At 44.6% G+C, this 141,581-nt stretch overlaps 5 protein-coding genes and 1 long non-coding RNA gene across 12 annotated transcripts; 4 read left to right on the forward strand and 2 right to left on the reverse strand.

Annotated features, from left to right (window-relative positions):
* Positions 1-1,165: 1,165 nt before the first annotated feature.
* On the forward strand, positions 1,166-55,178 carry MARK1 (microtubule affinity regulating kinase 1). 7 transcript variants are annotated; one of them, XM_088532418.1, is made up of 18 exons: positions 1,166-1,291; positions 21,181-21,384; positions 22,048-22,101; positions 29,959-30,007; positions 31,143-31,208; positions 32,176-32,246; positions 33,168-33,224; positions 36,263-36,499; positions 36,590-36,709; positions 40,330-40,429; positions 40,989-41,101; positions 42,291-42,468; positions 43,410-43,603; positions 45,182-45,282; positions 47,469-47,630; positions 48,226-48,477; positions 51,038-51,082; positions 53,162-55,178. In XM_088532418.1, the coding sequence occupies exons 1-18, from the start codon at positions 1,241-1,243 to the stop codon at positions 53,514-53,516; spliced, it is 2,409 nt and encodes an 802-aa protein (XP_088388544.1). In that variant the 5' UTR covers positions 1,166-1,240; the 3' UTR covers positions 53,517-55,178. The 7 variants fall into 7 exon arrangements, with proteins under 7 accessions (XP_088388544.1, XP_088388558.1, XP_088388550.1 ...); XM_088532432.1 differs by having other exon boundaries at positions 48,268-48,477; XM_088532424.1 differs by having other exon boundaries at positions 42,315-42,468.
* A 2,035-nt stretch (positions 55,179-57,213) lies between these two features.
* Positions 57,214-59,311, forward strand: CUNH1orf115 (chromosome unknown C1orf115 homolog). Its single transcript, XM_088531546.1, has 2 exons — positions 57,214-57,474; positions 59,186-59,311. The coding sequence occupies exons 1-2, from the start codon at positions 57,238-57,240 to the stop codon at positions 59,303-59,305; spliced, it is 357 nt and encodes a 118-aa protein (XP_088387672.1). The 5' UTR covers positions 57,214-57,237; the 3' UTR covers positions 59,306-59,311.
* A 6,885-nt stretch (positions 59,312-66,196) lies between these two features.
* On the reverse strand, positions 66,197-66,610 carry PFN3 (profilin 3). Its single transcript, XM_010218182.2, has one exon. It carries the CDS (start codon positions 66,608-66,610, stop codon positions 66,197-66,199), a length of 414 nt encoding a protein of 137 aa, XP_010216484.2.
* A 759-nt stretch (positions 66,611-67,369) lies between these two features.
* MTARC2 (mitochondrial amidoxime reducing component 2) lies at positions 67,370-76,025 on the forward strand. Its single transcript, XM_088532495.1, has 7 exons — positions 67,370-67,635; positions 67,718-67,891; positions 72,336-72,498; positions 74,261-74,401; positions 75,124-75,185; positions 75,289-75,360; positions 75,876-76,025. Exons 1-7 carry the CDS (start codon positions 67,370-67,372, stop codon positions 76,000-76,002), a joined length of 1,005 nt encoding a protein of 334 aa, XP_088388621.1. The 3' UTR covers positions 76,003-76,025.
* Positions 75,939-76,596, reverse strand: LOC148596049 (uncharacterized). The gene is made up of 2 exons (XR_015913816.1): positions 76,478-76,596; positions 75,939-76,095 (listed from the first exon to the last, which is right to left on the reverse strand). It is a non-coding gene; the product is annotated as an uncharacterized LOC148596049 (long non-coding RNA).
* Positions 76,597-113,635: 37,039 nt separating this feature from the next.
* Positions 113,636-116,732, forward strand: HLX (H2.0 like homeobox). Its single transcript, XM_088532483.1, has 4 exons — positions 113,636-114,229; positions 114,771-114,950; positions 115,208-115,392; positions 116,404-116,732. Exons 1-4 carry the CDS (start codon positions 113,719-113,721, stop codon positions 116,710-116,712), a joined length of 1,185 nt encoding a protein of 394 aa, XP_088388609.1. The 5' UTR covers positions 113,636-113,718; the 3' UTR covers positions 116,713-116,732.
* The last annotated feature ends 24,849 nt before the right edge of the window (positions 116,733-141,581 follow it).

Consider the following 141,581-nt stretch of genomic DNA (forward strand, 5'->3'; position numbering starts at 1 on the left):
TTGAGCCAGGACTGCAGAATCAGGCCCTACACAGGGCCCTAGGTGCAGCTCGTGCGATCCTTATACGGGATAAAAGTGCCTGCACCTTGATGAGCTAGGCAACCGAACTGGGTTAATATCCAGTTTGTCCACAGACTTGTTTTGGCACGCGGGCCAAACCATGGCCGTTCACCCTGAGTACACCAAACCTGCGTTATTTTGTTCAGAGAGGTGGAGGCCCCTGAAAGTTGTGCGGCCGTCGAACAGCAGCTCTGTGAGCACCGAGCAAGCAGCAACTTGCAGAGGGCTTTGGAGGCCCTGGGCTAACTGGGAAGCTCTGTGATCCCATGTGGAGCGAGTCCAGCCGCCCGCTCGTGTTCTCGCCCTTCGCCAGTGCATACAAGGGCTTCCCCAGACAGGCACACGGCTGCAGAGTGCCCGCCGGGGCTTTTCAGGGAACACAGCTCCTCCAGAGCACACGGTCTGGGCGCGGGTTTATTAAAGTCTGCTTGCAAACCATACTTAATAACATTCATCTATGAGAATCGTTGAAACATCACACTGGGAATGAGGAAATGCTGTTTAAAAAAAAAATTTCACTGCTAGTGATTCGGTGAAGGGTTTGCTCAGCTTCCGTAGCAAAAAATGCTGCTGCGTAAACACTGCTACGTCTTTAAAGACAAAAACACAAAAAAGGGGGGGGGGAGGGGAAGAAAAAAGCGTGTATGTTCCTTATTTTAAGGACGCGAAGCCACCAGCCACGCTCCGGGCCGGCCGCGAGCGGGGCCGCGCCTGCCCGAGGCCTCGCCGCCCCGGCTTGGGGTGGATTGTCCCGGCCCGCTGGGCCAAAGCCGCGAACAACCGGCTCGACGGGCCGCGGCGCTGGGGGGTTTCGTGACTCGCTCTGCACAGGCCCCGGCAGGCGGCTCGCGCCCCGGGCGCGCGGGCGCCTCATGGCGGCGGCGCCGCGGCCGGGCCGGGCCGGGCCGGGCCGAGCCGGGGAGGCGGGCGCAGGAGGAGGCGGAGCCGCGGCCGGATGCTGCGGGGCGGCCCCCTGCGCTGCCGGGCCGCTCACCTGAGCGGGCGGAGGAGGGGCCGGGGCCGGGGCTGGGGTGGCGGCGCGGCCGGGCTGCGCGGAGCCGCGGGCGAGGCCATGGCGCCGGGCGCCTAGCGGGGCCGCCAGCGCGCCACGAGGCGCCGCGTCCCGCCGCGGCCACCCGCCCCGCCGCGGCCTAGGAGCGCCGGCCGGCGCGGCCCCAACATGTCCACCCGCACGCCGCTGCCCACCGTCAACGAGCGCGACGCCGAGAACGTGAGTGCCGGGGCCGCGGCCGCACCTGCGGGCCCCGGGGCCTCCGGCGCGGCCTCCGCCCGCCGCCCAGGCCGCGCTTTGTCTGCCGGGCCCCGGCGCCGCCTTTGTGCGCCCGCCGCGCCGGAGCGGGAGGCGGCCCGGCCCTGGGCTCGGCACCGCCGCGGGTGCCGCGGTCGTGGCCGTCTCCCCGCCGGGGAGAAGGGCCCGGGCCCCGTTCCGCGCGTGGGGCTGCGCCCGGGGCACCTCGGGGCCCGAGCTGCGCCGCATGGGAAGGGGGCAGCAGGGGACAGGGAGGAGATAACGCGGCTGAACACGTGAGATCCTGGCTCGGCGTTTCCGTGTGGCGCGTTTTGGGCCGCGGCTCGCTCGGCGGGAGCTCCGCGGGCGCAGCCACGTCGATGTGGCTGCGAGTGGAGGCGCTTGGGCCGTCCCCGCCGCTCGTGGCCCCGCGGGCCCCACGCTGCTGTTGGAGCAGAAAGTCCTCGAGGTGAAAAGCGCCCCCACAGCTTAATTAAACAACAGAGTTCGTTTGGGAGCGTGTTAGTGCCCAGTCTCCATTTCGAGGGCATGCAGGAATGCAGAGGAGGCCTAGATGACAGGAGATAAGGAAGGTGTTTGAGTATATCCAGCAGTGCTGTGTATAAGGCTTGCAAAGTGCAGATAGGAGTAATTTCAGACATCTCATCAGCTTCTGTAGAGCAAAAACTTCAATTAAAGTGCTTGCACTTGCTGTGGAAAGTATTACGCTAATTCTGAATGCTCTATTTTGACAACAACAGACAGGTAGGGTGTTTTTTTTTCTTTTTTTTTTTTTTGTCCTTTCTTTCAGAGGAGGCATTGGGTATCGGCTTTCTAAAAATCAGATTTGTGCAGGGTATCAAAGCACTCAAAATGGCACATTTGCTTCTGGAAGTTTTGGTGTAAGCCTGTAACCTAATACTAATGAGTATAATCCTCCAGTCAGATAAACGGCAAAAAGCCTTGCAGCAGCAATAAGTTTCCAGATCCACACGGTGTAATTCCAGTGCCGTTTTTGGTAGGATGTGCGCTGGGTTTTGGAGTGGAGCACCCTTAAGGAGGCTGCAGCTCCTGTCCAGCGGGACCCTCAGGAATGTGCTGCCAGGAGCCCTGCTCTGCACGTGGTGTGAAGTCATGGGGAGCTCCCCTGCTGCCACCGGCCCCTGCCTCTGGCAGCTGCCTGCAGGGTTTTTATTTATTTATTATTAAAGGAAAAAAAAAAACTGATGTGCACTCTTCTTGGTGAGTATGCAAGCATGTGTTCTGTCATTCGAGGGGGAACAAAAAGAAATGTGGATATAGCACCTGTCATAAGAATATACATTCCTTGAGGAATTATGGGAGTTCCTGGCAAGATGTGTGGAAAACTTGCATATTTCCATAATTCTTCATGCCTTTTATGTCCTCATGCCCTTTGAAACGAGCCTGCGAGGGATAGCACCATACAGGAGGTGGTTTGATGACAAGTTCTCATCAGGGCGCTAGTGAAAGGTGCTGAGGACTGACTGCAATGGGCGAAACGTGCTCGGAGGGCGATGGTTGTGAAAAGATGATCTGCTCAGCGCTAGGTTTTATTTTTTTTTTTTAAAACTGTTCTCTACATCTCCCAGTGCTATGTTTAACCTCTCCAAATCATATGCCCATAAATGTTTTCTATGGGAGGTTTTATTTCTCTTTCACTAAAGCTGTTTTTAAGGCAACAAGATATAAAAAGATTGTCAAGCGTTATTACTGCTATTGAATGTTTCATTGGATAAGTTTAGGGAATTAGTGGGTGGAAGCAGTAAAGACTATTTAGATGCTTATTATCAGGCATCTTTTTTTTTTTTTTTTTTAAGTAAAGGGCAAGAGTAGAGTTGAAAACACAGGTTTTCCTGTGTTTTGGCTTTGTGCAGGTGACTATTTACAACTTTCTCTTGATACCTTGTATGTAGGCTGCCTGGATAATGTTTCAGGTTGTTGAAACATATGCGAGTGGGGTTAGTTTGGGTGAATGCAGCTTCCTACCTCTACCAAGGCTGGAGGAGGAGGGGGCAGCAACACAGAGCTTTGATCTAGCAGCTCTTCTGTTTCTATCGGTTGGTATTACTGAGGAAAGAGGGGCTTTTATGTTTTTCCCTTCGTGCTGTTCTATATTATGTGATTAAAATGGGAATTGGCTTTCCTGAGTTAAGGCAATGAAATATATATTGGTGTGATGTTCCCTTAAATCTTTTTGGAGGGTTCTACATAACAGAAGATGCATAGAGATGTGGCAGTAACTTGTATACAATTTGCTTTAGTGAGAGTAATAAAAATCCAAGTGTGCTATAGTGGGTGTTTTTTTTTTTTCCCTGGCATGCGTATCTCTCAGTCCAGTGTAAGAATTTATTTTGAGTTCTGTGGTAAATAACACCCAACCCTTTGGGGGATGCTACTAATACTTGTGTTGCGCTGTTGCCCATCCGGCTAGAGGTTAAGGTAAACTCGCACTAGGTACCAACGCAAAGAAGTTCTTAAGTTGTGCTCCAGAGATCTCACACATGCATGACAGGCGAGACAGGGCGCTGGGATGATGGGGGGCCGCCGGGCAGAGCTGAGGAGAAAGGCAGCAAGGTAATCTGTTTTATCTAGCCAGTGCCTTGTGAGGGTGATTAAGAGACGCCATGGCAGGGGTGGGTTTTAAGGAAAGATACTGCAGTGACTGGTAGTGTGATTTGATTCATTATTGTATGAAAAAAATTATGCACACGTGGAGCTGGAAGCTAGTGAGAAAGGGGTGGTGTCTCCAAAGGGAGCTAAGAGCAGCTGTGGGCTAAGGCAACTGATAGAGACTGGCAGAGAGGGTATCTTAGAGGGCAATGAGTTGAGTAGGGCCAGGGATGCCAGAATGGAGCAGAGTGGTTGTGCTGGGGCAAAAATAATTATACCAGACTTTATTTATTTATTTGTTTGTTTATTGCCCGGGTTTGCTTTTGCACAACAAGGACACATGGTTTTGATTTGGATGGAGGGGGCGTGGGAGAAAGTATCTGACAAGAATTCCTTCTTCTAGTGCCTTGAGCAGAAGAATGGCCTAGTTTCTAAGCCCTGGGGGTCCAAGAGGACAGCTCTGTCTTTCTTATCCACCAGTGATGGGCTTAGCAAAGTGGAATTTGCCCATGTTTTTCCGTGAAAGAATGTTTTCCTCAGCTACTAAGCTGTATGTTTGTTTGAATGGTAAGAATAGGGTATATTCTAATCTTACTTTAAAGGTTTGTGTGTTTCTGTGGGTGCTTTTTGCTGTTCTTTTTTAACTCTCCTTCAGATCTGGGCTGAACCCCTATCATGTGGAGGGAAACACATGTTTAGTTGGAGCGTAATGCGCAGAGGGAAGAGCAGTGTTCATGCTACTGTGAAGTGTGTTACCCATTTTGAATTTCATCATTCATTCATCAACTTATGGGACAGATGTTTAGTTTCCTTTTGTTTCTTTTCGTCTTTCTGGGTGTTTGTTTTGTTTTGTTTTTAACAATTCTGTATTTTTAATTGCCTGGAAGACAGCGTTTATATGCAATATTTCTGTTGTGAAAAACAAAAAGTTTTGGAGCAAAAAAAAAATTGGATAACTTAATGTTTCAGTGTTCTTTTTATGTGTTGTAAAAGAATTGTTAGAGCTTAGAAAGAGTTAATGCAGTTTTATTGTACTTCTTGTTTCGTTTCATACTTTTTTGAGGTTTGTAGGTGAACAAAGCATTAAGTTGCTTGAGTTTGGCATTCTGAAAAATGTACATCGATGATCAATTGAGTTAAATGTTTAACTAGAACGAGGAGGTGGTTCTCTGTAGGCAGGTTATTGTTGGGGTCTCTACCATCATATTTGCCTCATCAGGCAGACTTGCTGTTTATGTTGTAGAATTTTATTTTTTATTTCTATCTCTGCACTTCAAATGTTTTGATCATCATTAATGACAGAAATTTCTTTTCAAGGCACCCAGTTACATTTCAAGATTAATATTTCTACTATAAATGTGATAAGTTTTTTTTTTCCTTCACAGTTCCTGTGGGTAGTAGAGAGAGTTTCTGCAGACTTTTAACTCACATCTATAGCTTAACCACCAAGAAGAAAAATCCTTCTTCTTTTCAGTGAAAATACTGAAATTTTTGTATAATTACATTCTTGGTCGGTCACTCATATTTGCACTTTCGGGCTTTTCGATTCTTGTTCTCAGGTTTTGGTATAGATGTAGCCTTAGTATCTTGGTGATGCCTTGAGAGAGGACTTCAGAAACTATTTTCAATTAGTACAGGTTCATTGAGAAACTATTATGCAAACTGGGCAGAAATGATGTATTAATGTGCAGCTATAAATCTGTGGGGAAAGGGAGTGTTTACAGTTCCAGAGGGATTGCCTTTCCCTCCCCCCACCATGCAAATATCCCTCCAAAACAACCGCCCTTCAGTTTTTTTCCTGTGTGTGCAAGAAGTGATTTCTTACAGATTGATGTAGCAACAGCTTTTCAGAGATGGAAAAAAGCTTTCAGATGCTAAATGATATCAGAGAGAAAGCAATTTATCAAAATTCTACCAGTGGTGTTCAGGGATTGTCTTTTAGTATCCTCAACTTGCCTATACATTTATATACACATGCATGCATGTATTCATGCTCTGTTCTGCTCTTGAGGTTAAATATACCATTTTAGATTGCAGACAGTGATGTGTTTCAAACTTAGCTTATTTGTGTTACGGTCATGACATGATCTATTTTTTTGTTGTTGTTGGAAACACAATGCAGGCTTTTTGTGCCTTTATTAAAAGAAATCCTTCCAGAACTTCAGAATTGCTAGTGTTTGTGTGTGTGTGTTCATTTTTTTTTTAAAGGGAGAAAACATCAGAAAGATTTTTGAAATTTTCAGTGCTTCCTTCCCTCTACTTAGTGGCAAATCAAAAAGAAATTAGGAAGTAGGAAAGTTGTGTTGAAACTTTTATATGCTTCAATGTAGTAAGTGTGATGGAACTGAATATGAGTTTTAATAATCTCATTCTTTCTCTGCATCTACTACTGGGCCTGGTTAATTGTTAACGCTGATCCTGTTTTTTCAGTTTGTAAATTAATGTTTCGTTTATTCTGTCACCTTGCTGAAAAGTTGTGAGTTTAAAATTGGAAAGGATTGTTTCATCTAAGAAAAATAATTCTTTTTTTTCTACTCTGAATTAGTAACTTGGCAAAATACATCTACAAAGAATTGCTGAAAACTCAAAGTCAGTTTGAGACTTTATGGCTGTCCAAGATGATGCAGCTTAGGCAGAGTTCTGATGGGCATCCCTTTTCTTAAATTAGGCCTCCCTGTGATGTTTTAATGGTGCTTTATTTAAATAGTGACCAAACATGCAATGACTACCATGTTAAAATAGTCTAAGGTGGAAGCATTGCTAAGTATTGTGTTTAACATGAATCCTGCTGTTTTGTGAGGTAAGATGACAGTGAACAACTTTTTTTTTTTTTTTTTTTTTCTCCCCTTCAGATAAGCATTTTGACAGGGATTTCCTCATGTATGCTTTCAAATAAAACCCTGACTTATGCTGAGGGACATATGTTCACATTCACAGTAATGGGCTTCTGCAGTTACATTCAGCTAGGCTACAATTAACCTTTAAAGCAGTGAGCCACAGATGCTCAGGGAGCAGTGCCGAGGTTCAGACTGCAATGACTGATCAGTAGAGTCTACCTATGGTAACAAAAAGTGCACATGCTACAGAGATGCACAGCAAATGTAAGATCACCATGCTATTCTTTTATGCTCACTTAAATCTTTGGGAAGCAGGCTTGCTGCTCTGTTGGAACAAACGCCGTGTGCTTTCAAGCCCATTTTACTGCGTGCTGATCTAACAGCTAAGAGTTACCTTTGCTGCTTTCTCTTTGCTTGTGTGACATCCTAGGGGTCGGCGGTGGGTGGAACACGGAGATGGCCTGTGCTCTGCTTGCTCCTGAGCACTGATGGGACTCACGTGCAGGGTGGCTTTTGTAAAGACTCCTACTGAGCTGTTGGAGACTGAAGTGTTCTGTGCCAATGACTCCAGACCCTCTGCATACAAAACTATTTCGTGTTTGTGGCCTTTTATGAAAATGTAAGGGATATTACAGAAACCTGCCTTCACAATAATCTGATATTTTTTGCAAAAAAGAGGATATTTTTCTTAACATCCATGTGTTCTGTACTGTTTAGCACCACACTTCGACGGGTGGCAATACAGGAGAATCAGGAATATTTGGTTACAGTACGTTCTAGCCAGTTTCACTGTTCCAGTTTCCAAGCTGTTTACCTATCAAAGGAAGCACTAAAAAAAAAAAAAAAAAAGGGGGGGGGGCAGTAAAACAGTCTTTAGATTTTGATTATCCTCTAAGCTATCCTCATAGTCCTAATGCTTTCTCAGGGAAGGATCCGTAAACTTCCTTGACTTAAAAACTCATAACTGCATAACTTCTAAACAAGGTCTACATGACTTTAATGGTGTGTTGGTGATAAACACTGTGATGATCCAGTTTTATATTTAAGCATCTGGCTTGTAGTAACAAAATAAGAGATCTTAATTAAAGATGAAAATAATATCCAGACTTAAAAATATGATATGTTTTGATTAAATTAAAAAGCTAGCCAAAAAGGAGTTTTGACTAGTCTTGTTGCTGCATTATTTTAAACAAATACGGTTGTAATCTGTCTAGCCTGAGTAAGACAGAACTTGTCTTCATCTCTGATGAAAGCCCTTGGGAATATATGAACCTTCATATAGCTGGTATATAGAGCTGCTGGATAGCCTATGGCGGCCTTCCTTCCTCAAGAGCAGGTAATGAGAGTGCTACTGGTGACAGTCTAATCGTTTCTCTGTTATTAAGTAATGGCAGCACTTGGTAGCTTTAAAGTTTCAAGCAAAGACAGAGCTAGGCCAGATTGTTATCTGTTATTGCTGGATGTGGTTGCAGAGAGCAGATGAGCCTGCCCATGGGCTGAGCCCTTCTAAGCTCCCTGCGAAGGCTCCTGCTGGGCCGACCTCCTGGAAAAACCTGTGGGCCCTGCGCTGCTGGGGCGCCCGCGGCCTCCCCGCCGAGCAGCCCCTCGCGCCTCCGGCCAGGCTCCCTCCGGTGGGAGCCAGGCCTTCCCAGCTTAGCAGGATACCTGGCAGGAGGGTAAAGTAAAAGCGCTTTTTTTAACTTGTATTTAAGCAGACAGCTCTTTTGCAGAGTGGAAGAGGCCTTTTAACCTGTTTGATCACAAGGATTATTTTTCTTATTTAGTCCCTCAAATATTTTATCAAGTACCTTTTATACCTGATGATAGTATGTAAACCGTTTTCAGAACAGCTTTATTGCTACATACTTTACAATGTCCACCTTTCTGACCTTCAGTTCGCCCAAGTTCATTCAGTTGCTGGCCACTGAATACCTGTAACTTCCTGTTTTATCACCTCCTTGCCCCTCTCTTTGTTTTTCCCCACGTTTTGCTTACTAAAGTGTTTTCATGCTTGAGCTTGGGTAGTTGTTGGCAATTTCCTTATGCTTCTGGCTCTTTCTGGGACCTTTTCCAGTTTTGCTCTTTTAATGACATAACCGAGATCAATACAAAGCTCTGCTAAAGCTATGTAGTTGTATCTCTTGTTTATCCTTCAAGTAATATCCCACCAAGGAATTATCTGAGTTATAAAGCTGAACAGAGTAAAGAAATGTTTTGCTCCAGGTGTGTATGTGGGGAGCTGGTTTTGTTTTTGAAATTATTAATGAAAATGGTTGTTACAGCTTTAAGTGCTGGGCTGGTCAGACCATGTTTTCTGCACTCCTAGGAACCTCTCTACCTCCCCAGCAGAGTTGCTGTGTTTCTTCTGTCTGATAACAGCTGAGAGCAATCACGAGTTTCACAAGGATCAGTTAGAAAGAACCTACAGTTTTGCCATCTTCTTTGTGGAGAGACGTTTCCTTGCCAGGTCGGCCGGCACGTGAGGAATACGCTGGTTGGGAATTGCGGAGCCCAGGATGCTAAGTTTAGCACGCGCACTGCTGCGGCACGTACTGGAGGCAATTGCTTGTTTGTGCTAAAATGGTAAATATCTGACATTCCTTTTGAGAGTGCTTGCTTGGCTTCGGTTGCATGTAAGTATCTTTCTAATTCTTAGATGTTTCTGCCATTGTTTAAAATAAGCAGAGGCACCGCTCAAAAATTCAGAGAATCTTGCATGTTAAGAGCCTAAATTTACCTTTGCAATTACCTTAGCTTGATAAATGCTAAGCTGAGCTTTTATAGAGGGGATCTGGTACGTTCCCACAAATGGATGATGTGTAACATCGTCACTCACAGCCCTGTTCCCCATTACATGAAGTTATTGATTGAAGGTAATAAATCTCAAAAGCCTTGAAGAATTCTTTATTTAGTGTGTGTGTGTGTGTTTGTTTTTCAAGACTAACAAGATTTTTTTTTTCCTTCCTGTGAGGGTTGTTACAGTATGGAGTGTCTGCTAGTACTTAAAAGCTAAGGAAAATATCATTAACTTTGAGTTAATTGTTTGAGCTAAAATAGTATTTTCTCTTGAAGAACACATTTGTTCAGAAGGAATAAAAAGAGTAATCAGTCAGTATGATAAGATACGTGTAGAAAATATTAGTAGTATTGTCTCCGTGCAGCCTTTACCAGGCTATTCTGTACAACAGCTTTCCAGCTTTGCTTCTCCTACTGTGCTGCTAAGCAAGCAAGGGTGGCTGCTGCTTGGAGGTCTCCCTTCTGGCGACAGGCACCAGAACTACACGGACAAAGGAAATACAGGAAAGCCCTTCGCCATGAAGCTCTTGCTCCATCTGCTGCATAGTCCGGAGAAATCCTTCCTGTGGTCGGAAAGCTGATACGAGCAATGAGGGTTGCTCTTAAATAGGGGTTGGAATTAGGCACTGGAAGATGCGTTTATGGGGATAGGATGATAGGTGGTTTTGAGGCAAGCTGTGGACATCTTTGTATTTTGGTATTAAATGCAGGCTTTTTCCCTGCTTCTCATTAAATCTGTTTCCCAGCGGTGTGCGATAGCCCTATTTTCAGAGGAAATGGTGGCAAGCCTTCTGGAGTACCGTGGAAGAGACCAGCTGGACTCCTGTATCCATCTGTTTGTTCTCATTCTCTTCACATACTGATTGTTAACCTGGAGAGCCTAAATTAAATACAACACTCAGTTATTAGTCTAAGGGCTAAGTTGTTATAATGGAGAGAAATACTAACTGTGGCTGAGCTGTTTTCTTATCATTATCTTGATTTTTCAACTGCTGGCTTAGTGGGAGACAGAGCCAAAAAAAGAAGGAAATGCACTGAGGAAGCTGGTATCTTGATGGGTAGTACAGTTAAGTTTATTTTCCGTCGATTTTTCAGGAAAGGTTGTGCCTTATGTCAGGTTGGATATTGGGTGGCAGGAAGAAAGTAGAAAATGAATAGTTCTTTTATGATCTGCTTGTTGAGAAGACAAAGATGTTTAAATCACTGGCTGTCCCTCTGGAATTGGAAGGGTTCTGCTGAATGTGGTCCACACAGGGTTAAAACAGATCTTCCAGGGAACAGGACAGATGGATCTTCCTGGGAACCTCTGGTAAGTTAGGGATTGTGCAATGCGAGGCCGCATCGCATCAGGCAAGCCACCAAAGCGGATCATTTCCGAGCTGTGAAACAAACAGTTGGCGGGTTTCCCCAGAGGTCCCCAAGCTGCTTGCAAACATCCAGGACGGAGCCGAGCTGCCCCTGTGAATGGGGGCCTGGAGGCCCCCGGCTGCTACCACTGCTTGACTGTAACTTCACCGGTCTGGAAATACCTGACTTGCAGGCTGGGAGTGGTGTCAAGAACCTGCAGCCTGTTACCTGTGCTCCCGCCCCCGACTGCAGGGCCTGGAGAGAAAGAGAAAGCCGGACTGCTTCTTGCACCAGCTTCTTGTTTTTTACTGCTGCTGTGCTGGCTGCTTGTTTTAATGGCTGCATGCATATTTTGAATATACACTGGTTTTTGCTTGACACCTTAACTGTGGATTGATTTGTCATCTCTCTAACCTTCATGTGTATCTTCTATTTTTTTTTATATATATTATTTCTTCCATTTCTTTCTTCATCTTTTTAGTGGACAGAAAATCCATCACCCTTTGTTTCTCTTATTTTCTTTGCATCCTGTGATGTTTTTGTCTTTCACTTTCCTGCTGCGTTATGTAACTTGGGCTATTTCTGTAGCTATATTCATTCTGTTTCTTATGCTTGTCTTTTACATCTCTTTCCTATAATCACAAATGATTTCAAGTACGTGAGTCTTCTGTCTGTGTTTTGAGCTCAGAGCACATTGTCAGATATCTACAGTATATTTTTTTGTGATTGACAGTATTCATGATCGACTGTATTACCATATCAGCTGGTTTAAAACATATAAAGCAATATTATTTTTAGCCGTATTATGTACTTTGCAAAATCTTTGAGGAATATTGCTGTAGACTTTTTTTTTAAAAGATTTAGATTCCTAGCTGTGTGTATTTCTAAAAGGTTAAGTTGAGATGGTTTGTGTTCATAATTCAAGCCCAAAGGTGGTGGCCTGAGATGGGCGCCTGAGCCCTGCGCAGAGCACGGTCTTCAGCTCACGTCTCCTGACTCATCCCAGGGACGCAGAGGGTTTGGATGCCTGAAAGTTAAGGATAAATCTGTGGGAGATGGGGCTATAATTGCTAAACTGAGATGTGATGTAATATTTTCCATGTAAAGATAAGTAGCTCCTGCAGTCCAATAAAGTGCATATTACTTGATACGTTAATTAACAATTATATGAAAAACAGTGCAGAGTGCACTCAGCAGTAGGTTGTCTTTGTTTTACTTTGAGTTCATCATGTCCCCTGTACCTACTGGCTTACATTAATACTTATTATCTTGTTATATACCTAAAACACTATTTACTCTTTCAGAAGACTTTGCTCTGAATTTAATCATGTTTTAATTATTTATAATTAAATATAAATAATTCTTAAAATGCTCCATATCGTGACAAGGATGCAGCTCTGAAGGTTGCAGCCCTGGTGGAAGGGCCTGCCCTAGGCACCAGTGTACTGAGTTGCTGTAGGTACCGGGCATGTTTTCCTCCTCTAATTCTCCAAACTAGCCGATTGCCCAACTGCCTTCAGGTTTGTTTACGTTGCTTGTATGGTACAGTGTGAGGGGATGTGTTAGGAAGAGCCTGCACCCTTTGCCTTTAGATTTTCAAGATTCTTAGGTCATGTCTTGGGAGAATATTGTGAAATCCTTCTGAACGTTGTGTTAGGTGAGTTGGTTCGAAACAGCTTCATGGAGCTGCAGAGCCCAGTGGTTTTGTTTGTGTGTGTGTGAGGCAGTACGCAGGGCTACCAGGCTGGCTGTTTTCATAGGTGATCTCTTCATGTTTTAGAAGCATTATTTAAAGTTAATAAAACCTTGATGTGCAATAATAGTCTTTTCAAAACAAGATGGGAATCTGGAATCCCAGGCTTCAATGAATGGATCCTGTAACAGGAATATAAAGTCTTTAGACATACTTGGTAATGGAATAACTTAATGAACTCTTAAATGCTGGAAACGTTAAAGATGTTTTACCTATGTATGTCACAGAGCCAGTGCATGTAAAGCAAACAAGCAAATCTATGTTTTTGTTTGCGTCGGGCTTTGTTTAGTATTTTGGTTGTTTTTGCGTGTGTGTGTTTTTTTTTTTTTTTTTTAAAACAGTCCTTCTGGCTTTCCACTGTGGTGCAGTCTGTGGATAAGGGTCCACTAGCTGCAGTTTTTTGCTAGAGATGTTGGTTTGAAAGAAAGTGACGGGAACATTTTTTTCTTCCATGTCTTTCCTGTCCTGACTGTGATTCTGCAGCAGCCTCAGGTGGAGCCGGTCTGGTCTTGTCCTGCTGCTTCTTCGTGCCTGCCGCGGTGCTTGTGAAGCTGCTTGAGCCGTTACCCCGGCAGGAGAGTCACCAGATCGAGTCTGGTTGGCTCCCTGCCCGTCATGAGCGTCAGAGACTCGCAGCTTTACAAGGTGGTCACTCTTGTAGCTAGCAAACCTTTTATCTTGCTGCTGTTCTCACTGTGTAGAGGTGAGGCTTAGTCTTCCAGGTTGCAGTCTCTAGACTCTAGAAACAGCCTTTTCTCCTCATTTTTGAAGTCAGATAGGAAAGCATTTTCTTCCTCTTGTATTCCTGCAAACTGTTGAAAAGCTTCATGTGCTTGACATGATCTGAACTATAAGTTGTTTCATACCTCTCTTCTCCAACCTTTCATCAGGTCAGACGAGAAATGACCTGGTGGCATCATCTGGGAGTACAGTAAAAACTTGTGCTGCTTTCGGGGTGTGCTCTTGTTCGTCTGTGTGTGGTTCCGTTAAGCACCAACACTGCCATGTCATTCTGCCTGGTTCTGCTGGATGTTTTCCAGCTGGCTGATGCTGGGATGTGCCACAGCAGTGCGGGAAGCTGCCCGGCTTTTGGAGCCGGGCAAGGTGCTCCCAGTGAGTTGATTTGGAGCCGAGCACTGGCAGTTCTGAAGATCTCATGAACGCAGTGACTTGGTGAAGGCTGGTAAGGTTAAGCTGGTGATCTCCTGAGAAGGGCTGAGAGCAGTGGCGAGTGAGAAACATTAAAAAAAAAAACAAGACCTCTGAGAAGGGCCATGTTTCAGATGTTTTCAGGAAGTGGCAGCAGGAATAGCCCTTCTCTTCCCTCCCCAATTCCTGCCCTTGTAAGTGTTTTTTTTTTTTTTTTTAGGAAAAACAAAAAACCCTGATTCATATCAGATTTCACATACATAGTAACAAAGTGAGAAGGAACAAAATGAAATGGTAAATAAACCTGTTCCTGTGTTTGAAAATTTTGCTTTAAGCCATTCAGAACTGAATGGCCCTGTCTTGACTATTTTATTTTGACAAAGCAGGAAGCCTTGTACATTTCTGCTTGGTGAGACTGGTTCTGTAGCTCCTAGTACTCTGCTGAGTAACAGGTAATTGGAAACTGGTACAAAGATTCTGTGAAAAAGATCTTATTGCTCTTCTCCTCTTGATTGCACCTGGGATTTTACCCCAGCAATGTTTTTGGAAGACTCGTCTTGATTTTCACGTGTTTGGGGTAATGGCGGTGGGGGTGAGGCCAGCTTGCAGTGGCTCTTACGCAGCCTGTATGGCCCGGCTGTCCTGAGCTAGCCCTGGAAGAAGATGTTCTGATGTTCGTGCGCTGGGGATGAGTCAGGAGTGAAAGTGCCAGATGGCAGCGACGGTGCCAAGGGGCAGCGAAAGGAGACAAGGGCAGGGAGGGTCTGTGCGCCGTCGCTGGCCGAGCCCGCGGGGGCACGAGGAGGAGGAAACGCTCTGGCTGGTTCCCAGCTGAACACCCGAGTTACTGCAGTGAAGGCAGCTATTTTTTGAAGTGTTTTATCTGATTCCTCACTAGAAAAATAATGCATTTTTTTTCTAAAGTTTGAATAAAACGTATGTGTGATTCCATTTGATAGCAAGCCCCACACTTGCATGTGACTCGCCCGTTGCTTTAAAAAAAATGAGAGGAAACCTACTATAAAATGGACAGTGCTTATGAGCTTAGTATCTTTATATGAAAGCTACAATATTCTGCAGAACTTTTTGTATATATGCTTTTACATATGTAAATTCTTTCATGAATTTTGGGTAACTTCACATTGTGTTCAGGTTTCTGGCCTAGAGTGCTTGAAGTTGTTAACATTGCATCCTGCATAGTCAGTGGTAAGAAAAATGGGCTGCAGATGAAGTTGAGAATTTAGTTTTGATATGTATCACAAAGCTATGTAGAGCACTTTAGATGCCGTAGCTGAGAGCTTGGATGCTGTCTATGCCATAGTAACAAGCACAGCATGAGGCTTGAGACTTGCTAGCTCTGTGTGTCAACAATAAGTATATCTATTACTGCCATAAATGTATGTTTTTAGAGAGGAATTTTCGTTGTATGTGGACATCAATTGATTGCACTCTGTCTTGCAATAGCGGTACTGTATTTGGAGTTGTGAAATATAGACTCTTACAATAGGGAGATGAGGAAAGAAAGGTTCAAAGACAGGTAGGGAGAAGCTGATTTGTGTAGTATCTCACTTCATTCTACATATATTCAGTTTTTTCTTTTTTTTAACAATATTTTTAGTTGCATAGATATGCTTTTCAGAGTTACAGTATCAGTTAGTGAATGTTCCTGTATGCTTGACTGGAACCGGCTGTGCTCAAATTCGCTGTTTTGCGATCCTGGTAACTTCAGGTTCAAGATGTACGTGTGTGTCTGTTTTCACTCTGCGCTTCCGGAAGGCTTATGTGAGCAGGCACAAGGTATAGGTGTGAGTTAATTTTGTTTGATTCTCTTTTGTCTATGGCATGTGTTGGTCTTGGTATACATTTTAAGATTTATATAGTCCCTTTCCCTCTTTGTGTGTGTGTCTTTGTTGTTGTTGTTTGTTTATCCTGTTTCAACTGAGTATGTTGACTTCTGCTTTTTATTTAAGCTTTATTTTTTTATGTGAAATTTCTATCTTGCAGCATTTAACTATTAGTAAGGAGCTATGAAAAGAATCATGTATCTTCTTTTTTAACTTGTCCTCCCATACTTTGTGTATGAGATGAGAAATGACAGTGACTAGTGCTCTATTACTGTTTTGGTGGAAATTAGGGAATATCCTTCATGGACTGTCACTAGATCCCTGTGGCAAGAGTAAGCTGTGCTTTTGTGCAGACAGGAGCTTACCTGGGAGAGGAGTGAATCCCTCCTCTTTGCACTACCTGATGCATTTGGTGGCACGCTGGTGCCGTGCAGTGCTGTGCCACGCTTTGTACCTGGCAGCGTGGAGCACTGAATGCTCTGTGTGATGCACGAGAAGCTGATCTGAATGTCTGTTAGTTTTGATATTGAAGCTGCCAAATACCCTTCAAAAAACTTTTGTTTTTTAGTTTAGTCTTTTGCTGATGCAGCAAAAGAAAAGGCCTTGGTTAAGGGTGGCTTGCTAGAAGTCTTAGGTGGTAAAACGAAATGGTTACCGGCAGCAAGTCATTACAAAGTGAAAACAACTGACCATTGAGGACGTCCTTGGTCCTCTTCTGCCTTCCCTTTTCTCTCAGCTCCCGCGCTGTGAAGCGGAGCCGCTGCCAAGCCAGGCCTTGCGCGTGGGGCGGCCGCGTCCCTCGCGTCGTGTCCCGAGCGCGGCAGGATGGGGCCTGCCGTGCGCGAGCCGAGGCACCCTGGCCGCGGCTCTGCTCACGGGGTGGTGGCAGCCTCTGGGGCCATCGCGGTAGTAGCGGCTCGCGTGACTTATGAAGCTCCAGGTAACCACAGGTGTGACAGGCTCACGGGGGAAGTGATTTCTAAGATTCCCTTCTGTTTCAGGAACTGAGAAACAGATCTACCAAACTGTATTTGAAAGGCAGGAGTTTCAGTCAACGCTTAAGAGATTTTCTATAAATTCTCAGGGAAGGACAGTTTAAAAGCTAAATAACCTTCTTGGTTGATCTGTTGTGTACCACTTTCAGAGGAAGCTAAACTGTACATATCTGTGCTCTGAGAAGCCCTTTGTTTCCTGAGTGTTGTGTGGTAAAGGCCAAGACTGGGAACCTGGCATCACCTTCCGTAGGAAGCTGGGTTAGTGAATCGTGGTTTTATGTGGAAGAAGCAATTTATAAAGCAGTGGGTTTGTGTGCAGAGGTTAGCAGTCTGGTGTAGTGAGGTCGAGTCTCTTATAGAAGCTAGGGTGCATACTCACTTCTGCTGCTAAGCAGGAATTATTGGAAGGAATTGAGGAAAAACTGCAAGTCACAGATTAACTTGATCAGTTTGGGGATGGTTAAGGATGATCCTAAGGGGTCAGAGGGGACCGATCAGGGTGTCAGTGGCCTGGAGCTGATCGATGACCAAGATCTTAAAAATAAACCTGCAAGTAATCCATGGAGTAAAAGGCTCGGGATGCAGTTAACAGCTAGCCAACGAAGGAGTACACTCTTATGGTTACCTTGCACGGTGTGACAGCAGTTACCAGGCTTATGCCTATAAAAATTGTCTGCAAGAAACTGAGCTTCAGAAAGGGGGGCAGTGCTGTCAGGAGGAATGTGCTGAGGTGCTTTTTCACCAGCACCGCCCCTGCGTGCCGGGCTGCTGCACTGAGGTATTTGACTTGCAGAAATCCAAGCAGGAGAAAGCTTGGGACTCCAAAGTTTGCCAAACCGGTGAAGTGCGTTTGCGGGCCCGCCGCTGAATGGATAATGCTGATCCACTGCCAAGTTCACGGCCTTGGCCATCGCATGCCAAACGCTGGGTAGAACAAAGCGCTTCTGTGACGGGGGGGACTGTGGAGACCTTTGTTGCAGGCCTCCTGGGCGAGCAGCTGAGGCCCTTGTTGATGCAAGCTCCCTCCAAGCGCTGCGTATGGGCAGTGAGAACGTAGCCTGGTGGCTGGGAAACGAATGTGTGAAGCGGAGGAGCCCAGTTTGTGGCCCCAGTGCTGCCGTGCTGGGGCTGGGCCGTGTTGAGTAAACAGGGAAGCGGCACCTTTGGCCTGGGAGCGAGGGATGGACTTGCTTGTAATGTTTTGTTTCTGTCAGCTTGGCTTTGTGTCCCGGGCTAATGTAACTGCTCAGGAGCAAACCTGGCTGGGAGAAATAACCGAGCTCTACTCAGTTAATGCTGAATCTTAATTTAAACTCAGTGCTGGGAGTACTTTGCTGAGATTCCTGCAAAGGCTGCTTTCCTTCGGGTACATGATTGATGTGCAAATATAATGTGCCATTTCAGTTCTAACCTATCTTAAAAAAGCTGCAACATTAAAGTTCCATTGAACTTTAAGAAACGTGTCATTTTCTGTGTTTGTTAGGCATTTTGTGCAACACTGACACAAACTGAACATGTAAGGAGACAAGTTTCATGATGTATGTAATACATGATGTAGTGTTTCCCAGGCACACGGTTATGTTGAAAGGTAGCTAGAAAAATATCAACATCCCTTATTAAAACACTTCAGGAAAGACAGGTTGCTAGGCAGAATTGTTTTATTTTTTTGTTTGTTTTACATTCCATGTGTTCGCAGTCTCCTAAACGATAGCTCAGAATTTAGAGATAACAGATATCTTGTTCTTCTGAAATGACACTTTTAAGTAGTCGCGCACTAGCTGATATATAACGAGCATATAATAAACAAGAAGGAACTTAAAGGTATGTGCTGCTGTGGAATTTAGCTTCCAGCTGTAGTGATCTCCGGAAACACTCTGAGATACCCTTGCATTACCTAACTTTTTTCCCCCAACTTTCTAATCTTACTATCTTTTTGTTTTGTTTATTTTTTTTAATAAAATTGAGTTTTTGGTTTTCTTGTTAAAATTCCTGTGTTTTCAAGCTGTTTATATGCAAAAGAGTGCCTTATTGCAAAACTGAGAAAAATAACTTTTAATGCATTCAATGCTGTTCAAATGCAGAAATTATACATATGTGGCTCACAAACTGAGAAATGTGACCTTTTTTATGCATATTTTCTGGCACTCTTAGGCATAGCTGGAAAGAATCTGTGTGCCTCTGAAGACAATCTAAGCAGGAATAAATAAGAGCCCATCCTGAGGGGCTTTGGTGTTTTGTGGCAAAAAGGCTAGCTCTACAATTGCTACAACCAGGAACTTTCCCTGTCTTTTTTTTTTTTTTTTTCCCTTTTGTCTTCATATTGGTTCTGACTTACCTTGTCCTTATGAGTAACTAACTGACTCCCCCTTTAAATCCGTGTTGAGAAGACGCATCCTTTGAAGCTATCATTCCCTTTGCCTGTGGTGTTGGCTTTGCTTGCCTGTCCAACTGTTTATCTAAAAGATACCCTCAGATACCCACTGGAGTAAGCAAGCCCTATGATGTGTCTGGACCTGGCAATTGATATTAGAGTGGCTAATACTTCTGGCAGCAATTATCAGCTAAGAAGGTCTAATTGTGGCATGGGTAAGCTGCAGGGCTCAGACTGCAAAACGTGCTTTGGATTGTGTTCTCGGTGCTCTAATATTTGCTGTTAGCAACGCAGAAGTAATGGTCCTGGGTAGGAGGCAGAATTGCTAATTGGGCTCCTTCTTGGTGCATGTAGGACTGGTGCCTCTTATTGCAGGATTTTTCCAAAGCTTCTTGCCTCGAGCTGTCCTTATGAACGTCTCTTTCTGAGCTACGGAAAGTATTTTAATTATGTGCTTCTAAGGGATATTGCTATCATGGTATTTCATGGTTGAATAAAGTTGTCTGATATACAAAATCTAAGCGTGTCTGACTTGCTTGGTTGTGCAACAATTTGGAGAATAGTTTAGCTATGTATTAAGCAGTAGGGGTGAAGTAGTATTTTGCAGAGACACTCAGATAATTAAAAGATAGAGAGAAGACTAAATTTAGGACCATTCCCCTGGTCACAGTGAATAATTAATAATGATGGCAATGATGTAAACAGAGTTTTGCTGTGTTTGAAAAGCACCTTCTGGCTTTTTGGTTTATTACAGCTATTTGCTGGTTGTGTCAGTTCTTCTACTGTTTGTGCACAGAAATAAATCCATTCAGCTCTGTGCAACTATTTGCAAACTTAGGGGCTTGGCATCAGTCTGTCATAAAGGTATGCGAGATGGAAGCTCCACTTTAAATTCTGTTTTATATAGGGAAAAGGATTGCTTGTATAAGGAAAGACAAGTGAGATTGGAATAGACAAATTTTAGGTTGTGTGTTGAGCGAAACAGTGTAACTTGCTGCTGTACTCTCAAGTTGTGATTTAAGGTGAAAGATGTAGAAATATTTGTGCCGTGAAGAGACAGTGCTCCATATTAAAATATTGAGATATCCAGCTTTTAACAGAAACTGTGACTGATGAGAAAACAGTGAAAATATTTTGTTCTTGCTTTGTGCTTACCAGAAGTTGAGACACTTGTGAGTAAGCACATATTTCCTCTACAAACTAATAAAAAATGATCTGAATTGATACCTACAGCACTTGCCTCCCTTAAAATGTGCAACTTAAAGGCTGGAGGCTAAACTTTGCCCTTTAAACATTTGTACCAATTTTCTATTGATACTGGAAAATATTTGAAACAGTGAAACACTTAATGCACCCCTCTAACATCTTCAGTAGCTTGGATTTCCACCTGGAGCGTTTCCAAGCCCCAGGTACATGTTGCCCCTTGCATGATTGGGAGTACAGAGGTGCCTCAGCTTAAGCTGCTAACTGTGCGTGGGATGATATGTAGGTTTCACTTGTGTGACATCCTTTCAGCTCTTTAGACTTTTGACATTGTGAAGTTTGTTCTTCATAACAGATTATTATTTTTTAAATAACGCAAGTTTCTCATTACTTGAATGAGAACTTGTGCGTCTTACAAAAAGACGCAAGCAGATTTGAAAACAAAGATTATTTGAAGTGTTATTTTCTCAGTATTACTTGAGATGAAAAAAAAAGATTTAAAAAAAAATCTCGAGCATAATGTTGTTTCCAAATACCCTCTAAATTTGTAACTTCAAGTAAAGGATGTGTAGCTGGTCTCACAATTTTTTTATCGTGTCTTTTTAAAGGACTTAAATTTGCTTATGATTAGACAAGCATATTTGCAACATAGTGCTGTAGTGTGTAGCTTGGCATAGTTTCACATTAAAAATATCTCTAATGGTTATTGATTAGTGTCTGAATGTCTCTAGGTTTGCTTTTGGGGTAGGCATAATCTTTTTGCAGATTCTTTTTGTGTACATTAAACTGTCCTCAAAGGCAGCATGTTCTGCACAGGCCACAATCCAAAGTTACTGCTTATGCTTCTAAAATTTTAAAAAACTTTTTTAATGCTGTTAGACTAGTTTGCTGCAACTATCTAAAATCCAAGAAGGTAAATCGCCCAATTTCTTCTTTGCCTTGTAGCATACCTCTGTGGATGGGTACACGGAACCACATGTCCAGCCTCTCAAATCAAGTAGCAGACAAAACATCCCTCGATGTAGAAACTCAATTACATCTACCAATGAAGAGCACCCTCACATTGGGAATTATCGCTTACTGAAAACGATAGGGAAAGGAAACTTTGCCAAAGTGAAACTGGCAAGGCATGTTCTTACTGGAAGAGAGGTAAGCCTTTCAAAACCAAAAAGCACTTTACGTACTCTTTGACTGTCTTTGTAAATGTCTCTGCCGTTGTTCTTAGCTTAGTCTTCAAAATACACATAAAAAAAAAAACCACTTTTTTCATCACAGAGTAAGATGCAAAGAGAATGTTTCAGGATAACCAGTTTCATTTATCTGATGAGGTTTTTCCCCACCCATCAGAAGCTACAATGTAACTTCTTGGTGAGGGAGATCCAAAAGTTTGCGACAAAGCAGGGTTTGGTTGGCCGTTTTATTCTGGGGTTGGGGTGGGATTCACTGATCCCCAGGCATTTCCAGAACCAAAGGAAAACTCTTGTCAGTAGAAGCCCATCAGGTTTTAGCGGGAGTGGATTTGCACCAGGCGGGGTAACATTGTTCTCTCCACAATGCTGGCAGAAATGTAAAACTGGCTCCTTATAGTTACCTCCAGCAGCAAAGTCCTGAGCTGCTGCTGGCACATTCTAATAAGTGAGAAATTTAGGTTGATAAATGTTATGGCCAGGTAGACCAAAAAAGTATATATATACAGATTGCATGCACTTATATAGTGTGTGTGTGTGTGTTTTCCCCCCCCCCCCCCCCCCAGATATATACAATATATTGTTGTCAAGCATTTTTGAGTTTAATAATCTTTTTTTTTTTAAGGTTGCTGTGAAAATAATAGATAAAACCCAACTAAATCCTACTAGTCTACAAAAGGTAAGAACATAGCATACCATCTAAAATTCTGTTACGTTAATCTATTACCTTTTATTTCCTTGATTTAAAAAAAAAAAAATCTTTCAGCCCTTTGCCTTCATAAGCAAACTTCTTTATTGACTATGTATGACCTTGGGAGGCAGAGTGCCATCATAGCTGTAATGTGCATCTGCGCTTTGTTTTGAGAGCAGTTTCTCTGTACAATTCCTAGCTAATAAATTTAGTGGCTAATTAAGCACACAAATCATTTGTCTGCATTCTAAATTAAGATGCAACCCTGTAAAGAACAGTTTTTCTTGTTTTTTCTTTAATGTAATAATTGCTTTTTGTCAAGTCGTAAGGGTGCCAGTTTTAATGGCTTTAATGTGTTTTTTCTGCTTTGATTTTGTATTTTTTCAGTTTTAATAAGATATTTGCTAAGCTCAAGGGACCTTTGACAGTTATGCCTTGTGTATAGAACTGAAGAAAAGGCTGAAGGTGGTACAGAAGTTCTGATTTCTCCCTTACACGTTAGTGTCTGTAGTTAGAAATTCAGAAACCTTTATAGGTGTTGTGGTGTTGTGAGAAGTGTTTACCGAAGATGGGGCAGCTCAGAGCATCTGATTTTACCAAAACCCTGGTGTTTGGTTTTATTTTTGTAGCTTCCCCCCTTCACACACTCACATACACAATTTATGTACGCATATGTTTTGTTTTTGGCTGAGGAGCTGAGGAATTGCTTTGTCCTACATGTACAGGTTGTGTTACCAAAAAATTGGGAGTGTCTTTTTTACATACAGATATTAGTCTGCTGCTGTCTCTAAGTATAGAATAAGAGAAGGAGAGGGTTTTTTTTTTTTTTTTTTTCTGTTCTCTCTGGCTGCTGTTGCATTTATTTTGTGGCTTGGGTTATGGGCAACTAAGAACAACTTTGATGGCTATATATTTTTTGAACTATCATTTCTTGTGTGCTTTTTTGTTTCTCTGTGGGTTGTTGAGGCTGTTGTTAAGTTCAGCTTCTCGTGAAGAGTCCGTGCAAAAGCCTCCTCATGCTGGAATTAACTCCCAGCTTTGATTGAAGCAAATCTCTTTGCTGATGGTTATTGAGCCAGTGAAGAGGGGCTTGTTGAGGCTGTGGTGACAGACTGTACTTTGGAAGTCCTCTGTTCATGTAGCTTGGTATTTCATGGGAAAACCAGATGAATTTGTCTATTAGTAACAGGGCAAAAGATGTGCTTTGCTTGTGTGTGTTTGGGGGGGGAGGTTTTTGTTGTTGTTTTTTGTTTTCATTGCATGACCTTTTAATTTTGGCCTCCATATACATCCTTCTGGCTATTTTCTGTGCCTCTTTACATGGAAATGGACATTGTGCATGGAAATCTGCAAAAATACTTACTTGTGAAGTCCTGAAATTCTAATTTGGTACAAATTCATGAGAAGCAGTTAGTAGGAAAGAAAAGTTGAACACAAGTCTTTGCCAAAAAAGGGATATTTTTGAGGCACTACTTTTAAAGGATACATTAATGCCCTGTACCTGATTTCTGCTTTTTAAATCGTCAAGTTATTTCATTTGCATGTCAAAAAAAATCCAAAATAATATGGATTACTTTGTATTCAATGAGCCGTGTTTTAGCTTGCACCCTGCACTAACCCTTGCTAGGGTACGTGAAAGCTCCAGTGCTTCAGCTTCTGCTGCAGTTCAGCTGCCTTTGAGCTTGGAGCTTGTGTGTTAGCATGGAGAAAATGAATATTCATTGCAACTGAAACAAAGATTTAGTGTGTTAGAACTGTAGTGCTCTTTTGACACTTTTCTATTAACCACTCCACAGAAAGACTGAGGTATTCAAGGTTACGTTAAACCTACAAAACAACAAAAAAGTAAGAAGTCATTACATTCATGAGGTGTGATGCAGCTTGTCCTTTCCTTTGAAAGACCCAAAAAAGCACAAACTTCAATGCAATTAAAAGAAAAATCAAAATTTTATCCTAATTTCATTTATTTTTGACTTCCTCATTTTTATGAAAGCCATATACTTCGTGGCATTATCGGAATTTTTCACAAAGTTAAACTTTCTGAAATACTAAGCATGCAAAACTTAATTCTGGGATAAATGTTTTAATAATAAATAAAATTTATTTCACAAATTATCCAGTAATTAGTGAAGAGTTATTCCAAGAATAAATGGAATCTTTATAAGCTACAAAAGATGCAGTCACATTGCACAAGTAATATTTTGTATTTACTGTACCTGGGCCTTTACATGGTCATGTAGTAAGACAGTACTGCCCTTTGCTCCCTTGTGACTGGGAAGCTGATAGCAAGAGGAGCTCTTCAAGGTGCACTTAAAAACTTGTAGAGAAGTAAGGACCAAAGCTAAATCTGATGGTACTGTGGGTTCAGCAACCTTTTTTAATAGCTTTATTCCATGCAGCTACTGCGTATGCTGGAAAACGTGCTTAGCTGCTGGTATAACATTTTCTATTCTAACATTTTGACTGTAACTTCCTCCTTTTGCTTTGAAACTTTAAATGTCTGCTATCAGCTCACACATGTCTTCAAAAATGTTGAGTGGAACTGAATTTTGCTTCCCTGGAAGCTTTTGAGTAAGCATAAGCACTGCCTTTGTGTACTCAGTCAGGCAACTCGCACTTGCTAAAGTAAGTTAGGGGTGGGAGGATAGTTTGACATTTGGATATACTTAGAACTGTTTTTTAGAGTAGTAGCTTCTATTTGTATTTTGATGTCTCTGTTGTTATCATCAGGGTTGTACTCCGTACTTTTAAAGAAACAGAAGATACTTTTCAGCCTTCTAGGTTGTTACATTTGCCCAGGGAGGTTTTGGAAGTGGGAAGGTAGGTTCTTTTATTGCTTCTCCCAGATTTAGAACTCTTAGGTGGATGTTTTTTATCAAGAGATAGTGTTGGGAAATACCATGCAGTAATAGTAGAATTGTTGCAATAAGAACACGCCCTTTTGTGATGAGTGTCGGCCGGGGAAAACTGAAGTGAGCCAGTGCCATAAATAATGCCCCCCTTTAGTTTTGGACACTTCTGAGTAGACCAGTTGTGGCTGCAGCCTGCAGAGTTCGGAAGCCTGGAAATTCTGCACAGATCAGCCTAACTTTTAGACTTTCAATGATTTCTTGACACACACTTAACTAATTATCATAGATTTGTAGAGATCTTGTGCTTTAGGAATGACCTTGTGCCTTTCTCCTCAGTATAAAATAAAGGATGCCCAGACCTTGTTGGTTTTGCTTTGGTATAAATAGGTAAAATGAGCTGAGGCCTTAGAGCTGTGCCCGTAGTGCTCTGTTTTGTAAACAGAAATATCTGAATGCACAGTTCAGTTGCTTGGAGGTGTCGAGTGGGACTGCAGTTAGCCACGGGTGTGAAAGCAAATTTGATTTGTCCTTAGCTGCTTTCCAGACTTAAGTGGCATACCTTGTTAACAGATGTCATACGGACGAGTTACTTTCCAGTCCTAATTATTTTAATTTAATGCATTCAAATATTAGGAAAGAAGTAAGCCAACTTCCCGAATTTTAAATTTGACTTTTGCTTCAGAGCCTATCCGTCTTTAAGTAAGCAAATCCATAGCAAATTAAGGACACTCACTCCAGTCTTCTGTTTTCTAATCACTGGGTATGTGGTCTGCCACGTATTTAGCAAGCACCTGGTTAGGAGACAGAATTGGCTTTATTTTGTGGGATTTGTCCTGATAGCAACACACGGTACCAACTCAGCTTTTTGTGTTGTTGCGATTAGAGCTTTTGCCAGGTCTAAGCAATTGCCATCATATCTTGAATTTGTATCAGAATAGCTGTTGTCTTTTCTGCGTGTCTGCTGTGTCAAACTATTGCCATGTACTGGCTTCACTAGCAGTGCTCCTGGAATAGATGGTCCATTCCTCTTATGCAGATTGCTGGTGGGGCAGAAGGTGCTTTTTTTTTCTTCATAGGTTTAAATATGAAATGGCATTTGCAGATTTCCCCTTTTTTGGGGGCAGAAAGGATAGGGGGTGGTCAGCAGGTTTCTTTGTATTTTCTTTAAATGTATCACAAGCCCAAAATTTAGGTTCTTTGTGTCATTGAGAAAAACAGAAAAAAAGTAAATTGGGGAGTAGGACTAGATGATATCCAAAGGTCCCTTCCAACCTCAACCATTCTGTGATATGGAGCAATTTCACTACTCTTGCCTGCTAAGAGCTGTGTTTTTTTTTTTTTTTTTTTTTTTTTTAAGAATCCTTCTGAATAATGTTTCATGACCTAGAGAAATACCCAAGTCCAAGTGCTTCAAAGAAATAAAAAGCCTTAATTGTCTGGCAAATTCCTAGTTTGATTGTAATGATTTAAAATCGTAAATCTTAAATGCAGATGTCAAATTGACAGCAAGTAGAAATGTCAGCAATGAGGGAACAGAAAATCTTTCTCTCTCCAGTCTATACGTTGAAAAGAGAAAATTCCCAAAGCAGGGATGGCATTTTCATGTTGTGCAAATTCTGCTGAATGAGTGCCACCCTGGCTGTCCTCAGCTATAGCTCTTGAGACCACGACCTGTTTGCACTTGTGCAGGGACTTTTGGAAGGGCAGCACTTTGTTGAGGGTGAAATGCAGTCTTAATACATGTGTGGCAGGGGCAAAACAAAAACTCAGAAGGTACTTTGACTTTTTGAGAGAAGTGGTGCCCAAGAAAATATGGGTATGCCTGAATGCTGAAAGTGCTCTTTCTTATAGCAGTAAGTGCCATATAATTATGCAGCTTTACTAATGGTAGCAGGAGAGAGAGCTAGTTCCTATATTCTGTCCAGATGTATACAAAATTAATAAGGTTTTCTTAGCAGGAAATAATTATGGTATTGTCGCTTTAATAAATCTCTACTGTGGTATTCCTCTGTATTCAAAAGTACCATTGAGGGGCCTAGTGAATTTTACTTGGAGAAATCTCCATTTGTGAATATGTAGTTACTGACACAAATAGTGTTAATGGCCAGAACTCCTATATTTTTCTCTCTCTCCTAGCGCAAGTTTTAATACTAAAGTAATGCAGATGTCATTCCATTTGGTTATTGTGTGTGTGGATAAGTGTCACCTAAGGCAATTTCTCCTGCTCAGGCCTTCTCCAGCTTTTGCTCTGGGTACACGTGAACAGATTTTGACTTGCACAAAGTTCCTCAGTGGGAGGGAAGAGCCCCAAAGCCATCCCCACACCAGGAACGTTTTCCCCAAGTCCTTATTATGACCTCCCTCGGATTGTTTAGAACTTACCTTGGAATATCTCCTTCCTTTTAGAAAGCAGAGGCAGTCAGCTTCCCCTCTTGACATACATGTAGGACTACTAGGACCATGCACCTGCTCAGGTCTTGTTATCATAATAGTGATTCAGTATCCTACTCAGAAGGATATGTAATACAGGATCTAGTTTAATTACCAAAAGAGAGGCATTTGTATAGAATATACCTAGAACCATATTTTGACTCCTGGTGGTGTTTGAATATTACTGTTCAGCGATGTTAAAAGTAATGGTTTAATTCATGTAGTGAAGCATCAGGCTAAAAGTCAGTAATGTTCTGTTTAAAGAAAAGAGACATTTTTGCTTGTTTCTTAACAAGTCCTTTCCTTTTTGGAAGAAAAAAATATGCTTATTATGTGGAACTTGTGAAACCAGTTCTTCTTCAATTCTTCTTGTCACTGTGAAATCAATTTCAATCCTAAACCAATTAGTAAAATTCCAGACACAGTGGGAGTTTTGAGTAGAGCAATATACATAAGTTTTTGGAAATGATTACATGCTTCAACTTACATGTAAAATTGTATTTCTTAATGATTTCTTTTTCTACATTTGAAATGCTTTTTATTTATAGAAATCTAATATTTTAATCCTGCTTCTGAAGGGAAGTGCTAATTACACTAGATTTTTTTCCTAATGTTAATACTGTTAAGTTTATGAAGGATGTTGCTGATCTTCTGGTTTGAGTTAGTTTTGCACTCGCCTGAATGTATTTGAAGCTATTCTGAAGGTATCATACTGTACCATCAGCTGGTTCCCATTTGTGTAACTTCTGACTAATCGATACTCACTTTCCTGACAGACCTTCTTGTGCAACAAAATACAGTAGTGATGGCAAATTTTCCAGGGTATAGCTGGCTGTATGGCCAGACAAATGTATTTGTTAATTCTAGCACATAGTGTTATATGCCTGTGTATTACATCTTGAACATGAGGCCATGAAATAATGTGGCTTTCCCAGAGAAATCTTTTTATAGTGTTTATTTCCTTCTGAAATTGATTTAACAGCAATATAAAGGCAAGCAGGTAGTAAACTAGCTCGAAATGCTTAAATAATGTGACTATTGACCTACAAGACTATTACTTTCTCAAAACCTGAATTATAAAAATATGCTGTCCTGTAGCCTTATCTGTAGAATTAATGCAGAATTTTAGAAATATGACTAAACAATGCAAATGGAGTGAAAAATCAGTGTTTGCAGCAGCAGCAGCAATGCACTTTGACAAGGCTTCTCTTACAGAAGGACTGTAGGCCTAATGTGGTGTTTCCCAAATGGCTAAACATGCTGAAGCCAATGAGCTTTCCTTGCATTTCAGCATCCTACTTGAGCTCCAGCTGAAATACGGGACTGTGGAGTGTCCAGCGGTACTGAATGGATTTGGCAATGGGGATATGTTGTTCACTGAACTAAAAAAAAAAGAAAAGAAACCCCACAAGCTTAGTGGTATTGCCAGCCTTGAGTATAGGCTAACAGAACTGTATAAGCACTTTAGGTTTGCCTTGTTCCCTTTGAGCTCTTGGGTTAGTCGTGCCTCACTTATTTACTTACTTGGTTCAACCATGAATGCTAGAAATGCAAGGATTTTTCAATGTGTAATATCTAGTTTCATCTTTTCGTTTAAAAAAAAAAAAAAAAAAAAAGGCATGAAAAGTATGTACTTAACACTGTAACTTTGTCCAGTGTCCAGTTCCTTTAAATTATATGACCAGGACCATTTGGCAGATACTCATCAATGCTAAAACTGCAGACCTTTATTGGGGAGGAGGGAAGTGTATTTTGTGACCCAAAACAAGTTTTGTGAATTTTGAGAAATGTGAACTGTCCTACCTCATCTCTATGGGGTGTTAGGATTTCTAGTGTCTAATCTATTCTTTAAATTGATGTATTAGATTATTTTCCCACACACACCGGTTCTGAACCTTGTACCCACAGTTCCGTACATATGATTACCAGTGGCCAAAAACATCCAAGAGAAGAAATGAAGAAATAGCAATAACTTGCTTGAATATTTATGGGCAGTGGTCAGAGACTCCTAAAACTTGTTATTCCACAAAGAATATAAAATTTACCAGAATCTGATTGTCCAAACCTTGTAAAATTAGTCTATTTTTGATAACTAGCTGATATAGTCCTAGCTATTATCAGGTTATGGTACTGCTACAGATTAAAGTTCCATAGGAAGTTAAGGAAAAATTTCTTAACAGTGAGGGTGACAAAGCCCTGGAACAGGCTGCCCAGAGAGGTTGTGGAGTCTCCTTCTCTGGAGATCTTCAAAACCCGTTTGGACGCAGTCCTGTGCCATGTGCTCTAGGTGACCCTGCGTGTGCAGGGGGGTTGGACTAGATGACCTCGAGAGGCCCCTTCCAACTTTAAGCATTCTATGATACTGTTGCTACTATGTAATGTATAGGATGATGCAGATTACATAATCTGGAGTTCACGGTGTGTTATATTTATCTACCCATTGGAATATGGTATGTTAATATTTGTGATTTATGCTATTCCTTTTCCTCTTACAAAGCTTACAAAGTAAAGTAACTTTTCCTCAGTAAACACTCTTTAAAAATGTGTCTTGCTTCCTTAACAGTTGTTTCGAGAAGTACGAATAATGAAGATACTGAATCATCCCAACATTGGTAGGAGTCCTATGTTTCTGCAAACTTTTTAACTGTTGACATTGTACCTTTTGGCTTTATTTTAAATGTGCACTGCAGCTATGCTTTTGTTGAACACTTTAGAAATAACAGGACAGTAAGCATTCAGTAAACACTTTATTTTTGCTGTCTGAAGCAGCTTGTGGACACTGCTTGCAAGCAAGAATTTTGCTCTTAGGGGATAACGCGTCCAGTCAAGGAAAGCAGCAACACTAAATAAAAGGTGCTGAGCGCTGTATGGTCATTTGAGGAGTAGATTTCCTCTTTTTACATTAAGAATTCTTCTGAGGCCAAAAATCAATAGTTTCTTAGGTGAAGCTAGCAAAACTCCCTTTAGCTCAGTCTAGAAAAGACTCCTTCAAACTGCTGTTTCCAGACAATTAGAATTACAAAGCATGTAATTTTCCCTTTCTGCTTTAGTTCTTTCCCCTGCCCCACAGCTTCAGGGCCCTACTTTGTGATGACAATTCTTCTGGCTGAGGAGGGCTGGACAGTCTTGTTCCAGAGACACTTAATGTTCCTGAATTGGCCAGAGGGCTTGTTGCACACAAGGTATGGACGAGGCATACGAGTAGTTACATGCCAGGCACTCCCCTTTTATCCCTTAAAGTGTTTGTTGCTTTTCCAGCATTCTTAGCTTCTGCCTTTGTTGTATTTTGGTGGGTAGTAGGGGTGGTTTTAAGTGCAAGTGGCAACTGTTGTAATGTGAGGAAAGTCTTTCAGTCTCTAACAGTTATGGTATCCACTCATTTTATAGTTGGTCAATTCCTCAAATTTCTCACTTGAAACGGTGTACTAGAGAAAGAGAGGAGGTCTGTATGATCTTAAGAAAGTCTGTGCCAAATTAAGCACTAATTTCAGCATGAACTTGTTTGTAGTGTGCATAAACTCCAAGAGAACTGTAAATTAATATGCCTTGTTATCAGCTGTGATTTAGAAATTAATTTGCCTTTTTTTCTCCCTTCAAAAGAACTCTAACCTAAAAGATGTCAAGCTTTCTCATGATTTAGTGTCATTGCTGGCAATAAATTATACTCACTTCATGAATAAGGCTTTTTTGTTTGTGCTGTGCTTTTGTCGCCTGCTGCAATCTTTTTCTCATTCACTTTTCTTGCAGTAAAATTATTTGAAGTTATTGAAACTGAAAAGACATTGTATTTGGTAATGGAATATGCCAGTGGAGGTAAGTGCATTCTTAATTTTGCTTTAAGGATAGGATAAGCTGAAGTATGGAAAAAAAGAAAAAAGAGTTGGTTGTGTGCCTGGGAACAGCTGGAAAATCTGAGGAATTTATGGTTAATGGGCCATTCCAGTTGGGCTTTTACAGGGATCCAAACCAAATTCTCTGGACAGACTTTTCTCTCCCTCACATAATGTTTTCTGAAGTAACCTGTTTGGCTTGGGCTTAAGGATAGCTGTGATTCTGACATTTATAATTGAAGCCTTGGGAATCAATCTGGTGCCAATTCTGGCAAAAACTCCACTCTGTATGTGTCTGCTGTACTTAGGCCCTCCTTCTGTCTTGAACATGTTTGTAAAAGCACTTCAAGGCGTAGAAGTAAGGGATTTGGGAAGGATGCTCAATAGAATCATAAAAATCACTACTGATCATGGGAGGTTGCTTATTGTCTGGATGGGCAACGTTGAGCCCCTGAGGGGAGCCCGGCACAGGGCTCCTGTGGGCCTAGGAAGGGCTGTTGGGACAGTGCAGAGGGGAGACGCTGAAAGGCTTCTGAGCAGCTTCATTAAAAACGGTCATACTGGTAAGTGAAACCGATAGAGATACACTGAAAATGTGTAGGAAGCTGTCTATTCTGCAGTGTGTTATACATACAACGTTATAATCACCATTCACTCCTTTTTTTCCCCTCCACTGTCTTAGTGCTCTTAAAATAAGGCTATAAAGGGCCATTGGAGAAGACTTAGAATGAAGGGCTTAATTCTTATGTATCCTGAATTATATGCCTGAAAAGAAATGTAAGCAGTAAAAAGGCTTGCTTTTTTTTTTTTTTTTTTTTTCTCCTGACTGTTTCCATTACTCTCCTTTTTGAGAACAGGAAAGCTTGTTTTCAAGTAATACTTGCTTGTAATTGACAGTCAGAGATAAAACCTGGACAGTAGGACTGATGCTTTATCACTTTCTGGTGCAGGAGAGGTGTTTGACTATCTAGTTGCACATGGAAGAATGAAAGAGAAAGAGGCTCGTGCAAAATTCAGGCAGGTATGTAATTGATACTTACTCTTTTGTTTCTATATATGTGATATTTCATGTACACTTGAATGCACAAGCACTTTTGCTTTAAATAAAACTTTAATTGTTGTGATATTTATTAAAGCTGAAGTGGGGAAAAAAATCCCTGAGGATATTCCTAAGAATTACCCCAAAATAGTAATGAACTGGTTTAAATTCTTTTTAGTGGATGTTACGAAAAGCCTTTTTTTGTGTGTGTGCATGACTCACTTTAGGTGTCGAATGTTTTTAATATTACAGAATTTAAACAAATGTTTTGTCTGGAGGTGTTGATATGATTACATGCATGTTGCTGTATGATATCACAGTGTTTTGTGAAGGGCACTTTGTAACAGATTTTTATCTCCTTATTAAGAACTTTCTCATAATCTTTTTCTTATCCTGCTTTTAATTGTTATTTCAGACTAGTATTTTGTTATACATATGAAAAATGTATTTGTGAAAAAGTATATTGAAATGGTGTATTACGCATGCTAATATTTTAGAGAATGAAGTCTGCAATGGCATATTTGGAAAAAAAAAAAGTTTCCTCTTATGTTTGCTATTGGGTAATCTGCATTTAAAATAGGATATTATTTTATCAGTGTGCTGAACTAGGGCTATGTAGTTAATAACTTTTTGCATTTATAGTCAACTTTTTACTGAGAATTAAAATGCAGATATATCAGTGATGTGTTTTATGTGCTTATAAGTCATTGGGGGGAAAATAAAATGCCAAAGAACCACTAATTCTTATGCATCTGAGGATTTTCCAATTTCAGGATTTGAGCTTTTTAATGTAGTCTAATACTCTCCTGAATCATATCAGGAGACAAAAGTACTAAATAATATGTGCAAACCTATATTGTGACTCAACTGATCAGTATATTACTGATATCTTGTTTTTTTCAGATTGTATCTGCTGTGCAATACTGTCACCAGAAATGCATAGTTCATCGTGATCTTAAGGTAAGCTATTACTTTTTTGTATTTATTTTACTAATTGACATTGTAGACTCAATTTCATCCTGTATACTGCACATTGCCAAGACTCTGAATGCCTCAATCATGTAAATGAGAGAAATAGCACTTATATTTTACTCTCAAATTTCCGAAGCCCAGAAATAATGTGGTTTTACATGTTGGAACACGGGAGAGACAAGAATAGAATATGTGCTACTTTCATCCTAGTTTTGGCTTTAGGAAAAAGAAATGCTCTCCAGAGAATTATATCTGTTGGCATGCAAGTACCTACACACTGAAGCTGCAGAGGTTCAATGATAGCAGTCAACAGTGTTTAATTAAAATAATTTCAATTTTAAAAATGTAAAGCAAAATACATAAAGCATTCCATTCTTAATGTTCGTAAGAAATATCTGGATTTTTTAATGTGTTTAACTTATACCTTAGTGATTTATGCTTTGAATGTGTAACTTGGTCAGAAGAGAGAAACTGAAGGCGAACAAATGAGACTAAGGATTTTTGCTTGTTTGATGTTTTGGCTGCTTTCCAGTAGCTTTCTCTCTGTGTAAGCATACTAAGGCATGTCACATCGCAGAGCTCTGCAATGATAGTTGCAGAATAAGTCTCCAGTGTGACATTGTCCTTGTGCCAGACACAGATATCATTGACTTGCGCAGAAGATCCTCTTCCACTTACAAGGCGCCTTGCACTTTTACTTTGCTGTCTGCATGGCTGAAAGAAAATATTGATGTACATTTATCTGCAGAGTGGATGGGTGCTTCTCTGCACAGCTCATGGGACTGTCCACAACTGCTCTGCAGCACTTGCGCAAGTTCCCTTTCGCTGTCTGCTGCAAGTTCCCCGCTGCTTATCCCCATCCTTCCTGCAGCCGGGGGCGGCTCCCAGATGATTCTTTGTTTGCTCTTCTCTCTCCTGCTCTCGGAGGGAGCTATGCTAGACACGCTTGAAACGTTTGCTGTTCAGTGTGATTGAGAGCCAGGCACTGTCGCCAATGGAAAATTCATTACCCGAAGAAAGAAAAATGGGCTAAACTTCTGGGTTTGAGGATGTGTTCTCACTTCCTCTCTCTTTTCCAAGCATGGTGTGTCATCTCTCTCTCGCTTTAAACTCTCCTCATGGAGCTGGAGGAAGGGAAGAGGCAACTGTAAAGTTGCATCTCTACTCACATCTGTGCTGCTTTTATCCACGCTACAAGCCTTACCAATTTTCATTATCAGCACCTGAAGGCAGAGGTCTAGGGCTGCGCTGGAGATTTGATAAGCCTGCTTGTTTCCAACAGCAGGAAGGGTAAACTCCGTGAAGTGCAAGTTATTTCACAGTCAGCTAGGAAGAAACATAAGAAAAGTGTGGAAACTTGTCCAAACTTCCAGAAAACAGCAGAGGGGATTCCAACATGTTCTCGGATTGTGATGCACATAGCCTACTCTACCTCTTGAGTGACTGTTTATGCCTTTGTCTTTTCTGAATGTGTAGTTTGGGTTATTTGCTGTGCAGAAAAGCTGGGATTTTGTGTTTTCTTTTAAGTCAGAAACCTAAAAGCATGGAGTGCTTGGGTAATGCAGTACGGTTGAACTAGGAGGGTTATTGTCATTGTAGAGCAGCTGCACAAATACTGATGTTTTTACCACAAGGAAAATGAAGTCTTTGTGCAATAATGTAGAAGGCTGTCAAATCTGGAAAATATCTCTGTGAGGTAGTCTGTGGTCATATCAGCTGAAACCAGCTGAGATTGCAGGTCATGAATTGGGAAAATAAAGCATTTTTCAGCATAGCTGGCTCGTAAACAGGTGCTAGGTTTTACTTCTGGCAGAGAATAAATTGTGTTTCCCAGGTGTTGTCTTGATATACTGCTTGTAAATTGTTTCTGTTTATAGTCATTGAATGTAAGTGGAATTATTAAAGACAACGAAAAAGAGCATTAGTCATGTCGCACTCCCTTTATCAGTGACCAGTGCATTGTGTGCCTTTCTGATCCTGAAATAGGAGACTTGTTTTTTCTTCCTTGACGGGAAGAAAGTGCAGCGTTGTGTATCTGCTTGAGACAGGTTCAATTCTAAGTGCAGCATTCAGCAAGATCTGTCCATTTGTGCTCTAAAACTGATGTTTGGCAACTGCCTGAACCTTCCATGCCAGCAAATCAGCAGCCTGGGCCCAGTTAGATGTGAAGACATGGCGCAGTTTGGCCTCACACATTGTACAGCATCTTCCATTTTGAGAAATGTTAATTATATTCAGTAACTTATTTCTCTAGCCTCACTACTTTTTTGATCTACCCATGATCTTAACAGTAAGATCCTGTTCACTGACTGCAGATTCTTCAACACTTGATTCTATGTTTACATGAGATATTGCATTCACATGCTGATTGTTGCAGACATTAATATTTATATATATATATTTTGCATTGTGTATGAAAAAAGTGTAATTGAGAGTATATACATTAGTGATGTTATTGCTGAAGCAAACTAATGATAAAAGGGAGAAGATTTTTTGGCCCAGGATGCTAAGATAATAACACATAGCCTGAAGTGTTTCATCTTGAAAGCAGAAGAGATCTACTTTTAAAGTCTTAAATCCCTTTTAACCTCTGCTCTACCAAAATCTTAGAGGTTTGGGATTAGATTTATGCTCCTTAGCATCAGAAATTGCTGACAATTGCTGGCAGGCAGAAACATGTCAGATGCTGAACTTGTTATTCTGAGATGTCTAGATACTTGGTCTGAAGCTGAGCTTTCCACGTCATTTTGTCTAGGGGAAAAAAAAAAATCTTAGTAGCATGTTCACCATTCAACTTTCAAATCTGCTTAGCTGATTTTTAATTTTTCTGTTTTCCTAGGTAAATATAGCCAATTTTCAATCTTTTCAATGGATTCAGAGGGATTAGTTCCTAGTGTTCAAGAAATACACTGGTGGCTAACTAAATCAGAAGAAAAAAAAAATGATGCTTACTGGCAAGTGACATCCTGCAATATTAATCTTTTTCTGATAAAAGAATCGTTCTTTTCCTCTTATTTTTCTCTTAGGCAGAAAACCTTCTACTTGATTCAGATATGAACATTAAAATTGCAGACTTTGGCTTTAGCAATGAATTTACAGTTGGTAATAAACTGGACACGTTTTGTGGAAGCCCGCCTTATGCTGCTCCTGAACTTTTCCAAGGAAAGAAATACGATGGTCCTGAAGTGGATGTATGGAGTCTCGGGGTCATTCTGTACACGCTAGTGAGTGGATCGTTGCCGTTTGATGGTCAGAATCTAAAGGTAGGGTTAAAATATGAAAGCTTGGCTTTTAACTTTCTTTATATCTTCTGTGTCATTAGTAAATTCACCTTTTAAAACTTTATTCTAAAGGAACTGAGAGAGCGAGTCCTGAGGGGGAAGTACCGTATTCCGTTCTATATGTCCACAGACTGTGAAAATCTACTCAAGAAGCTACTAGTACTGAACCCCATAAAGCGGGGTAGTTTGGAAGTAAGTGCTTTGATGTTCAAAAATAGTTTTTTCAGATTAAGAATGAAGAAAATACAATAGGCGCTTAAGATTTGTTTATTTTTCATGATATGTACTTTATTTTTGTCTTAGGGGCCCAAAAGTCTTAGGAAGAAACAAGGAAGCATCAGAGAAACAGTGCAGTTTGAATATAGAAGGTGTTACACCTGAAAGACTGACTTTAATTTCAGCAGACTAAAGTCTGTCATTTAAGAGCATTTCAAACAGCTCGCACTTGTTTCCATCCCATATTGGAGCTAATTCAAACATGTGGAAAGCAGAACAAGACTGTAAATATCTAGTGCTCGGAGCTCTTCGGAAAAACAGAAGCAGAAGTAGGCAGCACTGTAAACACTTTTGACAAAACTTGCGATTTCCAGCATGACTTCTTAAAAAGGGTAGTTAGAAGAGAAATAACTTTTAACTGTCACAGGAAACGGGTGCTTTTTTCATAATAACAGATAAATGCTAAGAGCTCTTTGAATGATGATAAGCTAATAATCATTAGTGAACTTCTTAGTCCTCTCTTTTCTGACAATGTTTTTCCTGAATAGCTGGAAAATTACCATATAAAAGAATTTCTGTGCCCATTAGCTAAAATCTATGGGTGTAGAGAGTATTTGAGAGAATCTGTGCATGGTTTGTGTCTAAGATGTTTAGTGTTTTAAAGGAGTGATTTTACTTAAGTTTGCTGCATTGGTGTGTACTTACTGAATGCCTCTGGAGCTGATGCTTAGTAAGTATTTTTTCTGTATGAAATTCATTCTAAGTGCCTTTTTTGTGATTCTTTAACAAAGAGTGACTTGTAAAAATAAAGCCTGCTTAGCATTAGAAATAGAAGTGCAGCAGACGATAAATAGAATGGTTTTGGAGATAATGCCTGTGTGAATTAATCACCAGTGACCTCTCTTTCATCTTTTTGTACGTACTTGTGCAGCAAGGGGATGGTGTTCCAGGGAATAAATCCCAGTTAAGCAGCTTTGCACTTGGGGAGTGACTTAGGCTTCCCGACACAGATGCTACCTGTGCAGGAAGGCCTGCCCGTCCTGAGCTGCCTTCATGCAGCTGCTTTCAAGTTGGTACCATTCTCTGTATAAATTGCTTTGACTTGAAGAAAATGCGTGCTGAGAATAGGGTTTGCTACTTCTGTTAATATTCCTTAATTATATCTATTATTTTCTAGGGGATATAGTGATAAAAGCTGAGTCATTGCAATATGGTGAAAACCTTTCAGATTTTTTGTCTCTTTTTTCCTTTTTTCTTCTTTTCAGTGTCATGTTTCAGTTTTTACCAAGTAGGCTTGCCTTTTATCAAACTTTTTTTCTAGAGTTTCTGCATTTTCTCTTCAAATCCAATTTCAAATCCAATGCAAACGCATTTATTAGAAGCTTGCTGAAAGTGCAAAGCCAACGTTGTCGTTCCTGGGGAGGATTTTTGTTTGCACTTCGCCATACGAGCTCAGTCCCAGCCATATGCAGCGCTCCGTTCCGTGCGTGTTTTTCCCAGGCCATCCCATAAGGTGCTTGCCGGGGGTGTTGGCATCCCAGCCGAGCCTCGCGCACAACCCGCGCCCTGTGCTGCGCTTGGCCGTTCTGCTGCTGAGAATGGGGTGAAGTCTCATAGTCCTGGGTTGCTTAGCCGTTTTCATAATTGCAATAAAGAGAAAACATTTTAGAAGCAGATAGTGTTATAAAACAGTGGATCTTTACAGGAAGGGATGGGGAAAAGTACAGTAACAGAGAACATGTGGAACTCTCGTCACTGACACAATTTTGAGCAATTTCTTTAACTTCCTCACTTGTTTGAAACGCAGCAGTGTGAAATTCCAGCAGAGCACATTTATACCTACAAAAAGAATAATGAAGCTTTTTTTGAGGAAAAACAACTCCCGAGGCAGATCCTTTTTTTAAACCACTTTCCTGCAAGAATTTTCAAAAATGATATCTAGCTGGTTGTAATACAGTTTGAGTTGTCAGGTGTTTAAATATCCTGACCAAGACTGCTGTTGTGTAATCAGCTGACCAAAAGCCAAGCTGCATTTACACAGATGTAATACTGACATTGAAACTGGATCACTTGTGGTGTTTCAAAATGCTTCATTGCAAGAGGCTGTCTTAAGTATTGCACAATCCCTCAGTGTGCCTGTGAGATCATGTATTTGAAAGAGAGAAGATAACAAATTTAGATATTTAACAGATGGAAACCTGGAGTAGCTTGCATTGAGCTCTAGATCCACATACTGAAGAGGAAAGCAATGGGGGAATTGTTGTTTTTCTTTCTTTTTTTGACAGAGGATCGAGAAAGGGAAATGGGGATTTAAGCAGGATTTTTTCTGTCATCCAAAAACCCAATTCTGCCTTCACTTTAAATTTAGTTAACAGTGTGTTTGAAGGACTGCAATCGCAGACACTCTTTCTGAGATGGCACCATGTTACCAACAGGCTGCAAGTAAATAAGCAGAGCCAGTTTCTGCTGGGAGCTGGAGCTGCAAGAGAGCAACGTGTGTCCACAGCCCTCCCCGCCTCCAGAAACGACTGCCTGTCAGAAATCAGTTCAGTGGTAGAATTCTGAAAAAATCTTTAAGTCTTGTTGTCAGCAAAATGTGAAGTGGCTCAGGCGCAATGTTTTGCTTATAAGGAAACAGCTCTCGAGGTCTGCAGTTTGGCAGCAGGACTGCATACAAGGGGTTGGGTTAAATCCATGGGAAACCAAGTCTTTTGCTGTATGTGGGAGAACTTAATTCAGTGTTTGAGAGGTGCATTTGGAGCCTGTGGGAACCTGGGCTTGTTTCTCTCCTGTCAGGCTAGTGTTAGCATCTGTCCCCCAGGAGACACACAGCCTGCTTGGTGCTGTGGGAGGAAACTTTTTTTAGCTGTTTTAAAAATAAGTGGTGCTTGTGGAGAGGTGGTGGTGGTTAGAGATTCCAGCTGATCCATCTTGCAGGAGTGTAGGCGACCTAGGCTGCAGCAGGAGGAAAATTTCCTAAGATATAAATGTGAAATCTTTAAATATCCGCATGTCGTAGAGTTAAAGGTGTTTTCCTCTTCCATCTGAAATGTGAATGTGTGGCGCTCATGCAAGAAGATCCACAGGAAAAAAATGAATAGTTGGCATCAAAGCTTAGATGGAAGATAACAGGCACATTTCTGAAATAGCTCTCTTGTTTCTCAACACTTACTGTTATTTTAAGGAAATAATTTATTAGAATTTACTTTATTAGAATTGTGGTAGCATCTAGGGTTCTTGAGATTAGGGCATGAGTGTGTCAAACACTCAGCAGGACAGGATTAAGAGACCAGTGGGAGGGCACCAAGTGAAAGAATTGTTTGTGAGAAGTGCTGGTTTTTAATAGTTTTTCTGGTATTTTTAGCCAATTTATTGTAAAAGGTGAATGGAAAGCATGGAGGATTCATTAATGGCAGCAGAAAACAACATGGCAGATAAAAGAGGAAGTCAAAAATGGTGTGGGGAAAAGGGGAGAGGGAAGGAAAAACATTCAGATTAATAAGAATATTAAGCTGTTTTATGTCCCAGACCACCTAGCAGAAACTTAATCAGGTAGGTAAATGGCATCTTGCACTAAGACTCATTTGTTTTCTTAGCAAATTATGAAGGATCGGTGGATGAATGTTGGCCACGAAGAAGAAGAATTAAAGCCATACACTGAGCCTGAACCAGATTTTAATGACACCAAGAGAATAGGTAAGACGAGAATGAGCCATTTGTTGTACATAGCCGATTTTATCTTGCAAGTCCAACTAAATTTTTTTTAAATAAAAACTGAAATACAAGATTACCATAGAAATAAAATCTTTTCTTTTGATTTAAATGAGAAATTGCATTGCAAAGCCCTCATTATAACTGCTGCTGTGATTTCACTGAGCTGATGTGACTGTAGGCGCAGCAAAGGACAACTAAGGTTACAGCATTGAGCGGGCAGAAGGAAACAAATTTTATTATGAGGGTAACAATTTTCTATCTGCCTTGGACAAAGATACTGTAGTGGCTCTGTAGCTACTCACAGTTTCTGTTTGCCAGTGTTTTATGTGCTTATTGAATTCCACGTAATAGATGTTGAGAGTGGTCAGAAGGGTTCACAGCAGTGAAACGGGGAGGTGTGTGGTTTTGCACAGCAAAGATGATGCTAATTCTTTTGCATTTCAATGTTTATGTTTCAAGTTTTGTTTTGTTTTCAGTATTCTTAGATTGTCAGTCATCCCAAATATGTATTCTGCTGATGTATCTGCCTCTCCATTTTTAGACATAATGGTCACTATGGGATTTTCGAGAGAGGAAATTCATGAATCTTTAGTAAACCAAAAGTATGATGAGGTTATGGCTACTTACCTGCTTCTAGGTAGAAAACCACCTGAAGTAAGTGCTATCTAATTTACAACTACTGATCTGCTGGGTTGAATATTCTGTATACTTTTTATTAATTAGTTTGTAAAACTAAAAAATCAGAATTGATAATTTAGTTAGGACTTTCCTTTTTTAATCTTCTGGGATATCTTGTTAGTTTCCATATGAAGGAATAGATTGGATGTAGCATCTATGTTGAACTGTTTATTAAAAAAGCAAGCTCGTAATCTAAAATGGTGTGACTTGTAAGAGCTGAGTCTGCTTCCTGTCAGATTTATAGTTAAATCTGAATTAGTTAAAAATGTAATTAGAGTAAAAACATAACTAGAGCAATTATTCTTCCAAATACTAAGCTGTGACATCCTTTCTGGCTTTCTCATTCATGAACCCATCCTTTCTCACTCATATAGTGTACTATATTTTATTATATATTAAATAAATGCATGATGGTTGTTAGTAGATTTGTGATATAAAGTCTTTCGGCTCTGCTGGAAGGATCTGCAGTTCTTTCAGGGCTATGGGGTTTTTCAAGGAATCAAGGCAGTGCTGTCCTTGTGAAGGGACTTTATTTTCCTACTACTTCCTGGGGCTTTCTTCGTTTCTGAGATAGCATAGCTCAGAAAGTACACCAAAGGATGCTCGTATCACACAACCTCTCTGTTGTGGAGAAAGGCCCTCAGAATTCCCCCGTGACTGCACGGCGTGGAGGCAACCTGTCTGAAAGGATTTTGACTCACTCTGCCTGGAAGCAATAGTTGGCTCTTACAGTGCTTTTACTTACCATGCCTGCTGCTTATCCTGTGACTGCAAAGCCAAGGGCCTGGTTGCATGTCTTCTAAAAACTTTTTGAAGGCTATAAAGAATCCTTGAATCATTAGTATCTGCTTTTCTAGCCTCTCTGACTTGGGTTCCAGGTTAATCTGATGCATTTTGGATTTTTTCTGATGCTAGAAATGTTCCTTAAGCTTAAAGAAATTAAATGTTGTTATAAAATTATTCTTTGACTTGAGTTTTAAATAACTAATGTTAATGTTTTTTAAAAAAATTATTTTTTGTTATTGTCAAGATATTGTCTCTAACTTTATTTTGAGCACTCATTAACTTTTTCTTAGTTTTACAATTAATTTTTTTTAAGTGCTTTTGATTGAATTCTCCCCTGTGTTGTGTCATAAAAGCACCAGTAACGTTGCATTTTGCTTAGGCTTTCCAAATGTTCTCCTCGCAGTTTGAAGGAAGCGAGTCCCTGTCCAGCAGCAACCTGAGTCAACGTTCTCGGCCGAGCAGCGACCTCAACAACAGCTCGGCGCCGTCGCCGGCGCACCTGAAGGTGCAGCGCAGCATATCCACGAACCAGAAGCAGCGGCGCTTCAGCGATCACGGTGCGGGGGACGCTCCAGCAAGCAGAGCAGCACGCGCGGTTTGAGGCACAACGTGCAGCGTTTCGTGACCCTGCCCGGTGCACTGCTCTGTGCATTTGTTGTGTATCTCATCATGCGCTGCCGTGGTGCTTTGATCTGTCTGAACGCTTCCGTGGTAAACACGGGCCGGTTCCATACATGATATTAAGCCTATGGATTTCTTACCTGGTTGACTAAGAGCTTTAGGATGCTCCCTGCTTAAGAGGTAGTGGTGAAGTCCTGGTCCAGATAACTCAAAGGCTGTGTTTATACGTAGATTTAGAGTTGGGGTCAAACAGTTGATTTCCTGGGGACCACAATTTTGCCGAGTGTTGAGCCAGCATTTGCAGGTGAAAGTGGCTACATCAAAAAGCACATAACTGAAAAAAATCTTTTTATCTTTTTTTTTTTCTTTTGCTCAAAAGAACTATTATATTATTAGAAGTCTTTTAAATTTTGACCCCTCTCTCTGCCTAGGTTCCCATTCTTTCTAATTTTTTTTTCCCCAGTACTTTTCTCCCTTGGTGCTAGTATTTTTTTTTTTTTTTTTTTTTTTTTTTGGAGTGAGAAGGGGAAGGTCTCTCCTGGTGCATTGAGAAGGTTTTTATAAAGATATGTACTAAACATGTCTTTCCTTAATATAACACAAATTTCATTGGTTTAAAATGAGAATTAAAAAGCAGCTCTAAGTTTTACATATTGATGTGAAATGGAAACTAATTCTGAACTGCAGATTGATAATGAAGAGAGATAGGGTAAAAAACAGAACGTCCCTGCTGAATTTAAGGGGTTGATACGTGAGCCAAGTTTGCAGCGGTAGCTGTGCAGGTTTGTTGTATTGAAGAAATCATACTTAGAGCATTTTGACCAAGGAAAAGGCAGTGGTTATTTTTAGTAGCATTAATATTGTTTTTCCTTAACAGTGGGGCCATCGATTCCTCCTGCTGTGTCGTACACAAAAAGGGCTCAGGCGAACAGCGTGGAAAGTGAGCAGAAAGAGGACTGGGACAAGGATGCATCGCGCAAACACGGCAGCACTACGGTGGGATCCAAAGGAGAGATGGCTGCGAGCCCACTTGTGGGTCCAGAAAGAAAGAAGTCAACTGCAGTTCCAAGTGTGAGTGTGTGTGTGTGCTTTGGTTATATTTATTTCTCCTATTTAAATACAGACTGCTGCATAAGATTGCTGTAGGCATACTGAATAAGCCACTAGGAATTATTTCTGGCAACTTTTACTGGCAGACAGAAATAGGCTGCAGTAAATGTATTTTAAAATAAATCGTTCCCTTCCGCCCAAGTTTACTTTTTCTAACACTACCCTAACTGTAAGCACAAGAATGTCTGCACTCAGGAAAACTGAAGATCTGTTGAGACAAATGGTGGATATTTAGAGCAAGAGCATAAGACCAGAGGCAATATAGAGTGCTCTTACTCTATGTGAATCTGTCCGTTTAGCTTTTTTGAAAACACTTGTTTTTTGGGCTTCCATGCCAAGCTGCAGAATTCACAGGATGGTCACAAGCTGTGCACAACCCACTTTGTGCCTTGAGATTTGCTGCTTGGTGATGGTATAAGCTGCAACCTGGTCCTTGCATGAGGAAATGATTAATTTGATTGAATAATTAGGAAATGATAAATTTTTCTATTACCACATAATTCATAGTTTTGTAAACCCCTAGCATACTGCTGCCTTGCCCCCCCCCCCCTTTTCTCCAGATAGAAGAGTCCCTCTCTTTTTACGTGGAAATCTGTGGAAGTTCGTGTATACTAATATCAGTTTTAAGGACACACAATGCAAAAATATTGTGTGGTGTCAGAGCAGAAATGTAAACTAGCCAGGAGCATGACTCACGTGGAGAGAAAAAGAAAGATTTGTAATGTGCATAAATCATAATCTAGAATAAGACACAAGTAACTTCTTGTTTTGAGACAAGCTGTATTAAATACAGAAGTACCTGCCACCTTTTACTGCAGTAAGCAGAGAGCAGGAATTTTCATTGCCTTTTGGATTCTAGTTGCTGGTTCCCATCTTGGACTCTGAGAAGGCAACACACATTTCTACTAGAATTCTTTTAAATAAAATATCCTGAAGTTCATTTAACTTTAAGATTCTGCAGATGGTATCTGTCGTACATCCTGAGATGCTCTAAACAGAGAAGGTCCCATCAATATTAATTGCTAGGAGCATAATTTGCTGTAAATTGGTACGAGGTGTTATATCAGAACTCTCCAGTTGCGCATCGTAAGGTGGAGCCTGGCTAACACGGGTCCATTGAATTTTTCATCTCAATTTAGTAAACCTGTTCGACAGGGGGCAGCAGACTGTAAGGCTGGGGCTCTAGTGGCCAACATCATCTGCACAAGAAAGCATTTAAGGTAGCCAGGGATATTTGTTCTTTGGGACTCCAGCAGGTATTTAGTTTCTGTAGTTCTTGATCCCAGACTCAAATAATTCAGTGGGAGTTGTATAATGCTTTGTAAAGCAAATGTCAGCAAGGAATAGCTGATGATGCAACTGGTTTGTGTCAGCAGATATAACCTAGTACATGTGAGGACATGTATGTGGTTATAGGAAGAATGTGCATAAATTGCTGAAATTCTGTTTTGATTTGCTTTTCGTACTTTCATTTTTGTGCAACCTCTATATAGTAGAAGACTTGGTTTTATACTTAAGTTTGTCTTAACTTTCTTCTAGAGCAATGTATTTTCTGGTACTGGAATGACAAGGAGGAACACCTATGTTTGTGAACGGTCTTCAGATCGCTATTCCGCAATACAGAATGGGAAGGACAGCAGGTATTCTTCAGCTTCCTCACTTACTAATTTGGGTATAAGGAAGGAGCAATACTTGGCATGGATTATGCAATTCGTACAATTACCACAGTACAATGAAGCATGTAACATCTTGACTGCTTGTTTTCATCTTAACTTCTGTGGAAGTTTCTCTTGCCGCTTTCATCCCTTCTTTGCCACTTGGCCTAATCAGAAATAAAAATACTGATGGAAATAGCTATCATGACAGGGCAGGTGCAGCCTAGGATGGCTGGAATAGAGGAAGGTTGCTCAAAATAAATCCGCTGGGAGCAGAGAGGCCCATTTTGGCCCCCTTGGGAAGGCCCCTCGGGCCCTGCTCCATGGCTCTGGGGAAGGAGCCTTCCCCGGCGCACGGGCAGGATCCTGTCGGTGCCGTTGGCAGCGCAGGGAGGTGGCTGCACAGGCTCTGCCCGACTTCTAAACATTAAGAAGTAAGTTCCTGAGGGAGCTTTTTTATGCCCTTCAACATTTTATTTTACTTTCAAAACCCATCAGACGCAGGTGGAGTTTTTGGTCATAATTTGCCTGGAGGGCTTTCATCTCTTGAAAAAATATCCAGCATGGCAGACAGTTACTAATAACCTTAGCTTTTTTCAGATAGCAGGGCTATGATTGTTGGAAGCATTTTATGGCCTATTGACATTCCCTAGGATAACTGGGGATGTTTTTTTGAAAACGAATACAACTTTCACATGCTAAAAAAGTGTGTAGTAGTCATGTAATAAGTTACAAGCAATTCCACATGGATCATGTTCTAGGACGCTGCCATGACAGCAGAAGTGGTTGGAAATGTAGGCATGAGACTGGCCATGTTGTGTTCATGTCTTTAATGATCTCTAATAATACCTGTAATTATTCAGTGGCTGAAGACATTTGGAAGTACTTGGTCAGAATCAAGGAGATTTTTTCACTCTCCTGGACAAATTTTCATCATTTAGAGAAAGATTAAAAATTGGCGAGTTTGGATAGGATAAACACGTTGGACAGGGGAAGATATAGTTGAGAACAGGTTTTGTGCCTACTGAGGGGGTGCTGCAGGTCACCTTCTCTTGTGTAGCTTGAGGCTTTCTGATGAAGCTACCCTTCCCTTAATCCACTATGCAGGACTAGAAAGGAGAAGCACAGCTTGGTCCTTTTTTTAAAAGCAAGACTGCTTTCAAGCAAAAATATGTCTCCAGTTCCCTTTTTTTTTTTTTTTTTTTTTTTTTTTTTGGTGTTCAAGTTCTAAAAGAAAATAGATTTTCTTTTTGTCAAGCTAATATTGCTATTTAATCCATATTTTAAGCCTTCTGCGATTTTTTTTTCCTGTGTTTATGACCATTTTCACATAGTCTTTCTTCAGTACTTTGAGTACTTCAGGTTAGCTTCAGCCTTGGGAGGAATGAAAGAACCTGATTTAACATATGCAGTGATCTGACTTACGGTTTCTGAAGTACAAGAGCAACTATGAAACGCTTCTCCCACGGTTATGTATTTCTGACTCTGCTGAGAGGCAGCCTTGTCACTCGGCTTCCTGGCTGCTTGTGAAATGCCATCTTTGTGGGTTGATGGTGTTTAAACGGTACTCTCCATGTTCTAAAATAAAAAATGAGTAATCGCCTTTTTCATTTTGCTTTTCCTGTTTGTCTCTTAATTTGGAGGGGGTAAAAGGAGGGTAAAACTCTTGATACCCACTCTGCACACCTTGTTTGAAGCTTTGTGCTTCTTGACAGATATTTTCTATCTTGAGATGAATTTCTGTTAAGATGTAGTTAATACTGCATTTATGCATACTAAACCAAGATGCTACATTTAATACAGCAAAAAGTAACTGAACTGCTTTTCTATAACAGTAATTGCCTGTCTTTATTGGTTTTAAAAGGCCTGTGTAAGTGTAACTGATTTTTGAGAGAGGCCAAGCAACCGGCATCCTTGAATGAGATAATGCTATGACAACACACAAATCATGCATACAGCTTTAGAATAACTTGGATTTGTATTTCGTTTGCACGCAACTCATAACCCAGCAGCTCTCGCTCAGGAGTTGATTTAAAACCTAAAGTGAAGCCACCTAGGATTTTATACCACCTCTTTGGTTTGTTGAGGCTGCCGCCTTTAAATAAGTAATCCTGTTTCTCCCTCCCTCTTTCCTTTGCCTTGGCCCGCCTGCCTTGCCGGCGCGGTAAAAGCCTCACAGAGATGTCTGCGAGCAGCACGTCCTCCGCGGGCCCCGCGGTGCCTTCTGCGGTGTCGGCCCGGCCGCGACACCAGAAGTCCATGTCTGCCTCCGGGCATCCCATAAAGGTTACCCTGCCGACCATCAAAGATGGCACTGAAGCTTACCGACCAAGGTATTGGCTTGCTTGCCATGTCTTTAACGCTTTAGGTTTGAAAAATGTTTCTGTTCAGTTCGTGGCGTATTGCAGCGTGTTTGCCTTCTATTCACAAGCGTCCTGTTGCGTTCGGTTCTGACACAGTAGCTGACTCGAGGAATGTCTGCATCACCAATGCACACACAACCACCTGATACAGGCCTCCAAAGGTTTCAGCTGGATAGAAAAATGCTTAACATGTTGCTTTTGGAGATTGTTAGGCTCGCTTTGTCTAAATATGCCATCCTGTAGCTGCTCACACACTCAACTGCTCAAGTAACTTTATGAATTCATTTTTGTTAGCTGATTTCTTCATAGGAAATTTTAGCAGTTGCCTGTGTGTTAAAAGCTTTTACACAACTTTCAGAAAGAGGGCTGGGAACACTTTCAGCTCTTACTAGCTGCATTCTTTGCTTTTTCTTTTCTCCTGTTATCTGTGTATTTTTTTAACTAGTCTTTACACTTCCTTTTTTCTTCTTCCTTTTTTTTTCTTCCGTCTTTGAGAAACGATTGTCACGTAGGAGTGTTTCTAGCGTAGCCTTTCCCTTTATTTATGCCTCTCTCTTCCCGGCAGTGCAACTCCAAGAGTGCCTGCTGCTTCCCCCTCTGCTCACAGTATTAGCACTACCACTCCAGACCGAACCCGCTTTCCTCGGGGGAGTTCGAGCCGAAGCACTTTCCACGGTGAGCAGCTTCGGGAGCGGCGAAACGCCACGTACAACGGGCCGCCCGCCTCGCCCTCCCACGAGACCGGGGCCTTTGCACACGCCAGAAGAGGGACGTCCACTGGTATAATAAGCAAGATAACTTCCAAGTTTGTCCGCAGGTTGGTACCTCTGGATTTTGTAGGGACGCAAAAAAGCCCAGCCTATAAATAGGGCGGTAATTGCAACATCACCGAGAGTTAGCAGTTTGCCCATCCGAAGTAAATGTGAATTTAGTTTTTGTGTGTTCCTTCCAAAATCTGCTTTTACTTCTCTGTGTGTTTTGTAAGCCTTCACATTTGTTCAGCTATTCCCCTGTATCTTAAGAGCAAGAGAATGATATTCAAGTTTTCTTTGTTTTTTTATTTGTGTTAATGCTTTATTATTGAGAAACAAAGATATTATTTTTAAGCTCAAATCAAATGATTTTAAGTATTGAAAGCAAGTCATTATTAAATGCTAAGAATATTTTACTACTTACGATCCACTGCTGAGTGAGATGCACATGAGTGCATTTGTTGCAAGGGCTCTTTTTATAGCAGTTTTACTCCTGTGCTTAGATGGAATTCGAGTTTGCAAATTATTGTAGAGAACTTTAAACTATAGATACAAATGAGAAGCTTAGAAATGGACACAAATCTGAATGTCTGGAAATCTTAATATTTCAGTATTATGCAGCTACTCATGTAGCTTCTTTAAAAGTAAGTTTTTGATTCTGAAAGAAGAGGATGTGTGAATTTGGTGGAGTTTCCTGGAGCTGCCATCATTCCTGTGATGATAGTGGCAGTAATATTAACATGAGGAGAGATGCTGGAAAAGAATTTCAAATAAACTGTTTAATTCCAAGCGACTGATTTTAGCAGTCCTAAGTCTCTCTTTGGGAAAGCTCCTAAGTTATTCGCCTGTCTCTAACAGTAATATACTTATAGCTCCCAAGTGTGGTCTTTTCTGCATTGTTGTCAATTTTGCAACAGAATTGACATCTTGGATTTGACATTGAAATCTTGAATATCTCTCTTTGCAGAATTATACCATTGTGGTCTGAAATTTGTAATTTGTGTGTAAAAGAAGGGTAAATTCAAAGTGTCTTCAATTTGAGACTTCCTAATTCAAGCTAGTAGTTGCAGATTCCTAAATGCAGTGTGATTAATTGCTTAAGGTGATCTTCCAGGGGAAAAGAGGAGAAAAGCTAGGAATTCAGTCATGTTGTTCATAAAATTACTTTTGCTTGCAATACAAGTAGTGTGTTAATCAATGTGTGCTAGTCGTGTCTGTTATGATAACAAAGAAAAAGTACATGAATGGTTTTCCTTTTTCAGAAACCTGAAGATAGAGGAATATGATCCTTCATTTTTGGCATTTCCAGCACTCGAATAATGTCAAGGGGAGGAGGGGAGTCTGTAGTTAGTCAGCTGAGTTATTAAGATAGATTTTTCAAGAAGTAAGAGGTGTGTTTGCTGCTAAGTAATGAAGCAGTTTCAAGAGCACAGGCTGTTTTTTTGTTGTTTTGTTTCCTTTCTTTATTGTTTGTGTGTTTGTTTTCCCATTTTAACTCATTGTTGTCTTCCAGGGAATGGTGCCTTAACTTTTTTAAGGTAGATTGAAGAATCAGTGTTTTTAAGTGAACTCTGTAATTATAACTAACAAACGGTAAACTGTGTTGTCTTTTGATTAAGATAATTTTTATTATAGAAGTTATTTATAAAGCTTACTCAAATATTTTTATAGTGCTATAAAAAGAAGAGTACATTTCCTGTAGCAAAAATGAGTTCCAAAGAGCCTTAGGTTTAATAAATAAATAAATAAATCCTTTTTTTAATTGTTGGGATTACACAGACTAAAGTTTTTGGGATTTTTTTTTTGTTGTTCTTTAAACTGGCATCACCTAACTGCATGCCCCTCTCACTTCTGTACTTCTCAGTAAATCATGTTTTAAAATATATTTTGATTAGAAGATGTCATGAAATACTTTTTTTTTGACAAGGGTAAATGCCTTTTCTGGTAAGTATATAAAATAAATACATAGTGGGAATATTTAATGTATAGGCTATAGGGGTATTTTGTATCAATGATTCATGTCAAATGCTACTTCTGTGATGTTACTATTCATGTTCAGAAGGCATTAAGTTAATGAAATAATAGAAATTATGTACTAAAATGCTTGTCCTGCAGCACTAGGGATGTACCTAAGTGGCTTATACAGTCCGTGGTATTTTCTAAAAAGGCAGGATGCAAAATAGTTCCCTTATAAATGACCGCTGTAATTCAACGAGATGAACAAGCATAACATTTAACTTGTAGCTCATCCATAACCTTACTGCACTCAGTGCAACATCTGAACTGCTTAAAGCTACGCAGATGTTGAAGGAACCTTTCTGAAGTGGCCTCCAAAAATCTGGCGTGGCAAGTGCCCCCCGCCAGCCCGAGGGGCTGCGGCTGCTCCGGCTTCACACGGCCTGAGGAGAAATGCTCAGTAGCTCCATGGCAGATGGAAAGGTGCTAAGGTGTCATAAAGAGGAGGTAATTACAGCTGTGAAAAATAATCATGCAGTATTAGACTTAACATTATTATGTTTAGGGGTTTTTTGTTCAGTAGTTATTTATCATTTGTTCTAGATATAGGTTTTCTTAACTTTTATTTTAACTTTTATCATTGAATCTCAACCTTAACTTTGTTTTGAGGGATCCAAGTGAAGGTGAAGCCAGTGGCAGAACTGACACCTCAAGGTGAGGAGCCACTATTAATACTTCGCTCCTAGGTCCTTTGCATCAAGGTTTAAGTGATTTCTTAAAGGCTTTTAATCAAAATGTAAAATAGCATAGTGCTTAAATATCTGCATTTAAAAGATGGTGTGGATGTGGGGGAAGGGGGTTTTGGTGAGGTCCTTCAACCATCGCTTTTTATATTGAATACTTTGCAGAAAAACGAACTCTTTACACACATTCCTCTGAATAATAATGCCCACTTTGGATTAAACCAATCCTTTAGGCACTTCTTTAAAACCATGTTTTGGCTTATGAGCATTTCATGTTGTTTACTTTAGGTTTCAGTGCAAATGTAACATCCTTTGTGTGTCTGTGTGTACGTATGAAACTTTTTACTGTAGTCACAAACTGTGTTCATTACTAAAGGTGCTGTTTGCCACAAGTGAACACCCTGTTGTAGCACCTGAGAAATGAATGTCCCTTTGCACAGAGAAAAAAAATAAGTGACATTCAGACAAAAAGGGTGGTGACTGCTAAATGCTGACTCTGTATGGCAGCCACTGGACACAAATGTCTTACAAGCAATGAAGCACTCCTTCATGTGCTCATTTTTTTTTTGTATATCTGCTCTTTTTGGAATGTTTCAACATTTGATCCTGTTTTTGGTATGCTTAGTACAGAGCATAACCTCTTGTGCTACCTGGTGAGCACACACTGTAGCTCGCTGCATTCTCAACTGGTCCCTTACCAAAAGTATTGGCCTAATGCTCAAAAACAGAGCCCACTAAGTCTTGTAAATCTTTGTTTCAAAAAGCAGCACACTTCTAAACAGGATATGTTGTCCCATACACAGTGCCTGTTATCTGCATTAGCCCTTTTCTATGCAAGGTTCGTTAGCTGTTGAATTCTTGACTTGGGGATTAAAAAAAGAGATTAATCAGATCTTCAAATAAAATTAAGTGTGAAGTTGCTTACAGCTCTTGCTTTCATTCTCTAGCTTACTCTACTTCCTACCATTCTACATTGCCTGTTTGGGGCTGAAAGTTTTTTCAAGATCTTGCCCTCTCATGCTCTATCCCTCAATATTGATGTAGTTCTCTGGGGTTCACAGTGAAACTTAAATGTAAAATGTTTGTTTTGGCTCCTCTCTGAATAGTGGCAGTGTATGCAGGCTGTACCAAAACGAGAACAGCACCTTTCTCCCCCTGAAGGGAGGGGGAGGCATCAGGCATCTCAAGTACCTGGGACAAGAAGACAAAAGTTGACTGTGGAATCACTTTAAATTCTAAAACAACGAGTGCTGTTGCTCAAAATCCTTTTTCAACAAAGGAATGAGTAATCTGGTTCATAAAGAAGCTTTGCTTTATAGCACTGACATTCCCTGGAAATTATTTACTTGGGATTTTGTCCAAGTCGCTTTATCAACTTTGTGGCTACATGTCACTGTTCTCTGAAGAATCCGCTGGCTGTGGACTTTGCTGGCAGACAAACAAGCTCTTCAGCACCAAAATAATCGCAGGGCAAAATTCAGCTTCCCCTTTTAGGATAAGGCCTGTTGTTAAAAGGTCTCTTTACACAGAGAGAGGTCAAAGATACATAATGAGTGAAGGGGGATTACCTGGAGGCTTCTGAAGCGCAGGGCGGGGTTCCTTCCTTTGCTGCTTTTCCAGCATAATTTACGCTTTGGGACTATGTCGCTCAACTTCAGTTTTGTTGGTGTATGGCATGCTCCAGGTCATGAAATCAGCGGAACTTCAGTCATGCTTTTACATAGATTCCACTTTCTTTGGAGCAGTGCGACGTGTGTGTCTGTAGTTACCATTGCATATGTGGCCATCAGCGTTTCCGAGCAGGGGTTTCCAAACTCGGCCGGCTTGTTGCCACCATGGGGCATGGGCAGCAGCTCCCGCTGCTGTGCCCACTTGCACGCGAGTGCAGAAGATGGCACACGGTTTTTCCCAAAGTATCCCTTCAGCACTTCGCCTTGGCTTACGGAAGCCTAGTGTGGTTTGGAAACCCCTGCTTGAGAACTCTACTGCTCTTCTAGCTCCGGATCTTAGTGCCTTTATATTTGACCGCTCTGTCTGTCACCTCTTCTAGGAGCGCTTCCGGAGAGCCCAAAGAAAGAGAAAAGGAGGACAGCAAAGATTCGAAGCCCCGCTCCTTGAGGTTCACGTGGAGTATGAAAACCACTAGTTCTATGGACCCTAACGACATGATGAGAGAGATCCGGAAAGTGTTAGACGCCAATAACTGTGATTACGAACAGAAAGAGCGGTTTTTGCTCTTCTGCGTTCACGGTGATGCGCGGCAGGATAGCCTCGTCCAGTGGGAGATGGAAGTCTGCAAGCTGCCGCGGTTGTCGCTCAACGGAGTTCGTTTCAAGAGAATATCCGGGACTTCTATTGCATTTAAGAACATTGCATCCAAGATAGCGAATGAGCTTAAGCTGTAAAGAGAAACTACATTTTTCTGGGATCAGGGAAGATTCATACATGATCTACACTTTGAATGTACTGGTTACGCCTAATGTGATTGGCCTGTGAAACTCCCCATGTAGAAATTGCCCTTATTGCAATAAGGTTATACATAGTTATTCAGAATTGTAAAGTTAAATCCAGTATAACCTATATTAAATAACTGTAGCTAAAGAAGTTATGTTCACATGTACAGGTAAGTATATAGAGCATTCTGTTCATTTTATGTTCATAGAGTTGTATAATAAAAAGATGACTGCTTAAATACGGATCTTGTATAGTTGTCTAGATTTCTGCACAGAAATGTATGTTTGATGCTTTGAGTTGGAAAAGTTCTTCCCTGTCACTTACATTTTTGGTGGTTTTTATAAGTCTTACCTCTATCATGCATTTTTTAAAAAGAAAAAAAAAAAAACTGTGTCCTGAGTCAAATGCACAAAAATAGTTTTCACAACTGTAGCATGACCATTTTTAATTATTTAAAAACTGTTCATGATTTGAACCAAAAGTCGATGAATAAATCGGCTTTTGTTCTACACAAGACTGTTCCTGCTTATCTTTGGCTCTTAACCTTGCTATTGGACAGTGTTTAGTTGACAAATACAAAACATGTTTACAGTGTTGGCACTTACAGTTTAAAAACTTTGTTTTGCCTTGGGCCAGCTCAGAGCTGTGGGGGAACAGAAACCAGGCATCGGTCATGTTTTTGTCTGCAAATTATATTCCCTGGCCCACTAACAAATGTAGCACCCAAATGGCTAACCGTAAATTATTTCATTTGAGTATCATGGTGTAAGATATCACTTGTTTGCTGCCTTCAGAATATTATAAAATCCATTTTATGGAAATATATTAATATTGGGACTGTTTAATAGCACAAGATAATCTGAAGTGTTGACCAATTGTATAAATTAATAATAACACCTCAGGAATTAGCTTGGCTTTTGGAATATGTGCCCCCAAAGAGTACATGCAATTCCACATAATATTTTACAGCTAAACATACCTTGTTTATAATGATAAATTGTTGATTTATGCTTTCGTGGTTGTACAGTTTGTTCCCATGTAACCTGTTTGTGTTTAATATTTTATCAGATTTCTTGTATTTATTCCACATCATTATGCCTGTAATGTGCAGCTTTGTAATTAGGCATTTGCCTACAGAAAAGAAAAAAGAAAAAAAAAAAAAAAAAAACACACACACACACTTTTTTCCCCTTCATGATTAATGATTATAAACTGTGTAAAACCACTAGTACTGGTACATTTTAATACTTGTTATTTTGTACTGAATTAACCATAGAGGTTGGTTGTGCAATGTTATTTAATGTCGTAATTACTGTAATATCAACATATGGGCCCCATCTGCACACTTGTGAAGAATAGAAAGTTCATTAAGAAATTGTCACTTTAAAAAATAAAAATTAAAAAAAAAAAAAGCTGTGGTAAAACTCTGTAACCCTGAAGTTTAGAAGGCTGTAAGTGTAGTTGATGTGCCCTCCTCGAGCGGCTTCTTGCCGGAGATGGACTTGACATGCTGTACTGTGCTGTAGCTCTCTTCTGTAACAGTTCTGTTCTGACATGGACGTGTATTGTTGCCTTAGGAAAAGGGTGGTGTTTGGAAAGAAAGAACTGTAGCCCCTTCGCTTTTTTTTTGATCTGATGTTCATTGAAACAAAATCTGATGCAAGTCATCTTGATTCACTGGTGCACTCTATTAAAACTTACTTGAACAGTTCTCGTACTAAAATACTTGTCGCTTGCCCTTTCTAAATGTGCAATAACTATTGCAGGTAGCGAAGTAGCCTAGAGGTCTCTAATTGCAGGTGTGTGTCACGTCTGGGGGCTTCGTGTAGTTGCTTGTTGGGTATGGGGTTTTTTGTTTGGTTGGTTGTTTGTTTTTTTCTTTTTTTAATGTAAAGACTTCATTTTCTACCTTGTGTAAATTCACAATTCTCATTGTGTCGGTTTTAGGTCGTCTTACACTTTAGGTCTTACACTATCTAGAAAATCCCGGTGGCTTTAGCTCTTCATGGAAATGGATGTCCAGAAACTATTCCAGAAATTCACCAAAAATGAGTCTCATGAAGGATTTGTGCATCTGCTCAACTACCCCATGAATGTGCATTTATCCTTGACAGCACACCATGAGAATGTAACTATGCTGTTAATCTAAGATCATGTATGAATTTGGTAATGAAGCAAAATGCTTTGCCTTTTTGGAAGGTTCTGTATAAAAATGTAGGTCATGCTGTGAGACAGTAGATTAAATACTTGTGATAGTTTCCTGCTTTATATGTTATGTTTTTACGTGCTTTACTCTGCCCTAGACTGTTAGTGTTTCTGACCATTTTATGTAACTGGAGATGAGTCTGTATTTATGTTTCATAAAGCCTTGACATCACTTCAGGATGACAGAGGTTGAGTTTCAGTTCTCCCATGAAACTTAAATCGACAGTGGAGGATTCTGTATTTCTTTCTGGGAAGTTTGCAAGTAATCTACCAGCAGTGTGAAATTGCACTGATTCTCAAATCCTGTTAATCTCCTTCCATTATGGAAGGTATTAGATAACGTGTCACCCAAATAATTCTCAACATGACACAAAATGCCTCGTGAGGGCGCAGTGCATGTGCGAGTGCCTGAGGTGCAGCCCTGTTGTACCTGGAGGTGTCGTTTGGCTTTCACAGTTCCCTGCTGCTGGCAACAGAGAGGGGGGAAGATCCAAAAACTCATTTCCAAGGTGACTCTGCTTAGTGTGGAAAGGGGTAAGATGCTGCGCACTGAATCTTCCCCGCGTGTTTTTGAGGGGCTCAACAGTTATCACATGCACGACGCCTGGGGAGGGTGGGAAAGAACCTTTGGATCTGAACTGCAGCCCCGTTCTCACGTGGGAGGGGGTGAGCGCGGCGTGTTACCAGCATAACGTACCTTGAGAAACCCGACAGATGCCCAAATGCCACCTTGTGTTCTGTACTTCTAGGCAGGGATAGAGGCCTCAAATCTGAAGCTGTTTTGCATACTCGATTGCAAGTACTTGGCTGCATTTATATATGTTTTTGGGGGTGTGTGGGGCTGCTCGAGAGAGTGGTCCTGCTGTTTTGATTGGCGGCTGTTGTTTTTATGCTTTATTTAAGACATGCAGGCATTTCCAAACCAAACAGCTCCATTTCCATGTAGGCTTCTGTAAAGCATCCTCTATTTTCAGGACAGCGAACAGACCTAAGTTTTCCTTTCTGCTTCTGTAGATGAACTACGTGCTCAAGAACAAAATGGCACCGCTACCGCCACCTGATTACAGAGCTGGTGAGGCTCAGAGAGGTGTGAGGCACGAGAACTTGCTACTTAGAGCAAACCGTGGACCTTTCGATCTGAGAGGAACAGGCTGCATTACTCCTGGCCCAGGGAGGGGAGGATGGCCCGGGCTTGGGGAAGGGATCCTGCAGAGATGACTGCACAGGCCTGCTTCGCTCGTCCCTTTCTTTACATATGGGGAAAAGAAATAAGGAAAAGTCTGAGGGCCTCCTGCGCTAGAGGAGGCGGTCGCTGCGTGCCCAGCGGGGCGCAGCCGCCCCGGGCACCGCGGCCCGGCCCGTTCCCGCGCTCCGCCCGCGGCGCCGCTTCCCGGCGGCCGCGCCCCGGGGGGAGGTCCCGGCGCGGCGCCTCCGGCCCCACCTGGCCGCGGCGGCAGCGGAGGCGCCATGGCCGTGGGCGCGCGGGCGCGGGGCGCCGAGGACCGCGTGCCCATCCTGGGCGGCGGCGACGACGACGAGCCCGCGGCGGCCGGGGCCGGGGCCGGGGCCGGGGCCGGGGCCGGGGGCGGCGCGGCGGGGCGCGCCGTGCGCTTCGCGCTGCTGCCCGAGCGCTACGAGCCGCTGTGCCCGCCGCCCCCCGCCGGGAAGCGGCGCTACCGGCGGCGCCTCAGCAAGTGCGGCAAGGTGAGCGGCGGGCCGGGGCTGGGGAGCAGCGCCGTGAAACTTCCCGTCCCCGGGCTGGAATGTGTGCGCTTCCCGCGGCAGCGGGGTGACCGTCTGCACCGAGCCGCGGCCTCGCTCGCCAGCTGCCTCCGAGGCGCTCCGAGCAGTTCCCCCCGCTTTGCCGTGTGGAAAACGGGACTCGGGATCCGGTGGCTTGGGGCTATTCGGCGGGATGAGGGCTTTTACTTCTGAAGGTGCCATTAACGGGAATTGGGTTGCCCCTCTCCTTCTTTACTTGAGGGAAAGCAAGGTCAGGTGGGGTATATCCTGGGTATTCGTTGGAAAAAAAAAAAAAAAAAAAAACTTTGTCAGCGGGAGAAATCTGCCCCGTATCTGGAATCGTCTCCCACGTGAGAGATGACAAGTGTCTGTGTGAGACCCAACTGCCAATTGTGTTTTTAAGAAACAGTGATTTTGTTAAAATATACAATTGCCATGTTTGACATCCAGAAAATGCAGTTAGGTTGGGGAAGGGGTTTATTTCTGAAATGCGTAGACTTTCCATATGACAGCATAGTGGTGAGCTGTCCCGCAAACGTTACTGTTTGACAGGGGGTGAATAGGGGGCACTTATTTCTTTCTCTTGTGCTGGATCTGACGTTTAGCGTTTCCCACATTGCGATTGCCAGGTCACAGTAAATACACGTATTCTGAAGCTTTCTCAAGCTTAGTTTACGCTGTGAGGCTTTGCTTACCCGGAGGAGTTTATAAGCCCTAGGCAGGTTTTCCAAATTACCTTTGGCAGTAAACAGCAAATTTCGAAAGCGCTGGCGAGGTTTGGGTAGGGGAGTCACACGCAGCACGAGGCAGAGGGACGCGCTCGGCCAGGGTGCACCTGGGACAGGGAGGCCCCGAGGTCCCTAACCCCGTCCCCAGGTCTCATTCTGCTGTTTAACTCCCTGCAAAGAAGTTTCCATGTGGGTAAAGATCGCAAAAGGGAGCTCGTGCAGAGCTCTGGTTATTTAATGTGACTGTGCAGTGAGTTAAACTCTAGGAATATAATAAGTATTGCCCGGATTTCACTGACTTCCGTACATTTAAAAATACATCCTGTGTTTCAGTGTTTGCCACATTTTAAGGGACAAGCTTGATCGAGTCCTGGGCAGCCATAAAGTGTTCCTGACTAGCAGATAGCTCTGCTTTTTCCCCAAACTGAGCCAAGATGTATTAATTCTCCAGTTATTCGCCAATCATTTAGCGAATGTTTAATGTTTCATTAACGCATGAAATTAAAATTAGATTCAGGCTTTTATTTTAAATAATATGTAGCAAGTTATCTCTAGTGTGGCACACAAATGAGTTCTCTAACACTTCTCGACCTAAAAGCAGGTCAAAACATTCTCCTTTGGAAAATGGAGAATGGCAAAAAGGAATGAAATTTTCATGAAAATATTCTTTGTGATTTATTGCCAACTTGTTCAACAGTTTATGGGCTCTTAAGTGTCCCTAACAGAACCTGTGTTTGTGGGAAATAAGTAGTGTGTATGCACAGAAGGATACATGCGTACATAAAAATAGATGGCAAAATGTTTGTCCACGAGCACGAGCCGCAGTTAGGGGTGGGAGACAACCACCTCCTGATGCGGTGACCTGGTGAGGGGGAGAAGGGAATGTCGGAGCCGTTTCCTCTGCGATTGCTCCCCGTGACCTGCCTTTATTTCTCCCTCCGCAGAACGTGGGGAAAGCTCTGCGCAAAGGCTGCCGCTACCTGGTCGTGGGGCTGCAAGGACTGGCGACCGCCTATTCCGCCCCGTTCGGAGTGGCGGCTCAGGTGGCATCGCTCGTGCGCTAGCGAGCGCCGGCGCCTCCGCTCCGTCCGCGCGAGGAGAGCGGCCTCCCCAGCGCTGTGGTTTGTGCTTCTTAGGACTAAGCCGTCTGCCGAGACCCGCATCTGAGGAACGCGAGGCAGCCCCAGCCCGGCCCCGCGGCCCCGGACTGCCCTGCAAAACGCTCCGGCGCGTCGCAATCATTAAAATCAGATCGGGTCAAAGAACATGCAAGGATGAGGAAATAATCTTAGACTAATTGAGCTGAAGTTTGTTATTAGACATGAACTGGATTTCTAAAGCCTTGGGCTACGCGTGAAAGGCAGCCAAGGATGGATGGAAAAGCAAGGAGACGTGGGAGAATGACTGGAAGTAGGAGAGGGGCTGGGGAGGTGGAGGGGGTCGAGCATGGCAGGAAAGAGGGAGTCGAAGCAGTGAAGGAAACACGTAAGGAGAGATCAGAAACGGTGGCTCTGTCTGCGAGGGTGACCTGTGCTTTTCCCTGAGGTGGCTGAAATGATCGGTATGCTCAAAAGGTGTTTGGATGTAAATGGACTGTGGTCTGAAACAGAGTGGGCTTTGCTGCCTCACAGTCAATCATCTCAGACACTGAAATCACAAGTGCTAAAAATACTAAGACTGTTGCAAAAAGTCACAGATGGTTAAAAAATAAAAATGTTTTTGTCTTCAAGGCATTAAGAGTTAATCAATATTTTCAAGCTTTCTTCTGCTGCTGTGAAATCTTATATATTTTTTTTTTACTGAGAACAGACTTTACATCTAGTTTACCTGATTCTAGGAGCTGGGACTTTAAGAATACCAAATACTCTCAGTTTTGGTTTGATTTGGGGAGGGGGCGCAGAAAAGGGGGAGGATTATGTGCAAAACTACATATATTGTTCATGCCATGCAGTTTATGTAGTAATGGGGCCAAATAATGTGCCAGCTCCATCTTCATCTCTGAATGTGGCAGCTGGAGCTAGATCATGCCAGCCTTAGGTGGTTCGGCTGAGTAACCTGGATGGGGCAGTTTGTGTCACACCTCGAGGAACGGGATTGAGTCTTTTATTGACGAAACGGCAACAGGCGTTTTTGTGGGTCTTCAGATTGTATGTTTTGATTTTTCTGACAATCTTTTACGTAAATGATATCCCTGTTAGTACTTCTCTGTTTTATAGATGTTTCTGTTCTTGATGATATTTATGTAATCAAGGAGTTGAATTTTGTTCCAGAAAAAAATGATGTTATGAGCTTTCTTTGTCCTTTTTTGTTTTGTTTTGGTTTTTTGTTTTTTTTGAATGAGGAAGAATTTCCTGTCTTAGCAAACTGGGCTGTGTCTCTTTCAAATCCCGCAAGGGAAATAAAGATGTGTTTTCATGTTCTCTTCTAGCTGGGCTGTACCTAGGAGCGAAGCGACACGTGTGCTGTGGCCGCACGTGCGCGTGAGCACACGAGCAAGGGGGCAATTCCCAAGCGCCGGGGGAAAGCCGCAGTATAAACTTCTCCATGTTGCTGTGTCTGCTGTGGAGGCCTCTTCTAGTAGGACATGATATAGCAAAGACTATGAAAAAGCTCGGGAGAATCAAGCTATTCAGATTGGACTAGAGGGGATTAAGTTTGGGAGATCTAAAGCTGCTCGAGTACAGGTATATCCCCAGGGGATTTAGCGCATTGGTTTCATGCCTTGCGTTGTTTCTCCTTAGCTTTCCAGAGCTTCTGTCCCCAAAGGCCCTGGGGTTACGGCCAGTGCTTCTGCCCCTCTGAGCGGTCTCGTGCCGGAGGCCACCACTGCTGCTGTGTCCTCTGCTGGGTTGTCCCACAGCACACGTGTCGCACCAGTCCCTCAATATTTTGGGAGCAACCTGAAATTACACTGTTACGCTTGATCTACGGAAAGTATTCCTGAAGTATCAACCCTTTCCTGACTGACCGAAGCAATGGAGGCGGGATGTGCGTCTCCGGTTTTTGTTAAATTCGTGTCTATCCGTCCACGTGTCCTCTGGAGAGGAGGCTGCCCCCTCTCACCGCGCACACAAGCTGCAACCCCCGCAGTGCCCGGGCTTTCCACAAAGGTAAACATGGACTTTCGTTCGCGAGCTCTTGAGCACAAGGGTGTCTAGTGACTTGGCCACTGACCTATGCTCTCTGCTCCCCTGGTGCAGCTTCAAGGGGATAACCTTGTGGCCATCCGTACGGGAGAAGAAAGATGTATAAATGTGGTTTCTTAGCAGTGAGCTTTAGAAAAGCTTGAAGCCTACTGGCAAGACAGACTTGTGCTTAAAAGTGCTTCTAAAATAGGCCAAAAGCAAAGAAAGAAGGGAGAAAGAAAAAGTAAGCAAGCAATCTATGCTGCTGCTGTAAAACAGGTGGTGATTCATGCAGGACTATTTTCCTTCTCAGAATGAGCCAATTTGCTTTTTGCTGAGGCTGCCAATTACTGCTGCTTATCAGTACTTCTTAATAGAAGTCATTCTTCACTCCCCAGCCCGTGATTTGTGGAGCCGAGCACTGTCGCTCTGAGGGTTTGCCCTGCTCTTCACCAGCCCAGCTCAAACAGCAAGAAAAAACAGACGTTTTCCCTTCTTCCCTTCTTTCCGTTCTTTCCTTCTACCCCTCTTTCACCATGTTTTACAACCAATGACACCATAAAGAAGCTCGAAGCGTCTCCTAGAAAGGCACTCCGCCCGCCTGCCTCGGGCCTAGCAGGGCGCTTTAAACCAGACCCGCGGAGCGCTCAGCCCGTGGCCGCGGCTCTCGCTGGAACCAGGTGCAGGCGCTGCCTGCGCTCGCCGTGGGCACTGAGGGAGGGCCGAGAGCTCGCGGGGATCGCAGTGAGGCGGGCGGCAGCCAGGAGGCCCCGAGCCGGATCCCACCGCGGCACGGCGAGCCCGTGGGCACGTGGCAGAGCCTGGAGTCTGGGGCCAACACTCCCGCGCCTCTGTGGCCTCGCTCAGAGCAGCAAAGGATTCTGCTGGGCTGCTGTAAAGTAGGGATTTTTCCCCTTCCTTGTTCATATAGGAAGCAATGTCAGGCTGCCAGGGCTCTGCTGCAGGGTAAACTCCAGACCGAGTCTAGACCGCGCAATTCAGTCCGTGGATAATGTTGGCCACCACGCAGACGTATCGGGAAAGGTTGCAAATAGCTTTTGTATGGAGATATAAAGCACAGGCATCCCCGGCCTCCACCACGTGCAGCTAGCACCACAGACACCAAGAAGGAGGCTTTGCCTCTGACAACAACGGGCCACTCGCAGAGGTGCCAGCACCAAGAGCAGCCCGGCCCTCAGCGAAGCCTCTGCTCCACCGATCGAGGCTGGAAGGCGACTGTCCTTCAGTGCCATCTCCTGGGAAAAACCCAAATTTCCACCGGTGCGTGTCAGCCGCATTGCTCCGCACCTCCTCCTGCAGGGATATCCTGCCCACCGAGGCAGTTCCGCAAGGCCGGGCTCTAAGGAAGTTGGGTCCCAGCGCAGTAACATGGCTCTGCATACCAGGGCTTTACAGCCGGTTGACTCCCCAACCTCTGTGTCCTGTTTGCAATTGTTCCAAAGGCAAAGTTATACAAACATTGGCTTTGTTTTCTTTCTTGAACGTCTAAGCATGCATTGTACTTTGGAGAGTCCCTTGCGTGTCCTCGCTGGCTGCTAAGTCGTCTCCCAAAATCCACCCGTCTCTGTGCTGCAGAGTGCACCAGTCCCCAGCCAAACCTCTCCTCTGTCCTTACCTGCCTTCCCACATCCCTTGCATCCCTACCCTGTGTATCCAAAATCCTACTGACCAGTGCTGTATTCACCTGGAGAACTGCAATTACAGAGCACGGGGAGAATTTCTAACGTGATTAGACTGTGTTTGTTAACACTGGAGGGAACATTTGCTTGGAACAACCATTTGGTTCAATTCAGAGACACCGAAGTTTAACATCTGACTGCAGGAAAAAGGCAAATTTCAAATAATTTTCCTGTATGACCAGAGAGTGAATAAAGTAACCTGCCTGCCTGCCTAGCTTTTATTTATGATTCCTTGTGTGGGAAAAGCCTCCCAAAACGCCTCCCCTTATCTGATTGCGCTGTGTTCCCTATAAGGGGACACATCTATCATAAATGACCCTATTTTCAATTCTATCATCACCAATTATCTGCCTGAGATTTTTCTCTAAGTTAACTTCACAGCTTATTTCTGGTGCACAATTCCCTGAACTCAGATTTCCTTGAAGATTACAGGAGGAAACAGCAACGCTTTTATCTTCCCATACTCTATATGGAGGAATTTTATGAATTTATTGTTTGTGTTTGGAAGGAAGGATTTAATTTGTCTGCGTAATACAATGGTGTATAATATATTTTTTATCACATCTCATCAAAATCAATGTGATGCACTGGGGAATGAAGAAGATAAGATGACTGCATATTCAGTAGTGTCAGGCATCGCCTCATCCTGTGCCTCCTGGGAATTATAAGAGAACTGCTGGAAAAATGCCTGAAACGGCCCTTCTGCTGCCATTTAATCCCTATTCCTTCACTGAGATGAGACTAACCTGTATTAAGCTCCATCCTGGCACCCCAATGACCAAGCCTGTCATTAAAAGTCTCCAACACTGTTAAAAGACTAAACAAAACTAAAACCTTTTCTAGGCAATCACGGCCACCTGAAATCTTGCCATATGGGTGCTTCTGAGCTGACAAATGCTTTACCAAGCTCATTGCCTTTCTGAACGGAGAGACGGTTCCAGTTGCCGTGGGTTTGACGCTACAAATCTTCTATTTGGTCAGATTTAAGCAAATTCTGCCTGGGGCAGGGACCTGGCATGGGGAATTTCAGCACAGAGGGCTGGAAGTTCAACAAAGTGAAAAGCAACTGAAAACAAGGTCATTTCCTGTGAAATTCAAGTTTACTGTAGTCTGGCTACAGCAAAAACAATTCTATTACACTAGAGCTGATGTTCGGTGTGTAATAAAATCAGTAAAGAGATTTTTTTTTTTCTGAAAGGCTCTATTCACCCTGGTTTATAGCAGAAGGAGGTGGTGACTCCTAGGTAAGTGCCTGATACGGAGGATAAAACAGAGCTGCTGGTTAAGCTGCTTACTGGAGGCTTTTTGAAAGGTGCCTGCAGTGTGGCTGAACAGACTGCTTTACTCACAGCCTGCTCTTAGACCTGAAATGTTAAGCCATGGCCACGCTCTTGGCAGCCACTTCTCATTTTACATTCCTCACATCACAGCAGGAGAGGAGAGACCATGCAGATGCTGCCGCCTTCTGTTATTCCTCCTTAAGCTCCCTCATGCCGTAATCTTCATGAAGAGACAGGGCTGAAGTAACAGATGCCTTTTGGAGCTGGGTGAAAAAAGCTTCCTTGGGCTCCAGAATGGCAGATTTAGGGAACAAATGTTTCTTGTCCTTCTTGGATTTATAAATAAATTATTCTCTAAGTTAACATGCAATTGGTAACAAAGGTTAGCTATTTCTAGATTTAGTTAATAGGTCCTTCCAGCTGAAGGAGACTTCTTTTGTAAAACTATCACAGTGCCTAGCTAAGAAGCCGCTGTAGCTGTTCGCTGCACCATCACACTGGATGGGTCTAAACTGCTTGCAAGCTCAGCTTATGGGGACAGTGCTTACTAATCAGACAGTCACTATGGTTTTGTTGAACATTTGCTAATATATGAGACACCTGCTTCCCTTTATAGTATTTTTCTGCTCCTGTGGGTATGGTTGCAGATTAAAAATCTCTGTGTGAGTTTAATTAAATCACAAAATATTGACTCCCTTTTCAAATTAGAAGAATAACGATTATCAAAGAACCTGCAAGTGCTCTAAGTTTGTGCAGCAGGACCAACTCAATTTTCATTTCTGTGGCACCTTCACACATTCTTCAAGAGTTAATTATTTTTGACTCAATGAACCTGCGAGACCAAGCAATTTGAAGGCGGAGGGGAAAAAGGAATTATTGACTTTCAAAACAGGCTCTGCAGGCTCTAAAACAGGCTCTGAGTGAGTGTGTGATTTTCCTGCTAGAGTGGGGAGATCCAATGGCTACAGAGAACAGGGCATGTTACTGTGGTTTGTGAGCAAGGCCTGTCAGTGTTGCTGTGGGAAGGCGTGCAGCAGGTTCAGGCCTGCTGCCTGGCACCTACCAGGAGCAATGGAGCAAGGAAGCTCCAGGAGATGGGACTGGTCTTGCCTTCAGCACATTACCCAATGTGATCTGACCAGATTTGGGGAAAGAAAATCAAGTTAGCTGACAACATCAAGGGGAAGAGATACCTGCTTCGAGTTCTCCTTCCGTTGATCCCATCTGAGTGAAGGTGACCGACCTTCACTCTTCCTATGCTCAACCCTTTCTGATTAATGAGTGGCAAATGGTGTATAATGGATTCATAAAATTCTTAACGTGACATGAAAGAAAATGAAATGAGCTATTAATTACAGCAATAGCCTAATGGTATGTTAATGAAAATGAAAGACAGGCAGCCTATTTTAAGTAGTACTGCTTACTGTTAGTGTTGTGGACTACTTGTAGACATAGGAAGGTTTCAGAAACGACAAATGGCATCTGGTGACTTATCAAACAGCAAAGTAGAGAACCAGAGTGCAAAGGAATTGCCATTCTTTCTTCCCTTTCCCAAAGCTACCATCAACACAAACCTTTTCCCCAAAATCAGTCAGCAAAATACAGTAAAATGAGAGTAACAGGGAGAGATCACCCAAGATGGCCTGGAGACAACCCAAGTAACACCGAGCACCCTGGTGAGGAATGAGAACGTGGCTCATCTCTGCACCTGGTCAGGCAGATTATTAGTGTACCAGAACGTCTGCCTGCCCAACAGCCCCTACCTGAAAGAAGCAGGCAAAGACATGTTTAACCAAATCAGGATGTTTTCCTTGCTCTTCCTGTCCTCAGGAAGATGAGTAGCTTTGATATTATCTGATGCACGTTTTCATGCCCATAATCATTTCATGGACCTTCTTATTGAGGGCTCCTCCATGGACGCCCCTCTTGCCCATGAGGAAGATGAGGGCTCTGGAGGTCCTGCCAATACAGATGGACCTGCTATCTCCACCTTTGGTTCTGATATCCATTACATCATCTTCTTCCACCAGCAGGTTGTCACGAATCACACTGCACTTTTTGCCGGCCACAGTGATGCCAGTTTGCAGGAATGCCTTCCTATCAGGGCCAGTGATCAAGCCCACTTCTTGAGGAGAGATGGCTGCGAGCAGCCCTCCCGGCTTGGCTGCCCACACACACTTGTTGTCAGTGTGGCCCACGATAGCCACATCTTCAACATTCTTGTCCTTCAGGATGCAGTTGATGTAGTTCTTCCAGTCCCCCATCCTGGTCCCAAAGCCCCGTGCTGAACTCCTCTGTCTCCTGGCTCCTGAAGGGCCAATCCTAGAGGTTTCAATGTGCGCTCCTGATCCCAGCAAGCTGCGCTGGGGATTCAGGAGAAGCCCTGGCCGTGCTGGTCGGGAGCGTGCGGCAGGGTTGCCAGGAGTCCCTCCATGGTTCCACCATTGTGATGTCCCGCAGCCCCGAGCGCCACAGCCGCGGGGCACCGGCTCTCACCCCGGCCGGGCACCGGGCGGCTCTCACGGGCCGTTTGCTCAGACACGTGCCCAGACGGGCCGAACGGCCCAGGCCGCAGCACTGAGGTCTGCCCGCTCCGGGGCCGGCCGCCGAGCATGGCTCATTCCCAAACACCTCCCCCTTCCTCCGAGCTGGCCCCGTGTTTCATTTACACATGTGTTCGTGCGCTATCCACCACCTTTTCTGGAATGTGGCTTGTTAAAACAGTCCAAGTATTAAACAAAAAACCAACAGAAGTAGAAGACAGTTGTACGTGTTTGTGTGGACACTTCACACTGCTCTTTTTACCATTGGCCTCTGCCCGCGCAGGCAGGTGGCGGCTGCGCCGCTCCCGTGACCGCGGCACCACCTGACACCAAGACGAGCGACCCTTTCTCCCCACGGCTCCAGGGCCATGTCGGGGTCGGGGCGGGCCGCCCAGGGGGCCGGGCCGGGCCGCGGGGACGGCGGGAGGGCTGGAGCGGCGCGTCCCGCCCCGCGCCGGCCCCGGCAGCGCCGCAGTCGCCATGAGCGGAGCGCGGGGCGCGCTGGGCCGCGCCATGGCGGCGGCTCCGCGCTGGCTCTGGGCGGCTGCGGCGGCGGCGGCGCTGGGCGCCCTGCTCGGTGCCTGGCGCTGGGGCAGCAGGGGCCGCCGGCGCCGCCGCGGGCGGCTCGAGCGGGTCGGGACGGTGTCGGGGCTGTTCGTGTACCCCGTGAAGTCGTGTCGCGGCGCGGCCGTGTCGCGCGCGCAGGTGACGCCCATGGGGCTGCGCAGCGGGGAGATGCGCGACAGGTAGCGGCGGCGGCGGCGGCCGGGGCGGCCCCGGGGTCTGCGCGGGCGCGCTCAGGGCGCTTCTCTCCCTGCTGTGGCGCAGGTTTTGGCTGGTGACCAAGGAGGACGGGCACATGGTGACGGCCCGGCAGGAGCCGCGCCTCGTGCTGGTCTCGGTGGGCTGCGAGAACGGCTGCCTGACGCTCAGCGCCCCCGAGATGACCAAGCTCTGCTTCCCCATCCACCTGCCCCGCAAGAACCCCGTGCAGAACTGCAGGTACGGCCGGGGCCGCGCGCTGCGCCCTCTGCCCGCGGCGCTTCCCGGTGCAGAACGTGGGGGACGAAGCTCTCCGCTGTGTGCTGTGCAAAAAAAACACTTATGGCAATGTGAGGCTTAAGGGTTTTTTTTGTTTGTTTGTTTCTTTGTTTAATCTGTTAAATTGTAGTGAAAGCAAATCTTTCGAGATGAAGGGATCATGTGCTGTATATTTCTGCCAAATGAACTGTGATCTTCAGCCTTCATACAATGGCATGTTTGCTCATTTCTGTTTGCTTTCTGCTTTTTTATATTTTCATTTGAGCTCGCATGTGGCAGTCTCTGTCTTGCAGGCTCTATTTCTTGCCTGCTACCCACACACCCGTCAACGTTTTGGGTTGCACATTGGCCATTCGGCGTAGATGAGCCGCCAGGGCCAACGTTCCTTCCCCGCTCACCATGAGGTGCCCAGATGAGTCTCCCCGTCGCCTGAGCTCCCCTCTGGCCCTGGGAGAAAGAAGGGCATTTCCAGGGAGCAAGTCCTTCCTTGTAGCCTTTCCTCATCTCCTTGAGGAGCTTAACCCGGTGAGGAACACTGGTGTGTCAGTTATGCGTTCAGCATTGCCTTGGCCTGGTTGTTTCAGCGATGTATTTTAATCTATGCTGAAAAATGGCCAAAGGGAAACACAAATCAACTTCTTGCTGCTAAATGACAACTATACGTAAGACTGTGCAGTAACTGTTAAGTGGTATTAGCCTCTACAAACATGCTGATAAGTGTTTATTTCCTTTGCATAGCAAAACAGGTTAATGTAGCAGCTGCTGTGATTAAAGCTAACAGTGCTTGGAATGAACTGCATTCATTAGCTTCTAGAATAAGTGTTGCTGTGGAAACCACTGATTAGCAGAGCTCAGGATCTTTATTTACATAAGGCAGGTGCAAGGTTATGCACTTTGCAAGGTTGCGCACATGCAGGTTATGCACTTTGATATGTTATTTTTCTGAAATTCAGAGCCACTAGAAAAGGATTTAAATAGGCAGCACTGTAGTAATGAAAAAATAGGTTGGACTTATGAATTACAGATGTCAGTGTGTTGTATTTCTCTCAAATTTTCTTCCTTTGCTTTAATAAACTCTTGCCCTCTCTGAGTTTAGAATTGCTGGGTTTAAGAATGTAGATAAGCAGGTGTGTGTAAATGGACTTGGAAAGTTGCCAGGTTGTCTGATACATGCATGCTGCCATGGCATGTGGAAGTAGCAATGCCCATAGTTAAAAGTTGTCTAGTTCTTTTCAGCTTGAGACCTATGTTTTGTGCGACTGCTGCGCTTAAACAGTTTGAGTTGCCTTTTGTGTGCTCCAGGATCTGGTCAGCCATTCCCAAAAGTGAGATTTGGGAACAGTTCAGGCGAATGAAGTCTTCACTTTTTTTCCCAGGTTTTCGCTTCCAGCTTGCAGCAATCCTATTGCAAGGTCCTGTCCCTGGAGCTGTGTTTATTCTGTGCTCGGAGCGCACAGTGCCTTCCCATTGGGGCTGGCTTGTGCCCAGCTGGAGCTCAGGGAATGCGATGGCACGTGGGCTGGAAAAGGCTCTGCGCACATTGCAGTGCTTTAAAACTGCTAAGTCCAGTTGCAGTTTCTACTTCGATATCAGAAAATACAATGTTTGAGGGAGGCAAGTGTGATGCTAAAGCCACTGCATGCACTTGGTGTCTATCTGTGCTCATAGTTTGTTGGATTGCCAGGGTTGAGAGTTTCTACAGCTCTCTAGTTAAGAGGCTGCTGCCGTCTGCATTCGTGCATTTGAACGTACATGTTGTGATACGTTAGTTATATGGTTGCATAATGTTTCTATGGATCCCTGTGTGCAGAGTGCTTGGGATTAATCTGCTTTTGGGTAGATAATAGTGATCTAGGAAGCTGTAGGACCCTTGTGTCTGTTGTCAGACCAGTCTGAAGGCAGGTCTGTATTCTGTCTCAGAGTTGCACTGTTTCTGGATAAAACAAAGGACCAAAATAAATAATTTTATTTATTTTATAATTTTATATAATTATAAATAAAATTTATAATAAATTTTAAGGACCTTACTCATGTAACGAGTAACTTTTAATATGTAAACATTTTTAATAAACACCTATGAACATGTTTATAGATGCATCACCACAGAACAGCAGTGCGCCCCGTATCTTGTTAGTATATATAATTTATCCTAATCAAGTTAGACTTGTTCTTTCTGTCTAGGAAAGCGAAGGCTGCCCCTTATCACCTTCATGCCTTTGAACAAGTATGGCTCTCGTTTCCTCTTGGTCTCCACAGTACAGTTGCTTGCTGCCTTGCACCCCTTCCTGCACATAACAGCAGAAAGTGTCACGCTCATGGGATCTACTTCACCTTAACCAGAAACTCCCAGGAGCTTCTGTGGGTCATTCCTTGCCTCAGATGACCTTTCTCTGGGCTTGCCTGGATCCCTGTTCTCCACCTCTCAGACTTTTGCCATGATATGCAAGTTTTAAGCTTCCTGATCAGCTTTTCATCAGGTCAGCTTCAGCTCCTGCATTACTGCAGATGTGGTGATCAGCTTAAACAACATATTTTATATATATACTTATTAATATGTATGTAATATACTTATATATATATATGTATTATTTAACTGACTGTAGGAGCAAATCTCTGCTCCCCAAGACTGCAGCCAGACAGTCTGTGAGCTAGGGCCATCTCTCAGACTTGCCTTCTGTGTTCTCTGTATTCTGAGCGTTGTGAGCTGATGTCCAGATGGGAGCACACAGGGGAGCTGGTTCCCTGAGGTGCTTACTGGTCAGTGCACGAACTCGTAGTGCGCTGACTCCCAGCAAGTCCCTGAATTACGCAGGAGCTGGACGTTTTCATCACTGACCTACGTATGGGTGGTATGGTTAGCTCTAGGATGCTAAGAGTGAGCGTGTATTTATGAGGACTCCTTCTTGCTCCTCAAACAGCGCACCAGAAGTGGTGACTTAGTTAGTGGTGGCTAGTAGCGTTAGCCAGCTACTAGCCTTGAGTCCCGGCTGTGTGAGGAGGTCAGGCCTGCGAGGTGCTCGGAGCCAAGGGATCTGGCCACTGGTGTGTGCTGCTGCCAGCACCTCAGTCACTCGTGTCCTGCTTGGATGAGGAGGGGCTCAAGGAGCTGGGCACCAGCTAGGTGAATTGCCTGGGCATCCATGTGCTTTAAGCTGTGCAGTGTATGGCTGCGGTGGCAGAGGAAGCTGCAGTGCTTTGGGGTCAGAATCAGTACTTTGAGGACAGTAATAAAATCATTTGTGACTGGTGTTGAAGTTTTTTGGGAAGTCAAGTGGAGGATTACATTTCCTGCCAGAAAAATTGCCACTTGAATAAACTTGTTTGTTTCCTGCTGTCAGTGGCTTTTTATGCCCCATGGACTTTGCTTCTGGTTTAAATCTTTAACCTCTCTTAGAACACAGAGTAGCTCATTCTCTATGTTTTAGTGTTACTTATTGACTTTGATACCTTACACTGGACCTCCTGGGATGTTGTGCCAGATGTTTTAGGGGAAGGCAATGCATATCCTTTATTATTGTTGTTGTTTTTAACTTAGCTTTATCTGGTGGGGGGGAAAAAGACTTTCAGATTTTGGAAAACAGCTGTTTTGGGGAGGGAGAAAGTCTCTTGTTGAGACCACTGGTCAGATGGTTCAAGTTTCACTCTCTGCTCAGCCTTCTGAGCTGCAAAACTCACTCTCAAGTGGCTCAGATCCTATGTATGATTTCTGAGAATGGTGTAAATATTAGGTTTTAACAGAAGCTGCTTGTCATAAGAATATTTTTGACACATGCAAATCTGTTAGTGTTACGGTGTTAGTTCAAATGATCTTTGGACAGCAGTTTTACTCAGCTCTGGCTAAATTTTGGCAGCACTAAAATTTGAAGGAAAGCTTCCTGAGTGTCGAGGGACAACATTTACAAATTTGTAATTACAATAACTAACCATGTCCATTTTATCTATCATTCATTTTCTGAAAGCAGTTACCTTTCAGTCACTTTCTGGATAAAGGTCTTTTGGTGTTGAAGTCACACGCACACAAGGGCAAGAACAGACCCTTTGCTTTGCCTGAGAGTGCAGCAGGCTGACGGGATTCATTGCGGGGCTGGTGAGGTGGCATTAGATCTGTGCACCTACTGCCTGTTTCAGGGCTCATTCCTTCACGCTGAGGTCAGCTGGTATTTTCTGCCCATGTCCATGCTACTCATCTTCCAAAATAAGGTGTACACAAGGAAATTGTGTGCTGGGAATGGTTCTTATCCTATATTCTCTACCCAGCTTCTGCTTTATTATAATTCGGGTAGTTTGTTTACAGGATCTTACAACAACTTTTTTTTTTTTAACAGGCCATTTGTCTTCAAGTAGTGTTGAGCCTTCAGCTTTCCAGCTCACTTGCTGATATGTGGTCTAACTTGTGATCCTCCAGGGTGTTTGGAGTGGATATCCAAGGGAGGGACTGTGGTGATGAAGTGGCCCAGTGGATTACCTCTTTCCTGAAAACAGAGCCGTATCGACTAGTGCACTTTGAGCCTTCCATGGTGCCAAGGAAGTCGAAGAACGTAATCAACCGTTTCCGAACCACCGATGAGGTAAATGGATCTTTTTCACAGCAGTTTGGTTTTGTGTCCTTTTTAAAATTTATTTTCCCTTGCCCAAACGTGCATGTTCAGCCCTCAGGTGATGAACTCAATTTAGCAAAGTATGCAGTCATACACTTGAAGCACATGAACAGTCACTCTACCTTTGATGCAATGACTTTACTTGCCTAAATTTTGCTTTAAGTCTGCTCTAAACTGTTGACCATCCACAGCTAAAGAGGTTTATGCTGACCTTTTAAGAGGAAGTGTTACATTGCAGAAATATTGGAACTCCTTTTTTGCCTTGGTGAGTAGAAGGAAGCTATATTTTAAAGATGTTTTGCTGGTGTATCCATTTTGAAAACCTTCATTCTCCATCCTTTGTTAGGTCCAGCAGTGTTGTGATATGAGTTGTCTTATATTTTGTATGGTGCTAAAAGGGATGGTGCTAAACCTGTAGTCGCAGGGTAAGGAGTTACGGTCCAAAGAGGGCTGCAGAGTTTTAATCTTTTTCTTCCTGTGAGGAGGAGGTGGAAGATGGGATATTTGATAAAGATTTGCAGTCCAGGAGAGGAGATTATGTGCTCAGTCAGTACATTCTCTAGATATCCTCCTGTCATTGGAGCCACTGATGCTCTTCTTTTTGACAGAGTAAAACTGCATGTAGAGATGGTTTCAACCGAGCCTGACGAGTTTTAGCTCCTTAAGCAAATGCAAAGTGTGACAATCTTACTCTACTGTTGTGGTGTTATTATTTATAGAGCATCAGTGATGCACTCATAGCACAAACAGTAGGAGGAATCTGCAGTTCTGGACCTTTAGACATGTGCGTTTATCCTGCAGGGGCACTGAGGCCAGTGGAGAAGACAACAGTTTCAGCTAACTGAGTGGCAGGTTGGAAAGGGCCGTGTTCAGGAGTCCTAGCATGAGCAGAACTGTTTCTGTAGCTATTGCCACACTCATTTTCTTGTGTTTGGAGGAGAAAAAGGCATAGTTCAGCTACAGTATGCATGAGAGAAAAACTATAATATAGGAGAAAGGCAGGAGGAGGGGTTTTATGCCAAAATTCTCCCCAAAATTTCCTGCCCTTTAAGGGTCACTGGCAACTATGTAGAATTTTTCTTTTAATCCTGTTCCTTGGCCTTGTTTGCCACAATGGCAGCCCTCTTGCCTCTAAACAAACTTAGGCCAATGAATGGGTGGTTGCCATCTAATGTGCTTATTCTGTATGTGGAACTTTCTCTGTCATAAGGTAGATTCAGTGCGGAGTTGATTCAGTATACTGTGGTAAGATAGATTCAGCATATAGAAAAATGCAGTTAGTTGATTAAAGTCAACCAGGTAAGTCCAGCAAGTCCATAAACTTCTTACTGTCTTAATTTGCAATAACCTGTTTTACTGACATACTTTACTCCACCTGTAACACCCAAAAGTAGTGTTTGGAACATGCATCCTGTATTGCCTCCATTTATTCCATTGTATAAGAAGATGCGGTAGCTGATATATTTTGTGGCTTAACTCTCTAAATAAAGCTTAATTTTACAAGTTGAGCAAATAAAACTTAGAGTGGTTACTGAAATAGGAAAGGGCTTGTTATTTCACTTCTTAACCTGCTTCCAGTGAATTAAAACCTTACTGCAGCAACATAACACTGCCAGGCTACTGTATGGCCATTGGCTCCAGCCTACCAGTCTTTTTACCATTAAGTATTTCTGCAAACTCTGTTCCCATGGTCTTGCAGCAGCCATAGGATTTCTTTTGTTTATTTATGTAGGTTGCCTACCCTGACTGTAGCCCAGTCTTGATGCTTACAGAAGCTTCATTGGAAGATCTAAACAGCAGAATGGAGAAGAAAGTTAAGATGGAGAACTTCAGGCCAAATATTCTTGTTTCAGGTTGCAGTGCTTATGAAGAGGTAAAATAATTCCTAAGTGCCTTTTTGGAGGCTTGGATATGTTTTTTGCAGCTTCTTTTCCTTGGGGGATTGTGTCTGCAAGGATGAGAAGCTGCTCTGTGATTTACAGCTGACCTCCAGACAGGTGCAGCTTCGGCTCACTTAAACGTATGTGACACACTGAGGGTGGCGACAAGCCTGTGGGTACTTACTTACCTTAGTGAAGGATAAAATAAGGGTATTTAAGTGACAGGTATGACCGAATGCTCATCTTAAAGTGTGAAGGAAAGTTATGCACAATATAATGCATAAAATTAATTATACAGATAAACAATTTGTAAATTGTCAGCGTGCTGTTTTGTAATGGTTGTCACAGGAGTAAAACCTCACCCTGTAATACTGCAGTACCATAACTGCATCTCTGACAATATTCCAGTGGTGCAGAAAGCACCATACCTTATGAAGGTAACTGGTGGTGTTGATGGCTTCTGGGTGTTTTGATGTCATGTTTCTGTTCTGCAAAAGAATTTGCTCTGTGGTGAATGTAATTACTGATATGTGCTGAATTGGGTGAGTGAAACGACAATAGGTAGTCAAATAAAATAATAACACTTAACCTCGTGGATGTGAGAAAAGTGATTGTCCAGAATGATACCTCTTCTTCTGGGAGTGAGAACCAGCTCCTGGAGAAACGGTTACATGTGGATATGTCTAATCTGTGCATGATGTTTCCCTTCCCCCAGGACTCCTGGGAGGACATTGTTATTGGTGATGTGGAGTTGAAAGGAACAGTGTCTTGTGCCAGGTAAACGTTTGGGACTCCTGTTAAATACAGACATGCACACACACACACATATGTATGCATACATACATTACTATTATTGACTTGGCACTGTCTGTCGTTGCAGGTGTATTTTAACAACCGTGAACCCAGACACTGGGGTCCTGGATAGGAAAGAGCCACTGGAAACATTGAAAAGGTTGTAAAAATACCAGAGCTTGTCAAGCCTTGCGAGTGGGTATAGGTTAGAACCCAACAGGCATTAGGCAGGAGATACATAAGTGATTGTAAGCATATGTTAGACTCAAGGTCAAGCCGTAAAGATCAGTCTATATTGGCTTTAGTTCTACTTTCTGCAGTTTCATATGGTAAGAAAACTCAGCAAGTTCTTTATTTTTTGCAAACTTTACCTTTTCTACCTCTTTTGTTTCTGCCTGTGTGAATGCCTGTGGAGATAGATATTTAAGGTATTTACGGGTCTAACTTAGCACTTTTGGCATGTTTCTTTATGATTGTATTTACATAACCATGTATTCACACACACAAAAACTATCAGTTTTATTCTGTTTGAACTGCTTAGTTCTCTTAACTGTTATATTTATTTAGTTAATTTTAATCTAATATGTTGACCAACATAGGGCATCACAGTTCATATGCCATCTCTCTGTCATCGCTGAAATTTTCTGTTTCTTAAGAAGTATTTTCTCTCTGTAGTTACCGCTTGTGTGATCCGTCTGAGCAACATCTGTACAGATCCAGCCCTCTCTTCGGAAGGTATTTTGCTGTTGACAAAACTGGAACAATTCAAGTTGGAGACCCTGTGTACAAGATAGTCCAGTAAAGGGAGATAGATTTTGATCAGAAGATATCATTTCACTTTGATATTCAAATTGCTTTCCCATGAACATAGCCACTGCCATATTTTGTCTTATTCCTTGCAGTATTTTCTGTGTTTTGTGTCTTTGTAAGGCACAAGTGAGTCCTTGAGCGTATGAAGTGCCAGTGATTGTGGAATGATGTGATCCTAAGATATCCTGATGTCCTAGCCACAGTTGTAGAGGGTGATGTGTTCATCTTTAGCTCCTCTCTGGCTCAGTGAGACACTTACTATTGAAAGCTGGCCTGCTTCAGCAAGAGGATGTCTCTACTAAAGTCACCATATAGAGAAGTAGAGTTTATGCATCGAGGAAAAAGAAAAATTTAGACTTCTGGTGTCACGTAGCCACTAAGCAGGAAATTGGGAAGTTGCAATTTTAGGCTGAGCATTTTAACACCCATACACACTATGCATTCTTTATTTTTTTTCCCTTACTAACTGACCTAACTGAAATGTTAGCCACTTACATGAAATCCATAATCATATTTTCTGCTGTTACAGCATCTAAAACAAGTGAGGAGTTGATGCAGGGGAAAGAAACTACTTGGATGATGGCAATATTCTGTCAAATCTCGCAGAACTTAAACTGTACGCAAAGGCAAAAGTGGGCACTTGGTACCCATAGCATTGTTACGGATTAGCGTATCTGGAAAGAGTGTGGAGTTGGCCAAAAGAGGATTTTAGATAAGCATGAAGAAGGACAAATCATAGGTGAGTCTGGAGTGTAGATTCTCCGTTCTCTTTTGTGAGTATGAGCCTGGGATTTTGCTGCCTGTGCACAGCTGACACTGGCAGAGTGAAGAGCCATCCTGCTTTTGAGCAGATTCCAATGGATGTACATGACAGTCATGGAGCAGGCATATAAGGAAGGTAGTTCAGTATTTTTTGTTATGTGGGAGTTGCTCCAGATAGTTCTTGGTTAGTCAAGTGCTCTGTAAGTGTTAAGTTCTCTTGTGACAGATGAGTCCCCAGCTCGGGATGCATATTTCATGATTGTGCATTGTTATTGCCAGTGCAGTGACTAGTGAGAAGACATCAGAGAAAAAGCATCCTTTAAAATAAAAGTAATCATGAGGGTCCACTTTAAAAAAGCATATATTGAAAATACTTTAACATATTAGAAGTTGAAACATTGTGGAATTCCTCATGTTGTTATTAAGCAAAGATAGCCTGCTGGAGCAATTAGTTCAGTGTATGTCTCTTGAGTCAAAAAAGTGGAAGGGAAGAGAGATGAATTCTTGCCTCTGGCAAAGTTTAATTCTTCACTGTTGTCTTAGCACCACTTTAGGAGTTACGTAACACACATTCTGTGTGGTATAGGTCATGTTGCTATCATTGCCTGGATTCGTTTGGGAACACAGCTGTTTGTCCAGTGGGAAATTCTGCATCTGTGTTCCTGTTACTGAAAGAAAATTACGTAGATCTAAACCCTGATTTACCCCTACAAAACCTCCCTAGAAGAATTTGGCTAGAATCCTAAAACAAGTGTGCATCTGAGTGTAATGAATTTGGCAAATGACATTTAAGTCAATTATGTGATAAAAGAGCTGGGAGCTGCAGAGAGTAACTAATTAATATTGCAATATAAGTGTTTTCATATAATTGCTGAACTACTGTAACTGTAGGAGTTACATTTGATTTCACTGAAGCTTTTTAGGAAATCAGCTGAAAACATGTCAGTCTTAGAGTACTTTTTGTATATGCGTAATTCAAACTGTTAAGTGCATTTTAACTCTGGAAAAAAGTAAGTATTAAAAAACTAAACTTTTATTAAATCAAAATTCTTGTAAGGAGTTTTTCTTTTTTCTTTTTTTTTTTTTTACTTTGTTCTCCTTTTTAGCATTCAACTTCGGTTACTGTTTACTAGACCTCATACATAATTGACAGTGGTGATTTTTTTTTTGTCAAACCTCTATGCTTGAGAGAATTCCTAGTTAACCAGAGGAAGCCACCTGCTAAGAGAGCAGGACCATGAGATCTAAATAGTGTGCAGGGCTCAACCTTACAACTTTTATGATCTCAGTGATGAAAAAGATGTTTACAGGCTAACCAGCATAAAACCAATGAATTTCTGATCTCATCTTTTCTCCACAGACATTCAAGAACAGGGAAAAATTACTTAGGAAGTGGGAAAGTTTACTACCCTCAGGCAATGCAAAATAATGGTTTCTATGTCAGGTCTTAGTAATGCTTGTTTTATAGCAGTTACAGGCCAATATGATTCTTGCAGAAGACTGTGTGAGAGAAGGCCAATCCTTGCAGAGAGAAATTTCATGATTGCTGAGGATTTGAAGTGGAGGTGTTTTAACCAAGACTGACACAAAAACAAGTGCAGAGATCCATGCTTCTCCATTTAAGGACAAATGGTCCCTTCAAAGGTTTTGCTGGCCTCTATAAGAGGAAAAGAGGAACTCTTGCTCCTCCCGATTACAAAGGTTTCAAGAAGGTGCTCTCCATTTCTGGTCTATTCTAGCACCTTAAATAGGCCTCAGTCTCATTTTGAGATCTGTAAGGACTTTTCTACAGTGTTGCTGTAGGGCTGAAGACTATACCCACAAAGTGTTTGTTCTTTTTGTACAGAAGAGTCATGAAAGAAATAATGCAAACAACAGAGGTGTGTACTGGATCCTTTCTTTATCTGGAAGATAGGCAGCATTTGTAGGATTACTATTTTTTACCTTTCTAAGATTACTATTTTTATGTCTTCTACATAGCCATTATGTAAATGTTGACCATCTCTACTTCTAAGGTCCCTTCTGTTAGTAATTATTATTGAATTTTGCCCAGAGAGATGAAGTCGGTAAGAGCTTCAGATACTGCAGTTCTAAAGCAAATCTGCGTACTTCACATTGCGATATTTGGATTTGGGGGCCAAATTTAAAAAATATGCAGAGGTATTCCAAATTTTCACTTGCATTGACTTTCCTGTTGTAGACAAGGGCCTACACCTTTAGGTGTACTTTGTACCCGGCCGGTGCATGAACAGCCCCTCAGCAGAGAGGGGAGCGTTGATGGGAGAGGGTTGTATTTACCCAAAATCTCAAGTGGATGTTTACCAACCCAGGAGCCAAAGGGGCCTGTTGTGTGGCACGGGAGCCCCCAGCACCATTCAGTGTTCTGGGGCAGGGGCTAAGGCCTCTTTGGACCCCCGGCTGGTAAATATCCACTTGAGATTGTTATTACCAGGAAGGAGGTAGCAGGAGGGACAGGGTGGCCTATGCAAGGGTAAAGCATCGTCCCTTTGCATTTTTACTGAGGGCACTAGGCTAGTAGTCGATGGTGAGACCTTGCTTCCCTCTAGGGCTAGTGCTGCAGAGCAGAACTGGCTCCTGTAACAGGCAAGATTGTTCTGACATCTTACTGCTGTTTGCTTGCCAGCTGACTATTCTTGCTTTCTTTGAGGCTAAAAAATAAGAATGAAACATTCATCATGTTTGCCTGTCATTGATGTGTTAACATCACAGCTTCTTCCCTGTTGAACTCTAAAATGCAGCTTCACTACTTGTTCGTTGAGGTTTATCTTCATCACATTATGAAGGATGATGATCGTTCGATCACAGCAAGCGTAAGTATATGCACTGACTCCTGGACAGTTTAGACAGACCTACCTGTATCTCCTTGGCGTAAGTGAAAGGTGATGGCTGAATCCCTCAAACACATTTTTTTTCCAAGACTTTAGTCTCATAAGTGTAGGACTGAAAGAAAACAGATGGGTCACAGAGTGCCATCTTCTGCAACTGCAGAAAAACAGGCAATAGGTATTAAATTCAAATTTGTTCTCATATCAGGGACCACAGAGCACTTCCCAAAATATTATGAAAACTTCAGATTTGTAGTAAAAAATCAAAAGTCACAGTGCTAATGGACAGCAAGATCATGAGAGAGATTGAGAGCAACAACAACAATATCCTACATCCCTTCAAAGTTAGAGAATGGTCTTCTCACCTAGTTCCACAAGAGAAATCTTTCACTGTATTCACAGTGATGCAGTCTGGTGATCAGTATTAATTTTCTGTTACTTGGGTTTGCGTAACACAAAATTTATAGCAGAATGCCGAAGTTTTCACCACCAGCTCAACTAAGGAGACAGGCGACATAAGCTTCCCCTCAGCTCTGCTTTATTCCTTTGTTTCTGTTAAACAGAGTTAAAGTTGTGATGATTTCCTTCATTCCAACCTGCGTAACCTTCCGCAGAACTAGTCATCTTTCGGCTCATATGGTGCGTTCATAAATGTCCTGCAAGGATCACAAACATCCTAATGAGCATGTGAGGGTTGCTATGTAATTAAGCCTGTAATGGTACCAGAAAGCCAAATATGTTCATCTATATAAATTTAAATGTAAGGAGTTTGGAAAAATATGTGATGGTTTGAGAACTTTGTGAAAAGCACCTGCTGAGCTGTAGAAGTGGTGGTGGAAATGGTGGTGTAGCGCTGTAGTCGGCACTGCATGCACCCTGGAGGGGTAAGAAGCATTTATAGCTATTTTAACGTTCTCAGGAAGAGCAAGGTTTATCCGACTGTTTAATCTGAGCACGTACCTGGACTCGAGGGAAAATGGGCAGCACCACACACAGGGACAAGATCTTAGAGTAAGTAAAAAGATGAGTGTTCTTTCTCACCCCTTTGTTCCACTGCACTTATCAGTTGTCAGATAGCTGCAAACCCAGATTATACAGCGAAATCTGACCCTACGACGGGCAGCAGAAGAGGCTGTTGGCTGGTGCACACAGAGAGATCACAAGGAGCGACGCGCCTGAGGCACCGTGCTGCTTACACCGTGCACGTACAGCTCGGCCAGCGCTCCCGGCCTTCCCATGGGATCTCATTTCCAGATGCAGCCTTAGTTACTCAGCTCGACCACATAATTCATTGCCATTAAAAGCCTTTTTACTAGTTGTTTTTCCAGAGGACAACAAAAATTCATCACTTCTTTGTTTGCACTGATATGTTGAAGTATGGTTTTATTGGACTTTCTCAAAGTCTTTTTTTTAGTGTTATGAAAACAATCCTACTCATTGGAGTTGAGGTGTCAGGAAAAGCTTATTTAGCCCTCTACTTAGTACATGTAATCATTACAGAGCCCTCCTTTTTACAGCATCTCTTTGCAAAAAAAAAAAGTATGTTTTTCTAAAAGGTTCTGTCAAGTTTAGCAGATTTATGAGAGTGTAGCCCATGTTCCTTGGAATGCTGATGCTTGTCTCGCTTTCCTCTGACCTCCCTGCAATTCAAAAATAGCTGCTCCTACCCCACTGAACTTTCTACATAAATAAATCTAATCAGTGCCAGCTCCATGTGAAGAAAATAAAGTCTATTTAAAGTTAATAGCTAACATTGCAGATAATTCCTGCCCTCCCTGGTCCCTCTGGAGTTGTTTGCTCTTTTTAAATGGATCCACTTTGGATACAGTGTGTGTCCTTTCTGACTTGCCCTTTCTGCCTGATTGTAGGTCTGGAAGTGAAGGAGGGTCCTCCCACAGATGCTATTTAATAAATTCTCCATTAATTCAAGTGGGAGAGATCAGTGTATTTTATACATTCATCTAGAAGGAGCTGTCAAAGTGGGTTTGATGCTGGATTAGAAAGCATTAATTTAAATTTTAAAAAATTAAAATTTAAAAGCGTATACTCATTTAAAAGAGTATACCCATTGGTGACACTGAGTGAGACTCCATTTATAAGAAGTCTGGCCATTCTAAACAGTTTAGTTTTCCACTATTTTTAACAAACTTTGGATAATACTTTCTATTTTGTTTGAGATTTATTTGCAAAGTGTCTAGTGTTTGATCTGCATATTCTCCTCCAAATCCCAAAGTTCTCCACAAAATCATGCAGCACCGTTGATCTACAAATTCACTTTTGAAAAATCAACTCAGTTCCTCCTCTCCTTTCTTGCTTGCTTCAGGACCAATATAGTATGAACATCGAGTTTTCTTCATTCTTAAGCACTGTAGTCAGTTGTTTTATAGTGTGTGTATGTATGTATCTTTCTCATTGAATGTATAAGATATTGTCCTTTATTTAAAAATCCTGGAGTTTGTGTTTGTACTCAAACACTTTATATTTTGTCAGGCTCTGCTGCATCTCAAGTTGGCAAAATAATCATCTCTAACCACTTCCATTCCTGATAGCTTATTTTTTCCCATGAGAACATCCTTTTGAACAGCCTATTTAACTTGTGTAGGGATTGGAAGTTCCATTCCTTCAAAATGCAAAGGCTCCCAGCTTGCTATTCTGTTTCTTTCTCATCAAAAGCTATTATGGATGTGTGCACGTCTTTTTTTTCCTATCCTGGCAAATTTCCAGCAAAGATGGAAGCACCATTTTGGGTATATCCACCAGACTGAAAGTCTCCTGGCATCAGTGAAATACTGTAAGATGGTACATCTTGTTTCAGCCCGGAATGAAGTTACTTCCTTCTGATAATTAGCTTTTGAAGCTTTAAAACCTGCCTTTTTTTTTTTTGCCTTACTTTTTCTCCCTTTATTCTTTATCTGTCCTTAGTGTCTAGAAAATGACCTTGTTTAGGGGAGTATGAGCTGTAGATGAGACCAGATCCAAGAGATTAAATACTATTTTTTGTAAGATTGATGTAATGACTATGAAGCTACCCTCTTAAGTAATTTTTAGCACGAAGTATGGATTTGGCAGTCCATATGTCAGATTGCACTGGTATGCTTTTTGAGTTTTATTATTGTTACAAAGTTGTAGAACAGTAAAGATGAGAGGAACATTGTGAGATCTTTGAGGCTATCTCCTCGTGCTGGGAAATACCCAACCCAACCATACCCACATCATTCCAGTGTGGAGGAGACTCCACTGTCTCACCACCATCCCAACCCAGTGCTCCACCACCGTATGTGTTAGCAAGATTTTTGAAATGTCCAGCTTAGTCTTCCCTGCTGCACTTGAATATGGATGATTCCCTTCTTTCTTGCTGCATTGCTTAGTGTACTTGAGTATTTGGTCATCTTTTCTGCAAGGTGAGCGTCCTTCCTAGGTCTTGGTGGCTCTTAGGGCAGTCCCCACAAAGCCTCTGGAGCTAGCAGAGCTGGCAGGAGGCAGGCAAGGGGGCTCTTGGTCCACATGCTGGGTCTCTTGGTGCACGTGCATGACTCTTCTGTGCCAACTGTAGTTCAGTTGCAACCACCTCTGAAATGTCAGAGGAGTAAAGGGCTATGTGCAGTTTCAGACTGAGGGCCGTGCCTTAGAAGATGTTAGCCCTGCTTGCAGTGTATGTGAGCACTCACCTTGGGTCTGTTTGAATATAAGGCCTCTTGTGAAGCAGGGTGTGCGTACATGCACATGGGCACATCGAACAGCTGAAGAGCATCTTCAACTTGTGGGAATTTATAGGGGAAGGGACAGACTGGTGAGTAACTAATGGTTTTGCTCTTTAATGATGTGTCTGTTTTGTTCTTTGAGCTGTACAGTGGGGTCAGGGCAATGGAGGGGAAAAGAGCAGCTTTTATAGCTTGACAGGAGAGTAGATGGCCTGCGATTTCTATTTGTCCCGAGGGACAGTGACCTGCAGGATAGGAGCAGGTTCTGCTGATAACGCAGGACCCTCCCCGCTGCTCCTGGGTTTCCATGTCTTTTCCCAGGGAGCCCTGCGGATTCCTAGAAAGGCGAGTTCACGTCGTTGGTGCGGCCCAGTGAGGGAAGCACCCAGCACGGCCGCGGCGCAGCGCACCCGTCCGCAGCGCAGGCCTACGCACCTCCGCGCAGCTGAGGGGCTGCGGGTGCTTCGCGCGCTGCCTTGCTCGGCTTTCCCCAGGAAGCCTCTGTGAACTCGGTGGCACCAAATGGCCATGCCCTGAGAAAGGCAGCGCAGCTAAAAACCAGCCCGTATGTGTATTAATGACCAACTGCAGTGTTTATCTGATCTAATTTTTGCTATGCCTGGAAAGTACTTTCTGCATAAGTCTGTCTTCTGGTGTTCTCTGGAGAATAATGTTGCTTATCTTGGTTTTGCAGCTGCAGTAAATCTTTTGCTAGCTGTCTTTACCAAGAGATCTCTTAGATGCCCACTGCCCAGCTAGGAGTGGGATTTTCCAGTGTGATATGCTTTGCTCTATGTTGATTTTTATCTGTCCTATCACAGGAACTTTTGATTAGTGTAGCACCTGGCTTTTCCATAGATACATGCCAAATATTACATCTTGAAGATGTTATACTGGGAAAGAAAGATGCAAAATCAATCTGGGATATACGCTGTCCCAGGTTTATTGGTTTAGAGTGGATGTATTTATGTCCAATTCCAGTGATGTCAAGAGTTCTTCTCTGCTTTGACTCTTCCCCCCTCTATATATTGAAGTTAGAACCTTGGCAGTCAGCAGTGCCAAGATATAAATAAAGGACAGAGATTATTTCTTCGAACCTGTACCAAACATTTTCCATGATTAAAGTTTTGTGCACAATTATTGTTGTTTTGGTAGCACCTGTGCCTAGAGCCTGGTTGGGCCTTGCCATGCCAGGCATGCTAGTGACATCGCTAAAAAGCAGCCTCTGCGTTAGGGAGCTTTCAGTCTCAATTGCATGAAGCAAACCCATGCTAGGGAGAAGGAGAAGGGTGACAATAACAACATGTCGTTTTGACACAGACCGGCTTCTTCAAAACTCTGTATGTGCTATCAGTCCCTGAGAAGGAATAAGTATGTCGGGTAAAAGGTGCAAACTGTCCCTCTGCTTTAATATGTAAAATCTATACATTCCATAACAAGGATTAAATGTGTGGAAAAATGACCACCCAGGAAGAGGAATAACTTAAGAAAAATGTTGAGACATGTAGAAATGACATTACAGAAATGATACTTCATTCAACAAAGCATTTTTTTTCAAGGATTTTTTTTCTAGAGTCAAGCCAGGAATTATCTATAATATCTCTGAATACTTGAAATAACCAAAAACCATCTGTAAAGGAAAATACACATGCAGGTAATGATGGGGTTCTGCACTCCAAGGGAACATGCTGTGATAATCACATTCCTGGGTGCACAGTATTGGTAGAGGAAAGAAGAGGGGATTCCTATTTCCAGGAATGCACTTTCGTGAAAACAGTTTTCCTTCTCATATGTCTTCTTTTCAACATTCAGTGTTTTTAACATCATTCCATACATCCTTTGATGGATTGGAACAAATGGAAAAAGAAAAACAATCCTCACATGCTGCTAAAAAAGAAATATCTCAGGCTCCTTTTGGTGCCTTTCCTCCAAAGGGAAAAGCACTTGTGCTCAGCAGGACCAAGAAATCTTGAGTACAGGCAGCGTGGCTCATCCCAGCCATCTCACCACCCTGCAGTGAAACTCTGGGAAGGTGGCACCTCAGGCAAGGGAGGCTGCATGGGTGGGTGGCCGAGGTCCTCCTGTCTTTCTTGGTGTTATTTTTTTTTTTTTCCCTCAGTGGTAACAAACTTGTGAAAACAATTGTCGAGAACTGGTGCTGCAGCCAATTGGCAGAACAAGAAACCGCTTCTGAATTGCAGCCAGAAGTCACTTGTAAAATACTCTGGTGGCTGCCCATGGAGGGCTTTGGAGGGCTTGCTGCATCCCAGGCTTGTTAATTCAGCACCTGGCACGCTTCGGGCCTGTTACAAACCCCAGTGGGAAACGATAATTGCGGCCTCTCGCATGCAGAGGAGCAGAGGGAAATGCAAGAGGTGAAGTGCTTTGATATGGCAGTTGGCTCCTGCCAACACTTCGCAGTCAGAAGGCAGTTACCCCTGGCTATCTGCCAGGCATTTCCCAAGGACAGCAGTGTATGGATTGTGTAGGGCATGTGGTGTGCTCCTGGAGCATGCAGAAATGCCAGGCGTGCAAGCAGATGGATCGCACACAACCACCCAATGCAGCTGGCGCGCCCTGGCTTCACTGGGTCGGGAGAGAGGCCCGTTTGAGGAGGGCTCTGGAGAGGCTGGTTTTGTAGAGCTTCAAAGCAAGCTACTGAGCCTCTCTATCATGACCTGTACTTAGGCGTATTAGTGTAGTCAATATTTTAAATCCTTAGCACAAAGTTGCAATTTCAGCACAATTTTGCAGGTAATTATAAAGAATGGTGTTGCTGCTCTAGTTTACATCAAGCTGGTAACGCATGTTTAAGCTCCTGTGCAGTAAGACTTTATCTTCCATCTACCACAGTAGTTTGCCTCACCCAAGGGACTCCAAGGCTTTTAAAAGTAGGACCCTGATTTTAAAAATGTATTAGCCTATGCTATGTACCCTCGCAAAGGGGAGTGGTCTTTTTGTTTGAGGATTAAGTAAAATCTATACCAAATTATATCACATCAGGCAGGTCCTGGTAGGGCGTTTGGAACATGGTACCATATGGTTTCAGGCACCTATGTTATAGGCCTGGTGCTTTATGTCTTTGAAAACAAATCCTGATTCTTGCCTCTGAGAAAGTTTTGGATAGAACACTCTATCCAAGGAATATACAGACTAAAAGTGTTTCAGACTGTTTCTGAACTCTTCTTTCATGAAAAAACTAGGGCACTTGTAAGCTGTGGACATGATGAAAATCTGAATTAGCCTCACATTTCCGGAGAGCACAACAAACCTACGTGGTTTCATTTCAATTTTCATTTATGCTTGTCAAAAAACAGAGCACAATACAGTATAATTTACCCTGATTTTTTTCCTAAAAATTGCATTTAGATTGACTCATTTGTGTTTCTGTGGTATCCGTGCTTTCTGTGATTCCTGACATTTCTGTAGCTCTGCATTTGAATAGGTTCTGCCTTAATCACTGGCTTTTTTTAGTGCCTTCCTCAAGCTGTTTAAATTGAGGGTTGGAAGGCCCTAGGAAGTTGTGTGTCCTGTATTTCCAAGAGCAAGACCTGGGAAGGAAGGATCATTTCACTTGACTTGCGGTCTCAGTATTCTACTGAAGACTTTTCACTGCCTTTCTTTTGTCTTCAGGATCTTCTCGTTGAACAGCACTGCAGGGATTTATGACTTTAAGCTTGATGGTCTCCTTTCCAGAACTGTTTTTGCCATGAGTTGCCTAGCCTGAAGTTTTATGATAAACTTTCCATATTGAGCATGCCTATGCTTGTTACCATGTTATATATGCATAGAAATGCGGCACTGGAGATGTATAAGTCTTGCTGTGAAACCTGCTCCAGCTCAAGTCCATGCTTAAGAAGTGCCACTATCACCTACTGCTGGTAGCTCCTCGTTTGGACCTCTTCATGGGTAAATAACAACTGTGTGTATAGGGGACTTCAGCATCAATGGGCTGAATCCTGTCCATTTCCAACCATCCTACAAAATGCTTATAACCTCTCCCAGAGGAAAGACTTCAGCATGAGCTCTGTAGCCAGTCTTAGGATTGTCCATTGACTTTAAGCTACCATAAATATGACAGAGTGTGGATTTCCAGGGAAGGGAGTTGTTAACTGGGGGAACTGATGCCCTTTGCATCATCCCAAAGGACATCCTTCAAAAGCGAAGGATGCTCAGATAGAGCCTGGAGAGGCTTTGCATTTGGCAACACTGGGTCCTAAATCTGTGCTAGCACTACAGTTGTCAGCAAATTGTTCTCCTACCTCTGCTTTTCCAGATGTTCAAGCAGTGAAGCTGCATTTTACTCTTATTGGCAGCTGTTTGACAATGCTTTTGCTTTTTAAATAAATACAAAAGCTAATGTCTTAAATCACAGATAAAGTATAAATACACTTTAAAACCACATTTGAATACACTTGCTGTTGCTCACCTGCCAGGACTCCAATTCAGCTGCTACCATTACTGCAGCTCAGCTAATACTTGGCTGCTTGACATTTAAAGGAACTTTTCTCCCCTTGGTATTTAGATGTTTTGACATTACTGGAAATGCACTTCTTTCAGCTGTGATCTTAGGAGAGATCTTCCTCTCCCATGTGCTGTCTGTGGTGTGTCCAAAAGATTATTTCATTGTGAAATTGCCTGGTCCATGCATCAATGGAATTTTTGCCACTGTTTTCAAGGGGAAAAGGATGAATCCTTAATGGATTAAGACTTTATATGCCTTCCTTATTGTACAGCATTTCAATTCACCTTTGACCCCTAAGAAAAGCATATAATAAAGCGGGTGAAAGGAGCCATCCATACCAGGTCATCTGTAGCTTTAGGTAAAACAATCCTGAATTTAATATGAAATACCATTTAGATCTTATGTTTTATCTGGTAAGCAGAGTTATGAGGCAGAAGGAATATGACAAGCAAGACGGTTGTGGTCCACTATATTTTCTTGTAGCAGACTGATGTAACTAAAACATAGTTTAGTTGTGAAGAATGGGAAGACTTTGCTTTTCTGTGCTTGGAGAATGCCCCTGAGAAAATTATCTTACAGCAGGAGGGGAGCTCTAGAATGCTATGGCGAGTCACTTAATTATAAGCATCATTAATTGGAGTGCTATAGTCCTTATTCTTTCACGTTCTTCACCAACTGGCTGACAGTCTGCTGCCCTTCCTCTGATCTGTCCTCACTGGTGCTCTTGTGGTTATTCATTCCCTTTGCTCTGCTCCCTAAAAACACTGTGAACTGGAAACCCAGGAGTCCAGAAGACCCCGGATTGATGAACATCTGTGTCTGTAATAATAACAAGCAGTTATTTTTAATAATGAAGAAAATTTAATAAGTAGAATCAATTTTCCATATTGACTATATGAAATGTGACTGAAGTCCTCGTTGCAGGGAGGACTGTAAGTGAGATATTGAAAAGAAGCAGGATTTTTTGAAGATACATGACCTTGGAAAAGTTTTGTCACTTATAATTCTTCTTATAATTACTTTTTACATAGAGCAACTTCATTCTTTGATCTGAATAAGCAGCTCAGACAACTTGTGCAAATGAGCATTGTCTCTAATGAAAGTGTACATATATCACAAATTTCATCTTGAAAAACTCAAATTGAATTATGAGAAAATTTACTTTCATCAAAATATTTTTTTAAAAGAAGTCTAGACATAAATGACTTCATGCTACAGGTTTTCATTTTGATCAGCTTCTGGTCTTCACATTTTGCCCATGCCAATATCCCTAAACTCATGTCCACAACCACATTTGCTGCAAAAACAATGCTCAGATCACAAAGTCAAGGGCTCAAAAGTCAAGTGATGGCAGAATTAGCACTTTCCGCTCTATCTTAATAGCACCCCCTGTGTGTGGGTCATGAGCATTGGCATGGAGATGATTGCTCTTAGAGGTGTGTCTCCCAGGAGCGACACTGACCAGATTCCTTCTTCGTAGGCCTCGCAATATGAGGGTAAGGGGTATTTAGGGAAATAGCTCGTGGCACTGGAGATTAATTATGCTATAAAATGTATTGAAATGGTGGCCAGGCACATTTTATTCATGCCTTTTCTCACTATAACAAAATGATGGAACTAAGGATTCGCCTGTTTTCCCAAATTTCTTCTTTTCAGTGGCTAATGAAGAACTGATAGCCTTGGTTATTTTTTTGGTAATGGTTCTCCCTCCACTGACGTTCAGTGGAAGGAACCTTGTTAAAGGTTCTTCCCTTTACTAGTCCATTAGTGAAAGTAGAAAGGCAGGATTTTGCCTATGAGATTGGCATAATCATTTAGAGATTAGCAGTGGGGCAAAATGGATGACACTTCTGTTTAGACAAGGATTCTGTTCCCAGCTCTGTACAAAGTGACCTTACGCTGCCTTCCTGATGCCCCTGTATTTCATTGCTGACGTGTGTGATTGATCCTTGCCTTCCTCATAAAGTAGCTGTGCTTAGTAATAAGCTTTCTGAAGTGCCCTGCATCATTAGACACAATCAGTGGGCAAAGTAAACTAAAATTCCTGGGTCCCCTCCAAGACTTTCCTGGGCCAACGAGGCACTGTAGCAACCACAGTGGCTATTCCAGTAAGTAGTGGGGTTCCCTGTTTTGTCATTAAGTTGTTTTAATAAACAACACAGGGCTGGTGGGCTTAAGGAACATGCTCAGAGTAAGGAGATAAGGCCTCCTTGGAAGTGTAAATAACAGAGAAAGTGAGATTTGTTTTTTCACTCACAGCTAGTAACTCAGGCGAATCTGAGAGGATTTTGCTACAATGCTGTAAGACCTTTCAAATTGTTTAGAACTCTTCTTGTCAGAGTCTGAATTCTTATCACAAACCCTATAGCAAGCTTTTTATAAGAATGCAGCTAAAATACTGTAATTTTCATCTCTCCTTATTTCTAGAAGCAGGGGTGCTTTATGCATTCAATCTCAAAAGGAAAACAAAATTAAATTGAGGCTGATTGGCCAGGGTATATATCAAAAGGTTAAAGTAGAGCTGGTGGGTTATTGGTTTGCTAGCAATTTTTACAAATCACATTCTCCAACTCCATAATCACTTCTTGTTGTTGTTTCACGTGGCACCCTGAGAATCTATCATCTGGGACACAATGGGAAAGTCAACATGAAGGTTTTACTATTTCAAGTTTTTTTCAGTTGTTTCATCTAAATATAGTAATAGAGTTCAGATATAACTTGATGGACACCCATGTATAAATGTTTTTTGTCTGCATTTGCCCTAGACTTTAGCGTTCCTCATCAGCTTTATCATGTAGAAGAAATGGTTGGATAAATATCTGGGTTTTAGCTCTTCTCAGATCAACTCTTTTTATGTGCTTGTTTTGCACTTCAATTGCACTGTGTTCAGTTTTTCTTAGTTCCCTTAATTCCCTTTGTATGACAGTTCTCCCTACTTGGATGGGTCTTTCAAGCAAACCAAAAAAAAATGCAAAAGAAGTACAGATTAAAGAAAGCTGAAGTTGTGACATTTAAACCACTTTAAATCTTACTCATTTGTGGTTGAAAAATGTTTGAATGTAAAGACTGGGTTAGGATATACAGTAAAAAAGTCAATACAAAATAATAAACTTATAAGTTAATTGGTTAGAGCTGATTAATTAAATGTATTAATAAGAGCAAAATGTGTATGTGAATGTCCTCACATTAATAAACCATGCACAGAAACTTACTGGATTTTAGAACCCAATGTGCTAAACTGCGAGCAAGAGCCAGATTTCAGTTGCTTTAATGTTCTTCTCCCTGTTCCAGCATCCCATCTTATCATCACCCCAACCACGGGTCTTTGGTATTTTGACACCTGCTGGGTCTCAGGTTGAGCCCAGTTAATTAGTCCATATGTTGTTGTTTATTTCAATAAAAATGCCGGATTACTTGTGGAGAAATTAAGCAATCTTTTCAGCCTCTGAGCACAGCCTCATGGGACAGCCAAGGACAGCTGTAAAGTTCTTCTTTTTAAGAAGTTCTGGTTAATGTCAGCTGAGAAAGCTCTTGGTAAACAAATGAATAATTGATTGCTCAGCTTTCACATAGCTACTGCGTTTTTAGGCTCACATGACTCATTTGTGAACCATTCCTGTCGTCCTAATGCCATAACATTGGAGAAATGATGATTGTTTCTTGGAGGATTCTTCTGTGGACATAGTTGCCAAGACCAAAGCTGTAATGGTTTGTTATTGTGACCTTTGTTATTCCATTAGGCTCAATAGCTTTAAAAAAATGATGTGTGCATACTTTAGGAAAGTTTTTACCCTTTACATTGACCTGACATCATAGTTTATACTACAAAATGTATTAATGACAAAGTAGTGTTTTCATGTCAGGAGGACAAATTTTAACAACTATAATCTGCCCTTAGTCATCATAAATATAAATGTATTGGTAAAACAGACCTTGTTAATGCAGCCAAGACAAATGCTAGACTATATTTCAAATCAATTGAAGCACTAGCCTATACACTCCACCATTTTTTGTGTAGCTTCAAATACATTATTGTCAAAGAGCTGTTAACATGAATTTTCCAATGGGTATTGTAGAACAGTAATGACCCATCAGACACAAACAATCTTGGCAGTTTTTCTCTATTACAGGAGGATGTATAAATGTCTTTGAGGATATAGTATGACACAGAGAGCATTCCATTAATACTGTTTTGATGGTTTTTTAATACTTGAAGAATCAACAATGAAAATCCTGGTGAGCATGACGGGAGTTGCAAATCGCCTTGAAAAGTAAACAGTTTAATTTGCAATAAATTCTGTGCATTATAGTTAACTGAAGCTCCCCCTGTTCAGTGTCATACCTGCTCACTGCAGAAATAATATAAACAAGACTTGCTATTTTCAACTGCTGTAGTACTGCAAAACCAATATGCTGACCTAAAGTGCTCACTTTGGTTTTGCTTCCATAAATTCATTACCTATACACAAGAGGCAGGTTCACGTTCCGCCTCATCTTGCATCCTTACCTTGCATGGGTCTTGCTGAGGCAGAATGCGGCCTTGGTAGAAGCTATGAAACAAAAAGGCTACCCATTTTCTTCCCACTCCTGTTCATGCTGTCCAGCTAGCAGTAGAAGAGCTCTTGCCATATGGATAGGTCTACTGAGAGATGCTGAGAAGTCTTATAAGAAACTCCTGATATCTGTTTTTACAGTATCTTTTTGGTTTGGAACTGCCTGCCACCGTTAAGTGTCTCTACTACCAGCGCAACTGAGTCTCTTCTTGTGAAGTCTTCGCTGTAAAGAAGCCGTGTAGAGAAAGGAGCTAATTATCTTCCCAAAAATCTTTTAGATGTTTCCAAAGAAAGCAGAATCAAGGCAATTTGAGGTGTTTTTGTGTGCGAAGTTGGGGCAAAGGGGCATTTCTGTATTCTGCTTGCAGGACACATTGAGCTGACCAGAGAAACATGTAGAGGAGAAATGGACCAGAAGGTGTCCCTTCTCTTGCTAACGAAGCTAAAGAAGTGTTTACATCACTTACCATGACACTGCAGCAAAACAACAAGTTCCTCAATGCTTGTGCTCCCCAGAACATAAGCCACAAATAGGAACAGGTATTTACTGCTCGCACAAATCCTGAGTAATTCTTAATATCAGGGAACAAGAACAAACTTAGCTCAGCATCTCTTTACAAGAAAAAAATACCCAGTACACATAGTTATTCAGTGCAAATGGGTAAGAAGATATTTAGAGACTCATCTTTGTGGTTTTAGACCTAAATCCCTGTGGAAAACAGTATGCCGCTTAGGAATCCTGGATGTAAAATTATCATGCTTCTGCTTGGTGCTGCTTAACTGCTAAATTAATCAAGTACAATTGCTTAAGGCCCTGGAGGGAAGGATGTTATAAATCTTAGAGTATTTGTTCTGGTTTGTGGCTGGGGGAAGCTGTATAACTTTAAATCAGATGTTATAAACATTCGCAATGGCACATTTTCCTTACTCGGGGCACTGTGGCATGAGTCTTGAGAAACTAAAGAGGGTAAGTCGTAAGGGCTTGCCCCTTTATATATATATATGTATGCATGTATTTGAAAGCATTGCTTTCAGAGAGGTGGTACTGGGCCCTGTTTCTCAGCGAGCTGTTTGCAGCACATCCCGCGCTGGCGGATAGAGGGCAGTCGGATACAAGAGACGGTGCAGGGAGCTCTGCCCCAAACGGAGCCCTACTCCCTGTTTCCCAGCTCTAGGCTCAAGATGTAGGGAGCACTTTTCCTCCCTCCCATAAGTTTTCACTTAATCTGAGAAAAAAGACAGGAGTTCACTGTAGCTGGATTTCAAATTTTATGGAATTGGAAGAACCACATATACAATTTGAAAATCATTCGATCCTGCAAGTAATTGTTGTAAAATCAGCAAGATGACACAAGGTTATGCAGGGTCAGGGCAACTGTTGAGAGGGTCTTTCTGCAAATGATGAGTACCTGTTATTTGGATGGTTTACCAGTGTTGTGTAGCCTTTCTGATTCTGTAAAACTTGCCTCAAATTGGAGCTTGCATCTTCTCTCTCACAAGATAACTGGTACTTAGAAGTGAGAGTACTAAGAACGGGTTTGGTTGTCAAACATGGAGCTTCTCTTTTGAGCTGGAAGTAGGAACTACAGAGAAACGCAACAAGAGATTATAAAATTAGCCTCCCTTAAATGCGAACCTTCTTGAGATTAAAATCAAGCCATCTTGTGTTGTTTTCCAGGCTGTAATCAGGGACAGTCACAGCGTGCTGCGCTGTGCCGAGCGTGCTGTTCTCATGTACTGCACATCATGCCCTTTGGGACTTGCAGTTGCGGGAAGCAGAGCTGAAGGCAGATCATCTCTCTCAGAAAAGACACGTGCCTGCCATTTCAGCAAAAGGAACTTTGCCTCCAGTTTACAGGGCAAGGTCCTGAAAGAGTTGACTCATTTTTTTGCTGTATTTACAAGCAGGACAAGTGCAGGACAAGCACATCACATTTGCTCACTGCATGCTTTGTTGCTAAACTCTTCAGGACCACTGAAGATATCTTCCAGATAGGGGAGGAGAAACTGAAGCTGAACTGAAACTGTGTGGTTTGAGTCACACAGCCCCAAAGAATCAGCCTTACTCTTTCTGCTGCAGCCAGATGACTGGTTAAGGAATGCAGCTTCTGTAGGACAGCTGCACTGTACGCCCTGACATCACTTGGCTGACTTGATAGGTAAAGCAGTCAGGTGGGCTATGAATATTTGGTTGTCTCAGTTATCAGTCGCTGTAGACCTAGTGGTGAGGCTAGTGGAGAGGCCAACTCCAGGAACAGTGAAGATCTGGGTCATTCCTCCAGTAACACAGAGGCACTGTGACCCAGGTTCTCCTTCCCACTCTGGGATAAGGGAGAGCTTGTGGCTGACAGGAGGATGCAGTACTTGCATTGCTGGAAGGGGTCACTGGTGAAGCTGCTCTAGAAATCATAAGGCAGAAGTTGAGCTTTTTTTTCTTCTGCTTGTTTAAAGGAGGGCAAAGGAGGAAAGGGTCGCCAAGAGCCTGTGTTGGGTATAAATGAGTATGTTTTTATGGCCGAGCCTGAAGCAAGCAGCGAGATTTACCTCAGGGTGCTGAAGGACAACAAGGCTGTTTCATAGATGTCCATGGGTCACTGCTGAACACTCTGCCCATTATCTCCAGCCCTGGTCATGCCTGACCACGAAGTGTGTGGTGGGCTGGGCTACTAGGGATGAGTGAAGACTCAGGAAATGGAGCAGGTGAAGTTTAAACCTTCCCTCGTGCTGCAAATCCCCCATGATCCAGCCCACAGGACTCAGGCAGGAGCTGCAGCTTTGCAGCCCCTGGATTGCTCCTGACTCATCTTTGTGCCAGGCAAGCATAGTGTCTTCTCCAGCCCTCCAAGCCCTCAGGAGCGTTCACCAAACAGAGTTTCACCGAACAGAGTCTCCCTCAGAGATACCATCAGGGCTTTAAAAATGTTGCCAGGAACAGAAACGCCAAGGGATGGGGCCAGCATGAGGGAGTGGCCCAGGGACTCCTACTTCGTGGCCTCAAATTGTGGTGCATGGTTTACATGCATGGGGGCAACATGGGGCCGACATGACAGCAGAGCTGTCTCTAAGAGCGAGCCTTGTGGGATGGGACTGAGCCATGTGCATCCCATCCTCCCTCCCTGAGCCTTGACAGCACGGCACAAGCCTGTTTGCAGCAGCTGTAGACAGAAACAGGGCCGCACCATCAAGTGTAATCAATTTTTTATTACGACAATTTCCTGGGGAGCCTTTTTGTCTTCTCTGACATTTATCTAGGCTTTGAGAGGCAAAGGACAACAACAAATAGTCTAGAGGAAACAGATTGGTGGGGCTGCACCATGTAAGGCTGGAGCAGGGCTGTTGCTTTCCAAAGCGTCATTCGCGAGCCTGAGGTGAGCGGGACTTGGCCTCGACCGCGCTGGACTTGCCCCTGGTGGGAAACCCTAATGGGGAGTGTCAAGAAGCTTAGGTTTTATTCCTCTGCTTCAATGTTGTTATAAAAATAAATCTCTTTGGAGATATTCGTAAAAATTAATGGAAGTCTTGAACAGAGCTTTTTTTTCCCCTTACCAAACTAATAAAATGTATTACTTTTTCTCCCAAATATTTTTATATTAGCAGGCAGTGGCTGCCGCTGTAAAAGAACAGTTCTAGTGCTATAAAATGACTCCAGATGGAGATCCTCTTGTAGTCCACTGACTTGAGGTCCAAGCAAACCTGAAACATAATGCTTGTCCTGATGGTCACCATCCTCATCCAGGAAATAGGGGAATGTGTTTGGCTCAAGGAACCACAGCACTCTCCCGTTACGGCATCTGATTTATTAGATGTCTGTTGAAACAATAGTTTTGGAATATATTTTTTAGGTTTTCTCTAAGAAAAGGAAGAAAACGCAAATGAATGAAATGGGGCTTATTCTCTGAGCTAGGCATAGCACAGAACTCAGTCCCCAAAGACTTGGCGCTAAAAGTCACACTAAAAATCTGGATTCACTGCTCTCTGCAGCTGGTTTTTCCATCTGCTTGGGAAAGCCACTGCAGCTTTCTCCCAACAGCTGATGTGGATGGGGGTGCAGCCAACGCATCCTCAGGGCGGCCTGACCCTCCGGCAGGGTGGGAACTGCACGTCCCTGGCCAGGGGAACAGCAGGCGAGTGCCAGTGGCGGCTGCACCTTCCCTGCAGGGTCTGCGATCAGAGGGAGTTTGGGGAGCAGGTCCCAGGTAGGGAACCAGGCAGGGAGGCCAGTGAGGATCGATGGGTCCCCCCCACTGCCAGAGGTTTATGGGTGGGAAAATGCAGGAAGGGCAATAGCCACGTGCCACGTTAACAGCGGGGATGGCGAAGAAAAGGATGCACAAGCCGTCCTGCCCTGGAGAAGCCCTCCTGTCTGCATGGACCTCAGCAAGCATGGGGCCCCGTCCTGGCAGACCCAGGAGCCCCCGCTTGGCATCAGTGTTGCCTGGGAATGTCTGTGGACTTTCCTGCATAAACAGACCTTCAGTGGTGCCTGCTGTGCCTGCAGAGAAATGAAGAGGAAGTTTTTCCCTAGGCACGGAAGCACCAGCAAGGTGAAGAACCCAACCAAAGAACCGTGCAGCGAGTTCTGCCGCTGCCCGGGGCCTCAGCGCTCTTCCTTGCCTCGGGACATCTCTGCAGAGCATCTGGTGTCCAGCCGCTGTGCTGCTTACACCAGGAGGGCATCCAGACTTGGAAGAGGAAACCAGCACCAGCATATGTTGCAGCAGTAATGGAATAAGGATGTTCTGTGCCTGAGTGCTAAAATGCTTCAGGGTTTACCTATCATACCTCAAATCCAAACAAATAAATTCCTGGCTCTGGTGAGGGGAACAGATGCTGCTGCTTGTTTGCTCTGTACCAGAGAAGGTGAAGTTATCTGTTAGCTAATAAGTCTTGTTACACAAATACCTTTTATAGCATTTTCATTCTTGTGAAAGGAGGAAAACATCCCCTTCTTGCCTAGGTGATTTATGCCTGCTAGGTATTTTCTTTTGCAATATACAGTATCTTTGGATTCTTTTTTTTTTCTGTAGTTCACTTGCATTTCTGCATTTTGGAGTTTCTGCGTGCAAGTGAGATGGGTTAATACCACTTGCTCTGCCTATGTGCTATTGCTCAGCCCACGCGTGGTGTTGCTGCTGGGTTGTTTATCTTTGGATTACATGTGGCTTCCAGATTGAGCATCACTAACCCGAGATTTGCATGAGCTGTCCCCTCAGGCCCTGTTTCAGGCTGGCAGGTGACTTTGGCCTTGTTGTGCAGCGTGTAGCTCTGTGCATGCGTAGGAAGTTCACCGCGCAGGTTTTCTAAGCTCTCCCTTCCTGCTCGGTGGTCTGTAAACATGCTTTCAAGGCAAAGTGTTTGATTTTTATGTTGTGATGGCAGAGCGCTAAGGATCAGCTGTGAACAATGTTTTTCCTCTGTCAGAGAAATCTGAGGTCTCAGGGAGGTGAATGGCGATCCATTGTTGGACACCAGCGCTGCTGGGTTTCCTTCTCTGCTGAAAACAGTCGACACAAAAGTAATTACAGGAGCAGATGTGACTTGTGACGTAAATGTTACTTCTGGCTATTTTTTGAAGTAATCTCACAGGGTGATTCCAAGCAATTAAATAGTATGTGATATAATGGGCCAATGATGACAACTTCAAGCTTTTTTGGGGGACTTAATCAGATACAGATCCATTTTCAAAGCAGCTCCAGTAAACGCACCCGGTTGTGACTGCTTGTGACAGCTCTTTTCCCTGACTTATTTATGTCCATCCTGAGCAAGATATAGAGGTGCAGCTTGCAATTCCCTTGGAACAACAAATCAGTGTTGTCTCTTTCACATGTGTCTTGGAGACAAGTTTATTCCATAGTCTAAAGCCTAGAAAATAGAATTGGTTTCAAACATTAAAGATTTTCTGATCACCCTGTTTTCAGGACATCCTGCAATTTGTGCTGAAAGAGACCTACCTATAATAGTAGGAGAAGTATTTGTGTGTTTGTGCTCGCTTAGTCTAGGTGTTCTGTAAAGACAACTCCAATGAGTTGCCACGTACTGCCGTCCTGGGCTGTGCTCCATGTCAAGGTGGCAGTCTGGCTGTCCGCTGCCTGGATGACATTTCCTTTTCTCTAGTTTCACATGCCTCTGAGCTGGTGACCACAGCTGTAGGGGACCCAAGAATGGGGCCAGGTGAGTGCTGATCATATGTATGTCATATAAGTCTTGTATTGCTCCAAACCTCACTTGGTAACATTTGGATGGAGAAGGACGGAAGGTCTATAAAATTGCCTTTTAACAGTTCTACGACCAAGGCTTAATAAATACTAAGCTGAATAGAGCTTAATAAGGCTCTAAGAAAAATAAAATGTAATTTTTGCAATACTTGGGATGGTGAGAGTTTTGTATCTGCAGCCACAGGGGTCTGGATCTAGTTTTATTTCCCGAAGAGATGACTGGTGGAGCAAGAAAATCGGTGGAGCAAATCCATGAGCCCCACAGCCCTTCTGAGAGGTAAGCAAGCATTACATCCTCGTGGGTGAGCTGGGAGCTGAAGTGCAGGCCACTCCCTGGCTTGTGCTATCGCACCATGCTCCAGCTGACCGTGCAAGGACACCGTTTAGGCAGGATAGCATTAAAGAGAAGAATCCATGCTGTTATCTGCTTACCATCAGCCAGCAGCAAAGCCAAGAAAAACAGACACGAGTCAGGTGTGGGTTTCTAGGCATGGGCAGTAATGGCTCAAGGTAGCACGTAGACTCCTGGGAAGAGGACACATGTCTTTTGTGTCTTTTGTCCTGCTGCTATGTGGCACCCAGCACAGCCATGTCCCTCCTGTGCCTGGAGCTGCTGAGCACCACAGCAGCACCACAGCAGCACATAGCAGCCACTATGCCCTCTACTAAAACAGGTCACTCCTGTGCTTAATTTAGCTGGTGCCATTTGCTGGCACAGTTTTCCTTTGCTTGGGAGTGGCAGAAGGAAGAAGACAGAAGAAGTTGGATAGTTCATCTGGGACAGAAGAAGCGCCCACATGGCTGGCAAAGGTGGCTGCAAGAGCCCTGGAGCTCTCGGAGCGCCACCTGTTTACAGGAGGGCTGAATTTTTCTCACGTTGGTTATTTACACACTCTTATTTCTGGCAAGCGACATGTCCTTCCAAAATGTGCCCTGCCTCATTAATGATCCCCACCCGGAGACCTCCCTCCAAGGCAGCCCAGCTTCCCAGCAAGTCGCCACAGGAGCCAGGCAAACACAATAGCTCCGGCCTCTTTGTTTCACCTCGCTTTTCCTCTCGGCTTGGCCCTCAGCCAGCGGAGATGCTCTGTGCAAAGATAATAGTCTCAACTTAATCATTCACCTCTTATGTGTCTAAAAGGAGTTAAGGACACTGGACATTTCCAAGAAAAATAAATGAGCAGAACTGGTTCAAGGGGGCCTCTTGAAGGCAGTTTTATTTATTAAAAAAAAAAAAAAGGCAGCAGCAGCAAGCCGTTCCTGCACATCACCCATGCCCTATTTATTTTTTAAATGTGGATTTTAAATGGGTTTTGCTGTGTGTTTGGAGAGCACAAGGGGAAACCCTGGGCATGTTCACTGTGGGGGTTGTAGCTGGGCTGTGAGGGACTCCCTTCTGTGCCCACGTGTGTGGGACAGGCGAAAACTCAACCTTTTCTTAAAAAGTAACCATGATTTCGGGGCCTTTTCTGGTTGCTCATCTTGTCACGCTCCAAGGGCCTGGTATTCGGAGCCTCTGAGGACCCAGTCTCTTAAGGACAGGTCCTGCTGCATTGTCTCTAGTTAGGCAGCCAAAATCACCAGTTTCTTTTGAAAATGTAGGCCTCCATTTAAGCCACAAAACACTATCTTCCTCTAAACTGGACCAGCTGAGGGTCAGTAATGAAAACCTGTATCGTTCTCCTTCACATATCCCATCCATGGAGCTATTGTTAAAATGCTGGTCCTTGGGAATGAGAAGAGCGTTTTCCCTGTCAGCAGCGTTCAGCGTGGCTACTACAGCCCCCAGAATGAACAACCTTGGAGAAGTGCCTAGACACTTAGCACACTCCCCTGGGGCATATGGAAAGTCTCTTCTGGGTCTCACCTTTGGAAAGCGGCTTTAGGTGAAGATGGGGTAACAGACGTGCTCTGAATGCTCTTTTTCCATACAACCGTGGAAAAAGAGATGAAGTTGCAACCAGTGTCACCTCTTCAGAAAAAAAAAAAAAAAAAGTGCAGCTCAGGCACCCATTTTCCAGCCTCTAATGGCTGGGGAGGAAGTCACTGTGCTGGGTGGAGGGTGATTTCTAGCTCTTCTCTTCAGCAGATGAACGGCTGGACTTGATGAGCCTGGAGCAGGAGGCGAGACCTCCCTCCTGCTCCTCCCCTTCTCCCCTCCTGGGCCAGAAGCGTGGTCCTGGTTCGGAAACATGTCTTTAAAATGTGCTAATTCTCATAAGGCCATGACAAGACGTTGGGCTGGGCACTTGCTTCCCTTCCCCCTCCCCAAGGGCCCACAGGCCTCAAGTAACCACACACTGCCCAAACTTAGCATGCTCGGCATGACTCAGAGCTTTTTTTTTAAGAACAAGTCTCCAATAGACGTTTTCCTTGCTGATACCACTGGGAGTAGAAGGTCTTTTTTTTCCCACCAACCTCCAAAACATGCTGATACACTGCAGTTTTTGGTGTTTTTTTTTTCCCTCTATATTCTGTTATTATTATTATTATTATTAAAACAGCCCCAAGTCCCACAGCAGCAAAGGATGGGATCTCTCCTGCTCTTTTCTTCCTTCCTCACTAGCTAAGAGAAAAATAAGTTATTTACCCATTAAAATAAAATAAAACAGTGGACACGGGGGTTCATCACCCACTTCACCCCAGCCAACAGCGGTGCTGAGCAGAGTGTCTGCAGGTGCTGGATGGGGCCACGAAGGTCAAGCTGCTCCCACACCTGAGCGAGGTGTGAGGAGGGGGCATGTCCAGGACTGATGCTGGGCCGTCATTGTGGAGCTATGCCAGGCACCGCTTGCACTGTTTTTAGCACCAAAGCATCCAGAGAAGTTTGGGGGCGCATGGTGCCTCCTTGGGCCTGCAAACTTGGGACGGGTTTTTGGGGGGCTTCGGCAAAGTGCCGAGCTTCCCACTGAACCCACAAGCCCTGTGCAGGGGTGGCATGTGCTTTCTCGTGTGAATCCCCACATTTTCGAGCAGACAGGTTTGGGGTCGCAATTCCCCCGCGGCACCAAGGGGACCTCTCTGCCCAACGTTATTATTCAACGCCAAATTCTTAATTCTTTCAGTTGACAGCGGTGCTATTTACAGTGTCTTAGTCAGCATTTACCACTCCGCTTCTCAGTCTGAGGAGACCTGGATTTTCCCACACTCCCCCTTAAATGGAAACACATTGTTCATCTTCATTTCATTTATTTATTTGGTTAAAAAAAAAAAAAAAAAACAAGATACTGCTGTAACTTTGAAGCTTTGAAGTACTCTCCCTACAATGCTTGGTTCCTTTCTGGAGCAATGGGTTTTCCTAAAAGCCTCTCTCAGCAAGATCCTTATCAAACTTGCTGTGGCAGGAGACAATGAACATTTCACAGCGTGAAGAGGAAAAAAAAAATAAAAGGTCAATGAGGAGACAAATGCTCTCCAGAAGAGATAGCCAGGGTGCAGCTGAGTCTTCCCAGCCGCAGGCACAGATGATTTTCTGTCCGAACCACAGTCTGTGGAGGTATCATTAGTTGAGGCACTCCAAGATTTATTGTGGGGCCAATGCTGCTGCCAAAGGGAGCAGTGTAGACATGAGGACCTGTCCGCTGTGCAAGTGGTGACTTGCGAACCCAACTGGACCTGCAAAACAAACCCTGACGCGTCCAAATACTGTCTGCCTCACCTCTCGCCCTTGCCGGGGATGGCAATGGGATTGGGGAGGGATGCTCAGAAAGGGATGTGATTGCACAGGGCTGTCCCCCATGGCGAGGACAAGGGCTGGGGCCACCCTGATGTGGGCTTGGCCTGACCACACCGTGCTGCAAAAGGCCAAGGCACCGCATCCACTCAGCGAGCTCGGTGCTATTTTTACACAGGGCAATCAGCGCTCAAGTCAGAGCAGCTCCATGCACACGGGTGGCAGCTCTGCATGGAGGAAAACTGTTGGCTGGTGTCTGCTATGACTTTTTTTTTGTTTCTTTATTCTTTTTTTTTTCCTTTTAGCCTAATTGTATTTCTAATTATTTGGCCTGTTGCTGCAAGCCAAGGATATGCAATCAGTCAATGTTTGCAGGCCGAAATAGAAATAAACAATAGGTTAATATAAATAAAAGAGTGCTCTGGTTTATTGCCCAGTGATAATGAGCGTGTTGTTGAGTGGATGCTTGCCCAGAGGCTTTGAAGACTGCTGTAGTTATTTATTTTTCTAAAGATGGGTAACTTTGTTCTATTTGCTTTGTTTCTTGGGAGTTTGCACAGACAAGAGGTGAAGCGCAGTAAAGGTGGGTCTGGCTCCGAGCTCGGAGGGAGCCTGGAGGGAAAATGTGTTTTTGGACTCTGATCTCGTCCAAAAAATGTACCGCATTTCAATACCCTTAGATAGCTTACACATTGGAAATGCCAAGTAACCGGAAACTTTCGCTCCAAAGTCAACTCTGCTTTCATTAATAATTATTTTAAGACGGCATTCACAGAACAAAACAGTACTATGTGGAGCAAAAATAGATCTGCGGGGAATTGAAGGCTGAGAAAGAGCTCGTTCCACCATCTCCGCTCTCACAGCTAATTTTTGGAAATGAGTGTCTTGAGATGCAAGCGAGGTGTTCAGCCTGGGTCACGGTGAGGGGTGGGCGAGGAGAGGAAAAGAGCACTGCCCGCCAAATGAGAGCAGTGAGAACCCGGCTGGGGATCAAAGTCCTGTGCAGGGAGCTCTGGATGCAGCATCTGCACGAGCTCCTGTCCCCGGGGCTCTCAGACGGAGCGAAGACCCCAGCAGCACCTGGACACATGGAGTATTTGTCTTCTCAGTGTCTTTGGGTGGCAGAGATTTGGTTTTAGCCCTGTTTTACAGAGGGGAAGGCTGACCTACAGACTCTGAAGATGCACGTTCTCCTGACAAATGTGGACCGTGGCTTGTTCTTTTGGATCCGACCCAGTATCCTTTGGCTTGTTTTCCCGTCGTGAGGATGCTGCCTGTGACTGTAATCTGCTTTTATAAGTCATGAAGATCATTATAAATATTATGAGATTTATCACTTCTGTATGTAATACGCCGACACTGGCAGCGATTTCTGCAAGCACAACAGCAACAAGAAGCATATGTTCTGAGAGGAAAGTTAGTGAGATTTTTTTTTTTCTGCCAAGGACAATAATTTTTTTCTCCCCCCCCTCTTTTTTTTTTCAAAATAAACATCACGCTGGAATGTGCTGCAGCAAATGGCTTGGGCTCTATTATATTTCATGCAGCTTTCTAAACAATTTTCAACCCTTCTGGCACAGTGTCAAACAGAAGGCAACCAACAATAGCAAAATCCCATTAAAGCTGAGAAGGTTCCTTCCTGAGGTGAACACGGCCAGAAATAGTAATCTTGGCTGTCTTTTCAATTTGGCATTGGGGACTAATAATGCATGTTCTACTAATGGAAATTATCTAATTTCATCCAAGTGCAGCTCCAGAGAGAGCTGGGCTGACGCACAAACAGTCAATATAACAACATTCTTCTTGAAGAGCTGAACAATAGAGCTTTGGTGGGACTGTGATTAACAACGTCAAACTAAGAACAAACAGAAGGTGTAAAAATAGGCATCTGAGGAGTTGACACAACGGACTATTTTTCATCTGTAAGGCCGGAGGAGAATAGCTTGTTAAATTCTATGCTTGGAGCACTTCATCAGATGTTGTGTGGAAGGACAAAAAAAAAAAAAAAAAAAAAATCCCATTTCCCATCTGGGTCTGAATGTACTGAGGAACTACACATGCCTTATTAATATAAATCATGCTAGGAGTCTAATTCCCATTAGCATTAAAGAACCATTTTTCAACGAATTGCTCTTGCACCAGAAACGCCTAATGGGAAATAATGATGTTTGCTTCATTTGAGGAGAATAGTGAAATACAGTGTAAAGCCCAAGAGGATCGAGAGCCGTTTCTGCTCGGGAATGCTATGGGTTTGGGGTGTAGCATGAGATACCCCTTCCCCGACGCATCCAGTCGCGGGCTCAGCCTCCATACGGGGATGGAACCGCCCGGGCGAATGCCGGGGCTGGGGCCAGCAGGGGCTACAGCAAATTAGAGCAGAGCCCAGAGGCAAAGGGGCGCTGCCGCCCGTCCCGCAGACACCCGCAGCTACCCAGGCTACGCGAGGGAATGCATCCAGCTCCCCGCCGCCCTCCCCTGCTTCCTCCTCCTCAGCGCCGCCGAAAATTTGGAGCGCACAAAGATGGCTTGGAGCCACTTCCCACTCCTGGAGGCTCCCGGCACAGTCTAACCTCACCCTGGAATTCTTCGTAGGCAACCTAAAAATATCACTCCCCGAAAACCAGTGGCAGCCCTCATGATTATTTATCACTTTCCAGGAGCATGTTGCTGGCCATGCTTTCCTTCAACATGTGGGTCACTTTGTGCTGGACCCAAAACGCACCTGGCACATTAAAATCAGAGCATTCGAGGCACACCAAACCAATGTGGAGGTCATTAGCACGCGTGCTCTGCCTGGCTTTCCCAGGCCTTGGCTCCTGGCGCCATGGCACATGTAGGGCTTTGGCGTCGGCTCTGTAAGGAGCTGGATGTGCCCAGCGATGAGCAGAGGGCAGAAGCTCGTCCCGTGTTTGTACAGGCACGCGCCAACCTACGGACCTTGGTGCGATCCCTGGCTCTGCAGTGATGGAGCAGTTCTCATATTCCTGGTCTGAGCTCTGCTCTGGTTCCTAATGAAGGGAAGTTCTAGCCTTGCAATGGTAGGCAAAATTTCAACCTATGGTTAAGCAGGTATATTTATTTTTAATTTTCACAAAATCTCAAGTAACCATTTAACTCACTGCTATTTTTGGAGACTAAGGGGTGAGATTTGTGTTTTTATAAAATTCCTAGATGTGCATTCGGTGTTTGAGATTTTGCCTGTGACACGATTAATTCACCTCTGAATGTGGCCAGTGGCATCCAGCGACAGTCCCACTCCAACTCCCTTCATCCTCTCGGTCACCCTCTCGCCCCCTATTCTGCTCAGGTTCTGCCTAAATGTTCTCATTCTTTTCCTCCTTCCTTTAAAAAACAATAACAATGATGAAGCCCATGGAAATTACTAATCATGAAAGAAAGGCGCAACAGAAGTAATGCAACAATGCACAAAATACTCATCCTTTCTTTTTCTTAATTCTGCTTTGCACAGCATCCTCCTAGGTCACGTTGTAGAATAGAGACCGGCGTTGCTCTCAGTCTCAGCTGTCACACCCAATTCCTCCTAAATTCTCCCAGAAACCAGACCCTTTCCCAACAGCTCTTGAATGCCACCATTTGCCGCTGAGCAAATGCATCCCAGTGTCTACAGCCTGCCCAGTTTCCACAGAAGCAAAAAAGAAGGCAGGTTCTGGTCGGCCCTCAAGCCAGTTTCTGCTGCAAATATCATAAAGACACTACAGCAGTTTCTCCAAACCCACCAGAATATTTACCAGGAGCAAACATGCTTCCCTCCAGGATGATCTCAGAAACAACAGGGCCATTTTGCCTGAAAGGTTCTCCCACAACCAACTTCTACCTGCACCACAAGTGACAGTGTCACACAGAATAAACACGGCATCTTCAAACGGAAAGCTGTGCCACCTTCTTGATGGGCAACGAAAGCTCCCACCTCGGCTGGCAGGAGACCTAGATAACATCCAGGATTGCGTCTGCGTGGAGCAGACTACCAGGCAAAATTCAAAGAATTACTCCTCAGAGGGGGAAATATGGGGAAGTGCAGACTGCAAAGGAGAAGAGCCTTGCGGCTGGATTTGTCCCCAGTGACACCAGTGGCCATGAACCAAGACTGAATTTGCCCGGCGAGGCTTCTTATCACTGCAGATTTTGTTGTCAGTGTGCACTAGAGGGAGCTACTCGGTTACTGCTGGGAAAGATCAGAGCAATGAGACGATCTTCAATGTCTTCATTCATTGGAAAGCCAGACCGAGGAGACTGAGTGGGCGCGTGTTGATATTCATATTACCGCTCAGTCTAGCCTCAAAATAAAATGGATTGCTTAGCTGGGAAAAAGAGAATTTCTTGGCTTGGAAAAGGATTTTATACATCTGGGGTCAAGGGTAAACATTTGGGTTAGACATGGTGACAAATGGAAGGAAAATATGGTCAGTCTTTCCTTTTTCTCTCTCTTTCACAGCTCCAGGACGAAGGGATGCCTCAGTAAGCTAGCTGAGAAATGAGAGACCAAAATAAGGAAATAGAGGAAGAGTGCCGCCACCGAAAATAATAAACCTTTGGAATTCACTGCCACAGAAGAGATAATCAAATTCTCATGATAAAAATTTGTAGAGGAAATGAAAGCAAAGTAGTTTTATGGCAGCATTTTGGCTAAGATAAGGGTAACCAGATCTCGACCCCTGAGATCTAAAACGATGTGTTAGAGGTATCAGGAGGAAATGACTTCCCCCGTGCGCCGCATTGCTCCACTCCTGCACGTTGTGTTTGAGTTTCCATGTGCCTCCGGCACGGCGGAGCAGCTATTTCTGTGGCAGGATCCCAGGCTGAGGTGAGCGCGACGCGCATGCTCCCACGTCCACGGTGCGGGACGGAGCCCTGCACGGTGCTGCGGCCATGCAAGGCTGTCACAGGGCTTCCTTGGCTCTCCATCCAGCTCTGGTTAGGGAAGGGACTCCGAAGGGTGTTGCATATACGCTCTATAATCCCATGTGCTTATTTATGGCTCTGTAAAACCTCTGTGACTGGCAGCTCCCTTTGGCATTCACCAGCAAGCATCTCCCTTGGGCAAAGTGGGTGGAACCGGGATTTTTAAAGGCCATGGCTAGGGTTTTAAATACACTAATAACAAAGAAAGAACCAGTGTTAAAGCTCCCGAGACTGATGTGTGCCTACTGTGCAAATTCACTCGCAACATGAAAGGAGGAGGAGAAGAAAACAAAACAAAACAATCTGTTTTTAAGCCCAGATGAGTTTTGCAGGGTATTTTTCTCCCAGAAAGTCAGAAATTTGACTTCCTGCATGGGCTGACTTTGCTTTTTATATGCTTGCATCCTCATAGCTTTATTTCTAGCTATTTTCCCCACACATTTTGACCGCTGTTGGCAAGGAGGAGGAAACTGCTTCTTACTGAAAGTTTTATTATACAGTTATTAGTATTTCCTTCTTCAATGCCACGTGGCTTTTCTGCACTGTGATTTTAATGTGCTGTTGCTGGAGGGGCCGGAGGCCTAATACGCAGCCCCTGCTTGGCTCCGCTGAAACGGATGAGGTTGCCCTGACAGAAGCCTCGTGCTGATGACCAGCGATGGGAATACACATCCCAAGCTCTCTTTCCATCTCTACTTGCGCCTTACTGTGTTACCTGCGCTGACAAACGCAGGCCTTGTTTTTGACAGTAAGTTCGCTCCAGTTAAGGAACTGCCCCTTTGGGTCTTGGTTTAAGACCGGTGCAATTACACTCTCCTGTCAGCCTTAAGGAATAGCTGCGAGTGATCCCTCTGCCTCGCAAACCGCCTTCGCTTTGTGCAGTGATGCTGTTGTCAGCCACCGCGCTGCTCGAGCTAAACCTGGCGCTCGTGCGGGAATGCTCCTCTCGTCGGCGGTTACACACAGGAGCAGCAGGTCGAGCTTCACGTGAGTCACGGCGCCTTGAAGCAGCTATGGGGGGTTAATTGCAGACCAGCTCCCCGCAGATCTCCCAGGTTGTGTGGCCTGGGAATCGCCCCTGGCCTGTTGTGCTTCCCTCTTCAGCAGATTATGGCCCAGCTGCAGAGTAAAGGTGGAGCAGCCCACTAAATCAGTCATGCTGATGGTCACTTAAGTAAACCCAGGCTCCTTCCATAGGAGAAAGGCCCTTTTTTAGACTGCAAGAAGCAGTTGCAAGAGGAGCACTTAAATGAGGTTGTGATCAGATGAGAGTCTAGAGGTGCCCACAGCCAAGGTTGAAACGGTCCTGCCACTCCAGTGGACCTTTCCCCTGGCCCCTGCACTGGCTAAATAAGTTAGTTAGATACTGATAAATAAGCTAGTTACAATAAGTAGGTTAGTCTAGGGAGCTACAATGGTGTAAAACCCCCTCTTTTCAGCAGGGCTGACAGCTAAACATCTCTGGGGCTGGAAAGGGAGCTGGGGCCGGAGGGAGGGTGGTACTTCAGCACTGCTGTTTAGAGCAGCTTGAAACTGTTCTGACATTGCAGGCCCGCAGCTCCTGGCTCAGCATCTGACTCCTAAAACTGGGACTTGCAAGAGCCAGCACATTGCGTGAGGATCAGCCTGAGCTAACCCAGAGGAAACCCCGAGGAAGGGACTGTCCTGACCCTGTTGCTTCGCAGAACGTCGGGTTCCTTCCCTGGGCTGCAGAGAGAAACTCTTTCCAACTGTGGTTTATTATCTTGACCCTTTTCTAAGATTTATATGCCTACAGCTTTGCAAGCAATAAAGGGAAGGGGAGTTTGCTCCATTTCTACAAACATGGATGTGAGGAGATGTGGGCCCATATCCCACATGTCTGAGCAAGGCTCTTGGGTGAGGGAAGGGAATCAGCATATTCACATCCTTCCCCTGTCTACGAGGCCCTGAGAGACTTTGCGGCAGTTTGAGACTGCTGCAGGAGTTCTTTCCTCTGGAAACCAGTCGGATTCATGTAACCAACATCCTTCACTGGACCAGCTGCTGAAAAACAGAGACACAGAGACTGCAAACACGCGAGCATGAGCCTAGCTCACCAGTCTAGCGGTTGGTGTGTTGCCACTGTAGCTGGAACCTTGGGATTTGGGTTGTGCTCTGCTGAATATTTGCTATCAAATATGGAGCTACTCAGAGGGGCAACTCTTGGGACCGCTTACATTCAGACAGCCCCAGGTCATCACTCAAGATGAAGAACACGTGCTGCAGAAGAACACGAGGACAGCGGCCGGGATGCACATGGGCCTGTTTTCTCTTGTTGCAGAGGGCAGCAGCTCGCAGGCAACTCGGGTTTGGCCATCAGACCACAGGGCTGAAATGCAAGTGAGTGGCTCTGACCTGTGTTTTGGTTGTCTGGTTGATAGGGCAGACCAGCATGAGTCATCCTCCAGAGCTGAAGAGTGGATGACTACAATATTGACATTCAGAGCCTTTTTCATTATTATTTTATAAATAATTATTTTAAAGATTTAGTTCAGACTAATTTTAGCATGCCCCGTGGACTGAACTCCCACTAAGCATTCCTGTGTACCCCAAAGCCTCTCTGTGCTACAAGTTCACAGCCAGTGAGCGATAATGATCCTGATCCCAGCTCAAACACGTCAACGTGCCCAAGCAGACTGACATCCTCTCCTGCCCAATGGAGATCCAGACGCCTCCTGCTTTCAAGCAAAGGACGTAACTGAGCACAGTCACTGCTCCTTGGCCCAGGTACCCAGCTAACCAAGGCCCTGCTCAAGGGGACAGCAGCACTGAGCCCTTGGCCAGCGCAGCCGCTCGCGTCGCTTGTGTCTGTGAGCAGCTGCTGCCTGTCACACGTTTCAGGGCAACAAATTATTGATCATCCGGGGGAAGTGCCCTCAGTGCTGTGGCACGTTCCAGTGGGCGGCCCCCGGCTGCGGGTCCCATGGGCCAGTGGTGGAGCTCAGCAGCCCCAGGGCAGCGCTGGGAGCCTCTCGGGGCAACAACTCTTAGTGCTGGCAGATAAATCAGACCCCGGGTGGTGTCCGCGCCAGGCTGCTGCTGCGGGCGCCGTGAGCGGGAGGCTAAATGCGCCCCGCGCAGCACCCGCGCAGCACCCGCGCAGCACCCGCGCAGCGCCGCGGCCACTCGCCAGGTGGCGCCAGAGAAGCGGCTTTGGCCCGGCCCGAGCGGAGCTGCCGCCCTGGGGGCCTGAGGCGGCGGTGAGGGGCGCGCGGGACAGGGGCGATGGGAGCGCCAGCGGGGCCGGTAGCAGGGCGCAACCGCCGCTTGGCGGGATTGCCGCGAGGTTACTTATGTACGACGTATGCGTTTTTATATGGCCCCAAGTGCATGTATGAACACGCAGCCAAAGAAGCCCCCTCAGCCCGGTTCTGCGTATAAGGCGAGGGCGGCCGCGGCCCCAAAGCCACGCAGGGGCTCGGCGGGACCACCTTCCCGCTGAATCTCCCTTGCCGCTGGATTCCCCGTCCCACTGGGGCTCTCGCAGCCCCATGCACGGTCATTTCCCGAATGAGCCCAGCCCCCTGCCGGCAGCGCCTTGAGGCTAGACTTTTATTATTATTATTATCTTCCCTGTTAAGAACTCGAATAATCTTTTCCACCTCCTTTGTCGGCCTCAGAGGGAAAAAAAAAAAAAGTCATTCGAGACTCTATTTCGGAAAAAAAAAAAAAAAAAAGCATCGCTGCTGCCTGCATAGTTCATTCGCCTCCTTCTCGAGTCCCTCGGAAAGCGAGATTAAAGGGGAAAGTCGCAGCTGTATATTTATGTTTTCATTGCTAGAAGGGAATTGATTTCCTTGCATTTATTTTTGTAGTTGCAATACACAAGGGCGGATTTGCGTCACCTAAGCAACTTGCTGGTCGAGATAAAGTTGCACAAATATTGAAAAGGGAAGTGCTCGCGCTCATTATGAAGTTTTTCTCCGGAAGAAATAAGGATTTCTGCTGTATCCTAAAATACTAAAGCCGCTTCTATTTTGGGACAAATCTCGCAGGCACATCCGCTCATTTAGTCCGAGTTGGAACCTCTCAAAAAAACAGGAGATGACCTGGACTGCAGCAAGCCCCGGGTTTCCTGCAGCCTCCTCGCGCCTTGCGTGGGGAGGAGAGGAGGGGCTCGCGTGGCTGCGCCCCGAGGGCGAGGAGGCCACGGAGGACGTGGGGTCTCCCCACGAGGGCCTGGCCTGGGAGGCAGGGGCCGCTCCGCGGCTCGCGGCGCCCCCGGCCCTGGGGCAAGGAGGCGGCCCTCGCCCCTCCAGGCAGGTGCTCTGGGTCGCAGCGGGTTTCGCTGCGCGGGAGATGCGCGGGCGGCCGCGTCGAGGCCCGGGAGGCACCTGCTTCTGCGCGGGGCTCGGGGCTTCCCAGCTCTCCCGCCAGCCCGAGGCCCAGCCCGGGGGTCAAGTGCTTCAGCTGCAACGTGTTTAGTGTTTCCTTCGCGGGTTATTTTCGTCTCTGCTTGTTGAAAGCGCCGACCTCGCTTTCGTCTTGAGCGCCTGCCCGCGGAAAGGACCAAAAAGTGGGAGCCCCGGGCGGGGTGGGGGGTGCCCCGAGCTGCGGGGAGACCGCGGGAGCTGCCAGGCCTCGGCCCCCCGCCCCGCTCCGCGCTCCCCGGGCAGGGAAAGAGCCCCCGGGTGCCCGGGAGGGGCCGTGGTTCTTCCGGGGAGCTGCCCGACCCCAGGCGTGCGGGGTGCGGAGGGGAGCGACGCTCTCAACGCGGAGAAGTTTGCTAAAGGAAAAAAAAAAAAAAAAAAGAGAGAGAAAAAGAAAAAAAAATCCCCCCCCTTTTTTTTCCCTCTCATTGCTTGGCGTGCGGCCCCGGGGCGACATAACAGTAATATCAACAGCAATGCTACGAAAAAATGTTCACTTGCGCAGGTCGGATGCAGCGGCGATGAAACACTTCGTTGCCCTTGTGCAAACCCGCCTGATGCCCAGCTGTGCCCGGCCGCAGAAACCCGAGCGAAAGCGGAGTCGTTTGAATCCGATCCGAAATCAACAGAGCGGCTGTCAGATCATCGGCTGGGGAAGGGGGAACCGAGACGGGATGCAGGGAGAAATTACTTTCCTCTGTCGAAGTGGGGAAAGTTCAAATCTAATCAAATGTTTCTTTCACTGCCTTCGGGTTTGGGCACATCCTCGAAGGGATCGCTTTTATTTTTTCTGTTTCACCTCCCTAATAAAAACCAAACCAAAGCCGTGTCTGGGTTTTCCTTCTGAACGAGCTTCGCATATACACGTGCATATGCTGTCATTTGCCGAAGAAACGCATTCACTCTCGATTACAGGTGGTTTCAATATTCCTGTATAAGCTACGTCTTCATATCTGACGAAAGAAAAATAGTTTGGCCTTCCGGCAGTTCGCCGAAAACTCTCAGAATTTTGGAAGCTGTTAGAAAATATATATATATTTGAAACAAAAACAATGCAAACCGGAGTTGGTCTGATCGAGGAGTCTGCTTGCCCACGGTGAAGGGCAGCAAATCTGTGCCCGATCCGTGAAATCTACAATTAAAAAAAAAATCCAGAGTCAAGTCGGGGAAAATGGAGTGAGAAAAAGCGCAAGAGAAGCTGGAGTGAATATGTGCGTAAAATATTCCAGGGAATGCAGGTTATGACCGTATTCTAAAATATGTGTTTGATTCGCTTTTCAACGGTTTAGGTTATTACGAATCAGTGTTTAAGAAGAATTTGCCGTGCAAACCGATGCAGACACTTGACAGAAGAATGTAGCAAAAATCTATAAAATCTATAAAATGCCGTTTTATCCAGGATGCAATTAATTAGCCACTCCTAAAGCAGCATTCAACGTGCAAGGGCCCAGCGGAGCTCCGGGCTCACATAGATGCAGCGTGTGCACAGTTACATAGAGATTTTGCTACAGCGCGGCCACGGGTGAGTTATCTGGGAAGGAACCGTATTTCTTGAGAGGGCTGGGGAGGGGGATGTCATTCTGAAACTCTTTCGGGGATCGGTCGCGCCTGCCATTGGGAAGGCTTGTCCCGCACGCTTTGCCCGAGCAGCGGCAACCGAGAGGGCGCGGCGGTGCCGGCGCGAGTTTTATTTTTATTTTATGCATTTAATGGGCTGCTTGCGCGTTTGCTCGGCGGAGGGGCGGGCGCGCCGCGCCGCGCACTTGCCCCGCACGCGGGCGCGGAGCGGCGGGGGCGGCGGGGCCGGGCGGGGCGGCGGGCGGGCCGGGCCGGCCCCGCGCAGCGCGGATTGGGCGCGCGCGGCACGAGGGGCGGTGGGGCCGGGGCCGCGCCGGGGCCGGGAGCCGCCGCCAGAGAAAGTTTGGGGAGGGGTGGATTTTTTCCCCAGCGCGACGGAGGGGTTTTGTTTTGTTTTGTTTGCGCCTCTCCTCGCTCGCCCGCTCGCCGCTGCCGCTGGTCTGCGGTGATATTTTTTCCTTTTTTTTTTCTTTTTCTAATTTTAACTTTTTTCCTCTTCTTCTTGCCGTGCCCTCGCCCCACGGCCGGCGCGCTGACCGCCGCGGCGCCGCCGTCGCCGCCGATGCGCGCGGGACCCCGCGCAGCCCCGCGGAGCTGAGCCAGGATGTACGCGGCCGGGCTCGCCCCTTTCTACGCCTCCAACTTCAGCCTCTGGTCAGCGGCGTACTGCTCGCCGGGCGGCTGCTTCCCGCTGGAGCACGGCGTGCCCAAGAAACCCTCCTTCTGCATCGCCGACATCCTGCACGCCGGCGGCGAGGCAGCTGCCGCCGGGCCCCCCGACGGCCTCTCCGCGGCGGCCGCGCTGCCGCCGCCGCCGCTGGGCGCCGTCTCCCACGGCGGCCCCTTCCACGCGGCCGCGTCGCCGCTGCGGCCCACGCCCGTGGTGGCCCCCGACGCGCCCGCCGCCGCCTTCCCGCCGCTCTCGGCCGCTTTCCACGCGCAGCAGCGGCCCCCGCAGCGCCGCTCGCCCGCGGCGCCGCCGCCCGCGCGCGGGCCCGGCAGCCACACGCACGGCGCGGCGCCCGCGCCCGCCAGCAAGGACCTCAAGTTCGGCATCGACCGCATCCTCTCGGCCGAGTTCGACCCCAAAGTCAAGGAGGGCAACACCCTGAGAGGTAGAGGAATCGGCTCGCACGCTCCCCCTGCTAGCGCTCTTCTTGCTTCCTTGTGCTTATCTTTACAGTTTAATTGTTATTACGTGTTTTTTTTTAACGTTGCCGAAGCAGCCCAGGAAGGTTACCGCGGTTACCGCTACAAATGGGCTTTTTCTGAGACCTTCCGCTAAAATAGCCGCTGGTCCCTCCTGCGATTAGGGCTGCGCTGCGCAGAGAAAAAAAAATAGCCAAGGCTTAAAAATAGCGAGGTGGGCGCAGCCCGGCCCCCCAGGCGGGCCATGGTCCCCCCAGGTAGCAGGATCCCTGTCGCTGCCATCCCTCCTGTCCCGCATCCCGCAAATATCCCTGCGCAGGGAGCAAACCCAGCGGCAGGTCCCTGCATTCCCCGGGAAGGACATAAGGGCCCTCGGCGGAGGCTCCCCCGGGCTGCCCCCGTGTGCCCCTGCCCCAGGCTGCAGGGGATCCCAGACCTGTCCCTAGGCGCAGGAGGGGGGGTCCGAGTGCGGGTCTAACAGAGCTCTCCTTGTTCCTGTGCTCACAGATCTGACCTCCTTATTAACTGCCGGCCGCCCAAGCGGGGTTCATCTCCCCAGCTTGCAGCCGTCCGCCAGCCAGTTCTTCGCGTCTCTAGAGCCCATTAACGAGGCCTCTGCTATCCTGGCTCCCTTAAACACAAACCCCAGGAGCTCAGTGCAGCACCAGTTTCAAGACACTTTTCCAGGTACATCCCCTCCCCTGCGAACCCCGCGCTCAGGGCAGGCCGGGGGGGCCTTCCCGGGGCGGGGAAGGAAAATATCCGAGTTTGCAAAACGCGCCGTCCTTGCCCTAGCAAACACCCGCTGTCAGAAACGGCACCCAGGCGGCAGGCAGGGCCTTCCCTGCATGCCGCGACGCTGATTTGAGCGGATTTACTGCTTCTTGCTAATATCTCACTCCCCTGTCCCCTTCTCCCTCTCTGTGTCTCGTCCCCAACGCCAGGTCCGTACGCGGTTTTAACCAAGGACACGCTGCCTCAGACGTACAAGAGGAAACGCTCCTGGTCCAGGGCGGTTTTCTCCAACTTGCAGAGGAAAGGTTTAGAAAAGCGGTTCGAAATCCAGAAATATGTCACCAAGCCGGACAGAAAGCAACTCGCGGCGATGCTGGGGCTCACGGATGCTCAAGTAAGAACGGTTTCTTTTTTTTTTCTTTAATGCACTCCCTCCTTCCAACTTCGTGTAGGTGATTATTAGGGGGAGAAGGAATTATTTTCCCTTAACCTTTTCGTGGGATTCCTTTAAAAGTAAGATCTCGGACTGACGGGGTTACCTGTACTCCCACATTAAACGTCTTTATTATTATTATTAATATTATAATTTATTATTATTAATAATAATAATTTTTATTTTTATGAAGACCTGTACGGTCACACGTTAGTGTTTCATAGCAAGAATAACTACTCCATCCTAAAATGAAGATTTCGCCTGAGGGCTCTTCGCTTTTGTTTTGGCATCCCCTGCCAACGACAAGCGAGGAGGCGCATAGAGGAGATCATCAAAATGCACTTTACTGAAGTGCAGCTCTCTGTAGGAGGCAGTTTAGGTCAAAGGAAGTAGAAACAAACTCACTATTTTTAATGCCCTTAAAAAAATCTCTCCCTGCGTTGTGAAATCCCTAGTTCTGGGGAAGTGAAAACTTCTCTTCAAACGGAATCATTAAGCGTCACTCCGCAATGATTCCACTATTGAGGGCCCGCAGCGCGCAGAATTGTATAACGCTGCGGTTTCTTGAGCAAGAGTGGGTTTCCTGGAAGAAGAAGTAGAGAGGAGAGAGAAAAATAGAAAAGAGAGAGAGAGAAAAAAGGAAAACCTAAAACAAACAAACGCTGCTGTATTTAAACACGCGAAGAAGAAAGCGGGGGGGCGGGGGGAGCGCTGGCTTGAGGGTAGGGGCTGCGGGAAACGGGTCTGGTGGCTGCTTTGCTGCCCACGCTGCCTGTAGGGCCGGGACTCTGCGCGTCCCCCCGCCAAGGCAGAGGCGGCCGTGGGACAGTGCGGGTCGATGCGTGTCGGTGCGGGTCGGTGCGGGTCCGCGCGGGTCAGTGCGGGACAATGCGGGGCGGTGCGGGGCGATGTGGGGTGGCGGGCCCGGTTCGGCCTGTCCCGTCCCGGCACTGAGGCGGCGCGGTGCCGCAGGTGAAGGTCTGGTTCCAGAACCGGCGCATGAAGTGGCGACACTCCAAGGAGGCGCAGGCCCAGAAGGACAAGGACAAGGAGGCGGCGGCCGAGCGGGCCGGAGCGCCGCCCGCCGCCCCGGGAGAGCCCGAGCGCAGCCCCAGTCGCTCCGAGGGCGACAGCGACAGCAGCGACGCGGACTCCCTCGACATGGAGCCCAGCGACACGGAAAGGACTGAGGGCGCCGAGCGGAGCCAGCCCCAGAGCAGCCCCGGCCTCGTGGAGCCGCCGCCGCCCGCCGCCAGCCCCGAGCCGCCGCCCGCGCTATAGACGGGGCGGCCGCGGCGCCTCCGTGCACGTTACGGCCCGTCCCCGAGCCGCCCACGGGCCTCGGAGCTCGAGGGGGCGCAGCGAGACCCCCTCCCTCTGCCCGCGCCCGGCCCGGCCCGGGGAGCTCGGGCAGCTCCGCACCTGGACGGTTGTGCGTGAGACGGCAGAGCGGGACTTCTCCCTCTTTTTCGTTCCTTTTTTTTTTTCTCTTTTTTTTTTTTTTAATTTTATTCCCCCGCCCCTTGCCCTCTCCAGGGAAGTCCGAGTGCGGGACTCGGGGAATGTGCGCTGAACTTTCTCTGCCTCCCTGCCCCCCTTCCTCAGACATTTTACAATGTGAAGTATTTTGCCGACGTCCTCATCGGTTGCAACGTGTTGCTTTGAATAATCCGGCCAAGAAATACTGCACTGACAAAATATATAAATATATATATTATATATATATATATAACTCCTGTAAATAAAATGTTTGCTATGGTTTGTAACCACGTCAATCTGTTGACCAGGGGAGAGGACTGATGAAGCTGCTCCGGCTTCCTACGCCTTGCTCAAAGGCAGCCACTGTCTGCACCTCTCATTACTTGGAGATGCAGCCGTAGCATTTTTTTCCTCTTTTTTTTTTTTCTTTTTTTTTTTCCCACTTTTTTTTCCTCCTTTTCCCTCTTATTTTATAACGATGCCGCTGACAAGTTTCGGATTTGACTATGCAAAGTTGCACCTCGGGGAAGAAAGTGGCCAATTACCGTTGTAGAGACCAATGTGCGTACATATGTGTATATATACATATATATACACACTTACATGTATATATAATGTATTATGTGATTATGCGCTTGCATATATAGTATACATAATGCATATTATGTATACTATATATTGCAAGTATTTATATAGACATTATTTTTTTGGTGGGGGGGTATTTTTGTCTTCTGGTACTTAGGTGGACTCTTTTTTTGAGGGGAGGGGGAAGTTTTGGGTTGCTTTGCTCAGATTTGCCATGGGGGGGGCTCTGTGACGTCACAGAGCCTCTGTGCGGCCCGGGGGCGCTCCATGACGTCACAGTGACGCTATGCGAGGCCGGGGGGGGGGTGCTCCGCGCGGCTCCTGGGATACCGAGACCCAGAGCCGGTCCCGGACCCGGCCTGGCCCGGAGCAGCAGAGAGAGCGGCGGGGGCCCGGGGAGCCGGAGGAGCAGGGGATGGCGCTGGGGGCTGGCTCGGAGCTGCTGGCTCCGCTCAGGTTTATCGCCTGCCTCTCCCCCTGGGAAAGGAAAGCGCTGCAATATTCGCTGCTCCGCGGCCCTGGGGTACAGGGAAAGGCGAGGGGCTCTTTCTCAGACAGCATCCTTCCTCCTCCTCCCTTCTCGAACTGCGTCAATAAAAGCAAAAGCCGCACCGGCGAGGAATCGAGCTGTCATTTCCTACCGGGATATGATTTTTAAATATTTTTTATTTTATTATTATTCCTACTATTTTGCACCAGAGTTTTGTGCGAGACCTCAAGCAAAGGCACTGCTTGGGCTTCCAAACGCGCAGTCCGCAGGCGCTGGGCCGGCCAGGGAGGCCTGGTCCTGCCCAGGAGGGCCGAGGCAGGGACAGGCGGAGGGAAACAGGCGGCACATGCAGAGCTCCGCGGCGCTGAGCTGATGGAGCATTTAGAAAGAGAGAGGAAACAGAGGAGAGAGACAGGAAAAAAAAAAAAAAAGGGACTGAAAAGTGGTTGGTGCTGTCGGGCGACGTGGGGCAGGACGAGGACCCCGGAACTTTATCCGGGGAGAGCACCTTGCCTGGGGCCATGGAGCCCTGCGAAACCCAACACCCGAGGGCAGAGAAGGAGCCCGAAAACAGAGGGACTGGGGGAAGTGGAAGAGAAGATCTAAGGGAGGGCCAGGGCACTACCCGAGCCGCGCACGACGCCCCGCTCCTTCGCGGGAGCGTAGCAGCCGCGTACGGCAACGCGCTCGGCTCACTCCTCGTCGCAGCGCTGCTGGCAGGGGAGGAAGGGGCCTTAAGGAGCCTGGAAATGTGGGCTCCCCTTAGGAAACTCTCAGGGAGGGACCGGGGGTGGCGCGGCCGCTGCACGGGGCATCCGCGGAGCGCGGAGCGGCCCCGCACGTGGCTATTTCTAGGGCCGCTGCTGCGCGCTCCGGCGCGGGGATTAGTCGGAAGGGTCGGTTTATAACTTCCGCTAAAAATAAGGGAAGCCTTGGGACAAGATGTCCAGCGAAACGTTAGGCTATTTCTGTTCTGACAGACGCGTTGTGGCTCACGAGAGGCTTGCTTGCCTCTCTTATTTTTGTTCCCTAAAGACTCATCCATGCGGAGCAGGCACGGAAGGAATCACAGGGCGGGAAACGCGGTTCTTGACACGGTGGGAGAAGCAAGAGAGTGCAGGGAGAAAGTCTCTCTTCCCTTAATTCAGAAAAGTCTGCACCTCCTCCAAGCGCAGGACTGCATAGGCGCAATCTCCTTCCCTGGTCTTTTAAATTATCGCTAGGAGAGGGTGGAATATGCTCGCATGGAGCGACCAAGGGCAGCTTCTTTACCGCAACTTTTGAAATTAAACTTTCAAAAGGGAAAAAAAATAACATTGGTGAGAATCAGGCTGCGGGGAAGGGTGCTCGGGCGCAGACGGAAGATCTACACTAAAAATTCCTTCGGATGGGACCAGAGGGGCCTGGGGACGTGAGGCGGGAGGTGAGCGGGGCTCCTGCATCCCCAGAGGAGAAAAAGGAAGAGAAAAGAAATGAAGAAAAAAAATAAGAGAAAAGAAGAGGAAAAAAGAAAGAAAGAAAGAAAGAAAGAGAGAGGGAAAAAAAGAACAAGAACAAGATCAAGAAAAGGAAAGAAAAAGATCTATCTCCCTCATTGCTTCCCTTGTGCACACCCCCGAAAGGTAGAGCAAACCCACCGAAACGAGTTCTCGCAAAGATGCACGGGCAGAGAGATTTGTGTCAGTCTCCAGTGGGAAGGAAGGTTTTCCGCTCTCGCGGGGCTGTTGGTTACTACTAAAATTTTGCGGAACAAGTCGATATCGCGTCGTGATTACAGCTAGGTCGATCGCGATTCACCAACGATTACGACCTGTCTGTAGTGCAATGCAGCGCTGAGCCAGAGAAGCGCCGGGAAAAAAAAAAAAAAAATCCGAAGGTGCGTTTGCTGCTCCCGCTTCCTGCCCTCCTCCCCTCTTCCCGATAACAGGGGACAATTTGGCTGCAGGTTATTTCTAAATGTGAAATGCATGGCGTATTGCAAGAGCCCGCGGTTACTTCGCTGATCAGGTCTTTCGACGCTTCCTGAAGGGGAGATCACAGGTTTTTGGGCAGCTTTCCACTCCCCGCCCCCCCCCCCCCCCCGCAATAAATAAATAAATAAAGGTCAGAGGAGCCGGGGACATCCCTCCCCCTGGCACTTCCCGGTGCTCGGCCCTGTCCCTGGACCAGGTGGCCCCAGGTGGCCAGCACAGCAGCCTCGCTTTCCCCTCTCCTGTGCCCGGCAGAGTTTTTCGGGCATATTCCAGATAGAGACTGCGGGAGACTGAGGCACAGGACAAGAGGTGCCGCATGAGACAGGAGGTTTCCCTACCTCCTCCTAGCTCTTCATGTGCGGGAAAACGAATTAATAATAAATAAGGAGGCCTTTTCAGGACGATTCCTGATCGGGATCCCCTTCTGCAAACGGCGACTTTGTGTTCGTATAGACCAAGATGAACAGCCTGGCTTCCCAAAGCTGGGCTGGGCGAGCTCCTTGGAGAGAAGCTCACCAATAAACCCTAGCCGGGCTCACCGAGTGTGGTCCTTAGAAGTCCGAGAGATCCTCTTTCTTCTTGCTCGATCTCTTACTAGAAACCTCCCGTCTCCGAAGAGTCTCAAGGCAGCGGCAGAAATAATCTCCACGGAGAAAGAGAGAGAGAAAGAGAGGAAGAGAGGAAGAGAGAAACAACATTTTAAGCCAGAAATTCGTTGGATGTGTGGACGGGGGCTGCCGCATCCCTTCCCGCGCCGGGCAGCGGGCTGGCCGGGGGCTGCGCCCCCCTCGCAGGAGCGAGAGACTGAGGAAACCTGAGTTCGCCTCCCTCCTCAGCTCAGGGAGATCAACCCGGCTCCTTAGGAAAATAGTTTTATTTTATTTTAATGTCGGGCTTAAGCTGATGTCTTAAAATATAATTGTTTTCAGACTCCGGCTTGCTCGGAATCACTGTTTCACACTCACACGCACACACAGCCTTCTCTGCAGCTCCTGCCTCGGGACTGCCTGGCGTCTGCTAGACAAACTGCAATCTCCGAAATGTCAACTTCTGCCACAATCTCGACTAAAAAAACCACCCCCTTCTTATTGCTGTTGAGCGCTCATCAGAAATAATGGCTGTTTACACAAAACCTTTATTCACTTTCTTAAATAAACGCCAGTGAATTCAAATAAAGCAAACCCTCAGCTATAATTCAGGCACAACGTTTGCTGTGTGTATTCTCGGCTGCGGACCTGGAGAGACTCCTAGGAAAGAAATATGAAATCGCCTTTCATAGTCCACCTCCATTAGCAAAATATTCTAGCTCACCTCGACCGATCTTTTCCTAACCAAGATTAAAAAAAAAAAAAAAAAAAAAAAAAAAAAAAAAAACAACTTGGCTGAAAGGGAGAGATTTCCTGCTTTGTCCCCTGTCTCTCCTCTCCTGACTCCAGAGATAGCATTTGGATGCTTTTATTTTAAATCAACTTGCCCAAGCCCCTTCCCCTCTTCCCAAAGCCCCGACCTGGAGGGGGGAGCTCGGGGGGCCCCGCAGGCACCGTCGGACACGGACACGGACACGGGACGCGCTGGGCTTGGAGGGAGCTAGGATGGAGACGCGTTGGGGGGTGAGGGCGGATGAAGGTGAGTCCCCCCCCCATCCCCTCCCGCCCTCAGCCCCCTGCTCCCAGGCCGGGACTCGCGGCCCCAGCTCTAATGAGATCCATTAAGCGCATTATTGATGTGGGGGTTTGCTGTGAGGTCCTGGCTGGAGAGAAGCGGAGCTCGGCTGCAGATACAGGCGCTCTGATCTGCACCACCTGGCTGAAACCAGAGAGCCGCCACTTCATTAATGGGTTTAGCCTTTGCTAATTGGTGTCTTTAGGAGCCTTGCCAAATTCTGCTCCGGAATCTTTGGAGGCAGCTTTTGTTTTTCCTTCTGCCGGTGACATTCGTTGACGGCAGTTAGATGCGATACCGCTTCTGCGCCCGCGGGCGGTGAGGAAACCCTAAAGCCCCGACGGGGAGGGCTGCGCCGCCTCCCAGCCCTCCAACCCCGAGCCTCGGCCCCGACGCCCTCTTCGTCCCCATCGCCTGAAAGCCCCAGCGGGCAGAACCTCCCGCCTTCTTCGTCATCATGGTCATGATCACCGTTACCAAAATGTGAAACTGCTCCTTAGGAAACCCTCTGCCGGGGGACAGGGGCGAGCCGGCCACCTTCCTGCGCTCGCCCAAACCACGGCTGCGGCAGGTGAAACGCCTGGAGACTGGGCCAGGGGCGCCCCCTGCCAGCCGAGGTCCCGCCCGGAGCTGGGGTGCAGCGGGGGCCCGAGGGTCACCCCCCACCCCGTCTCTTCTCGGACTGATGCCTCAGGCCCGCGGGCGAGGAGCTCCGCGCTGTGTCCGCAGGGGCCGGGCCGGGCCGGGCCGAGGGGCTGGCACGGCCGGACCTTGGCCCTGCGGCCGCGGTAGCCGCGGACCTTCGACCGCCGCGACTGCCCAGGCCGCCGCGTCGGGGCTCTGGCGCCCCGGTGCCCTTCGCCGCCCGCCGCATCAACTTTCTTCCCAGCCCCATGGGCCTGAGCGGGTTTTCGGCTACTCAAAGGGCCATCGTTAATTAAATGCGATCGCCGCAAATCACAGAGCTCTGCCGTACGCTATAATCAAATTTCTGAATGCCTTAAAAAAAAGCAGGCCACCCTCCTCCACCCCCACTCTCCAGGCAAACCCCAAATCAGAGGTTTGCAGCCATCACACCCCTCCAGCTATGCTCGCTGCTCTTCCTCCCTCCGGTCACCCGTCGCTACCCGCTGCAGCCAAAAGAGGGGCTGCCCGGCCCGAAAGCTTCCCACACTTCTCCCAGCCCGGGTCCTGGCCTGGTCTGCATGCGGAGAGGTGATGCAGGACCAAAAAGCTGGGACTGAGGGGAACGGGGGGACAGGCGGGGGTCAGACAGGCGCTACAAATCACGCCAGTCCCATTTCCCGGGTAATATGTCACCAGTCGTGTAAGTCAACTATTCAGGGGTCAGAGACGGAGGATAAATCACTCTGAGCAGGGATCTCGTCTCCCTCGTGGCGCAGTTGTCATTCGGGTCTGGTCTCCTCGTCCTCGGGCGATGCCCGGCCCTGGCACCGGCTCCCGCCGGGAACGGGCCCGTCCAATGCCTCGCAGCTGGGAGGCCTCGGCCCCGGTGCCTTTTCTGCCGTGCCAAATTAAGCAGCACTTCACCCCCCCTCCTCCCTCCCCCGGTCTCCGCCCCACTTCGGCGTTTTCTCACTCGAGCAACAGCAAAAAGTTATTTTCCGCTGGAAAAATACAGCGAGTGCCGCCAGCGCGGGGTCTCGCTGCCTCGAGGGGGTGCCCCGGGAGGGGAAGGGGCGCAGGGGTTTGTCAGGGAGGCCGGAGTGGAAGCGCTTCACTGTGATTCTCCATTTCTTCCTTCCTTTCCTCTGGCTCGGGCATTTTCTCCCTTAACCCTTGGGCTGGCGAGCAGCGCGCAGGCAGCAGCGCCCGCCCGGCGCCGGCTCCGGCCCCACGTAGCGCGCCGCGTGGAGCCCCCAGCCCGCGCCTGGCACTGCCCGTGGAAAGCAGGAAGAGGCAGGATGAGGCGCAGGATGGAGCCGAAAGCAGCCTTGTACTATGCTGTCCAAGATCCTGTTTCCCAAGGGCAGATCCACATGTGCGGGGACGGGGGAGGTGTTAGTCCAGGACGATCCTTCCCCAACCCCTGACTCCTTGCGTCTCCCCAGTCTCTTCCCCTCCGCGGCCTGCCCCTATCCTGCTTCCCCCGCTGGTGCCAGTGTCCCCAGGCTCTGCTGTCTACTCAGGTAAGTCTGGAGACGGGTCCGAGAGCGGTGAGGAGGACACAGAGCCCCTTCGGCCTCCCCCGGCCCCGCCGTCCCCCCTCCGCATCGCGGCCGGATCGGGCCCTGCGCCCTGGCCGCAGGAGTCGCGTTTATTTGTGCTCATCCCGCAAATCCCTCCATCCATAACCATTATCTCCATGGAAACTTTTGCCCCCTGCATCCCCTTGCAGCCCGCCCCGCCACCCTCTAGTTAACGGTGATGATTTTAAAAGCATGCGATGATCTAAGCCCTAATACTAATATTATGCATCATTTGGACAGGATAACCATGCCACCTTGTCAAACGCCGCCTCTTTACACAAGCCATTTGCTGCGGCGCAGAGTCATAACGGCGGTGATGGATGGGCCGGGGAGCCCCCCCGGCGCCCCCCGGCGCGCAGGAATGCGCACAGGCGGAGCCCCCGCGCCCCGCGCCCCGGCGGCCACAATTTACAGCCTGTGTATGTTCGCTGGCTCCAGATATCGGCACCATAATGGAGGGTTATGTTTTACGGACCCGAGGCTCAGCTCTCGGGCCCCGGGAGTCCCTTCCTTGTATGGTGCACTCCTGTCTCTGCCCTAAGCCGCCCGCAGGCAATAAAGCTGCGCGCTAAATGCGCCGGGAGATAACAGGCAACTTTTATTGATTACGAGAAAATGTTCGCAGCTAAATAAAGGGCTTTTATGAGGATCCCTGCGAAGAACCTTTTCTCTGCGGCCATTAGAGCAACATCAACGTTTTACTGTGTGTAAACTGTGAACTTGTTTGGCTATAAATGTTGGAGTGGGTGAAAGGCGGATTAAAAGCGAAACGCAAGAGCAGCGCTTGCGAGGAGCTGCACTTACAAAGGCTGCAAACCTGGATGGTGCCCAGCGCCCTTCGGGAATTTCCTTCTCCCTTCGGGGCTTTCCTGCTCCCTCGGGGCTTTTCTTTATCCCCATTTCTTATCCTTTGACCGATTCCGCATCGATGCGGACGTAACGCTAGCAATTCTCTATCGAGGCTAAAAATAGGGAACACCGGGGCACGTTTAAAGGGGTATTTAGCAAGGGAAGGGCGGAAAGTAATTCCACGAAAGCATTTGGAAAGCTGTCAGCCGGGCGTGGGGCAGATGCGGGAAAGTTCACCCTCCTTTTAAAGTATCTATCTATCTATCTTCACTGATATATGCATTTCACGCTCCGCCTTTATACCCATTTCGACAGGCCTCGATGAGGAATGTGTCATGGGAAGGCCGGGTGTGTGTGGAGGGAGGGCAAATGCACCGGCAGGAGCCATCCCTCTCCTTGGCTCTTTGGAACGATAAATATATTATTATTATTATTATTATTATTATTATTATTATTATTATTATTATTATTATGACCATGCTTAAAAACTTAATCTCTCGCACTGCTCAGGGTGCTCCCTGGCCTCATCCATGTTACTACTGCTATCCATCCTCGGCCGGCGCTGCTTTCTCCTTCAGTGCCTCTGCCCGCCTTTGAGAGCGAGCAGGGAGTTTATTTATTTGTTTGCTTTTCAATTTCTGTTGTTCTTTTTGCCACCCTCCTTCGGAGAACTAACTGTAAAATCACTCGGTGTCTGCGAGCTGTTGTATCGCCTTTTACTGGAGAGCTATTAAACTGTCTTATTCCTCGACGCTTCTTGATTAACTTAGGAGCATAAAGGAAATGCTTGAATAGTGTTCCCTCTGTGGCTTTCTTTCAGCAAGGGGAAGCCAAGGGAAGATGCTAATATTGTCATCTTATTTTACAATTTATACCATCCGCCCAAACTGTGTGTATATAGAAAGCAACGCACAGTGGGGTTCGGTTTCTTAAATGCAGCTCATATATTTCCGAGCTTATACTTGCCTCGATAGCTGGATTGGCGAGTTATTTAGCTTACCCTTTATTGCTGTTAAAATGCTGGCTTCCATTTAAATAAACAGTGCGATCCAGAGCCATTTATCAGCGCTGCAGAGGTCCAGTTAACGGGGCTGCCCTCAACCTCGCACAGCAGCTTCTCCCTCTCCCTCTCCCCTCCACGCTGCTCGTGCTTTGCTTGCACTGTGCAGGGCTCTCCCCGCCGCTAATAACCTGCACATGGGCCGGAGGCTGCTCACGCAACCCGCTCTCCTCTCCTGCTCACCATGTGCTTGCACTTAACTTTATCTCTAATACATGTTCCCGCATATATAATATTTTGCTGGAAGTACATGGATGGCTTTATTTATTTATTTTTTAAATTAAGCACTTTTTATTTATTCGTTCATCATATTTTTAGCTGCCACCCATGAGGCTCTGCGAGGAATATTTATCCCATTGACTGAATTAGCCGACAAGGAACAACCCCAAACAGAAAGGGCACGAGCACTTCTACTTGCAGAACTGGAAAACATTTGCCGGGTTGTTATACACACTTCGGGTCATAAATTAATAGTTGATTTATTCTTCAATCAGGAAAAAGCCATTAAGGTTTGCTCAGCTCTGGTCTGTGGGAAAATAATTTCTTTGATTGAGTTCCCCCTAAAGACCCCCAGAAGTTTTCTCTCCTCTGTCAAGAACAGTCTGCTCTTTCCTGTCTTCCGGATGGAGGGAAGAGTAGGACCTCCGGAGAAATGCAGCTTTCCAGCATCTTGAATTTCACTTTGCATCTTTCTTCCTACCTGCTGATTTAATTTCTCTTTGCATTTGGGACCTTTCTAAATCCATCAAGAGAAAACTATGGAATAATGAGAGGGGGGTATCATCTTTTATCAGCTTTTTCTTCCCTGCTGGTGGCCAATATTGCAGCTCTGAAGGAAATGGACATTTGGAGAGAGGGGGAGTTGAGGGGTGGGAAAGCATGGCATGGAAAGAAATTCAATCTGAGGTATGAGAGGAATGAATAAAAAAAAAAGCAAGGCTGATGGCTTTTTCATTGCATAGATTTCCTACTGGAGCAGTGGTTACTGAGCCCTGGCCTGCCTGCTTATTTAGTGTGTTTCTGAAATGCATGAGCTCCTCGGCTGGCCTGCGTCACTGGAGCTCTACACGTTTCCATGGACGTGGCCCAGGCCTAGCCCACAGCCCTGGCGTTAAAAAGAAGGACCTCCCCAGCTTGTCCACTCATGGGCAGTAAAGCAAGCTCTCCGTGCACTATTCAGTGACCTACTCCCCCTGAGTCTGATGGCATTTTGAGTCCTGGAGACCAACAGGCTACTGCTGCAAGGTTGGGATTTGATATCAAAAGGTTTTTTGATTTAAATATAATCAGAATTTCCTTTTCCCCCCGCTACTCAGACTTGCAGCTGGTGCCCTGGGGCTCCCCCCACCTTGCTGCATTTTGATGCCCACAGGTCAGAGACCTACAACTGTATGGGAGCTGTCAGTGAGTCCATGGACGGGTACCCAGCATGGTGGTCGTCCTTCTCCACGGAAGTTTCAATGTTGGGCCTAAGTTACCCTACACTAATGAGCCGCGGGCAAAGCTTTCTTAGGTTTAAGTTTATGTTAACTTTGTCCCGGATTATTTGCCAGTTCTTCTAGCTATATATTACGGATGTGGCAGAAGAAGAAACCGAGCCAAAAAGAAAAGCAGTGACAGTGAGCCCACTAAGGGAAAACAGACTATATTTGCTTAATCAATTTTTAACTTTTAAGTTAGTACATGCATGATAAATTATTTTGAAGGCAATTTACACAAGGCACAGCAGGTAATGTTCCTTAAATGACATTGTTTGAAAAGGCAAGTGTGGAAAAGTAATCAGAAAAATGAGTCAAATGAGAGCCTAGACTCCTCCTTATAGGAAAGAAATGTTAAGTGGGTATTTTGCATTGATATTTTTAAAGCATCTTTTTAAAATATTCACCATGAAATCAGTAATGGGTCTTGTGTGCATTTTCTTGAACATTTGTTTAATTTGCTACTACACTAAAATGTTGAATTATTTTCAGCTCTGTCTCTCTTAAATCTATCTCCAGTGCATACTAGATTTTACTTTTACCTTATACTAGCTAACCAGTTGTGTGTAAGAACGGATTCATAGTGATTTGGTTCCCAAAGCTGCTAAACATGAATCCGAAAAAAAAAAAATCCAATTGTAGGCTGAGTTGTTCTATTCTGACACGGACTTTCTAAAAGGCAGGGAGGCACCTTAAATAGTATTTCTGGGAACATCTTTTTCTGCTTTAGATTTATTTTGTCCCTTGGAATGTGAGATAGATCCACTTCAGAGAATTTTGGAGAATGTTTATCTGAGGCAATAACCTGGTCGCTTTGTCCCTAGATAAGGAAATGTTTGCTGAGAAAAGTAACAAGAATGATGTTATAGATGCTCACTTTTTAGTAAGAATCCTATGACAGATTTACTTCACTCCTGCTACCTGGAAGCCTAACCTGAAAATGCAAGATACTCCATGCTTTATTAGAATAAACCACACACTATTCATGGGAGAGTTCCATATTCTTGAGAGACAGTTGCTTGTAGCTCAATTTTGCTGACTGACAGTTTCAGCTTGTTTTCACTTAGGCAGTGAAACAAATCCTTCCAGCAGTGCACTGCAGTGTTAATTAATTAATTAATTAATTAATTGTTTCCTCTTGCTCAGTATCATCCTTTTTCAAAATTTTGCTTTCTGGGCTGCTCTGTTGAAGATAATGAATGAAGGCTCAGTCCACTTTATCAAAGACACCTCAACAAAGACTTGCAGAGCAAATTACAATGAGGAGTTGGAACAGCAGAAGTTATACCACTTTTTAATACATTAATGGTAAAAAAAAAAAAAAAGGCAAGTTGGACTGTCTGAGACAGTTCCGAAGTCAGGCTTTTTATTGGGATCTTGATGGAAGAAAACACTTCCTCACATTCATGACTCTGAAATGCAAAACATCCTTTAAAGGTGTTAGACTTGAAGTGTAGGCAAGCAATGTCATAAGCTGCACTTGAACACTTTTGTTTGCAAATATGAACATAACGATGACAGGATTGATTTTTACAACTTGCCTGGAACATATGTTTGTACTGTAGCCCTGCTGAAAATTATCCCCCAAATGTTTATAAACCTGTCCTTTTGTGAAGGACTCCATGTAGAAAGCATTACTCAAATGAAGGGAGGACCTCATGGCTATCAGCAAGGTGGATCTACATAAGTAGTTGTGGACTTTGCAAATGAAAGCCCATCATTTGCTTTGCTAAGAGCTGGGATCTGTTTATTTTTATGTTAGCCATCAGCTGAGAGAGGTCTGAGGTTAGGTGATAGCATGGATGTTGGGAGACGGAGGTCATAGTCTTGGCTGCATCTTTGGCTTGTTCAGGCTGTAGTAACTCAGAGTATGTCTCGGTTTGGCCTTTTGTTTGATGTGTGGCTGCAACCTTTTTTGCTGGCTGTTTTTGTGAGGTTAGGTAGGGTTTGTTAGAGGTGAAAACAGACCTACTCCAGGGGATGTTTGAGGCACTGAACACCTCATGGTGCCTTACTGGAAGCTGTTGTTCCTCCTGCTGTAGCCATGCAAAGGTTACCATAATGGACAGAGGGATGGTTAGTTGCTTGGCTCTAGTGGAGAGAGGCGTGCGGGCATGACCCTGCATCATGGACTCGTGATCCATCATCATAAAGAAGGTGTGATGACGAGCAGTGGTTTCTCCTGGCCTAACGAATAGGGTATTGGATGAAAAAAGAAAATTACCACCCTGAATGTTTTCCAAGGGCAGAGGTGCACAGACCCAGAGCCAGAGGAGGAATAGTGCATGGAGGACAAGAGGAGAAAAGTGTGTCTCGCTGTGAAGTGTCTCATATAGACCTGAGGACATGCCAGAGGGGAGGCTCTGCCCTGCTCTGTAGAAGCTCATGGTGGCCTTGATGCAGAGTGCAGACAGCAAGATACCTCCTTTCACAGCCACCAGCAGTGTGGATTTGCTTTACAAGTTCTGGGTTTCTACTTCTGCATTTGGAAACCCTTTAGGTCTCCTTAGCTTGGAGTCAATGCTTATTTGTTGCTATATTAACCAAGTGCTAGAGGCCCAAAGATGCTCTGGTCTTCCTTGGAAACAGCTTCCCCAGTGTTGGGTCTGATCAATATTCAGTTATTCACTAAAGTATGAAAAAACTACCCTTGTCACTACCCACCAGCCACAAAACCCCACTAGTGCTGATTTTGTGCTCTCTTCCTGAATGCCTTCCAGAGCCTTGAGCAACATGGTGCAATAAATACTAAGCCACAGTTTACTGCAGTGTAACCCATAGCACATCAGGTGATAATTTTTACCCCCTATCCCTCACCCAGAGCTGTCTTAGTGCTCCTGCTCTCTGACTATCTGTGTCACATTCAGCTTTCTATTAAGATTTGACGCTGAAATTAAAACAGCAGCTTTTTTACTTAGCCCCCCTCAGCCTCAAAAACCCAACAACCCAAATAAGCAACCAAAACCCCAAACAAAAACAGATGTGGAAACCAATAGAACAAGTAGGAGAGGAATACTGTTTCTACCGCTAAATAAAATAGCATTGTTTATTATATCTGCTAATGCAGGAATGCTTGAGGAGGACAGAAAAGTCCCTTTTACTACACTGATTAATTCTTAATTCTTTCATCCAGTGCTGGAAAGCCCTTTTAAAAGCTGAGGGGCAGCAGGGTGCTGAGGCCAGAGCGCTCAAGGTGCCTTCGGGAGAGACCCTCTTGTGCCTTCCTGTAATACTGAGCTTCAGTTTCCTATCATTTGGTGGGATGGGGAAAAAGGATCATTTAAATGCCTGTGAAACCTGGATAAAGGCTGTGGGTATGGTTTAAATTAAGGTGTGATTTTAAACTAATAAAACTAAACCTTACCAAAAGGCTTGGACGTGTACTTACTTTAGTTTAAATCTGAGCTGTTTAAGTTGCTCTTAAATCATATTATACATTTAACTGCATTTCAGCTCGCTTTTGAACTAAAATAAAAATATCCAGACAGTGCTTTGCACAGCTGTTTAACAACTGCTAAATGCATAAATAGACATCAGGTACTAAAATACTATGTTGATATGAGCCATATAAACAGAAGAAAGTAGAAATGCAGTAGTCTTTTTAGAGTAATCTAATTTTATGTCTAGACAAATGTTACTTAAAGTTTGAGTTTGCCTCAGTGATGCTTACTGATACTTGAAGAGAACATTGTGCTGGTAGGTACAGCAGGGCATTGCTTCCCAGTGTTACTCTTCTTTTGTGGGCTGATGTCTGTCAGACAAATGGCACAAGTAACAGCAAGCGTTGCTGGACGGAGTAGGAGGTCTGCTGTACCTTGAGCACTCTTAATATCATGGTTCTGCTCATGACTAACAGAGGCTTTGAAGGCAAAGGTATAGATTAAAAGAAAACAAAAGGGGGAGGCAGCATAGAGCGCTTTCTATCTGCATCTTTCTATGCAAAGGAATAGGACTTCTGCTGATGTCTTTATCTTTTTTTTCTGTAAGTGTTTTGTGATCAATTTAGACTTCTATGTAGGTAAAGCAATATGCTGTAAAATGTTATCCCATAAGCTGCATATAGGACATATCAAGTAGCCTAGAGTTATTACACTAATAACTGAAGAATCAACTTTTTACAATTTCATGTTACAGTAGATGAGCTCACTGTTCCTGAAGAAACCATTAAGTCACATTTGTGTAGAAGGTAGTGGAACCTGCAACATGACTACTGTTTCAAGAAAATCTGATGCAGATACAGACTTACATCCAAGTATGGGAACTTGCTGGTGGGCCCCTCAGGCTCTCTGGCAACCCACATGTTATTGAGGAGGAAAAACAGCTGCTTCGGCTATCACTGGGAAAGATGACAGTAAAGGTAACTAAGCCTTTCAGAGGGGTCCAGGTCTCTGTGAAGGAGTCACAGAGTGTTGAGCCGGTGACATCATGGGAAGTCATGGCGTGACCGGCCAAGGATGGCACCTAGCCCACCTCCTGGCCCAGCACGCGCTGAAGCAGAGGGAGCTTTGCTAGTGGCCTCAGAGAAGAAGGATACACAGGGCTCCAGGGCAGAGGAGCGCTCTGACCTCTGTATCTGCCTCATGCCTGGCACAGGCCATCCCACTTCACCAGGGATTTCTAGACTGCAGAGCCTGGCTTTCTTATGTGGTGGGAGCATATGCAGAGCCCCTTACAAAGACGATATGTTGAAGGGTCCTGTGTGGCTGTACCTGGGGATGGCTCATGAACAAGGTGGGCATCTCCTGTACATGTCACTGGGTTCAGCAAAAGCAAAATGGTTGTCGGAGCAAGACTGCCAGAGGGCTGGAGGTGCACCGAGACTGGGCTTTTCCAGAGGAAATACCTTGGCCTGTGATTTCCCCTTGATGTTAGACAACATAGATCTTCTCTTGCATTTCAAAGTAAGGAAGGAACAAAGGTCCCGTGCTTAAAAGGTGCTCGGTTTTGGGGCTCATCTGCTGAAGGACAGCAGGTAGTGCCTAAGAGGATTCCTCCTGCTGAACAGGAATCGTCTTGGGGCAATTGAGGTTAGCACTGTTAAGGAGATGTTCTTAATATCAACTTTATCCCAGACTGAGAGATTAGCCCACATGGATTCTTGTCTTAAAACACTGTGAGAGGCTGGGGTACCTAAAAGGGAGAGGGCAAGCTGTGTCTGTACTGCGTCCAGCACTCAGCATTGGTCCCCAGGCAGCCAGGGACATGGGTGCTAGTCCATCTCTCAACTTGAGATGGGTCGTAAGTCTCCCTAAAGCAGGTTATGTTATGGCAGTGTCAGGCAAAGGATGTTCTTGTCCTTCCATTGAAGCTGGGCCGTTGCTCCGTGAGGAATGCAGGCTTCCTGGGGCCAGGGGGAGCATAATCTCACACACATACGCATCTATATACAAACACATACCTGTGCCTGTCCACTCGCCCTGCACCACGCTGAGCATTCCACAGCCAGGGCACAAGATATGAGCCTTTCTGTTTGGGTCAATTTTGAAAAATCTCCATCGATACAATAAATAAATGTGACTGAGGTTTACAGTTCAAACAAGCTACGAGGAGTCACCACAAATCAGCTTGTCATGTTGCCACCAACTTTACAATCAATCTCTCATAAGAGCTTAGACTCTGACTCCTTTCCTCAGTTTGCTTATTTTTGTGAGCTAACTGGCTGTAAGGGAGTCACTAAAAGATGACTAGGCTGAGACCTTTCTGCACCGATTGGAGCAAAGCACTCTTACCCAGTAGCATAGAGCCTACTTTTTAAAGAAAAAAGAAGATTGGGGAAAAAAGCAAACAAAAGCTGCTTGTCCCTGCTCTAACACCGTTGTTCTGGTGTGAGCGGTCAGAAAGGCTTATTAGAAAATGCTGTTGGAGCAGACGGAAACTGGGGCAAGTGAGGACTGAAGTAGTTATGCTGCACTGAAGCTCTGGTGTGTAACCTTTGAATGATGTACTCTTAATCCCCATTACACAGCTCAAAACAGCTTTTGGGTTACCTTTTTTCCAGAAAGCCTCAGCCTAAAGCTCTATTTCACCCTTATGATGTTGGCATGGAGCTTCCTCCAGTGTTTTTGAAAAACCTGTCTCAGAAAAGAAGTGTCCCAGTTTGGCCAAGCAGGTCCACACAGCTCCTTTCACCCCTGAGCTCGAATCCTGCCCAAATCAGTCCAGCACTTGTTTGCAGTTTTGGCGGAGATGAAGAAGCATCTTGCAGGGCTGGACCAAGGGATGTGGTGTCACACTGCGGCTAGAGGAGGGCTCGGAGGCTCTAGGCTGTGATCTTACCCAGGTCCCGTCTGCTTCTGAATTTGCTGATCTTTTCTATATACATAGTCTTAGAGCAGTTCACCTCTTCACCCTTAGTTGGCTGAAGCCATGCAATGGAAGTCAAGGCTCCTTCTCTCCTCATGGGGATAAGGAGGCACCTCCTGCAAGGTGCTCATCCAGCCTTTTCCAGATTCCTACCCTGGCATCTCTGAAATAGGGACTATCTTTTAGGGCATTTGGCTACTTAACCTTTGCAGGACCCTCACTTCTCGCAGTAAACCTGAAGGTAGCAACAATAACAAAAACACGAATAACTCAGAAGTAAGGGATCCGGCTAGAGCATTGTGTAGGAACAATATAACCTCTTTTGCTTTACTTTTAGTGTCATTTTGGACTGGGCTAATGGTTTCCATGCTTTTTCCACAATGACTCCCAAATGTTTTTTCCTGATCAGCACGCTGAATGGCTGTTTCATTTAGCACATAATCATTAGCTGCACTCCTTGCTACCAGACAAATTATTTTGCCTTTGCCTTCTCTGAAAGGCATCTGCCATCTGTTAATTCACTCATAACAATATCAGTGTTGTAACATTGCTTATAATAATAATAATTATACACTTGGTTCCCATCTCGTGCTTTTCATCAGATCTCAAAGGGCTCAAAAATCCAAATTGTTCTGAATCTTGTTACAAAACTCATTGTCACTAACTTTATCCACAAGTGCTCTAGTCCTGTTTTAGCTATCCAGTTTTAGACCGTTTACCAGAGACCTCCTGGCAATTTTTGTGTCAAATGTCCCAAATTAATCCTTTTGACTTTGAAAAGCAGTTTTTGATCTATCTAGCTCCAGTCCACCCCTCTATACTTAATGCTCTGTAACTCTTCAGTCATAACTCTTATGTACTGCATTTTGACAGTAAATCCCAGCTATATCCTATGGCACTTAAGTTACAGAATCTTAGAATCAATTGTATTTGTATAGATACATATTTACTGCTTAATAGTCTAAGGGAGTCTGACTACCTCTTAGTAGGTGCAGCTTTCATCCTGATGAAGTCAGAGGCTGATGCAAGCTATACTGGCTTTTGGATTCTCCCTAAGCTGAATTTCCACTCTTTCTTCTCTGTACTATGATGTATGAATTTAAGAACTCAACAGATGTTGAGCTCCACTGAGATAAACTCATGAGCTCTCACACCTGAAATTTCTAGACACCTATTAAACATTTTTCATGCTTTTCCTTCTCGGAATGCTTGTTTAATAATAATAAGAAGCTAAAGGTGTTAAAGCAACTGCTCTGGAGTCTTTTCAATTTCTAGCTCTTGTACCTCATTTTAAATGCCTCATTGCAGTTCTCCTGCAGCTTGTCTGAGTCTGGAGAGCCCACATTAACACAGATAATACTGTGTGGATGCAGAACAAAGCAAAAAGTGAAGAGAATGAGAGAAGTGATACAAAGGGATTTTCCAGCTCTGTCAATAAATTTACCACAATAATTGCTTCCTTCAACATGTTTGTTACTAATGGACCTACATGCAGAACTACTTACAACATAATACTTTCAGTGATTAAAGTTCCTTTTTTGTTTGCAGGATATCTGAGCAGTGATGAACATCTGGGATCTTCTTATTTAAAACTATGTTTTTGGGTAGTTGCTGAGATAATTAGCTGTGAGCTTATCAGCCCAGCTTTGCATGGAGCGTACACATAGTTTGACATGACAGTCACTCACTTGCCTCACGCTGTGTAGGTGCCATTCCTTCTTTTGTGAAGACCTTTTGGAAATCCTGAAGATCCTCCTGGAAGTCCGATTACAACTAGCCTTTAATGGTCCCTCCCAGATGCAGAACACAAATAGACTCAAAGAGGCGGACACTCCAATGCCCAACTGAGGGGCATCAAATAAACTAGCAGGAGTCAAGATCAGGGGAAACAAAAAGGGGAAGCTGAGCTGCAAAATGCCTTCCCAAAGGGGTGGTGGATAAGAGAGGAGACAAATAATTCGTGCAAGGTCACTGTGTTTGCAACCACATCAGGCATATGAAATCTTAGTAGTGACAAGGGCAGAGAGCATATGAGAAGGGAAGTGTTAAATGCACTTGTCCTCTTTATTTGCTCACCCCCAGGGCCATCCAGCAGCCCTTCTGCAAAGCAAGACCCCAGCTTAGTGTATGGGTGTTTTTAAAAAGGCTCTGAAAATATTTTCAGGGGTGAATGTTTCAGGATGAATGTCACTTCAGATGCCTGTTTGCAGACACACTCATTAAAATGACCTCTTTCAACTAATATAATTGCTAGCAAAGTGGTACTTCCATCAAGGGTGCTAAAAAAGTGAATGGTAATAAAAGCTGTAGAAAGCAAATGTCATTGAATGCAGAACACAGAATTTAACTGAAACAAATAAGTGCAAAAAACTTTTCTGAGTGTTTGCCTAGTACTTGCAGCTTTATTTTATTATTGTGGAAATAAAGAATACAGAGATACTTCCCACAAGAACAGGAAAAGCCATTGCACCGTTGCATGCTGTGAGCTGATAAAAAACTCCTTCACCCTTCTTGTTAGAAAGCGAAGATGATGTAACAACTTATGTGTTTGCCAAGGCAAAAGGGAATGAGGGATTTCCTCAAACTAGAGGCAGACTCATTCCACTCATCCTTTTCTTCTTTTTAAAGTTTTGACAGGAGGATATTCCTGGGGAGGCACTACAACCGTTGAACAGAGCCTGTTGCCTGTTGTAGATGGTACTGAAGTGAAGATGAATGCCAGACACATCAGGCTTAACAGGATGGGTTTTAGCAACTTGAATATGTTGGTGAAAACAGGAAAGCTAATAAATCAGCCACCAAAGGCCAGACTTGGAAAGTCAGTCTTTGGGGCTTTTTTTAATGTGGGAAGCTTCGGGGTGCAAGCAAATATTTCAGACACATATTTGTTGTTTAAACCCAGCCACTCTTGTAACTCTTTTGGACATTTAACTGACTTTAAACAGTGCCAAGTACAAACCAGGCTGAAAATCAAAGCCAACAGAACAGATTAACTCAGAATGGTGCTGAAAAATTGGCACTTCACCTCCCATGGCTAGTCTAACTTGTGCATGAAAAAGACACCTCTCATTTTCTTCTCTGGTCATGATTTTTTAAAGACTGAACATATGGCAAGCTATTGAACAGAGTCACTGTTGTACCCATGCAAAAGAACATATTAAAAGTTTTTGTGGCATATTATGAAGTAAAGGACAATTGTGGGTGAAATTTTCAGTAGATACCTGTGCAAGATTTGAGCATAGCAACCTTTTCTGAGTCCACATAAGACTATATGAATCTAGCCACTCTTTTTAATATAGTTCTCTGTATGTATGTGTATGCTAATTGTATGCACCTTTCTCCAAATCTATTTCCTTTTTTTTTTAAAAAAAATAAAATATATATTTTTAAATATTAAAAGAGAGAGAGAGAGAGAAAAGAGGAAAGGCTGAAACAAGTCTGGTCCGAAAGTATGTAGACCTGGCTAGACCTGTGTGAGTTACTTGTGTAAAGATAGTTTTGTTTCCTAAGAAAATATGAGGAGAATTTGAACCATGTCTTCCCATCTTCCCCTGCTCCTACTTCCAAGTTGCTTCTTGCTCCATTACAGTGGTTCTCCATTAAGGTGAATGATGTTTTCCTGAACTGTGATTTGAGGAGAAATGTTACAGCTATTTTAATTTCTAGAGTTATATTTAACAGTTGTTTAATTTACTAAAACGTGGCTTTTCAGAAAGCTGACTCAGGAATACTTATATGTCAGATAAAAAAAAAAGTAGAATGACAAGAATGGAAAAGGAGATGTGGGAAAAAAAAAAAACTTTTTCTCATTCCATCAATTAAAAAATTGTTTTTTTTTTTTTTTCCTCTTAACGTCTTCAATGCCTGTCCTGCTTGATTCCTTTTAAATATCCTGTGTTCCTTGCAATGAAGAAGTGGAAAACTCTGCACTTTTAGAAATTATATCTTTTTCATCTCAGGACATTGATGTGACTTCAGACGTTTCACATCTATGGGACCTCAGTCCACCTCTGAGTCAAGGTGGGGGGAAGTTAATTGAGTTTTCCTATTTTCTTGATTTTTGAATTGGTGAGTTCTTGTGAATGATTGTGGGGAACACTAAAAAAATGGATTGAAAACTTGACTACTTGAAGATAACTGGCAGAGGAAATTAATTTTTATGTTTGTGATTTGCACTATACTAACTAATTATATCCTTAACAGACCAGAAGCAATGCAATGGGCTCTGCATAGCTGGCATTTCCAGTTCTTGCAGATTTACTCAATACAATGGCTTGAAAATGCTCTGCGGGTCCGGAGGCACTAAAGGAAAATTGTAAATCTTTGTACATAGCAAATGCAGAGGAGGTTTCTACCACATGAGCATAACCCATGTTGTGAAACAATAAATAGTTACATATGTGGACAAATTACTAAGGAGAAACCACTTGGTCTGCTCTAAGGCTCCAACTTTTTTTTTTTTTTTTTAGATAAATACCTGCCCATGTAATTATTCTGAAATATTTAGCACTGTCATTCTGAGGAAGAGCCTCATATAGATTTTTTTTTTTCTTGCAGTGTCTTAAAGACAGCTTTGCACAGGAGGAACTTACTATCATAGGTTATCTCACCAGAGCAGCTATACCACTGTGAAACCCCCAGGGCCTAGCACATGGGCACAAAAGTCTCCATGTACACACGTGTACATTAGTATCATAGATGGGCAGACATTATATACTCACTTTCAGCTGAATTAAGTGAGCACAACCCTCATACTTAAAAGTAATTCAGATTTGGGGCTTGAATCGCTTAACAGTTCCTTTAATCTGGAATCCACAGTGTTTTCAACAAGAAGTATCATCCTATTTTTCAAAGGTCATATAAATCAGCTTTAAGCTCATGAAAAGGTAAACACACTGATGTCTGCATAACTTTTCTGAGTTTGTGAGATATTCTGGGCAATGGGAATACAAAGAACCATCATAAATCCTACTGCACACAAGCATCTCATTCCTGGGATGGGGTTCTTCCATGTATGCGGGTATTCCTCTACTGTTCAGTGCAATTTGCCTGAAACTGTTATTAGGAAATGTTAAAACAAGTGGAAGCGTAAACCCCAGCAGGAACATACTTTTATGCCAGAGCATTTTCCGCTAGCCACTTATGAGATATAAGATATTTGAGAAGGGGATAGAAGATGGATCAGAAGACATCTTCGGTGGTGCTCAGTGGTGCCATTTTGACACTATGTAAACAGAATTGTAGTTACAGATGAAAAATAAACGGAGAGGGTTATTGCCTGTGTTTTACAACCATTCCTTTTGAACTTTTCTATTATCGTTATTTTAATGGCTGTAAAAGTATGCTGGAAAACTCTTTCAGCACATTCATATATATATATTTATTAATATGAATGTATACATACACACATATTTACATGTAAGAGAAGTCCATTGTAAATACATGTCATTCTATAAAGCACTAGACTGTGCAAGAATATAAATGTCTTTTAAAGACCTTTTCAGCAAAGGGCTTAAATTATAGGCTCTCATTTCTGAGTCCTGGCTGTAATGAGATCTGGCTGAATGTCAACAGAGATGCCTTTAAAACAGTGATTATAAGACCACTTCATGAAGCAACATGAATATCCTCTGCAAATAAGGGCTGCTAATGAAGAGCAGTGGAGCTGCATAGTAGCTGATGGGCAAACCTCTTCCCAACCCTGCAGCCTAGGGCTCCTGAACCCAATTTGGGAATGTGTATTTTTAAGGCTGGGACACACAGGTGGGCATGGGGTCATCTCTGGCTGGAGTTCAGCCCTGTATAGGCCTGGGGTTGAGGGATCCTTCAGTTTCTCCTAATTTTCTGATACTCTTGCATGTGAAAGCTGGATGGAGGTTGGAAGTGCTTAAGCAATGGGTCCGTGTTTTCATGAGATGCTTGGCAATTCAGTGAAAATGATCTGATCCATGTATGTCCATGGAAGCCTCCCCAGTGACTTCAAAGGGGCTCTGAATGGAGTGCAAAGCCACAAGAAGAAATGCCAAAGTAGCATTTTTTGATAGTTTGCTTTTCTCATACGGATTAGCCATCAGAAAGGAAGGATATAGAGAGTCACATAGAGATGCATCAAGCCCTCTGCACCACCTACCAAGGTTTGGTACCAGTCTGAAAGCGGGTAGCAGCATTCCTCTGGGGAAATATGCTGTCTCGGGGTACCTGCATGGCTGTCCCTGCATGTGGCCATGCGGTGCCCAGGGCTGACCCCCTTGCTGCTGCTCCTGGTGGTGTCCATAGGAAAAGACTGGTGAAGGCTTATGCAAGCTGGGACTAAAAGCCATGCCTTAATAGTGGAAGCTTGGAAATGGAGAAAACATGCAAGTAGACATGGTGTGTGTGTTTCGGGGGGGAGGAGGGACTAAATAGACATCTTTATTTTATGTCTGATTTGGTTTTCCCATTTGTAAGCTCTCTGAAGATAAATACAGGGAGATTTCCATTCATTAAACAGTGGTATTTTGGTAACACACCCCCAGAAATCAAGAGAGGCTGATGTTATTTTAAATGGCCCTTGTCTCCATTTATACTAAGCAAACTGAGCCTGGGGTTTGTCCAAAGCAGAGCAGATAGACCACCGAGTAGTCTCATCAGCAGAGCACTAATTGTGGCCATTTATTATAGTCACTTATCTGATAGTAGCTTCTTTATCTGTGATAGTTTTACAGGGATAAAACCCACCAGGCATTCGCACTAGTATATAAACATGTTACCTTGCGGCAAAGGGTCTGTTACTTACTGTCAACACTTGCCAGCAAAAAATGCCTATCTGCAGCTTATATGATGTAATGATGAGTTTAATATGCTCCAGTGAAAGCCGCAGAATAAACAAGGCATCACAAGTGTTTGCCTTGTCCGGCCTCTTAAACAAATAAAGGTGACTAAGAAGTACAAACACCACCAGGTTGGGGCTTATCAGTGTGATGGTCACAGAGCAGCTAATGCAGACTCCCCTGCAAGTGAGGGCTGCGTGTCCTGCAACTATTGCAGTAAATACTGAGTGAGAGCCTTGGAGCAGACACAAGGCAAGTCTCTTCCTTGTCTCCTTCGTAACTTTAGTGCAAATCTGTAATGCTATGGCCATTTCAGGTCTAGTTCTGGGCTCTTTGGAAGGATCACAGAATCACGCTCAACATGTCAACATCCCTCAAAGAAAATCACTCCAGCAAGTGGTTACTGATTATGATTATGATTATTTTACCACTGTTTCTGGATCAGCCTGAGCAAAAATCATTTTGCATGTGACTGAAATTAGTTTGATTGACAAAACTTGATGGACAGGCAGACAAAAATTGAGGATGAATACATCAGTCTGTGAGTAGATCCTTTGTTAAGGAATCATCCCTATTAAGGAAGGCACTTAACATCATCCATCCCTTGTCTGACAATAAATAAGCTAGCACTAGCTTGGCTGTAGTGTTGATCTTATGATAAGTGATGGAAATACATTCCATTTGTCTTAATGAAATATTGTGGAAAAGTGGCATTAGCTATGTAAGATGGCTGTTTTTAATGTCAAACATCACAGGAAAACAAGGGAAAGAAACAGTTTTACACTGGATATTTTGTAAAGGATCTTATTTTAGTGATTGAGTCCGTGAGGGTGGATCTGCATAGGCACACATATGTTACACAAAAATTGTAATAACTTTTACAGTTTGCAAAGGTGTTTGGAAATCATCAATACCAGGCCTTTGCTTCATGGGGTGCTATCGACTCTCAGCTTTTCATAGTCAGCACATCATATCCTCCGTGCAAAACACCCCTATGCCAGGTATATTTGCTTGCAACAAATGTGAATTTTCATGCAGAATGGCCCTTCCTGTAACTGAGACCATCAGGATGGAAGCTTCCTGCTTTGTTTTGTCCGGAAAATGTGAGGCAATTGTTGCTTCATCATCTCTCACAGTGAGCAACAAACTCACTTGAAAGCTTTACTGTCTGCCTTCAGGATGCTTATTTCAAATGCTGCAAACAAACAGCTGGATTGTTGGGTGACAGCATGGCTTTCACTTGGATCTAGAA

Source organism: Tinamus guttatus, unplaced genomic scaffold (assembly GCF_059628265.1).
Source record: "Tinamus guttatus ecotype Peru unplaced genomic scaffold, ASM5962826v1 Tinamus_guttatus_pri_ptg000033l, whole genome shotgun sequence".
Lineage (NCBI taxonomy): Eukaryota > Metazoa > Chordata > Aves > Tinamiformes > Tinamidae > Tinamus > Tinamus guttatus.

Bases quoted from the DNA above. Each gene is read 5' to 3' on its own strand.
- MTARC2 (XM_088532495.1), top strand. From the start codon at position 67,370: ATGAGCGGAGCGCGGGGCGCGCTGGGCCGCGCCATGGCGGCGGCTCCG. The intron at 74,402-75,123 runs GTAAAATAATTC...CCCTTCCCCCAG, and splicing joins GTTGCAGTGCTTATGAAGAG to GACTCCTGGGAGGACATTGT. The intron at 75,186-75,288 runs GTAAACGTTTGG...CTGTCGTTGCAG, and splicing joins GGAACAGTGTCTTGTGCCAG to GTGTATTTTAACAACCGTGA.
- PFN3 (XM_010218182.2), bottom strand. From the start codon at position 66,610: ATGGGGGACTGGAAGAACTACATCAACTGCATCCTGAAGGACAAGAAT.
- MARK1 (XM_088532418.1), top strand. From the start codon at position 1,241: ATGTCCACCCGCACGCCGCTGCCCACCGTCAACGAGCGCGACGCCGAG. The intron at 30,008-31,142 runs GTAGGAGTCCTA...CTTTTCTTGCAG, and splicing joins ACTGAATCATCCCAACATTG to TAAAATTATTTGAAGTTATT. The intron at 36,710-40,329 runs GTAAGTGCTTTG...TTGTTTTCTTAG, and splicing joins TAAAGCGGGGTAGTTTGGAA to CAAATTATGAAGGATCGGTG.
- CUNH1orf115 (XM_088531546.1), top strand. From the start codon at position 57,238: ATGGCCGTGGGCGCGCGGGCGCGGGGCGCCGAGGACCGCGTGCCCATC. The intron at 57,475-59,185 runs GTGAGCGGCGGG...CTCCCTCCGCAG, and splicing joins GCCTCAGCAAGTGCGGCAAG to AACGTGGGGAAAGCTCTGCG.
- HLX (XM_088532483.1), top strand. From the start codon at position 113,719: ATGTACGCGGCCGGGCTCGCCCCTTTCTACGCCTCCAACTTCAGCCTC. The intron at 114,230-114,770 runs GTAGAGGAATCG...CTGTGCTCACAG, and splicing joins GGAGGGCAACACCCTGAGAG to ATCTGACCTCCTTATTAACT. The intron at 114,951-115,207 runs GTACATCCCCTC...CCCCAACGCCAG, and splicing joins GTTTCAAGACACTTTTCCAG to GTCCGTACGCGGTTTTAACC.